Below are 144,179 nucleotides of genomic sequence, written 5' to 3' on the forward strand. Positions count from 1 at the left end.
TGAACATCTCTTAGAGAAAGAGGACAGATGGAACTCACTGGATTCCTTCAAAGGCAAATGTTATGGTTTTGATCTGGAATGTCCCCCAATACCTCATGTGTACATAGGCAATGACCAAATCACAACATATCTGACCTCATCATTAATCATAATAGCTGTATGTTCTACTGGGAGGTAGAATCCAGTTGGAGTAAGTAGATCACTGGGGGCATGCCCTGGAAGGGTTTATTTTCTTCCAGATTATTTCATCTCTCTCTCTCTCTCTCCTCTCTCTCTCTCTCTCTCTCTCTCTCTCTCTCTCTCTCCACACACACACACACACACACACACACACACACACACACCTTCCCAGATGTCATGAGCTAAGCACCTTTCCTCTTTGATCCCTTCTGCCTTATCTCAGACCCCAAGTAATAGTGCCAGGCAACACGAACTGAAGCCTCTGAAACCATAAACCAAAATAAAACTTTTCTCCTCTAAGCTGTTCTTATTAGGTATTTGTGTCATAGCAACAAAAAGCTGACTAACACAGCAAAGTATTTGGAAATTCAGATAATCCTAGGACATTGGGATTAATAGCAAATAAGAGAATAACTAGTGAAATGTGTGGCGTTTCCATTGATGCTAACGATGGGTCATAATTCATTAACGAGGATTGCTTATTAAAAAAAATGTTGATGTGAGTTGTGGAGAATAATAGGAAAGTTGTAACTAAACAGGGTCACTGATTTCTTCTAGGAATGAAAAATTGAAATATTTCAGAAAGATCCAAATAGAATAGCTAAATGACCAGGCTATCCAGAAGATACATGATCTCCACCACCCATGAGAGAAATACAAAATAAAAATGGTCAATACTGAGTTATATGAATTCTAATATACAAGAAGGTGTTTAAAACAATAGTGCACAAATAACACTCATAATTTGGATTTTCCTTTTGAATTTTCCCTTAACAAAAAATTTCCAATTGTCAATTTTTAAAATGAAATTTGCAATTACTAAGACCTTTATAAGAAGTCATCTCTCATCATGCCTGGCCTGGCACAATAAACAGTCAATAAATTTGTTTTGTTTTTTTTTTTTTTTTTTTTGGTTAACCAATTGCTGTTATAGTAAAAGGAACATCAATGTCGTATTAAAAATTTCCATGAATAATTAATTTCTAGGTTACAGAACCCAGTGTATTATAGCATTTAGGGTTTCTCTCACCTGCATCAAGTAGCTTCTAAAACTAAATTCTTAAAGAGCAAGCAGGAAGTCTTAAAATATTTTAAGAAAGCTTGGCATTTATTTAAGTAACTCCCTTTAGCTGTTTTAGTCTCCAAGAATTTTATTGACCTGGGGTGATACTTCTGGTTCTATAGATGTTAATGTGTGCTATGACCAAAAGCCCAGACTATTGTCAATTACCATTGTCATCATCAAAGAAAGTAAACACTCCAGTACAAAACTCTTTATCCAGTGCAAAACTGTTTAATCAATCTACCATTTCTCTTACTTGTATCTTCTGGTGTTAGAAGCCTAGCAGGTAACAAAATCTCCCTCACTCTGATATATGCTCAGTTGTTTCTAATGGTCACTCAACATGACCCATAGCAAAGCCAATCTACCGGTGCCCATTGTTGGTGTTTTTCACAAGAGAAGCATGAATATGTGTAGATTTTACTCCTTCCAGGTAAGAAATGGCATCATGCTAACTAAACATAGCTCCCTGCTTCAAGCTTCTCTTAGAAACTGCTTTGGTCATCTATGAATTGGTGTCTTAGAGCTAATCACTGATAGCTGTAATTCAACTACTGGACCTGGACGACTTTGTGTTGCAACTTAACTTCTACTAGAGTTAGGCAGAATGGCATGCTCTCCTTCTTGATGAAAGGGAGGTGTTAAGGTTTCAGTATAAGGTATCCCCCGCACAGCTCCTGTGCTGATACAGGAATGTTCTGAGATAAAATGGTATTAGAGCTAGCTAATCAATATATCCTAGTTTGAATGGACAGACTGGGGTGTAGCTGTAGGCCAGTGGGCCTGGTTGGATGAGGTGGGTCGCTGGGGGCAAGCCCTGGGAGAGTGCATCTACTTTGCTGCTCTCTCTCTCTATCTTTCTCTCCCCTTCCTGCCTACCATGAAATTAAATGAGCAGATTTTCTCTGCTAGGCCTTCAGCCATGAAGCTTTTCTCTACTTCCCTTTGGCCATGATGTACTACCTCACCCCAGGCCCAGAGCAATGAAATCAGCCTTCTATACACTGAATCTCTGAAACCATGAGCCCAAAATCAACTTTCCTAGTCTAAGTTGACCTTGCTGGGTATTTTGATGATAGTGATGCAAAGCTGACCAACACAGAGGATGAGGACTGATGAAGAATTATCAAGGCATCCACATGCTCACTGAGTTCCTGCCCTGTGCTTAGTAGAGGTACAAGAAAAACAGCTCTTTCCTTCAAGGTCTGTACAATTTAGTTGAGAAGATGAGTAGAAACCTTGTAAACTAATGCAGGATATAAGATTTTATCCTTATAAGTGAATCTGGATGACACAAAAAGCAGGAGAAAGGAGAACAGAAAGTTTAAACGGAGGTTTCAATAATAGGGGAAATTCATGCAAGTTGTTGAACTTGTTTCAAGCTGGAAACGAACAGCAGGGATACCTGGACATGTGAAAGTTGGAGTGGGAAGAGAGGATGCTAACCCATATGGAGCAGTTGGACCATGTGGAAAATAGTGGGATAATGGAAGGTCTTGACATCTTGTCAAAGGAGCTCAGACTCAGTGCAGCTGGAAGTAAAGACTCACTAGAGATTCTGAGCTGGGGAATAGCCTGACAATATAAAATAGCTGAAAACACAAAACAGCAATCAGTTTAGAGCTTTTCCCATGGGCACAGAGAACTGGGGATTAATTCAGCTATGACAGATCAAATATTTTCCTCAGACTCTGAAGTATACCAAAGATCTCTGATTCACAGCCCTCTATATCCCGGCATCTAGTGAAACCATATGTGCCAGTCCCAGTCATGAGAAAGGACTCAATGAGAAACAAGTCATTAATCAAAGAGAAAGTTGTGGATATCTAAAACAAATAATAGGGGTTATAATAATACCCAAATTAGACACACTTGAATTGGTGAAATTATGCAAAAACAGAATTTGTTTAATTTGAGATAATTAATCCTGAGAAGACCAACTTTTGCCTTTGTGAAAAGCACATTAGTTAAAAACACAGACTTGAGAATTAGAGCAGCCAGGTTTGGATCCCAGTTCTGCCACTGATTAGTTCTATGACTCAGATAAATTTCTTAATCTCTCTGGACCTCAGTTCCCTAGTTATAATACCTACTTTATGGGCATGATAATTAAAGTTTGTAAAACACTTAAAACAGTAAAAATTAAGGACATAATATGTGCTACATGAATACTGTTAAAATAAATAAGAAGAAATTAATATGGAGAAAGCAGAATTTTCCTAATCATATTAAATTATCATAAGGGTTTGTTCAACCCATTGAAAAGATGCAAATATTTTAAGTATTTTGGAGCCTGGTCTAAGCAATCTATCTCAGTATGTGTGGATGGGGGGGTTAATACAGGTTTTGCCTCCCCTCACCCGGGGAATTTGGCAATGACTGGAGATATTTTTGGCTGTCACAACTGCAAAGTAAAGGCATGGGGACAGGGGGAGCTATTGTCATCTAGTAAAGAGACTAGGGATACTTCTAAGCATCCTCTATTATGTAGAGCAGCTCCCACATAATACTGAATTATCCTGCCCAAAGCATTAACAGTGTTAGTGCTCAGAACCTCTGGATTATGACATGTATATGTTATTGTTCTTCATCAAAAGCAGCAAAGTAAGAATGGAAGGAATGTCCTGAATCCATCCCTTAGTGCACTTTTTGTACACTGCATTCCTCTGTTAACCCATTTTTAACTGCAGTCATGATTAAGGTGTCCTATTGCAAACTTCAAATCATGACATAGTGCATAAGGAAGGAAAATCAGGGATATATATTTTTTTCAAGCATCATCACTGTGTCCATTCTGTAGCCAACAAGAGCATGTGGTCAAGGGGATGGAATCCCTTCCCTCAGGGAACATTCTCGTTGGTTGAGGAACCAAGAGCCACACTTGGGAAATTATTATGAAGTCTCATGCAACTGTATGAGAAAGACTCCAGACACAAGTGTCCAGGCCTATACTAGAAAGGAGAAATGAGCTGAGCAGAGCTGCAGCTTCTATAAAGCCTTCATAGAGGCATCAAGTCCAAGTTGAACTTGAGACATGAATTGGACTTTGATGGATGAGGAATAGGCATTCTCCTGGATGATAATAGATTAACCAAACCACAGGGGTGAGAATATTTATCCAGAGAACAACGAGGAAAATACTCCCCCAGGGGGAGGGGGGAAGTAGTTCTGAGGCTGAGTGTGGGAAAGATTGGTGAGAATAGGAAATAAATTTGGATAAGGATGGTGCCTGGGAAGGCACTTAAGTCTCTTCCTGAAGGTTGTGAGAAATATATGCTCAAGGGCTTCATGCATGGAGACAACGAAAGGAAAAGATGTTAATACATCTGGGCTGCATCAGCATGAAGGTGGATTTCATCCAGGAAAGCCCAGGGAGGGATCCTGCATCCTGCCCTCTCTAAAAGGGAAGAAAAAGGCCTTCTGCCCTGGAGACCACTGCATATGGCACAAGCTGCTAAGCCGGTTGTGCTTCCTGGGAAAGGTGTTGTTTAACCTAGCAACAGTTTTAAGTTTGTACACATTTGCATGCCGAGATGTGCTGCCACACAGTGCCATTTACAAACACCACGGCGAGCCCAGCCTTTAGTTTGGGGTGGGTATTCATGTTTACTTAGCTATCTGGGTTTCTTTTTTCTTTCTTTTTTTTTTTCTTTTGGTTACTAAATTATACATGTAAATCAATATGTATCTTGAATTTACATACCAAATGCAAATGGTGCGACTGTCGCTTTTTCTCCTGTTCCATATTTGTTCTCTGCAGAATGAATACCATATGCACCTTCGGTGAATCACTCTGGGCCTTTGCCCTTCCCACTTCTCAGAAAATTATCATGGAAGAAATGGGAGAAGAGTTCTGCCGGGCATTCCAAGCAGCCAAGCAGTGAGGCCTTACTGCACATAGCCTGACAGTTCAGAATCGGACAGTTACCCTACATAGAGGAAATCATGGCTCTTATCTTACACGGCTACCATTGGTGACTACCATGGTAGCTGCTGTGAACCGGGGAAAGAATGTCTCAGTTAAAGAAATAAGTTTAAAAAAGAAAAATAAGCCTGCTGGGAAATGGGGAAGAAACTAGCCCCCAAAGCCTAAGAGCTGCCTGGTGCCAGCCCCATGTGCCACATGTACCACAGTCAAGATGGAGCACTCAGGCCATTATCACTAGGAGCTATCTATTCGGCAGTGCTCCAGTTGCCCTTGTCAAGGATAAACCCTGGCACTCCTAGGAGATTGGCAGTATCTATCTGTAGTCCTAACCTCCCCATTCTGTGTTTTTCTTTTCCTTGGCTGACCCGAGGTCCTTCCAGGACCTGTAACTCCAGCTATCCTATCTGGGCAGGGCCTGGGGCCTTTCTCTTCCTCTAGTCCATCCACACTGACTCGCAGACAGCATGGCTCATTTACTCTACTCAGAAATTCTCCCTAGGAAACCCTGCCTCATCATTCATAAAAAAAAGAATCAAATAGACTCCAAGAATGATTTCTGAGGATATTTTGGAGCAGAAAAGAAAATTAGCTTCCTCCATTACCCTCTTCTAATTCCACCTCTAAAATTTCATCCTGCTATTTCTAGCATTGTCTTTCTTCACGTAAAATAATTTCTAGTATTAACTGCATGAAATGGGCAAGATTAATTCTGAGAATTTTTTTAAACTAAATTTGATTTTGATTCTTTCTACCAAATCTCATTCTCTCTCTTCTCTTTTTTTTTCTTGCCAGTTCAGCACATTTCCCATTAAGAGCTATCAAATTCAATCAAAGTACTCAATTCTCATGGTTCAACTTTCCTGAAATTTGGTGCTCTTCTCTCCTTCTCAATGAACTTTGCTAACTACATGCATAGAGTTGTCATTCAACCTTAGTTACATCAAACAGATGCATTTCAAGTTGTTCATATCTAAGACAGGAGCAATAAGACCTTAATCATTTCCAAATGGAAACATAGTTCTCTGATCATTGACAGCCATGCTGTGTCAGCAGGATAGATTCTCCCATTATCCCATCCAACTGGTAGGAAGCCCTCTATTTCTTTTATGGTGAACCTCTCCAACTCCTCACCTACTGAAGGGGTACATAGGAATCCAATTATATTTACAGTACAATAGCTAATTCCTTTTTTGTCCTCTACATTATTTTATTGGTGTATTATTGTTGCATATATGGGTGGGATTTGTTGTTACATATTAGTACATGCACATGATATATATAAATGTGTGTGTGTGTGTGTGTATGTGTGTGTGTGAGTGTGTGTTGGCATCAGGGATGGAACCTAGAGCCACTCAACCACTGAGTGACATTCCAAATCCTTTTTTTAATTCTTTATTTTGAGACAGGGTCTTGCTAAATTGCCGAGGCTGGCTTTGAATTTGTGATCCTCCTGCCTCAGATTCCTGAGCTGCTGGGATTACAGGCATGTGCACCACGCCTGGCCCAACAGCTTACTTCAAAACACTGAAACATTTCATAATTCTTGCCACTACCTTCAAGGATGAGAGTTAATCTTCAGAATACCCTAAAATAACTTGAGCTGTGTTTAATTTACTTCCTCCATACCCACATGCACATATATCACTTTTTTATTTTTTTGTACTAGGAGAGAAAGCAAACCAATGTACACTGTAATGGAACCACTAATGAGCTGATGCTATCTACTGGCCTCTTTAAAATGCTGTTTCCTTCCTGTTTTGCATTTGTTAGGATATAAGTTTAAATTACGTATGCGTTCCCAACTCTCCTCTTCACCCCTCCTCTCTCTCTTTGTTTCATTTTGTAATCCAAGAATCACATTCCCTTAGGCATCAACAGATTCACACTCTCACCTGCATATACACACCTGTACACACCTGCACAAAGACCATGCTGTAGAATCACCTAATTTCACATTCTTGAAAGAAGGTAACTTGTGTGCATACACACATCCTCTTTCTATCTACAAACATGTATTGTCCTATATCTACCTTTTTGCAAGTAATTTAAACTTTCAATTTTTGATATTTAGCAGTCTTTGTTTCCTAGGAACTCTTTATTTCGTAAAAGGTAGCATTTTATATGGATTGCTTTATATATTCGTTTAAATAAAATCTGCAGTGTCTGCTGAGGGTACATGCATACAGCTTCCTAATTTGAAAGAGGAAGAGATGATGATGTGTTGAGGAGAATGGGTAATACTTTATGTATAGGGAAATTATACGTCCAGTTCCCCTGGACAGGCCTTGGCAACTGTTGTCCATTATTGTTATTGTAGTATTATCCTTTGTACTCTCAATTGTTTTCTGGCTTGGGCCATGAATTATATGGTCATCATTATTCCCAGCACTTATGCACAGTGTAATTATAGTTGCTGATGAAATGTGTTTACTGAAAAAGCAGAATGCACAAAGATGAAGATCCTCTAGATTTTTGTAAGAGTAGAAGGAACATTTCAGAAAGGCCAACTCTGGTCCTAATGTGGATTAAGACAGAAATCCCTGTCCGGAACACCCAACATCTATCCTTGTCGAAGCCATTTTTTACCTCTGCCAATGATCTCTTCTCACTCAGAGTCTTCATGTTGTTGCCTGACTTTTCTACCCAGTCTACAACTATAGTCTACTAGAAAAACGTACTGAAAGATTCTTGGATCTAACATCCTATGCTCAACTAGTATAGGATACTTTTACAAATTCAGAGTGCCAGTAAATGAGAGACTAAAGATTAAGATCTAAGACTCTAAACCCCAGGCTTATTGGTTGTTCTTGCATCTTATGAGTACTTAATGTTAAGTGGTTCTCCCAGGTTATAACCCATAAGATGGTACCTTCTTGTCAAATCCAGAAGGTACCATCTTATGGGTTATAACCTGGGAGAACTCACTTAACATTAAGTACTCATAAGATGCAAGAACAACCACTAAGCCTTGTGACAAGTTCAGTAGGAGTCTATTATGTAAGACCTTTGGACCTTGGGATAAAGAGTGTATGTGTGTGCAGCTGGGTATGTGTTTGTGGGTGTGTTTGTTAAACTTTCACCCAGCAGGATGCATAATGGAAGAACAGAATTTTTACTCTGCAAGGACCAGCTCACACAACTCCTTTGCCTCTGGCCATTTAGCCCGCTGGAAGCTCATAGTTCATAAAGCTCAAAGCACTTTTGGTCTGTAGCTCTCATTTGACAATGAGCACAGGATCTAGTGACATCTCTTATCTTTGTCATTTTTCATGTGTTAATGTGTCTCTCCAGCTAGACTCTAAGCTCATCAAGAGCAGGGGCAGCATCACATTTTCACCACTTACCAAAGATCTAGAAATGCAGAAGTTGATGAATGGCTTCTGACGGATAACCATTCCCAAACATTGGGAAGAAACCTTAAAATTGCACACATCAAGATAACTCTGAACAGTTCCAATAAAATGGCAATATTGCCTAAGTATTCATTTTAGCCATAGAATATTTGTCATGGAATATGAGTTTCTCTTTTAGAAACTCATCATTATTGAGTTCATTGGATACCAGAGGTAGAAAGAACTCTACTGACAACCTAACTCAGAAGCTCTGCTTCATGGATGAACAGGCTGACTGACATGAATCGACTTGCTTAAGGTTGTTACACTATGAATTGGGGGTAGGGTTAGATCCTAGCATGTGCACAAAGGTCCCCTCCTGTCTTCTTCTCTGCATGCCACACCTAGCCTTTAAGAAAGAGTTTCTGAGACAGAATATCAGTTTCCTAGCCAGATAGTTTTTGAATTTGGCTGTGAAATAGAGAATTGCGCTCACTCAATATCATTTCTTGACTTTTTTTTCTTATAATTTTAGAATTTTTTTCCTTGAAGTCATCTCCAGACATGTAATCTCCCAAACTGCTTGTCTACAATCACTCTCTGCTATCCACAGGAAGGAATCATCTATGGAGCAACTGCCAAAAATCAAGAGCATTCTTCACAATACATCTCTGCTGGGCTGGACCTCTGGACCCCCATCCCATAATTCTTACTTTACTCCCGTTCAAGTTCTGCTGCATCTTTCTGTGGACACTTGGCATTGCTCAGCAATGGATCTGTGAGCAGTTAGTCTCTGCCCCCAACTTCTTCTTTCTTCTTTGTTTCCTCCCTCTCCCCTCTACGCAGTCATTGGTGCTAAAATGCACCAGACCCTACCTGGGTCCAATATTTTCACAGCAAAGTCCTCCTCTCCAACCTTTGACCTTATAATAAGACCTTCCCCACCTCATCCAGGAGCAGCTTCACTAAGTCCTCCAAGACTCAGTGAAGGTCCTGCTTTTCTGCCAAGAAGCTACTTTCCAGGGCATCTTTATAAATAAATGAAATCGAATGTCTGACTTTTTCTTATTTGCTTAGTGGCTTTGTATGATATTTAATGGAAACCCTCCTGATGTATTATTTGTAGCAGGTTCCTCGTGGTATATGGGGGTCATGATTTTATAAAAACAACTTGGATTATCAATCTAGAGTTTCCTATCAAAACCCTGTCTTACAATATCGTACTCAGGGTGAAATCAGATTAAACTTTGACTCACAATGCCTCAGGAAAATGGTTTGCATACAACTTTTATTTTCTGTAACATATGCTATTGCAGCACAAAAAAAAAAATCATGGCATGAGCCAGCACTCTGGGCAGGGTGAGATATGAAATTTAAAATTTAACCAGAAACAAAAAGTAAAATGGCATTCTATTAAGAAGAGAAAGGAAGGAAGGAGAAAGTTGTTTGTTTCAAATTAACCATTCGTGATGACAGAGTAAAACGACAGATTAAACTTTGACAAGGGGTTTCCCTCAATAATGGAGAACCCCCAGTTATGCCCTTCATTCCAGCCTCTACCCCCTTGAGCTGTGACCCACACACAACCACACAGTACACATCCAGCCTTGTTCCTGGTTCTTCTTACTCTAAGAATATCATATCACTCCTTTTCCTTTTCCCTTCATATTACTTCCTCAATTTATCTTTTCATTCCTCTCCCCACCCCCTACTTTCTGTTGGAAGTGGATTTTCTAAGCAGCTTCTTGGCAGAAAAGCAGGACCTTGAGTCTTGGAGGACTTAGTCAAGCCGCTCCTGGGTGAGGTGGAGAAGACCTTATTGTAAGGACAATGGCTGTGGATTTTCAAAACAACTGAGTCAAAATCTCTTTATCCCTCTTACACCTTCCCCCCAAATCCTAACTTTCTCCTTGTGCCAGGGCTTCTTGCCAGTATTTCAGCTGGCTTGGAACAAGAAATTCCCAGTATGTGCAAACCCATTTTGAATAGCACCCGGCCCCTCAGTCCAGTCAATCAGCTGGGAAGGATGAAGCATCTGTGGCTGCTTCTTGGTCCTTAGACCATGAAGTGCTCCCCATTGTACTGCTCCCCTATAGGAGTGAGTGGGCTGTGACACAGGGAAACTCTGCCCTCGAAGGGCTTACCACCCAGGTAGAGAAAGGCCACATACATGTGGAAGGAAATAGAGACTCTGAAGGAGAAGAATCGCTTCTGTGGTTTGGAAATGATTTTCCCCCAGTGGTTCAGGTGATAGAAGTGTGGTCTCAAACAGTATGGAGAGATGGTCGATCTTTAAGAGGTAGGGTCCAGGGGAAAGTAAGTAGGTCATAGAAGGACCACCCTCAGAAGGAGTTCATTCCTTCTCCGGGGAGTGAGCCAGGCCTCCTCAGATTGAGTAACCACAAAACATGTTCTGATAAAGTGAGCTCAGCTTTCTCAGCTCCCCCCTTTGCTTTCACTCCCAGGCACATGCGCTCCTTATACACACAGCTGCTTATCTGCCATGCTGTCATGTCGCCAGAGGGCCTCACCAGACACCAGGACAGTGCTATTGGGACTTCTGATCTAGCAAACTATAAGCTAAATAAACCTCATTTCTTTATAAAGCTTCAAGCCTAAGGATGTTGGTTATAGCAACACAAAACAAAACTAAGTCCTTGAAGGTCCATCATCATATAAGGAATGGGTGTTTAAAACGAGAGAAGCAGCTGGTCTGCATAAGGAAATGGCAGGAAAGCCTGGGTGGAGATGAGGGCTTTAGGGACACTGGTTCTCAGTACAGGTGACATGCTCATCTGCCTAGAAAGTGAGGTAGAGAGTGGCTGCAGTGCCCTCTGGGCAGCCTCCTCCTTGGGCCACCTGGCAGCTTTAAGAAAGCAATGAAGCTACAACAGCCACGTACAGTCAGAAGGAGGTTTGGGGGTTAATGAGTTTTGTTAGCGTGTTACTTTAATTGCTGTCGTTATTTCTGTACATACGCCTAGAGGCTTGCAGTGAATGCATTTTATTATTAATATTAAGCATTTTGTACAGCACTTTCTGTTTGCAAAGTGCTTTACAATCATTAATTAGTTATTCCTCCTGACACTCCAGCGGAGGTGATCCAGGCCTCATTCACTCCCCCTGCTTGGTTATAAAGGACAGCCCCAATGTGTTGAGGTTAAGTGACTTGGCCAAGGTCACCAGGCCATTAGGGGGGGAAAGGCTAGGATTAGAATTCCCCTGCTGCCCTTCAGGCGCAGGCCCATGTTGCTGGAAGCAGCAGCTTCCCTGGACAGTGCACATAAATGGTACAATAAATAAATAAATGAAGCCAGAGGCAGGAAAAAAAAAAAAATGGTTCCTAGGCCTCATTGCTAAGGCCTGGGGACACCTCTGTCACAGTGGCAGGAACTAGAAAGTGCTGAGAGAAGACCAAAAGAGAGCTCCCGTAGTAACCTCACCTTCCACGTTCTCCCAGCCAGCCCTAAGGTGTCCTCCTGGAGACCCTCGCTGTCCTTGTTGCTGGCTCCTCGGAGGAGCCCGTTTCCTCTGCACTTTTCTTCTTAACTCTGAAGGCATTTACTGCCCAAAAGGGCTCCGAGATGTATAATAACGCGGTGATGCCCGGAAGAGCACCGTGTCAATTTAATTTGAACCAATTTGACAAGTCTGATACACTTTGGGGACAGCAGCCCACCACGCGGACCGCAGCGGCTTCTCTTGTTAGGTTCTCACCTGCGCTCTTTCTCCCGGAGGTAATTACCTTAGATCAAGAGACCGATGGTAAACGCGTTAGGTTTTGCTGACAGCACAAAGCTGCGGGGGGTAGCAGGACTCCCGTTTGAGAGGCAAGGAAAATGCAACACGATGTGCCTCCCTCTCCGTTAGTGGCTCTGCGGCAAATGCAATTCAGTATTGACAAACGCACATTAATGCCATTGGCCAGGGAGAGGGGCGGGCAGGAAAGTGCTGACCTGCAGAAGAAACATTTTCTAAAGGTGTTCCCCCGGAGCCACACTGCTGGAAACATCCAGAGAGTCTCACGGAGCCCAGAGCCTCTGGGAGATGTCTTTCTATTTTAGAAGAACGCATCCGTTTATGAAAGAATTGCCCCTCCCACCTCTTTCCCCACACCTGCCCACGCCCACTCCCCAGTGTCGCTGCCAATTGGAGAAGCTCCTAAGACATTTTCCAGGGATTAGTGATCAAAGCCGACATCCTGTAAGGAAATAGATTTTTTTTCTAAAAACAGGAGTACTCAAATTAAATCCCCTTATGGCAGATGTTTTTTTCTTTTTCTTTTTCTTTTTTTTAAAACAACAAAAAAAAACTAAACCTGTTTTGCCTCAATCTGGGCAGGACAAGCCCAGACTTGATTTATGTTCATTACTCTCTGGCAATCTTCCTTTCAGATGTGAGAGGGGATCATGACTGTTCAGTTTGTAGCACAATTTCTCACTCCATTTTGATGATATTTCCAGACAAGAAGAAGAAACAAAAAAAAATGTCACAGGACCAGATGCGCCCCCCTCCTCCGCGACACCCAAAGTTAGCTTTTACCTTCGAACAGAAGAAAACACCACCACGGATGGCTTGGCACATTCTTCACAACATTTCTTTTTGGGGTTTGTTTACGTGTTTGACGTGATCTTTCCCGTGCTAAAAGGAGCACATCCTAAGGAAACACTCACTACCCTGCACTGGAGTGTCAGGTAGCTAGAGGCCTCACACTGTTCTCAGGGAACTTACTGTGGAGGTGACAAAAAAAAAAAAATTTAGAAATCACAGTTCTGCTTAGGAGAACTAGACATGGGTCAGATGCCAACAGAAAGACTCTGAGCATTACAGGAACTTGTAGGTCAGCCATAAGAGGAAACCTCTGGAAACTCATGGGGGAAGACACAGTTGAGCAAGGCCCTCAAGAACCAGTGGAGCCAACCTACACACATTCATGAACAGAAAGCTGGTTTTATGTTTTTGTCATCTGACCTAGAATTTCTCCCCAGTGCTCTTTGAATTCTGTTCCATTGCCCTCAAAGTTCTGGAAGCTGGAGAAGAACTCAGTGTGGGGTTTCCTGGGTTCAAGGTAAAGGCATCTCGGGATCAGTGGGAGGGGTATGTGTGGTTTTCATGCTCAGGACCTATTTCCTGAACACAAAGATCTTGAGTTCTTTCAGGGGACTGTTTGTTTTCTTTTTTTTTTTCCTGATGAATTTCTAAATCCCTGCATCAGCCCCCTCAAAGCTCCCACGGATCCCCCCACACACACACCTTAGGCTCTTGGAGGAGGGCAAGTCGTGATTTCTTCCTGGAGCGTGCCTGCTCATCCCAAGAGCCCCTGGCAGGCAGCAGTTTCTCGCACTTGTTTTTCTCCTCCCTCCAACAATCAGGACACTGTAGATCTCTAATCAGCTTTTCAAGGTGACACTAGCTCACTGTACGCACTCTTTTTTGCATGCCAGAGTATCATTTGTTTGAGTAGTCCTCGGTATAATAATATGGGAATAATATCTAGTATTAATTAAACGCCTATTGTTATTGTGTGTAATGCACTATGTTGGATGTATTGCACATTACCCCACAGAATCCCATAACAGTCCTGTGAAGCAGGTACGTCTATTATCCCCATGTTTAACATGAATAACCTCAGGCTTTGAGAGGTTGCTAAGAATTTCAAGATTACACAACCAGTAATTGGCTGCGCTGAGGTTGAAAGCATCTCTGGCTGACTCAGAGTTTTCTGTTCTAATCTCTACCTCCCTGCAGGAACACAAGATGACAGTTAGAGAATGTGTGGCAAAGTGTCGTTCTTCGGTCTCAACTCTTTTTAACAAAGATGAAACTCGGAGTTAAGGGGAAGGTTAAGAGAAGTTAAGGGAAATATAAAGAATCAAGAGAGATTTCAAAAATTTGGTGTACTTTTGACTCATGGGAGAATCATTCCATGGTTGTTTATTCATTTTTTAAATAAAGAATTATCGGTATTTTTTAATTTTTATTTTTTGGAGGTATTGGGAATTGACAGTTTTCACTAAGTTGCTGAGGCTGGCCTCAAACTTGAGATCCTCCTGCATCAACTTTCGGAAGGGCTTGGACCACAGGCCTCCACCACCATACCTGACCAATTATCAGCTTTTGTCCTGATCACCTACCAAAACAGATCAAAGGGAACAACCACTCCCATTTTAACCTATGAGGACAATGAATTTGATAGGCATTATAGTTATATTTCTAAGGCGATGATACTGACACATGGGGTGGGGGGTCAGGACACAACTCTCAGTCTGAGTCCTCATTATAATTTTTGAGAAAGTTTTTCAAATACATTTTCTTAAAATCAAACTCAAATGTTAATTTAATCTTCAGAACTATAAAGGGGCCCTTACACAAAGGGAATCATAAATTATAGGTTGCTAGAATTGCAAAGGCTCTTTTAATCTGAACCTATATTTAACAGTTGAGCTATAAGCCCTTGTGAAGTGTTAGAAATCTGGCAATTAAGAGATTCTGGACCATTTAATGTGCTTGTAGCAACCTAGATTAAAATCTGTCATTAATCTATATTGTGCTTTCCCGTAGTATACCATGTTATTCCAACTACAACCAACCCAAAGTATAAAAACATGTAATTCCATAAAGCTTTGCAGTCTTAACAGGCTGAGCCATAACTAGTATGAATTGTATATCAATAGATATGTTTCTTGTCTTGATCTAATTAAAATAACTTAAATCATACTATCAACATGGTATACTTTTGAATATACATGAAAACTTTTAATAAAATCATGTATCACTAGGGATAACATAAAATACCATCACAATAATACAAGTGAGAAGAGCTATATGAAGGTTTGCAAATTGGTCACTATACCACATAGATGGGAGACTTTATTAAGAAATACTTTGCAATTACTCACATTCATAGTATCTACAGAGGCCCTATACATTTGTTCCTGTGAAAAAAATAGCAAGAATATAGTTCATACAGGTCTTCCAAGTGAACTTTCTGAATAAGCTAACTTGCCCTCCACCTCTACTTTCAAACACTTTTGCACCATAACTGTCTCACGCCATCTTCCTCAAGAATTAAGGCCCTTTAGTACAAAGTTTGAAGTATATTTTTTCCTGGAGACTTTTAAAATTCCACCATCAGGAATTTTCAATCTCTGGAATCCATAGTATTCATGTTTATGATAAAATTCATCAATATTTAGTTTCAGTGAAGGAAGTCTATAGGAGTTAACTTTTCTTCTGATGTCATGTGAAACTTAAGACAGGGAATTTGTCCAGCAGATCCAATTTCAAAATACCCACACTAAATTTAATTTAATTCATCATGTGTTTACCAAACATTGACAATATACTCAACACATTTCCTATAGAATTTTTTGATATAAATTTATAGATTATATGAGAATAACCAAAGAATATGCTTGAAACAATAGGCAACTAGATAAAAGGCGAATGCAAAATGTTAATCATGGTTAAAAATTGTTGCCAAGGTATTACAGAAGGAAATATCTGGGGAGAGGAGATCAGTGTGACAAGCAATACTGTCATGAGATTCATACTGAATGAGTCCCTACCTTGGCCTCTGTGGTAGACAGAGGTGATTATCTATAGAAAACGACTTTCCATTACAAAGACAGGCAGGATCATGGGCAGTGTGTGGGCACAGAAAGATGTGAAACAAATTGATGTGGGAGGCCCATGGGATGGAGAAGGGAAGATCAGGTTGGAAAAGAAGTTTGTTGCATTAGAAAGATGGCCACCCACACACACACCTTAATACATGGATCTATACAATGGAAATGGCCTTCCCTCTTCACAGGAGGAACAACGGACTCCAACTGCAACTTAGAGGGGCTGGTCAGAGCTCCCTGCAGATTCTCATTGAAATATTTCTCATCAAGAAGACATTTAAAAGGATGGAGAGGGGTGCAAATGGCCAATAGAAGGACTTACTGAAATGAAAGCAGCAAAATAATTTCCCAGATTGCCAATGACTATTAAAATAGGCCATGAGGATCCATGGTTATTACTTTAACAATTAGTTAATTTTAGCAGCAGGGAGGCCATTAGCTGACCAGCTCACTCTTCTGCCCAGCATATCCTAGCCAATGAGCTGTGATTGGGCAATAAAAATGAGATTGTGCCCAGACAATAAAATATTTAGACTTTTAATATGTTGGTGGAGATGGACCACATTTTAAAGTGACAGAGCATCATATTTCCCATTATTTATTTCTCTAAGGCCAATGTGTCTAATCGTTGCCTCTGCAATTTCAGAGAAGATATAAGAAAAGCAACTGGAACAGGAAAGAGGGTGAAAAGAAACAAAAATTAATAAAATCCAAAAGGAAGTATACACACATATCCAGTGTGCTGCAATAAGTAGATAAACTTGGGTTTTGCCTCCAAAAAGAAAACAGAATATGTGTAAAATCACTGCATAAACATCAAATTAACATAATTTATAAAGAATGTAAGAATTAATGAGCAAAACATAACTTTATCTGTGAATGGTGTCTATGGCTAATGTCTTTACCCATAAATGCCTCCCAAATGTAAGTAAATTGTGGATTTAAATTTAATCTACCAAACATATGCAAATAACTTAAACATTCTATATGCAAGTTAATGTAAATATTGCAAAACCCCTGAAATGGAAATGAGTATGTAAAACTTTCTGCATCAACAAAGCCAACATTGATATTCCTATGTTTCTCTCAATGGAGATTTGATTTTCTACACCAAATGATAAGTGCAATGTAAACTTGAAACTTATACTGAGGTGAACATCCCGAGTTCTTTCTTAAAATCCTTCCAGTTCCATGCACACCATAATGACCATGAAGTCAGAATCAGTCTCCTTTCATCCATGGTATACATTTGAGCATCCTTTTTTCTTATCTTATTGAGAATATATTTCCCCCATTGTCTCCCTGTCTAAGTCCTACCCAAACATTAAAACTTATTATGTCCATCTGGAAACATTAAGCTTCCTGCTTGTAAAAGTATTGTATTTCTTACACTATTGAAAGATTTATAGCATTCTCAATAGATTTTATTATATTCTCAAATAATTTAAGAAATATTTCCATTGAGGCTGAAACCTGTACTGCCCTTGAAGGATAAATATTGTCTAGATGGGGAAGAGGAGTGGTCAATGCCCTATGGATAAAAAGTAATCAGAAGAAGATCTGACGAAGGAAGGCTGTAAACCACACGTACACTTTTTAAGGGCAAAGACTACTTGGCATGAAGGAGGCTGAAATATAGAGCAATGATGGGGAGATCCATCTTCCAGATGGTTCTTCAAACCAGCTAGCCAACCATGAGATGATACTCTCCAGGTTCAGCTTTACACATCTCTGGTCTAGGGGTACTCTCTACTTCAGACTAGCAGTTGGGCAGCTCTTGCTGGTGTTCATGGCATTACATCATCGTGGAGTTCTTGGCACAACACTTAGCTTCAAATTTACTAGTATTCATTATTTGTTTTAAAAAAAGGAAAAAGGAAAAAAATAAAGAGGATAATTTACATTTCCTGATTCAAAGCCAGGGCCTATTCATCATCGCCTGCACATCGCTTATAAAGATGATAAATGAATGTATAGTAACTGAACCCTAAAACAAAATAATGTGTTTTTCTTAAAGCTTCGCAGGGCTGCATTTCCGCTGTAATTAGTTTACTTTTTTTAATCAAATTCTGTTAAGCAGCAGTCAAAATGAAAGCTGATTTTCAGACTGCTAAAAGCAGCCCCAAAGAGAGAAAAGGACAGAAAATAGGGTTATTTTTTCACATGTAATGGTGCAAAAATATCAAGGTAATTGCATAACTTTCAGAAACAGCAAGAATATAATCATGTCTTGCTGATTGTATGATATTCAAATACAAGTTGCTATAAGAGAAACTACCATTTGATATAAACCAAGATAAATTGCTATTCTATCTTTAGAAATTCACATCAAGAAGGACATTGTTAAATTTCTATGGTTCCACAATGCCCACAGGATAATCTGTAAACCCCCAAATATTACCATTTATATTTCAGTACTTTGTTCTAAATTGAATCCCCGTTCTCTCAAAAGTATAGACTTAATTCATCTTATGGTTCCCTGTCTTTGAAACTCATATTATACTCTAAGTCTGCAATGTCAACCACTCCTTCCTCATCTATATGACTCCTGTCTAACTCTATCATTGTAGTTTGTTTCCCTACTCTATTAAGCCTCCTCTGGCACCTCTACCAGTAATGATAGCTCATTAAGTCGCTGGATCTTTCTATCACATACATTTCAGTTGAGATATATATATATATATATATATATATATATATATATATATATATATATATATATGTTTTTAACTGTATTGTTTTTAGCTGTTCAGTTTTTCTGATGTGTCCTTGTCTCCTAGACTATATCACATAACATTTGAGAACAGAAGTCATGTCTAATAGAAGTCTAGTGTTCACTGAAGGACAATATTAGGATTAAAGTACCCAGTCCTCATCGAACTGCATCAGGAGTACCATAGAAGCCATCCAATATGTCATCCATCCATAGCGTCACAGCTTCAGAGCACCTGAGATTCCAGGTTAGCTTAGTTCCTTTTCTCTTACAAAGAGGTGGGTAGAAAAATATGTCCCCTGTCATATCTGAAGTGTGTTAGACATCTTTTTCTACACATGACACACTCTTGAAATACAACTGAGGTATTGGAACTCTCCATGAGTTAGTAGTTTCTCACTGCTTTACATTCCTTCTTTCCACTCTTCTCTAATGCTCTACAGCTACCATCCCTAAACACATCTATTCAACAATGTCCCAGAACCATTAAGACCTAAACCTTCCTCTTGAATTAACAGTTTATTCCAACCTGTCCTCAGAGCCTGCCTGCTTTCTCCAGGGTAAACATTTGTTAACAGCCTAGACTGCAGGCCCTAGAATATGACATTTTTCAAGAACAATTCAGGCACTCACTATTTACGTGATTTGCTCACTCAGGTAGTACAGAATGCACAACATTGTGTTGTGAGTTTCATCATGTGATATACAAAATTTTATTTTTATTTGTTTCCAACATTTGCATATAATATTGTACCCTCACTGATAGATAGCCCTGGAGGAAGGCTACCTAATTTTTCACATTAACTTTATATCCAAGAGTCTCTCTGTAAGGATTTTTAATATTAGAAGCTTGCTTTCTCTTTTTCCTCCATTTACTTCCTCCCTTTCACCTTCCTTTCTTTTCTCTCCTGTCCTCTTCTCCTTTCCCTTCTCTTCTCTTCCTCTGTCTCTCTCCCCTCTTATTCGATTTGATTCATGATTCATCAAACAAATTCAAAATACCAAAATTCAATCTGTATTTGTACCCCTAGTCCACCCTCCTCTTGTTCTGCCACTTAATGATGCAAGGAAACTATACTCACTTCATAATGTTTCATCAATGTTGTTTGGGATAGTCTTCCAGTGTTATAGCTAACCCAGGTATACACACCTCACATGTGAGCTTCAGGAGAAGACCATAAGCATTAGGATGCTCACTAATGTTCTACATGGAGGAGCCACAAATTATTTTTTCAGTACAACTACATGGTCCATATAAGTTCTGAAATATCTCCAAGATTCTGGCAATGGCTTTCTTTTTGCCTTAGTTGTCTCAGAGATTATGGGTATTCATTTTTAAATTTGTCATCAAATTTCCATTGGCAGATGTGCAAAGAATATTTCAGGAATGGCTAGTCAATGTTTGTTTTACCAGAAATCAAAGTAAGCTGTGTGACATAAATTATATCATCTCTTTTCCACAGTTAAAATCCTTCAATAATTCTCCATTGTTGGCAAAATAAACATTAAAATCCCTTTATAGGAGATAGGTAAAAGTCTTCCACATTCTGTTCTGGGCCCAACCATGCATATTCCTCTCTCACCACCCCCATCTAGGGTTATAGGCTGAATTGTGTCCCCCACCCCCAATTTCCATGTTGCTTATCTCCCAGTCTAGCTGTAATTGGAATATTGTGTCTCCTCTCTCTCTCTCTCTCTCTCTCTCTCTCTCTCTCTCTCTCTCTCTCTCTCTCTCTCTCTCCCTAACTCCAATTCCATAGTTTTCTATTTTGTCACTTGAAAGTAATTATCACATTTGTCTTTAGCACTCGTGATACTTGGTAAAGTCCATGTGAGGACATAGTGACAAGGTGGCCATCTATAAACCATGAAGAAAACCTTCATCAGGAAAAGTATTTGTAGAGACTTTTGATCTCATATTTGCCATCCTACAGAATCATGAGACAATAAATTTCAATTGTTTTGTCAACCAGTCTATAGTATTTTATTATAGCATCCTGAGCAGACTATCATACCTAATGTCCTTGAATCAACCAGAACTCTTCAGGAAAACAGAACCAGGAAAAGAGATGATAAACATAGGTGACAGATGATAGATAGATAGATAGATAGATAGATAGATAGATAGATAGATAGATAGAAAGAAAGAATAAATTGGTTCATGTGACTAGAGAGGCTCAGAAGCCCCAAGATCTGAGGTTGGCAAGCTGGAGATCCAAGAAAGCTCATGCTGTAATCCTATTCCAAAGAATCCAAAGGCTGGAGAACACTTATGTTCCAATCAGACAGGCAGAGAGAGCAAATTTTATTTCACTCAACTTTTTTTATTCTATTTAGACCCTTAACAGATTGGATGAGCCCCACCCACACTTGGAAGGAAGATATGATTTACCCTATCTATCAATTTAAATATTAATCTCACTCAGAAACACCTTACAGACACAGCAAGAATAATGTTTCTCCAAACATCTGGGCACCCTATGGTCCTGTCATATTGGCACATAGAACTACCCTTCACAGTTTTCTTCATGTTACTGGTCCACACAATGTACCATGGGCTACTTACCAATTTACTAACTTGACAAGAGATCTGTTGAATCCTTTTGGCACAGGTTGTCTTCTTCTGCCCTGAATTTGTTTTCCCCTTCACTCCTTCATTGGGCATGTTCAGCTAGAATACTCTCACCTATTCCTTGACATCTCAACTGAATGGCCTCTAAAGCCTCTTCTCATTTTCTCAGAATTGACATTTTCTTCCATTGCCCCTTTAAGCAACTGATGATAAAGCCCTTATCAGATATTATTATAATAGTATTTATAAATAAAAATGCTTATTTTTCACTAGACTATGAGCTCCTTCTGCTTTAAATATTATTTAAATTTTTTTTTGCATTTAGTACAAACCAGTATGTATCAAAGTACATTATAATAAACTTCTGTTGATTGAAGTTATGTGCATATGAAACAAAAGCAAGGTTAGAAATCAAAAGACAAGAGTACGAGCCTGTGACAATGCCATTGTAGGCATTAAGTAGTGGCATATTGCCAGGACTCCTGATGGCAAAGCATAAGGCAACTTCCTTCTTACAGACGTGAGCACTCTATCCAGGCTCCCGTCTCCATAGCATCATCCCATCTTCCTCTCTGTTGCCATTTCTTCTAATTCCTCAGGCAGTGGGTGGGTTCCCCTCAGAGAACTAAGTGGGAGCTCACAACCGTCTTAGCACCACACACCTGAAGAATGTGATTCTCCCCATTGTCTCAGTGTGTGAGGAGAAGGAGTGCAAAAGAGAGCAAATATAAATATTCTGGTGCCTAAAATATCCTTAGGCCAAATTTGGCACAAAGTCCCCTGGAATCAAATACGGAAGTCTGGTTTAGGCCTGGGCATAATCCAGGATGGGGAAAGATGAGGCCTGAGGAAAAGCAGATAACAGAAGCCTTTTTGTCTATCATGTGCTCTCACACCATTCCTGGCAGGAGGTCCACTGGTGCTGAGCATGAGGGGATCTGAGCAGTCTCACTCACAAAGCTGGAGAAGACCCTGTCATCTTGGTCTGAGAAACCCCTCCCAGGAGGTACAATGTTTGCTTGCAGTTCTAGGACCAGAGAAAGGCAAGAAGAATGGGAGCCTGGGCAGGGTCCAATCCACGCTTTTGTTAGAAATTGCTGTGGAAATAGAGGATATGGGTCTCCAGCCAGTAGACAGAAAGTACCAAATGCAAATATAGGCTTCTTCTGTTGAGGCTCTCAATATAGTTTCCTATCCATGTCCAGTTTGATGACCAAGATATTGTAGATCACAGGAATGCCCAATCCCATCGGTTTTCCCATCAATACAGGAGAGCATGCTAGGGGACTTTTCATCACTGTGACAAAATCCCCAGGTGAAGCAAGTTAAAGGAGAAAAGAATTCTTTAGGCCCACAATTTTGGAGGTTTTATTCCATGGTCAGCTGGCTCCATCGTTTCTGGGCCTGTGGTGAGGCAGAACCTCATGATGCCAGGACATGGAAGAAGAAAGCTGCTCATCTCATGGTGGTCAGGAAGTTGAGAGAGAGAGGAGAGCAGGGAAGGAATAAGATATACCCTTAAGGACACACACACACTATGACCGACTTCCTCCAAGGAAGCCCTACCTCTTATTAAAGTTTCCACCACTTCCTGATAGCATCCTCATTTGGGGCCCAAGTCTTCGATACATGAGCCTTTTGGGGACATTCTGGATACAAACTATAACAGATAGCAAACAAAGAGAGGGGGGACCTGCTAGATTTTAATATAGTTTCTTGGTGTTTCTTCTGTTCCCAAATCACCGTGCCTGCCTCCTGAAAGCATATTCTGCTTTCTTTAATTTTTTGATAACTGAGAATTTGTCTCTCTTTTCTGAGTGGAAAATTTGGAGCCAGTTCTCTGGCAATTTTCTGGGCACCTAAGTATGATTTGGTCTGTCTGGCCATGCCATGGTGAACATACCCATGCTAACTGGTAGCAACAACATACATCAGGGACAAAAGGGCTTCAGGTGAAAACATAAGTTATTATTGTTCTGCTCTCAATATAGATAAGTGTGTTAGGGAATGAAGGAAGAAAGTTTTAATGGCAGCTCAAGAGAGAATTGAATCTCCAGCTATACCCATCCCCAAACTCACATTCACACACACACACACACACAAAATAAAAACCTCATCCTCCACATCTTAAGGGTAAAAAATGTGGAAGCATTTGACAGTTTATCCTGAAGTTTGTGCTGGATTGGTCTTTTCCATATATTGTTTAGAATGGTAGGATTTGGTGTCACTGACCCTGCCAAGATTTCAGCCAATACTTTCAGTGTGGCAAGTAGAACTCTAGAGAACCCACTGTGACCCAGTGGAGTTGTTTCTGTGGTTAATACAGTAGAGTATCTGACTAGGAGATTTTAACCATCTGGTGAGAAACAACTGCTATCACCACCCATATTTTCTATCGTTCTGAAAAACAAAAGGGTATAGTGTCTCATCAGGGCTCAATGATCTGTAGGCATCTCTACTGCCTCTACCCTGAGACTGGAGTAACTGAGATGTGGGAGAAGTTTGGCCTGAAAAATCTAGTGAGGGCAATATCAATTCTTGCTTGACTGGTAGCATGTGGTATCTGAAGATTGTCCCTGCCCCAGCTAATGTCTTTTCAGATTTGTACATTCCTTTAATTAAATAGTCACTTAACATTAGGTTTTCCTCCTGCTTGAGTTTACAGAAAGTCCAGTGTTTTACTGGATATTCATTCCCAAGGAGTGCTTATTACCTGTCCCACCATCAGCTGTCACCTCAGGCAAACATCTGCTTCAGAAGACGACACTCCTTTTCCTCCCTTTCATCTCCTGTCTTCCAGCAGGTGACCACTGCTGTACTTTGACTACAACATCTAAAGCAGGAATGGAGCCTCCTCCAAACGATGCCTAAGACCAGCTATAAAAGTTTAAACTTTCTTATCAAAGGCTCCCAGACAATAGAAGAGACTTATAAGAGAGAAAGCCCTTGACACTGGTTATGAGATGTGAGAAATTCTGGATTGGATAGGCTGTATTTCCTGTATAGCCATCCCCTCAATAGAAATACCTTGGACATTGTCCCCCTGTTTGAAGTACTGACCCTTCTGTAATCCCTCAAGGTCCATCAGAGGACTAGAGGAAGTAGTTCTCCTCATTCTCAGGCTCACATTCATGTCCCAGGCTTGAGTAATAATCTGTAGATGTACAACTTTGTCCACAAAGACACCAATTTTTATAATGAGGCTATGTACATTATCTCCCCTTGGTTATCTACATATAATTTACAGGTTCAAGAAAACATTATATCTACTGAAGAACAATACTAGGTAACATTTTCTTTTATTGAGATATTTCTAATCTCCAAGATTACCATCCTAAGGGTATCACCTACATTAACTAGCTTAATGTCTACCTCAATTCTCTGAGATAATAATAAAAGTAATTATTATTTCCATTTTTCTGATTAGTAAAAGTAGAAACAGAAATTTTAAATACTTTTCAAGAACAAGAAAATGAAGTAGCATCTAAATGTCAAATGAAAATATTAAGTGAAACAGACCAAAAATTGCTGCAGATTTAGAAGGGTGGCATCACTACCTCTTGTCATTCCTGTCCCCTGGCCCACCCAGGCTCTTCTGCTAGCCGAGAAGTATAGCAACCATTGCATCTACTCTCAGAGCTTCTGTATAATCCTGAGAGCATCTTCCTAAGGTCCTGCCTTGCCACAGGGACATTTTCACTGGGATTTCATTGGGTGTCAAGCAGAAATCTTCAGTGTGAAGGAAACACAGAAGAGAATCTCTTTAAGAATCCTTTTCCTAGAGACAGTAAACTGATTTGGGGGTCAAATACAATAGAAAAAGGGCTACAGTTTGGCCAGATGAAGAACAGGTTTTCCCCAGAATTCCAATATTGTTCTAGTCCTTCCATTTTCAGGAAGTGAGCACACTTCTGAATCTTTGGATTCCATGTGGCAGGCAAAGCTCCCCATGTCTTGGGTTCAACTGAAAAAGCATTGAGGTCTAGACTCAGAGTGATCAACTTGAACATCATCAGAAAGGCTTTCTTGCATGACCATATATAGCTGGTTGTACAGCAGGGAGGGTCATGGCTACTATCTGTTGACCCAGGAGAAAAGCAATTACAACTCTTTCTAAGGTTTTCCAGTGTGCAGCATTATTTAATATTAATTCCTAACTGGGAACTGTGTGTTTTGAAGCTTAATGTTGATAATGGAAGTAAAGTACCCAATGTTGAGCAGAGATGGTAAGTTGGATAAAAGTTTAAAAATACATGATCTTCCTATTGCCAAAATATATTCTATTACAGAGATGTGATACAGATGCTTGATGTGATACATATGCTTGATTCATTACTGAGATTTGGAAATCTCAATAATTAAAAAAACAAACTACTGATACAAATGATGATGTGGATGTATCTCAAAACATTAGAACAAGTAACAGAAACCAGAGACAAAAGAAGACATCAGTAATTGCCTGACATGAGTCTAGGATTGGTATGGGGCTGACTTCAATGATACAGGAAGAAGATTGGGAGTGTGGAAATGTTCTGAAACTTGAACGTGGCAGTGGCCTCATGACTGTACACATTTACACCAAAACCCATCAAATTGTGAATTTAAAATGGGTGAATTTTTAAGGTACAATTGTGTTTCACATAACAATGTTCAGTCAATGACAGGTCCTAATATACAATGGTATACAGCCAACCTGTGTAGTAGGCTGTCCGCTATATTTCCATGAGTGTCAGTGTGCTCTGTGAAGTTTGCACACTGACAAATTCACCTAACGATGCATTTCTCAGAATGCATTCCTATCACTAATCACATATGATTGTATTTAACTTACACTCCAACAAAGCTGTGTGTGCATATACAGGTATACACACACACACACACACACACACACACACACACATCCAAACCCAAGAGAAAGTTTCAAAGCGGGTATCTGAAATTCAGGAATGAAAAAAGAAGCATTAAGGGCCAAGTGAAAAACTAGAGGAGCTACAATCTGCGGGCTAAAATTATGCCAAGAGTTCTCTCCTGGGAAGCTTCTGTGGCTACAGTTCCTATAGGAAAATAAGGAAATTCAAAGCAAAAACTACTGGAAATCGACTAGAATTCACTTGATAGCAAAACCATTCCTGCAGTATCATTAGGCTACTGACATATAATGAATAGTTGAAAATTTCACCAAAATACTGCTTGTGTTTGTTCACAGGTTTGTGCTGCAGACCCTACTGTATCTACTGTGTTATCTTTATTCAAAAAGCCAGAAACCTATCTGGTGTCAAGATTTTTATACTAAAGACTGTGGGTCTGTATCACATTACAGAAATTCTGTAGCCTCAAAGGCTATAGCAAAGCTTCCCTCAGCTACACTGATGAGCAACTGAGGGTGTGGAATGTGCTTTCAGACTCTAACAACTCCAAATAGGCACCCCCAACTCCCTCGCACATACTTTGACTGACAGATCCTAAGGAAGTATGGGGCATTGGATCAGCGAATTTGATTTGATAGTGAAGAATAAAGGGAAAATGAAGATAAAATGAGAAACAATGACGGAGAGAGGCTGATTCCACAGGTACAAGCTGATCTTCTGAAACATACAGCCATAGGTCACACCTAATATGGTCCTCTGAAAAATTGGAATTGTCCCCTACATTCCCTAAAGAGCAGTGGTATCAGAGAGAACAGGGAACTCACATTTTGACTCAGTGAGAATTATGACTTAACGTATGTCAATCATGATGCCAATCATACACATCAATGGCTTTGAATCTCCTTATTTCTCACCTGGTTTCTCTGGTACACTGAGTTTCCACAGTGAAGAGTATTACCTAGTACTTTCAACCATCATGAGCAAGATCTTTTCTGCATTGCTCGCTGCCAGCACTCTTTCACCTCAAGGAAACAGATCAGATTGAAGCATGATGGATGAAATTTATGGGCTTAGCAAGACAGACATCATGGTGCAGAGGAAGCACATGTGCCACCTCTAAAGAACTCTCACCATTCAATTAGAACCCATGTGTCCTTGAACAAGTCACTTCCTCACTCAAAGTTATATTTCTTTTGACCATTTATAAATGCTTGTTATTAACGAGCAGTTTAGACTAAATAATTAATATTAAAATGTTTTTAGTATTTTTACATATCAATCAGGGTATATTTACATCACCTTTGTATTGTATTTTATGGATATACCAAATTTACTGAAATTATCCATAATTGTTAATCATGTTGTTTCCAGGTTTCTCTCTCATATGAATTCTGGAATAATATTACATATATCTCATGTTATGCTTATCTAATGGTTTCCTTCAAAAAATTATAAAAATTGATTTTGAATGGCAAAATTTTTACTTAAATCAATTTTATTGAGGCAAAATTACATAACGTAAAATATGCAAGTTATATAAGTAAGTATATGTAGTACATTGAGTTTTGACAAATATATGCATCCATGTAACCACCATTCAGGTCAACTCTATAATCCAATATAGTTAATCTTAACTTTCTTGTACCATTTTCCATTCAATTCCAGTTCCTCATTCTTGACCCCAGGCAAGCATTGATCTTTTTCTATCACCAAAATAAAGATTTTTTTTTAGGTTTTATATTAAATGAAAGTGTTCAGTATACTGTTCTATGACTACATTCTTTTGCTAAGAATATTTTTGAATTTTATATAAATTATTGCCTTTATTATGAGTCTGTTCTTTTTATAACAGGGTAGATGTCCATTGAATCAATAGACCATTATTTTTTATCAATTTATCCATTCACTAGCTCTTATGAGTAAAGCTTCTATGAACATTCATTTGTAAGTCTTTGAGCAGGCATATATTTTCATTTATCTCAAGAAGATACCAAGGAGTAAAATTATATATCATATAATAAGTGTATGACTTATAGGAAACCATGGAATTATTGTCCATGATGGATTATCACTCTACATATTTTACCACCAATGTATGAGAGCTCCAGTTGCTGCTAATTTTCACCAACACTTGTATTATCATAATTTTAATCTATTTTTTAAATATCTATCTCAGCTGGGCTCCATTGTACACACCTGTAATCCCAGTGGCTCAGGAAGCTGAAGCAGGAGGATCTCACATTCAAAGCCAGCCTCAGCAAAAGTGAAGTTCTAAGCAACTCAGTGAGATCCTGTCTACAAATAAAATACAAAATAGGGCTAGGAATGTAGGTCAGTGACTGAGTGCCCCTGAGTTCAATCCCTGATACCAAAAAATAAAATAAATTAATATCTATATCCTCAAATATTTATTATTTAGTTGTGGTAAAAAAATCAAAATTCTTTATTTGAACATTTTGAAATAGTCATTGTCAAAATCTATGGTCTCCCTACTATGCAATAGAACATGAGAACTTACTTCTTTTATTAGGAACTTGGTACTCATTGAAAGACTTTTCCACATGCCTCCTTCCCAGCCTCTTGTTTACCCTGACATGGAAACAATTTTCTCTGTTTTTTTTTTTTTTTTGAAATGGTATATTTTACACTTGGTTTATGATCTATTCCACATTAATATTTGTATATGACAATTTCTTCTGCTATTAAATACAGAGGTGCCAGTAATGAAAGACGCTTAAAGCTGAAATTTCTATCCATCTAAACAATCACTCAAACAAAAGAGCTATAAACCTATTATGAAGCATATAAGGTATAAGAAGCTTTGTTGCACACAATGCCTTTGGAAAATAGTTTGGAATGAACATCCACTTTAAGTAACAGAAGAGATTAATACAGGCCAAGCTCAAACATAGGACACATAAAATCAAATATGTCCACAACAGCATAGAATTAAAATTCCTGGAAAATAGAGATAATACTTTATAAAAAGAAAAATTACTAAAATAACACAACAAGTGGGAAAACATGAAAAATAAAAAGATGGTACATTTCAACACACTTCACCTATTGATAGAACAAGTAGGTAACTAAAACAAGCATTTAAAAGTTAAAAACAATATAATTAATAACCTTGAACTTGCAGCCACCTGTAGAGTTTTGCAAGCAACGTTACAAAATGCACATTTCTCTCAAGTACTGGTTGAACATTTACAAATATATGATGTGCCATGCCATCAGAAAACCTCAAGACAGCTCAAAAAAATGTGATTCCCATATATATCTGCTTTGTATACACATATTTTCCCCTTGATGACTGTAGATCAGAGGTCTAAGTCATCAAAAGTCAGAATAAAGGCACTGCTTTTCTGAATATAATGGAAGACAGAAAAGCATGAATAAATGTCAACTGTCCCTTGCATCTTTCATTGTTTCACAGACATACCTGGTCACCAACAGGCTTAGGCCAATGCCAACACTCCACCTTTATACCTGTTAAAAGTAGCCTCACACATTTCTACCTCTGGTTATAACAGGGTAGCTTGTAGTAGAACAGCATTCTTTTCTTCTGAAAGCAACTAAAAAGTTAAGGTACTAACAAATAATATCTTTTTGACACAATAAACAGTTTTTGAGTCAATGAAGACCTTAGATCTTATGGAACCAAGATCTTAATTAGATAGGGAGTCTGGGGAATTTTGAAAAATTTAAGCAGTGGTAGGTAGGCAACTAAAGATTGAGCTGTAGCTTGTCTATAAGAAGCAGAGAAGACATGAGAGCTTTCGGCTAACACAGATCTGGAAAGACCAAAATTGGACTTGGGCAATACACGTGGTTGCAGAAGAGGATTAGGATCCATGAGAAAAGCATGGTGGGAAAAAGTAAAATTGATATCTTACACTTGGAAATGGATGAGCTGAAAGCAACTAAAGAATTTGGCAGAGCGCCCAGTTAGCTCTTGGCAGGAAATCTGCAGTTCATAACCTCCCAACCAACAGATTCACTGACAACTACCCCAGGATCTCAGTAGCAAAAGCTGAAGAACTAGGCAACTAAAAGATCTATCAAGACTTACAAAGTCTTGAAATCCAGCTTGGAGTCAGCTTAATTAATTGATGGTTGAATTGAGGTAATGTGTTCTCACTTTTACTGCCTGCCAAAGAATAAAGTCCTTCCTTTATGAAGGAATATAACATTATCCAGAGACTGTACAAAATTTTTAATTAAAAAGTCCATCATTCAAGCAAAAGTAACCATGCATTCCAAGAAAAATGAACCCAGAGGAAAACTAGAAAACAGCAACAAACTCACACTTTTTCCAGATATTAGAGTTATCAGACATAGACATTAAAATAACTATGACTAATGTGTTTGGAAAAATAGGCAACAGGATGAGGCATTTCACTATAGGACTGGAAACCCTGAGAAAGCATCAAATGGATATTCTAGAATTGACAATTACAATACCTGAAATTGAGAACTCAATACGTGAGCTTAACAGTCATTGGGTTACTACTGCTGAGAATGAAATTAAGTAAAACACAGGTTAGTAGAAAATAATTGAAGGCCAGTGATAAATAAATGGAAAACACTAAAGACAGGGAAAGAGAACTGTGTCATGGTGAAAGATATAATATATGGGTAATCATAAGCCCTAGAGAGGATGAGGCAAAAAAATATAAACATGATTTCTAAGATCTTTCCAAAAGATTAAAAAAATTTTGAAACCATAATTTTAGAAACTATACAAATTCCTAAGAAAGAAAACTGCAAGGAAAATACATCTACCTATGTCATAATAAAACCTCTGAAAACCAAAGACCAAAAACAAAAACCCAAAAAGCAGCCGGACATAAAAAGACACCACTTTGGGATGAGAAACAATAAAATGAACATTGATTTCTCAGAATATGCAGAAGCCAGACAATACCATAATGATATCCTTGAAGTACCAAAAGAAAACACCTGCCAACATAAAATTCAAAAATGAGTGAAAATATCCTTCAAAAGTGAAAGTAAAAATGTTAGATGTCTAATCAAACAAAAACCGAGAAGATTGTTAATGAACACCTGCACTCAAGTATGTATTAATGAGACTTCTGGAAAAGAAACATTATTAAAGATGAACTCAAGAAAAAAAACGTAGTAGGAATAATCTGAAAAAGGAAAATATGTGGATTAATACGAATTATCCCTGCTCCTCCCCCCACTAAAATTCTTTAATTTTTATCATGTGATATATAGATTTTACATGATTTCTAGGCTTTTAACAGATTTTGTGATCCTCTGAACTATGTTTGTGAGCCTTTAAGTGTGATACTCAATAGTGGGTAAGATATGATGAATCTAATATGCATTATGTGATACAGAAGTTCTACTGCAAATATGATCTTTGTATGAATGAGCTACATGTGAAGCCACAACATTTTAGTAATGATTTCTATTGGGTGAGCGATTACTCAGACACCACATTTTTTAAATGAACTAAATCGAATCCACAATTTTGCACGTTACCCAGCTCCTTCTCTGAATCCACATCTATACTGGTACATTTCTCATCTTAACCATCTCATGTTGCTAAATGTTATTGACATCAACATTTGGTATGATCCTATATTCCTGGTTTGAGGAAAGTGAGAAAGTTTCTAAGTCTGCATTACAGACTTCCAATGGCACCACAGTCTTGTAAGGCTCATGTCATTAGTTTTATATCCTCTTGCTCTGTGTGTTGGAATGCTATCGGGAAAGGCAGAGACATTTATAAGCCACATAGCTAATAAGGTCTATTCCAAACACCAATTTATTATGCAAAGAGAAACAATGTCAGTTACTTACCTAGTGTCTTATAGCACCACAATGGCTCTTTCCTCTTCTCTATAATTCTGAATTTATTCATCTATAAATTAAATTTTCCACTTACCTCTGTCAACCAGTTTCCTATTAGTGTTTCCCCAAGGAGGTATTAGTTAGCTATCAGAAGATGGGAGAAGAAATTCTTCTGACTTGATTTCTCGGCTCCGGGCAACATCTTCAGCATTTTGGAAGTCTATCTGCTTTTTCAATAATTTTGACTGGACATTAATAGATGACAGCATTTGGTAGCAAGAGACTAGATATTTGTACTAGCTGTGAATTCTGTCACAATGCCATTGAACTAGCCTTTTTTCATAATGGAGAAGAATGGCTAGATCTTGGGAAGTGACTGTGGATTACCACAAAATAAATCAAGCTGTCGCTTGACTTGCAGCTGCTCTTCCTGGTGTGGCATCTTTCCTTGAACAAAGCAAATCCTCCTAGTACCTGGTATCAAGCTAATGGTATATAATTTCTCTCTTCTGTATACTAATTTATTAAGATCAGGTGAGGCAGGAAGCCTTCACCTCACAGGGTAATGATACTCTTTAATTGATGTGCTCCAGAGCTATATGAATTCTCCTGACCTCTGTTATAAACTAGCTTTCAGAGACTCTGGGCCTATGGAACACTCCTGCATACACATACACATAATATTGTATTGGTGTACCACCTTGACGGCATCATTCTGATTGGTCTTGACAAGTAGGAAATAGCGATTATCTTAAAAACCTTGTTAACATTTAGGTGTGCCAAAGATTAGGAGTTAAACCTCATAAAAATACATGACACTTTGGTGACATTCCTAGGAATACAATAGAGTTTCACCTTACGAAGGACACCACTAAAATGCACAAAATATGTATTCAGGGGTTCCTTTAGATTTTGGAAGCAGCACATACTTCATTGGAGGGTACTAACAACACCCACTTACTGCTAACCTGAAAGCCTTCCAGTTGTGGGTGCTCTGAGGCTGCTCCAGGTTATAGTGAATGCTGCTCTGCCATGTAGGGCTTACTATCCAGCATTTCCTATGGAACATGGAATAACTATGGCAGATAGAAGTACTGGATGAAGTCTCTGGAACTCACCAGTAGACAAATCATTGGGTGATTGCTCAGAATTCGGGAACAAAGTAATGCACCATTCTGAAGACATTATTTACATCCAGAAAAAAACAAAAATATGTCCTAGATTAATGCTGATCCTGGTAGAGATTTAATATCTGATTACAGGACAAAACTATCAACTTGAATTACATCATGAACTGAGTATTTCCTCATCTACTAAATCATAAATTTGGGGGTATACAGTGGCTCTCTATCATCAACTGAAACTGTTGTATAATAGAAAAGAGTATATAAGGGTCTAAAGGCATAGGACAATTGCAAGAGCAGGAGTCTCAGAATCTCCTGGCACTGCCACAGATGCACTATCACTCACTACTACTTTAACCTCCTCTTAGGGTCTATGGGATGATCCAAATGATTGGTTTACAGAGGAAGAAAGAAGTCAGACCTAGGATGCAAATAGTTCCACATAATATGCTATTACCAGTCAACCCCAATCAGGAACATCCCAGAAAGACAACAGTGAATGGAAATCTTCCTATTGGGCCCAAATTTATATATATAAATGCAAAACTTTATTTGCACCAATGAAAATATGGCCAGAGGTATGAATGCATAATGACAAGTGTATAGATCAAGGGTCATGTCTTCAGAAAGTAAGATTTAAGGATTAATTATAAGAAGTTCAGAGAGAATTCAGGGAATGAACTTCCAAGATGGGCACGGCAAGACAGGCTATATTTGTCCTTTGTTGTTTGATTATCAAAGGATGCCCAGAACAGAGGAAATTTTCAAATATCAGTTAGACAAACTGACCCTTTCCGCAGATGTAAGGCAGCCTCTTTGTCCTGACACTCTGGTACTTATAAAACAGACTCACATTCAAATTTCTATGGCAGCAGATATGAAGTTATATAATAAGTCAAGCATAAGCTCTCACTTCACCGAAACCACCCTTAGGAGTGGTGACTCCTTCTTACATTGATTAATTTCTGAATCACCTTCCCATTTCCGTCTACTGTCTCTTTGAAACAGGTACAACGATTTTGTGATCCAACCTCCCATGCCCTTCTTTGGCCCATTCTGTCCCTCATTTCTGGATATTTAAATATCTTCTTTCATTGGAAATTAATGATTTTTGCCTAGTCTTTTGGGGTCTTGGGAGTTTCCAGAAGCCCCATCTGTACTTCTGGTAAGAGAAAGGGGAACGAGAAGAAAGAGGATCTGAATTGTTTAAGAAACACTGTGCTTGCTTCAACGGTATTTTGTCTGCTTCATATGTTTTGTTTACAGTTCTTAGAGGGATTTCAATAGAACAAAGGCTTTTACTTATGATACAGTGTTTGAAATCATGGATCTCTGCCCCCAATAAACACATTGAGTAGAAGAACTTGGTCTACAATAAAAAATCTGGATACTGCCTCGAAAGATCATCGCTTTGTTCTAACTAGAAAGTGGGTGGAAGACATCATGGGAGGCCAAGTTTCCTTCCTTTATTCTAAAACTCTTACCTCACTTCATTAATTTCCATTTTATCCCATGGCCTTGACCCTCCACTCCTTGTTTCTAGAATAGTCTCACCCTCAAAAGCCTGGCTGAAAAAAAATTCCCTGAACGTATTGTGTTATCAAAAGAGCGAATGCATTCAGAGAGCCTGCAATAAAAATAACCCAAACAAATGACTATCACGTCACATGTCCTATTAGCAAAGTACTTGTGTGGGAACAAAATGTTGTTGTTGGTTTTGTTTTCATTTTTTTTAATACAGTCAAGGTCCCAGTGAGGCATGAATGTGGAATATCATCCCATTTTATAATATATGCACCATAATCTTCTTAAAATGAGTTTTCACTTCAAGAAACATAAGGACTTAAATATGAGCAGCCTGTTTTGTGCGCTTGTGTGTTTGGCATCTCATTACACTTCAGACCATTTTGTCTTCTTAGAACAATTGAATATCATTAGTGGAGGCATATTTTGTTGCCAGAACTTGCTTGGTTGCGATTTCGCTCGTTAAAATGTGTCCATTTGCCAGCTGATGGATGGGAATTCTGAAGGGTGCCTGGTGGGTGAGCATTTGAATATCAGAACTTTCATCTCTTTCTTCCAGAGAGAAAAATAGCTTTGCTACCAACCAACACAAAGCATGAATTGTCCTTGACTTCCCCTCCCTCCTTCTTGTCTTCTTTGTGTAATACTTAGTTGAGCTCAGAGTTTCTATAGGCACCCAGAACTGTGCGAGACATATAAGCCTCAGAGCCAGGCAATCCTGGGAGAAAATGCAGGCTCCTTGGCTTTATTTGCACTGTGACCTTCAGAAAATCACTTAACTTATCTGGATCTCAAGGTTTTAATTTAGAAACAAAACCTCCAGATGCTTATTTTCCCCATTCTTACAATGAAAATTCTAAGCTCAGTTTTTGGGCACATAGTTGATGCTTAATGATCAGGATCTATCCAAAATGGTGGACCAAAGAGAAGCATAAAAACAATTTGAGAAGAGATCAAAATCAGATAAAGTATGAAATTAACTAGAATATGAGCAACACTAAAATATGAGATACTCCATGTAAATCCACTTGAAGGCAAGACCTAGAAGATGCATCTGATTCTCATTACTCACTGGTATACAAAGTTCTAAAAAGGCACTGAACACTGCATTAGCACCAAATTAGCATAAAGTATAAACCATTGTTTCTAGAGTGAAAATAAGATTAGGTTCCTGTGACACTCTGGTCATGATATTTTCATCACCTAATCAAATACCTGTCCTTGTTTGATGCATGTTTGCATTTAAACACATTTTATATATATTGTTGAATCACTAGCATTGAATTCACAGCCAGTAGAATTGTAATTCATGCTTCATGAAGCTTCATTAATACATGGATTTTCTCTATAGGGTACATCACAACCTTTTTTGTCTTGTTTAGGAACACAAGACAGCAACTCAGCACAATTGTTGGGTCTCACCCTACAGCTTTTTATGCACACAAAAAATGTGAAAAAAAAGTCACACTATATAGATAATGAAAAGAACACATGTTTACAATATGAGAGGTGAAATAAGAAGGAAGAGTGTCACTGTGTTCAACCTCAGCTAGGAACATCTCCATCTCCACACAGTGACTTGAAATCTTCGGCACTTTGTGCAGGCACCTGTCCATAGATGACCACAAAGATGCTGTGAATATTGATTTGGGCAGTTCAAATAACTTTAGTAAGAAGGACACTTCACAGAAATGGAACATGCAAATGGTGAAGATATTTCTACCAGGGAGGGCTTGTGGACAAAGGTGGTGATGGCTAAAAATAAGCTATGAGAAAATAGAGGACAGGTAGGAAAAGCCACTTTAGCACAGGGATGAAGACGATTAATGACCAGGAACAGTGTTGGGAACAAGTCATATCTGCCAGGAACCCTGTTGGACCATTCCCACGTGACACTTCTGCTTACTTCCTTCAGTTCTCATTAAATGCCCCTTATTTAGAGTGACCTTCTCTAGCCTCCCTATTGACAAAATCATTCACCTCTGGTCCTTTGCTCTTGAGTCTTTCCCTTCTTTATTCTTCCCAGAGCACACTTCCAAGACCTCCCTTATGAGTGTTTTTACAAATTTTCTGTCAGTCTCTGCCTGGATGCAGACGTCTTGAGGATAGGGACTTTGCTGTGTGTACCAGTCCTGACATCTACAGAGTGCCTCTGCCTGTGTCGCTGTCACTACCTGTTGAATGAAGACACAAACATAATGGTCTGAGTAACACATTAAGAAATATGCCTTTCCTCTAAGAGAAATAAACAGTCATTTGAGCAAAGACTCTTATCAGATATGGAAGATGTACGGTCAGATATTAAATGAAAAATGAAGGAGAAAAAAACTATTCCTAACATCACAGAGCAAGCAATCTAGAGACAGCAGAAAGGGCCTGAAGACAGAGCTCTGCAGACCATTCATAGCTTGCATCTGGTATTGTAGCTAAGCATGGTTGTTTATATAATTAAAAATCTTTGGAATGGTACACAAGTTTTTGAGATTATAAAGCAAGGAGAAAGAGCATGTAGAATAATGTTTAGATTATATATTCAAAATGGCAACACTTACCTGCCAAAACCAAGTAGACCCAAGTTTCTCTGTCTTAAAACCTTTTAGGAGGTTTACACAGAAAACACCACTCCCTCTTCCAAATCCCAGCGTTTAAGGCCCATCTTATTATCCCCATTCATTCATGTTTGCATCTTGTACAAAACCGTCACTGAAATTAAATCAAGCCTCTATCCTTAACAAAAACAACTTTCTGGTCATTTTTGAGTCTACTTAAATTGCAGCTGCTACCTCCATGATATGATTTTAGTGAAACTGGGAGGATCTCTGTACTATCAATAGTACCTAAACTGAGAATACTGAGACCCTCTTGGATCTAAGGATTTTCAAAATTCCACTGTATTTGAAGTATCTAACATATTAAGCCATCTTCAGTCATTAATACTTTAGTGTAAATCAGCTTATCTTGGAGTTTGAAATGATAATTATGTAATTCCAAACTGTAATTTTATAGAATGAGAAAACTGAGATCCATAATGGGAACATACTTGCATAGCTAATTTAGTAATGTGAGACAGGACAAAAACCCAGGTCTCCTGACATTCAATTAACTTTAGCATTCTGATCCAAACCCATTCCAAATGTGACAGCTAACTGAGGTGGTGAGGACTATTTCCTAATGAAATTTCCAATTAGTAATCCTTGTGAGGAAAGAGTACAAAACCCTTAATAAAAAGCAATATCTTAACTGAAAAAAATGCAAATAACTTGAAAAGGTATTATCTTCAATTTGTTTATCTAATTAGCTGTTCCCAGAAGTCAAGAACCATCCAAGGCACAGTATTCTCCTATGGAAGGTAAATTGAGTTTAATTTTTGTTTCAAAAAAGATAAGGAACTCAAGAAAAGCTGGAGGTCTGAACAGACTTTGGCCAATGTGCTGAAAAGGTAAAATATGGGAAGCTCAAGAGGGACACAAAGGGGAGGTCAGAGAACTAGACATAAGAGTCCCCCAGAGCACACATCAGTTTTGCTTTGCAAATCCTCTGTGTTTCACTCTGGCCTGTCCAATGGAGCCTAGGTCCCCCCCGCCCCCAAGAGATTGGTAGGTAGCTACAGGAAGCCAGCTCTTCCAAGTACATGCAGGTTGCCTGAGAGAGTCATGTAGAAGCAAATCTTGTGACTGCAAATGCTAATCAGGAAACCAATTACACCTCATTGAGAGGTGAAAGATGATTTGATTCCTTAATGGAGGAATTGCTTGGGTTTTGACTAATGTGGCTCTGGAAACATCTCATTTCAGTGCTATCCATTTCATAAATACATGCCACAAGTGCCTTCACAACCATGTCCCATACAACACACACACCACATGCACGTGTGTGCACGTACACACACACACGCACACACACACACACACACACACACACACACACACACACACACATACATAATACATATCCCTCCAATCTAAACATGAAACCTATATTCTTCCTCCTATCCCTCAACCCAATAAACCCTTGTCTCCCTGGTAAGGATTTTATAACCAGTTACACTTAACTGTTACCAATAGACACTGCCTTAGAAAAACATCTGCATAGTTCTGTCTTCAACCCATTTTCCCTCTTGATTAAGTGTTACTTATCTTCTCAGGAGTATTGAACCATCAAAAGGAAATGTACTCTTCTTATACCATGAAGGTAGAAATAGCTATTCTTCTTTAATTTGAATACAATACCAGGAAACATTTTTGCTTTGCATTGACTTGAGCTGCCTCAAGGTGAAATTTTTAACAGGAGAGCAGGCAGGTGAGCAAGCTCCTTGGAGGGAAACAAGATCTTTTCCCAAAAGCTTCCAAAAGAAGTTACATTTTTCACCACAGTTCTGTATATTATCTCTCAAAGACATTTGAACACAAAAATATTGAGCACTAATCATACCATTATCTGCAAAACTATAGGCTATTAAAAGAAACATCTGGCTTTCTATTTTGGAGGGCTGTGTTTTCACAATTTCTCTTCAATATGGATTAGTCCACTGTGTTGGAGAAAAGAATAGCATTGCTCCAAACAAGGGATCAGCAAACCATGGCCCTTGGGCCAAATATGGTGTATCACCTGTTTTATAAAGATTTGTTATTGACTTGTTTACATATTGAGTATAGTTGCTCTTGTGCAAGAAAGACAGAGACAAGAAACTGTTACAGAAACCATATGGCCAAAAATACCAACCACACTTACTATTGGCCCTTAAGACAAGGTGTTTGCCAATTCTTTCACTAAACCAGTATATCAGGTTTTGGACATAGGCATTTATTTTTTTTCACAAGGCTTCCAGAAACGTCTGCTATTGACTGGTGTTTGAGAACTCTGTGTGCCAGGCTGAGGGAGGGCCTATGGCATGTGTGCAGAAGGGATACATTTAAGACTGTGGCCCAAGAGTGGGGCTCAGAGGAGATCCTACATCATCCATAGCTTCCACTTAACTTCTAGAGTTTCCTTTTTCCTCCAGCTTCCTGATTTAGCCTCCTATTTCCTGATACAGATTTTGGTACTTTTCCACTTGGCTCTTGGCATCCTCTTTTTAGGCAGCCAGTATTTATTCTTGGCATCACTCTTTAGTTCTACTCTTGCCACTCATATTGTGTGTGTTTATCTGTTCTTGCTCCACTGCCTATTCCAGACATCCAATTCCCATCTCAGTTTGACTACAAGCAAAACAACAACAACAACACTCTTCTCGGTTAAGTGATTTATCTCTCAGGAGGTCTCCAATTCTTAATGTTTGATGCCAAGACAAACATGAAATTCAGACACCCAAACAACTGTCCCCCCCCCATCTCAAGGTCAATCTGTGCTCAAGAAGTTTCAAAAGGGATCATCCAAGGGCACATAATTCCATGGACCAGGAAAAGCTCTGTCGCCAAGTCATGGCATGGGATTACCTGGTACACTGGTGAAATTCATAATCAGTATCATTTTCAGATTAAAGAAAGCAACATAGTTCCCAAATTTTGTCTATTTTCCAAAAGACTGGGAACAGCATCTATAGTCAAGGTTGCCTGTTGACAGGGCAAAGGTAGGTGGTCTGGTTTCTCTGTGGACTCCCCACTCAGGCTCCATGCAGTTGACTGTTCTGAGCTTCTCTTGGTCAAAAAGCTACTGCAACATTTATTTTGACAAAAATGATAACTTACTGAAAGTTACAATAGTAAAAAATTGACTTTTTAAGATTTAGAGACTCTTGTTATAAGGGACACATCTATTTTTATCAACTGAGATAGGTAGTAAAATGTGTGTATGTCACTATATATTATATATAACATTATGTACAAATAAACACCTATATAGTATTATTGATATATATGTATATATTTTATATGTTACGTGAATACATTATTTATTATATGTTACATTTTACGTATCATATATGTAAGTATTATTGTACATGTTCATATATATGTATATTTGGAAGCAAAACAACAGAAAGTTGTTATCAGTGGACAAGAATCACAAACATTTGAAATCAGTTATAGTAGAATCATATAGCCCTACTTCTCTTAAAAACCCAATAATATCATTAAATGAAATGTAAAAATAATGCATATCTGTGATAATGATCTGGAAAACCTATTTACAATTTAAATTATGCCCAACACCTCCTCTTCTAAAAGCTAAAACATTCATAATAAGTTTAACAAACTTCTCTAAAGTATTGAAGTTCCCTTGCAATAGGGCGCTGCTCTGCTTACAGGGACTCAAGCTGAGAAGGCCAACAAAAATCAGGATTCCTATGCATAGCGATTATAATGGAGACTGATCATGACTCTCTGAGAGCTTCCTAATTGGTGCTCTGAGCACCAATCTGTGCACAACCATCATGGTGTCATCAGTGTGTGACACCCTGGAACCTAACCCCTTCCAGAAAATTCCCACAGCTGTCATTTTGTTTGATGTGAGCCTGGATTCAAACTCCAGTTTTCAACAGGTGAAATTATTGCCCACCTTTGAACACTGGACCTTGGGAAGCCAGGCTGACCCTACTCAGGGCCCTAGTCTAGTACCCTCTCTCAACACCACTCCCTTCTCATCAGAGAGTACCAGGAGTGCTTCACAGATGTGTTCTTTTAGGAGGCCTTAACTCTTTCCCCTGTAAAATTTGCATCATCCAATCATTACTGCTTCTGGGAGGCTGGGAGCCACTTCTAGCAGTTTTTTTCTAGGCCCCTGGAGTTTCTCTCAAGGCGATAATGAAAACATGTGTCAAAGTTAAAAGAGAATAAACCCCAGGGGGTAAGACCAAGTGCAACCAATGAGAGCCAGAGAGAATGGCAAATGCAGTCACAGAGGAGGAGCTACTAGGGAGTATGTAAATGGGAATATGTAAATAAGGCAGGATCCTGGAGGGGAGAAGAACTTGGATAGGACAAGACTTCAGTCAGAAGAGAAATGATAGCAGAAGGAATAATTCAACAAAAAAAGATGGTTACTGCCAAGAAAAAGAGGTGAAATCAGTGACAATGAAGGAGACAACCCTGAGCCTTCTGTTCTGAAGGAATGTCTCTGTGAGAAGTGGCAGGACAGAATGTACTTGCTACTGTTAGAGACCTTGCACAAAGTGGGTGGGAAAGGCCCAGGCACAGCAGGGTGGTTGATCCAAAGCAGAGAGGAGAAGATTGAGGCTGCAGGGAGAGGGAGCATGGGCAAATATATATTTGCAAGAATATATTTTAATTGTTTCCACTGGGAAAGTCTTATTTTCCCTCCTAGACTGCCAGTTCCTACAGGATAGGGACAATGTTTTATAAGTATTTTAAAAGAAAGCACATGCAAAATCTTATCCAAATTCATGAACTAGTCCAAACTTACATGGGTAGAAATACCAGAACACTTTGACCCTAGAGTTCTATTGATCTACATAAATCAAATTTTTACATGGTATGCTTTTGAGATGTGTAACAAGCATGGCTTTGTTTTAAATCTCTTCTGTGGTTTATTCTTTGTTTCCTACCTTTTTTCCCCCCATGGGAACTGAATCCAGGGCCACTTTGCCATTGAGTTACATCTCCAGTCCTTTTTATTTTTTACTTTGAGACAAGATCTTGCTAAGTGGCTGAGTGTCACATTAAATTGCTGAGACTGGCCTTGAATTTGGCATCCTCCTGCTTCAGCCTCTTAAATTGCTGGGATTACAGACCTATGCCACTGCACCTAGTTTCTTTACTATTCCTAATGTCTTATATTGTTATAGCTTATGAATCTCCCTAAGCCATCTTATGTTCCTTCAAGTACAAAGTAGTTAACTGAACCAAGAAAGAATATTATTATGTGACACATTTATTAGTATTAATATTATTTTACTTATGTGCATGAGTGTGTATGTGTGAGAGCAAGTGTATTTATGTTTCTCTTAAGTGAAATGTTTGCACTGTGTAGTTATAATTTGGTGAACCTGCCCTTCCATCTCTAGAACTCCAACAAATAAAACTCTATTGCTTAATAAATAATTTTATTACTTTAAAAGTAAATGTAACACCTATTGAAATCTGGAGTCCCTCTAAAATATCCTCTTTTAAATAATTTCTCTCAAATACTTTATTAGATGCCCACTTCCGTGGGTCTTCCCTTTCCCAATGTCTCTCCTCCATCACAAGTTCTGTTAAGGTCTGTAAACAAGTAAAAAATAACACCTGGTATTTTGCCAGAGAAATGTTAGAGTTCGTAAACAAGTCTGGATGGTGCCTGGCAAAATGTCAGAGGGAGTGGTTTGAGAAGTAACAAAAGCGAGCCATTAAGTGTGGAGATTCCTTATTGGTTGATTGATGTATCTAGTTTATGCTAATTAAGATAAGCTGTGCAAAATGTATAAATAGCTCTGTTGTCCTACAATAAACGGCTCCTATTCCTGCTGTATCAATGAACACAACTTATTCGTCGCCCCCCGTTATTCTGCTGCAGCCGGACTGCGGCAAAGTTCAAAGACTGAAAATGAAGACAAAGGGACCCACTGGGGTCTTAAGCCAAATTTTGTTATTTATTGCTGCTTCATTACTTCTTTTCCTTAGGAAACATATTTGTATATGAAAAGGGAAATTTAGATCCAATATCTTTCATGAACGTTAAATGCGCTATTTAACAGAACAAAATTCTGTGGTGTCTAGTTACTATTGGAATATGGATTTCAGTGTCTCAGTGCCATGAGATGACCTCTGAGTTTAATAGAAGTCTACCAAAAAAAGAAAGAAAGAAAAAAGGAAAAGGAAATAATAAAAATGACATACTGAGGAGTTTGAAACTATAAATGCATGCAATCATCTCAAAAATGAGTATTCATTCATTGAATAATTAATGAGGACATAATGCTTTGTCAGTACTGTCCTAGGCACAGTTGTGGATGAAGAAACAGAAAAATTTTAAGGAATAATTACTGAAAACATGAAGATATAATATGTTGCAGGGAGAAGTTGGGAGAAAAAGGCAAATGAACATGTAAATTAGACATATATATATATATATATGCACACATACTTTCATACATATAAAATATAATTTTGTATTTGTAAATACATATAAATATATATTTTTTAATTTATATATATATTCTTACGGTGAAAAGTGCTGTAAAATTAAAGGATTAATGCTTTGAAATGGAGCATGGGCTAGAGTAGAGAACAGAAGCCCCGGATCCAGCTCTACCTTGGTCACCATTAACCTTTATGATCCTGGAAAAGTTATATCCGATGTCTGGCATTTTTTTTCATCTGTAGGAAAAGAGGGGAATTGGATTATTGCTCAACTGAAAGAATGTGTTAAGCTACGACTACTTAACATACTTAATATTGAACTCTGACTTATAAAAAGAAAAAAGACATATTTGGAAATTGCTTCCAAATTAAAAGGAAGTTATTGACAGAGAGGCAACTTTGATTTCCCCAAAGTGTCCCTTGTTAAACTGAGATGCAAGGCAAGGCAGATGGCAATGAGACTAAGCTCAAAGAGTATATATTAAATGCTTATATTCTGAAAAAATATGAGTGATAGTATAAGCTAAACAAAATTACTATTGAATTAGAATTTTCATAGCACATTTTGCCATTACCTTTGCAGCAAAAGTGACCAGGGCTACAGGATTTGGACCCTTTCTTATCTTTGAACAAGATCTCTAGAAATAAATGACCAGAGCAAAGCAACAAAGGTACCATTATCATCTAAACCAGCCATATGATGGAAGAATTAAGTAAAATGTGTATTTAATAAAATGCAAACATTCTGATATTCCTATTTATTCAGATCTAGAAGAAGAAACGTAATTTTTAGTATTACATTTGAAGAGTGCATCACACTCTGGAAAACTAGGTTGTTATAACTATCTTTAAAATGCTCACAGAGTCATACCAGCTGATCACCACTGAAGAACAATCAAACCTCTGAGTGCTATGGCGCACGCCTATAATCACAGCGGCTTGGGAGGCTGAGACAGGAGGATTGCAAGTTCAAATCCAACCTCAGCAACAGAGAGGCCTTAAGCGACTCAATGAGACCTTGTCTCTAAATAAAATACAAAATAGGTCAAATGGTGGTTCCATTCCCAGCTTTCCAAGAAATCTCCATACTGCTTTCCAAATTGGCTGCACCAATTTGCAGTCCCACCAACAATGAACCAGTGTACCCTTTTCCCCACATCCTCGCCAACACTTGTTGTTATTTGACTTCATAATGGCTGCCAATCTTACTGGAGTGAGATGGTATCTTAGGGTGGTTTTGATTTGCATTTCTCTGACTGCTAGCAATGGTGAGCATTTTTTCATGTACTTATTGATTGATTGTATGTCCTCCTCTGAGAAGTGTCTGTTCAGGTCCTTGGCCCACTTGTTGATTGGGTTATTTGTTGTCTTTTTGTCTAATTTTTTGAGTTCCTTGTATACTCTGGATATTAGGGCTCTATCTGAAGTGTGAGGAGTAAAGATTTCTTCCCAGGATGTAGGCTCCCTATTTACCTCTCTTATTGTTTCTTTTGCTGAGAAAAAACTTTTTAGTTTGAGTAAGTCCCATTTGTTAATTCTAGTTGTTAACTCTTGCGCTATGAGTGTCCTATTGAGGAATTTGGAGCCCGACCCCACAGCATGTAGATCGTAGCCAACTTTTTCTTCTATCAGACGCTGTGTCTCCGTTTTGATATCAAGCTCCTTGATCCATTTTGAGTTAACTTTTGTGCATGACTAGAGAAAGAGATTCAGTTTCATTTTGATGCAAATGGATTTCCAGTTTTCCCAGCACCATTTGTTGAAGATGCTATCCTTCCTCTATTGCATGCTTTTAGCCCCTTTATCAAATATAAGATAGTTGTAGTTTTGTGGATTGGTTTCTGTGTCCTCTATTCTGTACCATTGGTCCACCCGCCTGTTTTGGTACCAGTACCATGCTGTTTTTGTTACTATTGCTCTGTAGTATAGTTTGAAGTCTGGCGGTCTATTCCCCAAAGACCTAATAAGAGCATGCTACAGGGACACTGCTACATCGATGTTCATAGCAGCACAATTCACGATAGCAAGATTGTGGAACCAACCTAGATGCCCTTCAATAGATGAATGGATAAAAAAAAATGTGGCATTTATACACAATGGAGTATTACTCTGCATTAAGAAACGACAAAATCATAGAATTCGGAGGGAAATGGATGGCATTAGAACAGATTATGCTAAGTGAAGCTAGCCAATCCTTAAAATACAAATGCCAAATGACTTCTTTGATATAAGGGAAGTAACTAAGGACAGAGTAGGGACGAAGAGCAGGAGAAGAAGATCAACATTAATAGGGATGAGAGGGGGGAGGGAAAGGGAGAGAGAAGGGAAATTGCATGGAAAGGGATGGTGATCCTCAGGGTTATACAAAATTACATACAAGAGAAAGTGAGGGGTAAGGAAAGAATAATACAAGTGGAAGAAGTGTTTTACAGTAAAGGGGGTTGAGAGAGAAGAGGGGAGGGGAGGGGAGGGGGGATAGTAGAGAATAGGATAGAGAGCAGAATTCATCAGACACTAGAATGGCAATATGTAAATCAATGGAAATGTAATTGATGTAACTGATGTGATTCAGCAATCTGTATACGGGGTAAAAATGGGAGTTCATAACCCTTTTAAATCAAACTGTGAAATATATCAAATTAGATGTAATGTTTTGAACTACCAACAATAAAAAAAAAAATACAAAATAGGGCTTGGTAGGTCGGTGGCTAGGGTTGTAGCTTAGTGGTAGAGCACTTGCCTCTCACACGTGAGGCCCTGGGCTCTATCTTCAGCACCATATAAAATAAATAAATAAATAAAAATTAAGATATTGCATTAAAAAAATAGGGCTGGGGATGTAGCTCAGTGTTTGAGTACCACTAAGTTTCAAAAAAAGAAAAAAAGAACAATCAAACCTTTATTCTTAAAATTATTATTATCCAAAAGTTGGTCATTAAGAAGGACGACGACTTTCTACCTCACTTTAATCCATTTCTCTGGGAGCAGAAATCTTGTTGGTCCTATCTGCATCCAACCTCCGTCCCATGAATTGTGCCTTATTGTCTCTCCTTAATGCACAGGTGAAGGTGATTTCTTCATCTGAAAGAGTCGGCAAAGATTTTTTTTTCCCCTTTTCCTGTCAAATTCTTTGAGGGCATTGGGCTGACAGTTCTGGGTCGGACTGAGTTTAATCTTTTCCTTTCAAATCAAATTATGGGGAAAATGCCAGGGAAATGGCTCCCTAACAGCTGGCATTGTTCAGAAATCACCGAGCTGGGTGAATTTGTAAGATAAGTGTCTAAATTGTGGAGAAAGGCAGACAGCTTCTCCTCTTGTGCTGATATCTGAGGGACTAATGACTAAATGACTCCATTTTGCTCTCTACACAATGGTTTGCACGAAGACTGGAGAGCCTCTCAGGTTCAGGGGCCTCTCCAAAAATCAGCCTGTCTAAAAGCTGGCTTGGGGTCTTCTCCTCCGCCTAGGCTCCCTCTTTGATAATCCTCTGACTTTTCAAACTGGATGTACCTGTGGCTTGAGTAACACGAGAACCACAGAAACCTCCATGAAGATACTAAAAAAATAAAATGATAAATGACTCTGGAAACAGAAAGGCCTGGAAGGGCAAAAGCTAAAAAGGGAGAAACAACTTTTAAAATATTATTGGAGAGGCACCACATTCACATTAAATACTAAAATATTAAAATTGATTGAGGTTGTGAAATAAGTGAATTACTTAGTCTCCCATGCATTAAAATTAATTTTTCATCTCCTTCTCCAGGCCACTTCCCACTGGCTTTCGTTGAGCCCTCTTAATATTTTATTTGCTGAAGGGAAAAGGTTTCCTTTTGACATATTGGCATTCCTCGGGTTGGTTGACTATCTCACTGCCAACTTGGTCCAAGTAATGCAATAACAGACAAGAAGAGATTTACTCCACATGCTAAGCCAGACACATTGTTTTTCCTAACCAGATTCTCCCCTAAGTACTTTTATCCATGCATCTATTCTCTTTGTTCCTCACAAAGCCACTTGCCTATTTTCCCTTCAATCCCCTCAGCCATTAGCCAATTGGTAATTTATACAGAAAAAAAAATTAATTGAAGGAGAAAGTGAAGTCTTTACATTTGAGCTGCAAATCCAGCTCAAATTTTTCTTTATTTGGACTTTGGAGTTGGGGTGCTTGCTTCCTGAGGAATGATGGTCCCCAATTTCTGGAGCTCAGGAAGATCCCCTGTGATCAGAAGGTGAATTCTAAACTAAAGCAGGTGTTAGAATAGATGCGAAAAGCAGAATGGACAGCTGAGTCAAAGAATCAAATAGGCACTTGAATCGCTGGAAAGAGCTTTGGAGACTTAACAGGAAATCAAACATAAAAACCTTCAACTTTCCAGCCATACACTCCCAGGCTACATCTGAATTCCTTGCTTTAAGGACAGATTGTGCATATGAGGAAGTAAGAATAGAAATACTCAATATCTTGGTGGGGCATGGGGCCTGTAATCCCAGCAGCTCGGGAGGCTGAGGCAAGAGGATTGCAAGTTCAAAGCCAGCCTCAGCAAAAGCAACACAAAATAGGACTAGAGATGTGGCTTAGTGGTCCAGGGCCATTGAGTTCAATCCCCAGTACCAAATAAAAAAGAAAAGAAAAATACTCAAATACCCAATGTCTCTTTAGAATGAAGTGTGATTTCAAACTCTCCATCATCCCTTTTTTGTGCCTCTTGGTGATCATAAGTATAGAGTAGCGCTTGCTTATGTGTGTGGATAGAGCATCAGTGTTAGATCTAGATTAGAATCTGACCCTGGTCTAGTCTAAAAATCCTCTTTCCAAATATCATGAAACCATAGCAAACATAAGGGACCTGACTTCCCTCAGTCAGTACAGTGTTCGTGTCTGAAATCATACCAGTACCCTTCTTCCCAAGTTCCTGATTTAGGACTTCTGCACACCTACAAGAGGAAAAAGCTTTTTCTTGCCCTCCCAGGGTTAGTAACTAGGAGCCAGAAAATCAAACTGATGAAAAACAGACTCCCAAAGCTTCAACAGAAGGAAATACTAACCCATGTCATAATAATAGGGGTTACAGGAATCAAGGAAAATTCTGTAGCAATTAACCTGCAAAATTAAATCCAACTAAACAATGTTGTGCTTTAGAACTTTTCAGTCTTTAATATCTTGTTGAGATTTGCAGATATTGAAAAGACATAGTTATTCACCCTATTTCAGGCATGTATGACAGTGGAAACCATCAATTGAAAATTTCACGTAAATACTGAAACCCGAAATGCACCTGAGGAAACTCAAGTTGGTGCCTGTGTCATCGCATTATCCTTCTGCCGGGTTTGCCAGGATGCCAGATAGAAGCAGGGAACCGAAGGATGAGTCGTCTCTAACTCCAATTGCTTTCGATAGTCTGCACAGAGTATCTCCACGATTTTCCACACTTCAGCATTCAGTTTATTTAAAATCACAATGTATAATTTCTATTCTTAGACTAGACTCATTACTTCAAGTCTAACGCTGATACCCCATCCACAACTTAACTGCAATCTATTTCTTTGACATTAATTGCAATCATACTAGGCTCTTATCACACTTGCCCGTTTTCTGTTCCCATAATGACCACAGTTCTTTTAAGATCTTGTCTTTGCTTACATTGTTCTTCTTATCTGTAATGAATTGTTTTCTCCTTCCTTTTAGTCTAGTACAAGCCTCATTGAGGTGTCCTTACATCCTGCCTTCTCTCTTATGTCACCAGTGAGTTTCTTCAGATGTGAGCTTCTTCTGCTGTAAATGTTCGCAGCATCGTTTGCTTTCTGTCTTTTTCTGTGAGTTATATTTAACAGATTTGTGTTTTATCTGCAATTTAGGTTACAATGTCTTTTACTCATCTTTGACTATCAGCACAGAGCCGGATTCTGACACATAAAACACTTCACGTAATTGATTGTTAAAGTTAAATGAAACATGGGAGTTGAAGGTCTATCAATAGATTGAAATCAGATTGCCAGGGGCCTTCAAAGCCACATAGAGGACTTTGGACTTATTCTGATAGGTATTTGGAGATGTTCTGAATTTGTTCTTTTTTTATTGGTTCTTTTTAGTTATACAGAACAGTAGAATCCATTCTGATATAATTATACAAGTATGGACTATATCTTATTCTAATGGATGTTCATGATGGCTCTTAAGTAGAGGGGGAAGGAGACTGGAATCAGTGTGCCTAGTTGGCCAGCACTGTAGCTTGTTGATCATAGGAAAGTATTCCAAATCACACCTCTCAGGTCTGATCCTGGGTTTGTTCTTACCACCTATGTGATCTCAGGAAAGTTGTTAAACCTCTCTGGTTCTCAATTTCCTTATTTGTAAAATTTGAATAACTTTACTCTCAGGGTCATTGTGAGGTTTGAATGAAAAAATCCACATAAAATCCTAGAGCAATGCCTGATACCTACGGAATCACCAAGAAACATTAACTAGTATTAAAATTAACAACATGAAAAACTGACAAGAACATTGATCTTGGGCATCAGGGGACCTGGACTTTTCTGTTGTTTGAAGAAAATGTACAAATGAGGTCAAGTATCAAGTCAAAGAGTCCAACTGGTACTCAAGAGAGGAGAGAATATGTTTGGTAAATTCACCACTCTCTGCATCCCAGGCTTGCAGAACAACAAATGCATTAATCAAGCTCTCAGAGACAATCTATAAAACATAGAAGCCCAATTCATTAATTTACAATGAGAAATATAACTATTAAGTAGATGAGATGTCAGGGCTTATGTATAAGCATGTGCTTTCCTTTTGGGTAAGTGAATCTAGAAAGTCAAATGATAATCCAAAGGTTGTTTGAAGAGAGGGAAATCAGCAAGGAGAGAAAGTGGGTGACCACAGCTACATAAATGAGCTCATAGCCAGGGACATTCTCTCTGTGCAGGCACACCCACCACTCCAGGATGTCGCAACAGACTCTATCTTGCCCTTCCAGTGACAAAGAGCACTGTCTTTTCTTTGCTTCTGAGAGCCCCTCTATTGGCATACACATACCAGGGAACAAATGCAGTCTTTTGGAATGATATTTTCTAAGTACAATCAAAAAGTTACCCAGAGTTTTACCTAAAGGCTATGATTGATTCGTGATGTTCATGGGCCGTTTATTAGGACAGTTTTAAGATAGTTGATGTTTTCTCTTAAAATTTGGTGGGCCTCTGGCAGCCACAAGAGACTCAGCAGAAGACATTTCTGTATCCCTTCCAGTTTGCGTATTCCTACAATTGTCCTTAAATAAAACATCAGGCACCTCTGAGTGACCCCAAAATGCATTGTCTTAAAATGCTTATTTTAAGCTCCTCTGTGTTGCTACAGACTGTGTGGGCCAGTATTTGGAGCTGGCCTCATCTGGGCTCACCTCTCTCTCCACGCCACATTGGCTGTTTTTGGAAACTTCTGGGGTCAGACATGGCCCAGACATCTAGCCCTGCCTCCACTTGTCCCCCTGTCCTGTTAAGCCAAATCAAAAGCTAAGTCAGGGGCAAATGGATGTTACTTCTTGAAGGGAGAAACTGCAAACAATCTGTAGTCAGATTTCCTAAAACCTACTATGGGTAGAAATCAGTTACCACTGAGTAAATTAAAGAATAAATGAATGTGTCTTCAGGAAGACAGGTAGCACCTGGCGAATACTATAGGCAATTGAGTTGGCAGATCTGAAGTCCATGAGTCCAGGGAAACTACTCATTCAGGCTGCAGTGAAAGGGACTCCAGTCCCCAGTAGAAGTTCAAAGGAGGCGTCGTGCGTTATTCCTCCCGACACTAAAACTTTATGTTAAGAACGTAATCAGCAGGGGAGGTGAAAGCTTCTGCATAGAAGCTGACATCGAGTGACCCTTCCTTAGGAAGCTGACACTGACCACTCCTGCCCAGTGATCGAATTTGATGGGTTTCATCATCTTCCTCCTGTGTCCGCTCCGGCTCTATCGATCGCATCGCCTTCAATATCTCTTTTGTGGTTAAAGGCTGCTCCGGAGACTGCCCTGTCTGAGTTGCCTAGTTTTGTCAATTCCAATTCAGCCAGACATCCTTTTACCCTTTCCTAGACAACAAAGCTTTCTGGTCGATGTTTAAAATGAAAAAAAAAGAAAAGAAAAAAAAGTTCATAGGAGACTTAGAAGCCTCAGAAGGTCTTAACTAAACCCTTCTTTCCTTCATACTGAGTGAGTCTCCACTACCTGGGTTAAGGAGAGTGATCCTCCTTTTCTAACGTTGGCTCATATTTATCTTCTCTCCCAGCCCTTTACCTCTGCCTGGGATCCCAGAGAGAAGCCTCCTTATTTTTCTCTTCTTTCTGAAAATTAAAAATCTTTATTGAATACAAAAATAGCCTGTACATTTAAACCCTGTGTATGTCTTTTTACCTTATTTTCTATGTCGGAAAAGTACTTTTTGAGCATTCTCACTGGGCCTAAATGATGAAACAGTGTCTCTCTTTTATGCTTCAAATCCTACTTGTCTCTTGAAGCTGTGGCAGAAAAAGCTCCTTACAATGAAACTAACACCCTTGGAAGAAAGTTACAGAAAGTTTGAGAATCCCATCTTAGTGTTTTCTACTCATCTCTGTGTTGTAGTTTGGATCTTAAATGCCCCTCTAAGAACCTGTGCAGGAGGCCTGGTCACCAGCCCGTGGTGGTACTGGGAGGTGGTAGAAGCTTTAGCGGGTAAGGCCTAGTGGAAGGAAGATGGGCCATTGAGGAGGTACCCTTGAAAAGGTTTTTGGGACCCAGGCCCTTCCCTCTCTTTCTTTTGCCTCCAAGCTACCACAAGGCGAGCAGTTGTGCTTCAGCTGTTGTTGCTGCCATGATGTTGTGCTTCACTATGGTCCCAAAAGAGCCACATGACCACTGAAACCTCTGAATCAAAATGAATATTTCCTTTAAGTTGTTCATCTCAGATATTTTGTGACAGTGACAGAAAGCTGTTTCACACACCCATGTTCCTTTGTCTCAGAAAAAATTCTACTCTTCTAGGGTCTGATATGTGTAGGACCTGCCTTGGTTTTTGTAGCACATGCTGTTTGCCACCTCACTACTTATTTCGTCCTTTGCTTCCAATACCCCTCGCTGTCAGCAGGCCACTTTCAGGTTATAAGCATCATCTCCCCGTCTCCAGGCTAAAGTTGTGTTTATCTCCTCTTGTTCTTCCACTTAAACTCCTCACCACTCTCCTTTGCCGTGTACCTAGTTCCTTTTAAAAAAAGAGTTTGCAACTGCTATGTCCACTGCACCTTTTAGACCCTCCTTGATCCCTTACAATCTGTCTCTAACTTTAATGCTTTTGTTGCATTTGCCTTCAAAAAGGTCACAAATCATTTGCAGAAAAAAAAATACCCATATCCATGCATACACAAAAGTGAGTACAACATGTTAAGCAACTCTTAACATCTTCAATCTTTCAACAGCATAGCCTTCCTGAAACTTTGTGACCTCATCCTTCGCGACCTTGTACTTTACTTATTCTGGGTAAAAGACAGTCTCTACCACAACAGCATGAGGGATAGTAGTTGATACTTAGCTCACACTTAGAATTAATTGGTATTCTCTCTTAAACCCAGGTCATACTGGATGCATTTGGCTGAGAGTGAATGCTCTGTTTTTTCTGCACACTCTGTTTCCACTCACAAGTTCCACACTCCCTGAATCAGTCATGATTATAACCAACCATTTTTTTGCCATTTGGACTTATTATTATAATGACACATTTTAATTCAATAATACATCAACCAATAAAATATGAATGCAAAGTAATATAATCATTTCTTTCATGAAATCTAAATTGAAAAGATTTGATGAAGGCAATTTGGAAAGAACAAAACACAACAAACCCTGTTAAATGAGAGTGAGATGTTAGTTTGGGAGGGAGGAAAATATCATGAAACTCCTAAGTGTCATCCTTCATAACATTTAGCCTAACTTGAAAGAAACAAAAATGGAAAATCCAAGATAAGACAGTTTGGCTCTGGTTTATGCAGACAGAAGGAGTAGCATGCTTCTTGGTTGAAAGTACAATGTTGATTAAGAGAGACATTAGAAGATATTAGAATTTTTTAAAAAAGCTTCTTTACTTCTGGAAAAGGCATTCAGTATTTTAATTCATCTACAATGACCAGCTCCTACTATACCACATGAAAGGGCTTCTAGGACAGTTAAGTGTTTGGTAGGTCACATCAGTGAAACATAGCATTGAATTCAGCTCAGTCACTGCTTACCTGTGTGCACCTGAGCAAATTACTTACCCTCTCTGAACTGTGATTACCTTTCATAAATTAAAGAAAAAATGGTATTGTTTCTTACTTACATTACAATGATAATGTAAGTAAAATGTCATTGTTGTTATGAGTTGAAAAATAAAACAGTCTCATGAGAAGAAGTTAAACCTCATTAGTAGGTAAAGTTGTTGGCTAGTACCTGACACCAAGTGCTCAAGCCTGTCAGCTATGATATTTTATAAGAAGTGCACAATAAATTATCATCATCATTACCACCATCATGAATGCCACTTATTGATGCTTTTTTCTTCCTTTCATACTCTTGATTGAAGGCAGTTCATGTGGTCTGTATTCAACTATCTCCTCTCTTCATTAAAATAATTTCTTTTTTTGGCAACAGCATCCAGGACCATGGGATCAAGGTGTTGTTCTGCTTATCATGCTCTGTAGTAAGATTGTATTATAGGTCTACTGTGTGCATGGTCCTAGGAGTATACAGTAAAAATGGTGGATTGACATTAAGAGCTTCTTCTTCATGACTGGCTAGCTCGACTCACTGTTTTTTCTTGTGGCTCTGGAAGGAAGTATGATGGATTCCTCTCACATGCACGGTATATGATACCATGTATTGATTTAAAACAATGCTGCTCTTGGAGGTCAATATTTGTATGATCTACCTCTGTTTTTGTAGCACCTATTCTCCACCACCTTATTACACCTGTTCTACTTTCAATACCCCAGTCTATCAGTGTGCTAAAGTCAAACTACAAGCATGGTCTCCTCTTCTCTATATGAAAGTCTTCTTTATCTTCTCTTTATCCTCCATTAAACTCTCCATCATTCTCCTTTACCTATTCCTGGAAAGAAGAGTTTGCCCTTGCTGTCTCCACTGCAGCATTTAGGCACTCCTTGATTCTTCGCTGTCTGGTCTCTAACTTCACCACTGTTGCTGCAATTGTCTTTTAAAAGGGTCATAAATTATTTATTTGCCAAGAAACACACACACACACACACACACACACACACACACACGAAAACTCCACCTACTAGAATTTATAGTCTTCACTGTATGTTGAAATTCTTCTGCCCTCTTGACTTCTCATTTTTGAAGCATAGCTTGAGTTAAAAATTTGTGCTTTTTGGATTCATCCTTTAATAGGCACAGCATGCACATGTCAGCCTTGGAAAAATCCAGATAGTCTGAAGTAAAGATGGAGCTGTTTCCCTTCCCAAACTAGACAAGACTAGCATGATATTTGGAGGTTCACATCCACCAGGGACTCTACACTTGGTTGTACTACCACACAGTGCCCCCTCAATACCCATATGCCCCTCATATGCCTCACTGTAAACCCCTGCTGTGCTTGTTCATCCCAACGGCTACACTAGGGCTTGAGTTTTCAGGACTTCATAGTTTCCAGACACCTGGGCAGAAACCTCAGCAACTTGTCTGGAATTTTCACACATTTTGTTCTTTCACGCTCCTTCCCTTACTGTCCTTCAAACACCTCATTCCACCATATGCTCCTTCGCTGGTAAATGTGTTCATGTGAAATGTCTCCAAGAGCACATAAATTTTGACTTTCCTGAAATATGCTCAAAATTTCCCACTAATGAGTCTTTTTGCCAGACTGAACCTTTAGCATATGAGTTCTGGTTCAAATATGGAATAAAGTCACTGCTGGTTTTTTGGATGTAAGATGGAAGGAAGATGGCCTAGTCCTTCCCTTTATCTAGCTAGGTTGGTACCTCGCATGGTGGTCTACAGCACCCCACCCACTTACCATTCTCCCTTTCCTTATTGCTGCCAGGGTGCAGCATGTCTCTCACCTTTATTAACTCATGTAATGGTAGTTAGCAGCTGTTAAATTATTGATGGAAGAATTGGTTGTGCCCATTTAATAAGCCCCAAGGGCTGGTAATGCATGAAATAGTGACAGTGAGGAACAAGGGGGAGAGGGAAAGCAGAGTTAGCATCAGCTTAAAATCACATCAAATAGAAAGCCCAAGAGAGTTCATGCCCTAGATTCGCTGAAGTAACCTTAAGGACCAAAAGGTTGAGAAGGGTGGGATCCTAAAGAGATAGTAGCTATAAAAAAGAAAGCACGGTGCCAGCAAAATCAACCATCCCCACCACTCTAGGCCATGGGAGTACTAACACTCCCTGTTAATAAGGAGACAAAGAAGAAAGGATGAACATATGGAAAAATCAGCAGGGAAAGCATAGTGATTCTTTGCTCACAAGGAGCTGAATAATTAATGGTAGGAGGTGGGTGCATTATTAATGAATAAAATAGAAAAAAATCCTTATGGAAAGTGTCAGTGAGGTCAATGATAGGAGATGAAGGGACTTTATAATCAACCCAGATCCTCATGGACATTGAAGTCAGGAATACTAGTTTAGGAACCACACAGAGTGCAATTATGTGTGATACTAATGGAAAAGGAAAAAGCAATCTTTTGGGGGTGATTCACACAGTGAATAATTGACTCTGGGTTTGGATTGTAATTGCAGCAATGGCACCTCTGGACAAAATGATGAGGCTTTAGGGGCTGCAATCAGGCAGGTCCTAGATCCAGCAGCTTCCTGGGGGATCTGGTAGAGTTTGGACCCGTACCCTGTCCTCATCTGTCCTCCTGCACCTGGAGCCTGAAAGCCAAACTCCCTGAAGCAACCTCCCAAAGGCAAGTCAAGATCAGAATAGACAGAGGCAGGTCCCTTGTAAAGGATGGAAATAGTCAACAAAGGCCTGGGCGGTACTTAGAGCAGCTCAAGCAGGCATGGACTCCATAGGTGTCCATAATCTCTCCTTCAGGATGGCTGCATTCCTTACTACCCTCTGAAAGCCAATTGGTATCTTTGCTCACACTATTCTGCCCCATCTAAAAGGTACTCCCTTCTCCCAACATTTCTCCTCCAAGGTTCAGCTTCTGCTTATACTCCTTCAGTAAGCCTGTTCCAGCTGCTCAACCTAGGAAGCCTCTCTCTTCCTTGGTTGATCAGTCCTTGGGGTCTAGTAAACAGTGGTAATGTCATTGATTACAGTTTGAGTCTTATCACCCTAAAAGATCATATAAGCTTCTTAAAAGCCAGAGCTGTATCTCCAACAATATCCAGCACAGACTAGAGGCATTAATTGCCTAGTGAATACATATTGATCAATTGATTATTTAACTCACTTAACACTTTCACATTACTCGGCTTAGGTATCTGATGTTTAGGAAAAATTCAGTGAAAGTCAAACTGACTTAATTCTAATTAATGAGGAGTAGAGAGGAGACGAATGACTTCTTTGGAGTATTAAAAATAAACTTCAAAAGCAAAGCGAACAATCAAATATGAAGATGTTTAAACTCACCAGTAACCAAGAAAACGCATTTTAAAACAATAATGAAATACCACTGTTCACACATCAAGTTTGCAGATTTAAAAGGTAACACTAGTGTGGGAATATAAGCACCAACGAACTTATTTTGGTAGTTTATAAATAGGATCTTCATAGAATTTAATCAATTTTTTTTCCAAAATTAGCAATTGTACTTCTAAGAGTCTGTCCTATAAAGAAATACATACATTGTCTAAAATTATAAGTACCAAAATGCTTTTTATTTGCCATAGGGAAAAAATGGAAGCAATGTACACATCTATCAATAACATATTGCATCAACAGACTGAGACTTATTATTGGACACCATAGAACTAAAAAGGACAAGGGCAACTGATAAATAAGAATCATTAAGGTACACATTAAAACAACAAGAAATTAAACAACTCATTAGAATCATATGCAGACACTCCTCAAGTTACAATGAGGTTTCATACCCCAAAAGTTGAAAATATCATAAGTCAAGAATGATTTTAATACATTTAACTTATCAAACACCATAGCTTAGCAATGCGACAATCTATAGAGTATTGGTAATCTCATGGTAACCTCTTTCCCTCATGGTAGACTGGAAAATGCAGCTCGCTGATGCTGGACAATTTTATCACAAGAGAAAATTGTACCACATATTGCTAGCCAGGGCAAAGATCAAAATTTGAAAAAGCACAAAATCTACTAAATGCATAATACTTTTCCACCATTGTAAAGTCAAAAAATCATAAGTCAAACCAACCTAAGTCAGGGACCATCTGTAGATGTGGATGATCTCATTTGGGTTTAAAATTCGTATGAATGTATGCATCTACATGAATATATATCAGTTCCTCCATATATAAATGCATACAAAGAGAGCTGGAAGGGCACTCAACAAAGTTTTCATAGCTGTTAGTGCCTTCCAGAGGGATGGAATTAGTTAGGAGGAGAAATGAAGAGGTTCTGTATGTGCTCCCATACAAAATAGAGAGTTAGACACTAAATAGAAGACTAAATCCAGGAGATTTCAGTCCAACCCTCAAGAAAGGTTTCCTGAATATGCACAAGTGTGGTACATATTCTGCTTCAGGAGCTGTCTGCAAGCACCCCATGGAGATCATCAGGGAACTGTGAATTTGCATCACATAGAGCATACCCTGCCTTCCTACCTTCACCCCTCCATGCCTTCCAATCCACACCTGAGGGCCCATTGTGCTGCTGCAAAATACATTGATCTCACCCTCTCAGAACTCCTATGGCATATGTCTGCATCAATCAATTGATAATTAATTATGAATGATTTGTGACTTTGGAGGGGTAACTTACAAATGAGCCACTAAGCAATTCCTCCACCATAATATTTACAGTTTCGTCTGACTCTTCAGCCAGTTGCAGAATTGCAGAGGCCTATTCTCTTCCCCAATTTTCCCCATCTTGTACCCTTTTTCTCAATTCCCCTCTTCCTCCCCCTGTCCTCATTCTGAGCAGGTTCCATGCAAAAAAAAAAAAAAATGAGAATACAAAGTACTCATCTAGGTGGAGCACGGATCCTTCTCTCTCCCAGCTCACTGAGTCTCAAGTTCCCCCCAAGGCACAAAGGTAATGTGGCACTTTAATTAACATGAAGGCCTTTTTCTATGATGGACCTCTTGGCAATAGAGTAACTAAACACCTGCCTATGGCAAAATGACCTGGGAAAATTACAGAGCCTAAAAGCTTAGAAGTGAGCTCAGCTAGAGTTATGTAACCATAGGAAAAACAAACACTGTAACAACAAGAATTCCATTTCCAGTGTTGATCTGGGTATCAGTGCCTCTGAGTTTAACAAAACTGAAAAAAAAAATGTCTCTTAAGTGCCAATCAGTTCACATCCATTACTTAGTCTTCACTCGAAGGAAGGTCAAACTATCTAGAATTGCAATTGGTCCCAGGGCAGAGTGGCCTCTGCTCAGCATAAGCAGTCCCGGGGGATTCAGATTGCTGTGCTCTCAGAAAGGAAGGGGGGGGGAGCGCTGGTGAAGATTCTCCAGGTCCTCGGGGTCTTCTCTGTTTTCCTAATCCTTTCTGCTTTTACTCAACTGTCTTTACTCCCCAATTTCCCCAACTCCTAGAATTTCATAATAGATGCACAATACATTTTTAATGAATTAAATTAACATTTTTAGCAACATCACAGAAATAAAAGCTTTGCCTCTGGCTGAATGTGAAATAAAAAGTTGCTGCCTAAAATTTAAGTGGTAGAGGGGAAAGAGAGAGAGAAATGTTTGATTTGAATTCAGGAAGTCTGGAGTTTTGAAGTAGAAGAAGATAACAAAAAGGAAAGCCCAAGGGTGATCATGAAGTTTTTGTGTGTTGTTGAAAACCTGGATGTATCCTACAAAGGGCCAGTGAGGGATTTAAATGAGGAAAACGATGCTATTGAATGTTGATTTTTAAGTCACTCACTCTGTGACAGTGTAGATGAAAGGCAGGTGACTAATAACTTCAGCCACAGAACTACCAAAAGACCACTGAGTGACCCCTGCCTGGGAGCCTTCGTTGATGTGATGCCCAAGGGTTGCAGGTGAGGCCTGATCTGGGAGATACTGGATAGAATTGAGGGGGCCTGGAGTGCAGAAGCAGCAGTGAGGCAGGAAGATTTGCCAATGGGGTTTTGAGGGCTGGGTGGATGACAGTGTCATGCAAGGACAAAAAGTCCAAAGGGTTTAGATGATATTGAAGGTGAGTTCTGTTTGGGACAGTGATTTTGAGTGGTGTGGGAATATGTGGATTCATAAGGTGTGGGGAGAGGGGGTATTGAAAGCACAGGGCTGGAGCTCTGATGAGATGAGTAGGTTTCGAGATGGGAGAGTCGTTGGAGGAAAGAGTCAGAACAGAAGCTGTGAGAGTCATAAGGCCACCCAGCAGCAGAGTCAAGGAAGATTGAGGATGCACTAGAACCCTAGAACACTCCATTTAAAGGTCAGCAGAAAATAAAGAATCCCTAGTGATTCTCATTTCATCTCCTTTATTTAAGTTTAATTAATGTCCTGGATGTTTTACATCTGAGCTGAGTCACCTCCCTTTCCAAGTCCCCATGCAACCTCATGCAGAGATGTGTTTCTCCATCTCCATTCTTTCCAGTTCTGCCTAGACACACTTTTAAATGTTCCTTGTGCCTTCTGTGGCTTTCCATGAAGTCACTCTGCAGGCTTTCAGTTCCCAAGTGTAGGGCATGTGAGGTTGGGGGCCTCTCGGGCTATGGAAGCCAAGATAAAAAATGGGTCCAATCCTTAGAAATTAGAATGAAAATAGGAACAACTCTCCTACTGGGTCCTCCTCCAAGATGTCTGAGAACCTATTGTCAATTCTTTCTCATCTCTGTGGCTGCTACGGGGTCTGCATTAGAGCTTCCCCACCCCAGAAACAGAAACCTCACGTGTTTCCAGCTTAGTTAAGGGTTTTGACATAATCCCAACATCTTCTCTAGGTATATGAATGCAAAATCATCTAAATCTATAATACTAGGAATGGAATCACTAATGAAATAAGGCTAGGTAGTATTTCAATGTGACATTATTCATGTTTTTATCATACCTTTTGAAGACACCCAGAAATGTGCACAGGTCACAGATTATTCTCCCACCAAAATGAGTTCAAGGCAGAACCAGGGCTGTAATCCAAGACTCCAGTATCAAGCCCACCAGATTCAACTTTCAGGAATGTACTTATAAACATTGTGTCTGTCTCTCTGTTTTTGCAGCCCAGAGAGAGGATGTCTTTCTGCCTCATGTGCATCAGAAGGCAGCTGGTATCTAAACATGCTCTAATGAAAAACTTTACCCTCGGGTGGGCGGAGAAGTGGGGAGGGGTGGCAGAAAGCTGCTACCAGAGCCCTGTTGGCAATGCTTGGCGGGAGTGAAAGACCAGGAGCATTTCTAAAGAAAAGCAGAAATGTCACGACCCAGGAAGTAGCAAGGAGAGGAACTGGCTGGAAATCTAAATGCAAAGATGAAAAGGAGGAAGGAGAGCAAGAGAAAATGAGGAGGGCGACCACAGTAGCTGAAAACCTGATTTGACAAACACCTGGAAAAGGTTTAGGTTGGTTTAATAGTGGAACGGCAATACATTTTTTAGTAAATAGATGTGCTGTATTTAAAAAAAGAAAGAAAAAAAAAGAAAAAGATGAGACTCTGAGGATACAAAGATGTCAAGTACAGCAAGTGGCTGGATAGCACTATGGGATGTCAGGGAGGAGGGGAGAAGAGGTCTTTTAGGGTGGAGTCCCTGGGGCCTCAGGGAGCAGCCCTAAGCCCTGACTGAGCCATCGGGGCTTGCCCTTCTCCAGTCCTTAAATTCCCCCTTGGAGCTGCCTGTCAATCACACCCCTAAGGGAGCCCAGCGGTGTGAGCACGTTCTTCCCAAGGCACTCCTTCCATTATCCTCGCTAAACCTGCCTCCGCCGTAGGGATGCACGCAGATTGCTCACATTAAGAAGCAAATTGATTATGAACTGAGTTTTGTCTACCAACAATTTTTAATATGTAATCTTGTCATGAGTGAACGAAAGTCATTAATAATACAGTAAGCAAAATGTGCTACAGTTAACCTTAAATTATAACTTACAAAGAGCATTCTTGCAGTTTCTTCTTTGATTTATGAGCTCAGTTTATTCTATGCAAATTCATGCACAGTTTCTAATAAGAGGGAGGAGGAAAGATAAAGGAGCTTTGAATATTTTATAAGCTTTTTCCACTTACCTTAATTTAGAATTATGAGGCTGAATATGTAAGTAGAGAATAATTACCTATTACTAGTCTCCCACATAGTTTATCTATTTCAGCTCTGAACATCCTGAGCAATGCAAAGCATAACTGTTTTACTACCTGTACCACTGTGAATATGATAATTAGGCCTCCTTCAGTGTTACTTGTTGCTGACACATGAGAAGATAGACACTGTAATATAACCAGACAGTCCTGCACTGTTGTTTAATATCCCTTTTTAAAATAATATACCAGTTGTTCAATATTTCATTCGTTGCACATAGTTAAAGTGAACTTTTTAACGAGGTCTGTGCCCTGAAAATTTTCCTTGCCCTTCTTCTCCCATGACTGCATTCTATGAGCTCCAGGAGTATGGAATTAAGTAAATGGGGTGCCATTGAAAGAGGTAAGAAGGATGGCCTAGAGACAGGGGGTCATTGCCAGAGCATTGTGGCAGCTCTGCTCTCTCACCCTCCTCTCCATTCCAGCGGTCTCTGCACACACCAGCGCTCTGTCTTTGACTCCCCGTTCACCACCCAGTCTAGGGCTTCAGAGCACATCCCATGTCCAAGTGAAGTAGATGCAGAAAAACAGGAAGAAAACACAGAGCCTGGAATTCCTGGCAAAGGATTTAAGTTGAAATGGAGGAAGTTAATGATGCCCTCGGGTTCAAACAGGCCGCTCAATTGTTAATTGACTACATGGGAAAGGAGATGCTTTTCAGGAGTTACCAGATCTTGACTGGGTCAAGAGAAGGAGTTAGTGACTTGCTAAAGCTTCCACGGGATGCTAACCCTTGGGGGAGGCAAGGATTTCTCTTTTTCCATAATGGGGATTGAACCCAGGGCCTTGCTCATGCTAGCCAAGTGTTCTACCACTGAGCTACATCCATGACCCTTTTATTTTGAGACACTTTCTCACTGAGTTACTGAGGCTGGACTTGAACTTGCCATCCTCTTCCCACAATCTTCTGAGTCACTGGGTCTACGGGTGGGCTCCCCGAGTCCAGTTGAGGCAGGGATTCTCAGGCCAGGCCTTGGTACCACTCCATAGGCGTGGGCTCAGGAGCTGCAGCCTGAACTTGGCAGTAGTTCCTAGACTTCAGGATTCACACACACTCTCTCAGGAAAGTCCTAGTAATGGTGGTTTTGTTTTTAAGAAATCTGGACCTGGGTCGAATATTGAAACTGACCAGCCCATTTAATTTAGGAAATGGAATAGAATGGATGTCCAGGTCTTCAGTGCTGTCCACACAAATGGATTCAGAGCCCATGGAAGGAATAAGGCCCTGGCCTCTGCCCACTTGTCACCGGACTCCGTCAGACTCCCCATTTGAAAGGATACGGTATCTCAGATTTGTTTTGTCTTTTTAGATTACCAACAGAAACTCTTAAGCACCTAGTGATGTGCCGAATTATCTGAAAAATAACATGAATTGAGAGTGAACTGTTCTTTGCATTAGTTAGGGCTCAAGGCAAATGTAGTGCTGTGGTCTCCTCTTCTATCACAGTAAATGCTGATCAAATTTAACAGAGGGAGCAGGCAGCTTCCAATAAAGAGAGAAAAAAGGTTTTTCTCTCCCAGTAAATTGTATCATTGGGTTTTGTGATAATTAGCACTTCATATCGTATTATAGTGATGGTGTCAGAGCAACAGCCAAACAGAACTAATGAGTTAAATATCTGTCAGCGGGATGCTTCAGGTCTGATTAAGGCCACTGCAGGTGTGTCTGTCTATTTGTCTTCTTTTTTTTTTTTTTTTTTTTATTCCTGGTGGTCAGTGTATTGAATTGTCAGACAGAACATCATTCAATTAACATCAATTACCAATGAATCAAGAATATTACATTCCCTTCTCTTGATCATACGAAGAATAGCTTGAAAGGTAATAATTCATAGAAGAAGAAGAAGAAGAAGGGAAGGCATCCTAAAATAAAAATGTAGAACCTCTTCTTTTCGTGTCTGATTTGAGTGAATGAAGGAATAAAGCATGCCTTCATTCTTATCCGGCTGCTGCTTTAAAACAACCAAGTAGTTTGGGAACATGAAAATTTTCATTAGTGAGCTGATGCTGAGGAATATGAGTTTATAAAGATTTTCCAAGTGGTGGTCCCTTCACCTTGCATTTTATACATATTGTTTATTTGATCCTTATATCAGCCCCGTAATGACACTTTGTTATTCTAATGTCTGCTGAGGAAATGCAGCATCAGATGGAACGGTCTGACCTTGATTGGAACAACTAATATTTATTAAACACTTTCTCTGAATCTAATTGCACGCTGAGCACAGATTAAGGAAGAATCTAACAGAAGGGGAAATGCCACCCCTGCCATCAAAGGATGTCTGAGTGAAGTTACAGTTATAAAGCGAAATGTGAGGGGAAATAGATAAAAACTAAAAACAGAAGAGGGAAATAACGATATGGCACAATGTAATATCAGAGCTGTCACAATGCATTATATAGTTGATTGTCAAATGAGTGGCAGGGATAGAAACTGCTATTAGTTTAGAAAAGAAAGAGAAAATTGTGGGCTAAAGTGGTCTGAGGAGATTGAAGGAGGAGAGGAGGGCTGACCTTGGTCTGGAAGGATGAGTAGGCTTTGGATCCAACGGGAAGGTCAGGAGGATACAATGGGGCATTTCAGATTGGAGAGAGGGAAGAAATGTCTGAGGTGAGTGAGCACCGTGTCTGTTTGACAGGCAAAGTGATGTCCAGTCAGGTTAGAGAGAAGGGTTCATACAATAGATCATGGGCAGGAAGGTGGAAGGGGTCATGAAGTAGGACCTCGATTTCAAGAGAGAAGAATCTGGATTGCATGCTTCTAGAAAGATTGAACTGTTCTCATTTTAATCAGGTCTATTGTTGGCATCTGCTTGCAGTTAATTGTCATAACTGATCACGTTGGTCGGTAGACTTGTGCTGGGTCGCTCAGATGGTATTCTGTATCACTTAAAATTCTTTTAAAAGCAGCTTCACATCTTCCGTAGCATCCCTTATAAATCTTGAATTTCAAATTCAGTGACTTCTGACAGTGTTTGATCACTAACACCTATCGCCTATCTGGGACATATATTGTGTGTGTGTGTGTGTGTGTGTGTGTGTGTGTGTGTGTGTTTCTTATAACTATGTAGGGGCAGCACGCTCTATTTACATAGATATGCACACACATATTATAAATTAATATGCTGCATTCATTACAAAATGTGCACCGAAATATAACTTTTAAAAATATGAGAAACAAATGAAATAACCAAAATTTACATTTTTATTTTATGATCATGATTTAATAGTAACTTTTTTGCTGAAATTGAAATCATTGTTTATAATAACATTTTCAGTGAAAGCAATGAGACTGAATACACTTCACATTTCAGAAAGCCTTGTTCTAACATCTTGTGATAGAATAATTTTACCATCTTACGCTGACTTCAGTATGAGATGGTCCTAGGTTTTTATGGCTGCCCTAGCTTTAAACAATACTCCATGAAGACACAAAGCCCAGGAATGGAGTCACAGTTGACTCTGCCATCTTGTCATGAACTCACTTTTTAATCTCTAGTACCTACTAAGCAAAAATATTTGTTGGAATTTTTCTAATGAATTTCCAGTTTATTAAATGTCAAGCAGGTTAGAATATTTTTCCTGAAATTTTCAATGTGTTCAGGTGGAAGTTGAATCATTATTTTTGGCAACAATATCACACTGGGATGGAAAATTCCTCTCTATCTGCTGTCAAAATGAAGTTTACTCACCTGCTCATTGATTGACCCCTATTTAGATCTAATTGGGTAGTTTTTCTTGTACAATTAATAATGGACTGAGGAAGAGAAGTGTTGACTGAGTCCACTGTACTCTAACACCTGGGCTCACACGGTTAGCACTATCCAGTCCACACTTTCCTTCACAAATCCACTTAGCTGAGCATATATTAACTAAAAAAGAATAAAAGCACAATGGTGCCTCCCTGAGCCCTTTGAACTCTAAAATCTTCACCCTGCAGATACCTCAAGTCCACAGTTGACTGTCTGGCTTGAGAACTGACAAGGCTTCCATGACAAATCAAAAATTGCATGTTAGAAATTATTTTTCTAGTACATATTCTGGTATTCTATTCCTACATCTCTCTGGTATTCATCCTCTGATTGTAGATATCACCCTGGAAGCAACTACTCTGCACCTGTTGTGAGTGTAAGGCATCTAACAGCCAATGAGTTTGAAATCTCATGCAGGTACCATAGCCATACTCTGCTGATGTGTATGATAGAAATATGCCCATGCACAGCCCCTGTGCCCACAAGGGAACATTTGTATGTCACGCATTCACCTTACATATACACAGGTAAGATCATTGCAAATGAGGTTCCTGATTCATTTTTGTAATTTCTTCTTTCGTTCTCTGACTACTTCTCCCTGCCAAATGCACAAACTTAGAAGAACAACCTGCCATTAGTATGCATTCAACACATATTTTTAGATTTAAATTTAATCCACAGCCCTTTCTGCAGTAATGAATGGTTAACTCAAACACAAGCTCACAAGCTCATACACAAACCAATGTACAGAGGCAAGTTGTTCTAATGACAGAAATGTCATCTAAGGGGACCCTAGCCCAAACACAACCCCTAAAGCCCTGATACAATGTCAGAAATGTCTCCCACCAGAATTATTCTTAACGAGCTCTTTTCATTATTCTTTTCTCCTTGGGAACTGAGCTTTGTTTACTTGAAGCAGTAGTGCATAACACATACCATGTTAAAATCGTATTATTAATATCAATAGATTGGCTTAGAATTCAGAGTTTAATTACGAGGCTTAAGTTTTAAATGTCATAGGAATTAGAAAAGGAAGACACAAGAAAGGGCTGGAGAAACAAGGGATGTTTTTCCTGAAGAGGGTCAAATTAATCTGGATTTTGAGGGCTGAGTAGGATTTGCAAAGCCAGCCAGGGGAACATAGTTCCAGGAGGGCAGAACAGCGACTATGGCACAGTTTGTCTGTGTGTGGGGCCAGTGAGGGGCTCAGTGGATCACAGTCAGACTCCTGGAGTCCAGAATGCTGTGTGCTCATATGGGCGTTTTCTCCCAAAGATGTCTTTCTTTACTATTTCAGATGAAAAATACCCTCCTGGAAGTGTCAGCTCTGTCAACTGAATTTTCATATCTCCCTATTAAATAATCAGTATGTGATTGGGATGTTACATTTATGAGGCCGTTTTTGAAACCTCTTTGAAGATAATTGTCAGTTACTGCAGAAAAAAGGTGCCCTTCACTCAACTTTCCCCCCGAAAGTTCTCCAACTTCACAATCTGGTGGGTTTGCAATTCTTGGCTCTGTTATCACATGCCATAAAGACTAAAGAGAGGGTGATTTCAAGGGGTCCAATGGGTGGGGCAGAAAATAAATGTATGACGTTCTAATTGCTATTTAACATCATGGTGTTGATAGGAATGAGGTTCATGGCCTACCCCAATGTGTATACAACCTTCCTCATTTTGAATCATTTGCTGGATCCTTCGATTACTCACTGAAGGAATGCAGCTAACAGCACGTCAAGGGGTTACCTTTCCTACCTTGTGTCTAAGCCATAATTTTTGCACATACAGAACTTACTTCTAATCTCTTCTCAGCTTTGAAAATGATTTATCAGTTTTTTCCATGCCCCCGGCATATCTCTGAACATGGAATCACACATTTGCTTTCCAAGACTAGTTACTATGTCCCATATCCTATGCGATCATAAAACAAAATTCAAAGAATATGGAATGAACGCGCATACCAATGTTCATAAGGGAAATGGCCTCCAATGTGCCCAGGGAAGTGAATATTATTTTATTTCTAACCTAAACCCATAACTAGTCCAACTAATCCTCAATCATGTTAAGTTCCTCTGCTTTTTAGTCCTATGCACACATCGAGTATGGCCTCAGAATCCTCAGATTTTCTCCACATCATGCTCCCCTCAAAAGTCAATGCAAGACTTCTGGGACACTCCAAATATCTGGATCTCTCACTGTGCTCTCTCTTCCTGGACTCCTTTCTGTCTTCTGTTCTCTCTTAACCAAGAGGTGTAATCTGTTAGTTTTTATGTGTGCATTTCTGCCCCTACTATATGGCATGCATTTTGAGGACATTTGCATATTTTTCTCCTTTTCAATACACAGTTCTCTGGATCAAGGATACACCTGAGATCCACAGACTCCCACAGGCTTTTGTACCTAATGAAGATCATGATATGGTGGTGGATTTCTAGCCATATTCTTTGATTAAATGAAACTCTTGAGGTCTGAGGAAGAATGGGTTTATTTTCATAGGAGAAAGACATGAATTACAGGAGCCAGAGGATAGAGTGTAATGGACTGTTATGAATCTCTTTGTTTCTGAATTCTTCCCTTTGACAGAATCCTCCTGTATTTTTTCTTAGATTTAGAATGTGATTTTCTTTGGCCAATGGGATATCTACAAATATGACATAACTAGAACCTTAGAATGCTTGCAAACTGAGGCTTACTTTCTTGGAATGCTGTCCACATCATTTGAAGTATCCCAGGGCATTTGGTGTTACATGGCCCAGCTGATGGCAAGAACAAACTATAAATGTGAGAGGCCATATTGAGTCATGTAGGAACATTAGCTGTCAGGTGACTATGGCCAAAAGTGAGATTAAGCAAGACCAGAAGAAAACTCTTCAGTTGATCCCAACCCAAATATAAACTGGTTTATATTTAAGCCACTTGGTCTGGGGTAGTTCATTTCACAGTAATGGATAACTAACACTCATACTTTAAGCTGAATGGCGGCATGATCTAACTTAAGTTATAAAAGCTTCTCCCTGGCTATTACATGGAAAAAACATTATAGATAAATAAGGGTGGAAAGCAGGGAGATTTGGGGCAATAGGATACCAGTGTACATGATGCAGAGACTGGGAAGTGCTGAAGCATTACTTATTGCTCGCTTGAAATGCTGTTACCCTTATGTAAAGAGACTGTTTCTTTCCTCAGAGACACGTGCCCTGGAGACAAGCACAGCCAACCACTATTTGAGAGGTCATCTAAATCACCTAACCTAAGAACCTGAGACAAGTTGTCTGTATCACCAGATTACCATAACCATAATGCGAATTCCCAGGCAAAACAAGTATATTAATGTCTATTTGATGTCAGCCTAAATTTCTGACCCACAGAATCAGAATCAATAGAAACTTACTATTATTTTGAAGTTTTATGTGCTGTGGTGGTTCATTATATCAGGACAGATAATGGAAAGTGAAATTAATACCACTAGTGGGGTATTGTTATAATAGATAATAAAACATGTGACATTGGTTTGGGTTTCTTTTTTGTTGTTTGTTTGTTTTTCTTTCTGTATTTTGTTTTTGATGTAGGATCTCACTATGTTGCCCAGACTGTCCTTGAATTTTCAATCCTCTTTCTCAGCCTCCCAAAACCTGGGATTCCAGACAAGCCCATGATGCCCAGCCAGTAATGTTGACTTTGGAAATGGTCAGCAGAATCTGAAAATAAAGGTAGACCTATGGCATACAGTGTCAGAACAATTGAAAAATATATCATTGGCAATGATTTGAAACATAGAAAACATACTTAACGAATTTGAGTTTCCGAATAAAAAATTCTCCAGATGTAATGTTAAAAATACCAGTTGGATGTTTCTAGCTATGTATAATGTATTGCAAGACAGGAATATGTTTAAGAGAGACCATTCTGTTTGTCAGCAAATTTGAAAGACATATGGAGGGAGACATATGTCAGAATGGAAAATAAAACTATCTTTCATCTCCAGTTTCTGCAGCCAACGACTCCAAAGAAGGAAGCAGCAACCTCTTTATATAAAACAACAGAAGGGTGTGGCTAACAACATCCTTTGTAAAAAACTTCAAAAAGATACAAGTGGCACCAAATAGATCCTCTCTACAGAACATATATCTTCAGGAACATAAAGGTTGTGTCCCTCATCAGTCCAACATGCCTCAAATAGAAAGGGATTGATCTTAAACAGAATTGTGAATGTAGCTTTTTCATATCTAAAATTAATTTTATACTTATGAAACCATAAGGCTTACCAATGAATTTTATTAGCTTATACTAAATGTACCAGAGACACTTAAAAAATAAAAGACACGTGAAACTCAATGTGCACATGCAGGAAACAGAAAGAACTACTCATTTATAAAAGTAAATAATTTGTTAAATACCATAAAATGTCAAAATGTGAAGACAAGAGCTCAGAAAGAAAAAGTGAAATTGCAGAGAAAAAATCGACATGGAAACTATGATGGGGAGCAGAAATAATTGAGGAATGTCTTTGCACCCAAATGTAAAGAGCATAGCAGCACACACATGCCTGGCTGAGTTATAGAATTACAGGTGATCAGGTAAATATTCAGGAATTTTGCATCTGGATTGTACAACCACTAGAAACCTGAAATCTTTCATGGTAGGAATTCTTGCACAACAAAAATCAACAAATGCTGCAAATCAGAAACTTTGTCCTTTTCCTTTTGTTTGTTGGGGGGTTTTAATTTGTTTTTGTTTTTGTTTTTGAGAGACCCCGTTGATTGATATATCCTGACTAATATGTGAAGAAACCCAGTCTGGCTTATTGGAGATGAGAGGCCCCCTGGAAGAGATGAGTGACTTAACATGAGGCTCATGGAGACCCTTCACTCTACCAATCATATGCTGTGAGAGAGAGGCAATCCAGGATCATTCATGTAGGATCAGCCACACCCAGCTGATCTCCCGCAGGACCTTGGAACTCCCGGTTGATCGGCAGATTTGTGGCAATAATGAAATATGGTTGCTGATTTCAGCCAGTAAATGTGAGGTGGTTTGTTGTTCAACTCATGCCATGATCCATAAGCCTGGCATGCTCTGATGCCCTCTGGGCTAACCTCACTTCTCACTTCTCTTCCCCTTCCCCTCATGGCTCTCACCACACTGGCTTCTTTGCTCTTATGCAAATAGGACAACACTCTTTCCAACCTCAGGGATTTTACACTTCCAGTTCTCTCTGCCTGGAACAGTCTACTCTCAGACATCCACAGGCTCCATCTTTGGATTTCTTATCAAATGAATCCTTACCACACAGGTCTTCCCTAACTACCCTCTGTAAAAGAAAGCCCCCTTCATTTCATTCCCTTTCACATTGCTATGTTTTCTACATCATATAGAATCACTCCTATCATAATGTATTATGCACTCTCACACACTCTGTGTACATAATTGTACATAATCTATACAGAACTGCAATATTCAATATGACTAGGTACTATAGAACACACATATAATTGTAATTATTGTAACATACTACATGTTATATATAAAAATATATTGACTTATTCTTTATCTTTCGCCAATAAAATATAAGCTCCTTGCAAACAGGACATTGTCTTTTTTGTTCTCTTCTAAATTTTAGAATTAACTTGGCACCTGGACAGCATTGAATAAGTGATATTCATGAAATACTATGTATTATATATCTGGGACTTTACCATATATTTGGAAGATATGATAAAAAATAAAGCCCCCATTCAAATTATGCTTTGTTAATAATAATGAAAATAGCATTATACACATGTACACATACATATAGAGGTATACACAGGAGCTTCTATGCTCCTGAAACTAATCTACATACTAACACGTATTAACTCATTTAATTTCCACTTCATTCTATAAAATGTGTACTATCACTATCCCTATTTTACAGATGATTAATGTGAGGAGGGGAGGGGTTTAGTGTCTGCCCAAGATCCCACAGCTAACAAATACCAGAGTCAAATTGCAGCCAGCTGCTGATGCAGAGTTCAATTCTTTTATCAGTGCCTTATGTATCCCCCCAATTAATTTATGGTCTAATTGGAGAAACAAAAGCAACATTCTTAAAACAGAAATAATTATCTGCTATGGTGTAAAGCTTAATCACAATTATGATAAAAACTTGGATAACCAGACTGTTCATCAAAACTAGGATGTCCAGAGAAATTTCTTGAAGGCAGAGCTTGGTTCGTTATCCTGAAGAACCAGTCACAAGAGGCCACCACCCTAACTGGAAGCAGCAGCACATACTAGTGTAGCAAAAGGATCTCGGGAAGAGCAGGAAAGAGTGTTGCTTATCAGTGACAGCCTAATGCATTGACCTTACACTTAGCTTTAAAGGAATCACAGTCTGATGAAAACTTGAAGGAATGATCTAAGCAGAGGAGGGATAAGATGAAAATCTTAAACCTGATTATTAATGTTACTCCAAAAAGAGCATCTCCTAGGTGAGAAAGACCCTGCTGGATATCCTAGGGAATTGAAGCTATGTGAAGCATGAGTGCATCCTAGTGAAGGAGATAACTCCTGAATGCACCGACTTACAGCAGAAGGTAGATGTGTCTGGCATTCTTTGGTTATTCCACAAATTTTTGAATGTCTGAGAAAGGCGAGATTCTTTTCTGCTGAGGTGGTTGGGAATGACATTTTCTATTAGTGCTGGACTTGAGCCTTTTGGGGCAGGTGGATTTCTTATGCACTGACTGGAGTGGAGTTGGATTCTAGGTGTAAAAATAGTGACCAATGCACATGTGCTACTTTAGCAGAGGTGGGGAAACAGGCTCTTTTTAAAGAAGGATGAGTAGATTGAGTTTAAAAAAAAAAAAGTGTTTTCTCAAATTGTGGGTGTTCCCGAAAACACTGAACTTCCAAGATGGTAAGTACCCCATGCCCCCTACACACACACACACAGAGTATTTTTAGTGCGTATGTGTATGCATGCAAAGGCATGTGTAGATAAGTGTGTTCACACATGGCCATGTATGTATCCATGTCTGTTGAGGAAACTAAATCAGAAAATAAATAGTGTAGATATGGTTACAATGGTTAAGTTGAGGACAGATTGTAAAAGTTCTTGGAAAAAACTGTGAACAGAGGTGACATGAAAAAAAAAGCAGCCCCCCAAAAATCCACCTGCATAAGACATGAAAGAATAAGCTGCTGTTTAAATCACCAGATGAGAGAAGCAATGACAGTTGGTTTTCATAAGTAAGTCTTACCACAAGGGTGATGCAAAGTAGTTTGATTACTTTGCAAACGTACTTTAAAAACCCCATCCCTGCTAGTTTTTCCCTTTTAAAATAAATGCACTGCGTGGTCTAGAACAGCATTTTAAATTCCCATTGCCTGGACTACTGAGACTCTGGGAATGCAGATTTTTTTTTCTGAGGTCGGAGGCAGGAAGTGATGCCCTCTAGAGACAGTGGGAGGAAGAAGAAGGATCACTGGTTTCTGCGCTGGTGATGCACGCCTCCATCTCCCAGTAGCTCCAATGATGTGCAGCACCAGGACCCAAACCTAAGAGAACATCTTGTTCTTTTGACTTCTCATTCTCAGCTGGTTCTCAAGATTATCTCATTTTCTTCTCCCAGAGCCATTAATGCTATCATCCTGAATTCCGGTTAAAGGGCATCTCTTGCATGGCTTGGCATGGTTCCCAGATATGTATTTCATCCAAAATATAGAGACCAAATTACCAATAAAGAAATTATGAGTGACTGCCGCTGCTCTGTCTCTGTCATCCTCCTCCACAGTTGAATACTCTTCATTGTTAGGGACTCGTTTTTTCTTGCAATTCAGCTTAAATTTTCCCTCACTTGGCTTCCTCCCATCACTCCTAATTATAGACTAATAAAGCCTTTGGATTACTGTGAGCAATTTTTACCCTCCCTTCTCCCACCTCAGCTTTCCTCCAGAGGTTTCCTGGGCCCAGCACTAGATTGTGCAAAATAGTGACCAAATCCTACAAGTTTATCCCTCAAAATTAAGGTCTGGGGTGTGAAGCTGTATGCTACAAGGTCATCCTCTATTTTCTGTTTGTGTTTTTTTCAGAGAGGGGGTCACTACGAATTAGACCCAGGGGTGCTCTACCACTGAGGTACATCCCCAGTCCCTTTTATCTTTTTGATACAGAGCCTCACTGAGTCACTGAGGCTGGCCTTGAACTTTCCATCCTCCTGCCTCAGCCTCCCAAGTCACTGAGTTAACAGGCATGGGCCACTGCATCGGGCACCCTTTATTTTCAATCATTTTCCCTATACCTAGCTTTAAAAAAGTATCCATTATAAAGGTGTCTGAGCCAAAGTCTTCCTGGAACAAAGTGGACAGCATAGAACTGGAATTGTGGAAGGTGCTTGCAGGCCAAATTTCAATGAAGGAGAACACCCTTCTGGATTGGTAAGCACAGCCAGGAAGCTCCAGCCAGCTTGTCTGCCTGCACCTACTAGAAGATTGTGATTTTTCTAGCCCTGGAAAGTGCAGCACGGTTCACACTGTGTTCTCAAGCTAGCCCCTAACTAGTCTAATACACAACCTTAGTGACTTTTCTTCTTCTTCAAGATCAAACTGCTCTAATGGAATAAAACATCAATGGAAAACTTAGGAGTGGTTACAAAAATTGTGTGTGATCCAGGGCAAGTTACTGGGTCATTATGTATTTTGATTTCAAGGAAATATTTTGTAAAGTCTCATCAAAGTGCAATGTGTTAAAGGATATGATTACCACAAAGCTAAGTGCTTTTAATACCTACAGGAGCAGAAGTTCAAAAACAGGAGAGGTAAGGACTAGGATATTAAAAGAGGGCTTCTGGAAAGGAGAGATGATTTAGGTCTGACCTCCAATGAGAAGTAGGATTTAGTAACTGGAGACCCTGAGATAGGGCATCCCACGCAGGTGAGTGCTATACACAAAGTTTAGACTTTTTAAAGAATAAGGCCTTAATTAGCAATGCCCTTTTCCCCTTGTCTCGTGTGTACAACCTCAATTATTAACATGTGAAATCCAACATAAAACCTTACAAGGTTTTATGGATCACTCCAAATAATTTGGGTCTAATAGTCTGCTATTATCTTGCCTATTTAAACTTTGGTATTAAAAGTATCTAATCCCAACCTCTCAGCCTTGCCTCTGCCACTGCCATTCTCGGCCACTCTACCCTACTTATTCCACACATCCACAAATCATAAAGCCCTGCTCAAATTGCACTTCATAGAATGGATAACTAGAGATAAATAAAGTTGGTTTTATTAATGACCCCAGATGGAGGTCAATGACATAGGCTTTCCAGTGCCATGAGAATCAATCAAGATGGCCTGACTCTGGGAACATTCTGACTGTCTTGCAGGCACCTCCAATGACAGGGGAGGTGAGGCAAAAGCCCTCCCATTGGTTACCTCTGGCCTGGAAATCAAACATGATTTATCTACATTAGTGGGCTTCATCTTTGTCTTATTATCCCAGCCACAGCTTGCGACCCAGGCCGACTCTCCTGCCTTTTAATAAACAGATTTAATAGGACTGATAGTTTGGCAATTTGTAGAGTAAATTAGATTTAATTTGGCCTGAATGCCACTGATTTCTCATATTGTTCAAAACAATCTTATCCAGGGATGCATGTCATCCCAACATATTCTTTTCTGGAACAGCAGAAAATAGACAACACACAGACTTAAATAAGTGGGGTGTTCTCCAGCAAGGCTGTGACTCTCTCCCTTGCTTCTTGTGACTTAATTCACTTAGAGAGACCTCCCAGTGGGAGTATAGTGACTATAAGGATAACAAAGCCTGCAATGATTCCTTTGTGTCCCTACTATTACATGTCTTTTCAGAATGAGGACCTGAACAGAGTGTTCTTTTTGCCTACAAAACAACAGTATTGTAGGGAGTTGATATGAAAATCATTATAAAATGTAATTTAAAGGCCCAAACCTTCTTAAAGGGTCCACAGAATACAATTTTTCTGTTGCTCCATGAGCAGAAGCTGATCTGTGCTAGAAATCAGTGAAAAACTTAGAACTGTGTGACTGATCCTCTACCCCTAAACTAAATAACCCTAGACTTCCATCTCAAATTCTAGTCTTTCCTTTGTCTCTTTTCTTACAAGCAGCTGTCATTCTTTAACATTGGTGAGAGACCTTCGCAGTTATACCTTTCTCTTACCTCTGGAGCACTCATTAGTTCTGATCAACAAAATATTCTGGCTCTGGGAGCTATGAACTTTTTAAGCCTCTTGGGCCTGTCAATGTCATTAGAAGTATAAGCCTCCATGAGTGTTTTTTTCTGCCATCATGATTGGCAGTATTCCAGTGGTGTCTGCTTCGTCAACCTGGACCTTGAAACAGAGCCCCTGGCCACCTAAACAGACAGCACAGAGAAAGAAATGTTGCATTATGCAACCAAAAGTTTAAGACTATTTGTATAGTATAACCTAGCCTGTCCTGGGAGATTTGCTTCCCTAGTTTTTAATTTGAACATTCTGATAAAACACAAATCTGGACATAATATCATAAACCTTTAGATTGTTTTTTTTAATTGTACATAAAACCGTTGCAAGTAACCTTTCAGTGGATAAAATGCATAAAAAATGCACCAAATTTATGGCCTCTGTTGTTGATGTTTAGATTAAAAAAAAAAAAAAACCTATGGTATCATTCAGGGAAATTCCACACAAAGAGTGTTTTTTCCAGCACAAACAATGAACTATCCTTCTGGATGGAAGTAGGCCAATGTAATCAACCTGTCTCCAGGTAGCTGGCTGGTCACCCTGGAGGATGGTGCCATGTCATTGTTGGTCTCTGCTGCCGGCAGATTGGGTACTCAGCAGTGACTCTAGCCAGGTCACCCTTGTGAGTAGGAGTACATGTTGCTGAGCCTATGTATACTGTCCATCCCTGCCACCATGGCCACTTTGTTGATGAACATATTAGGCAATGACAGGAGTGGCTGGAGAAAGAGGTTGAATGGTAGCCTCAGAATGGGTGTTTCTAACTATGTGATTTTAAAATCTTAACCCTGCTAGAATCCACCTCTAGCCATCATTCACAAGGAGCACAAATATTTCACACCAAGTACACATTCAGATAAAAATGCCTCTTCCCCAGATCTTCTTGTCACCAATATTCCATTCATGCTCTATCCAAGTTCCTGAATATCAGCTAAGACATTCATAATGTATGAGTTGGTATAGATATGTAACTCTTGCCATCTCTCCTGGGAATAATTTAATGATGTACCACTGGGAAGATTTTCTTCATTATAATCTTTCAGGGCCACCTGGAATAGGGCTACAGTGTACTCCCACTGTAGTGGGTGCTGCATTTACCATGCAGAGCACCTGCAAATCAAAGGGCCATGATTTTCTTCTTCAGTTCACTTGTCATAGACAGTTCCCTATGAGGTCATAGGTTGAGAGAAAAGAGTGTAGCAGGAATATGGACTAGGGGCCATGGGCATCTGAGATACCTCCTAAGGCTCATGTCTTCAAAACCTGTTCTAGTCCAATGGCATAAACATCACTTGTAATTTATAATTGTAGATACTGTGCATGCGCATGGCTTAGCATATCAGAAACCCCAATTTATGATGGGAAATTCAGGTCGTATGGTTAGCTTGGTATCCCAGGGTTAAACATTCAGTCTCTACTAAGACCCACTAGCAACTCAAAATCTGTCTCTCAATTGGAAAGAAGACACTTGGAGAGAGAATATAATTCTAACCCCAAATCCTAACAACTTCACTCTGGTATTCACACACATCTTCATTTTCCATGGACACATAACGCACCATTAGATCTGCTGGGTCATGTGACCCAAGTGGCAGCACCATGTATGTGGCAGCCTAGACCTATTGCAGAGCCATCTTTTATTCTGAGCCTCACCTCCAAACTCAAGAGTTTTTTGTTGTTGTTGTTGTTGTTGTTTTTTTGGCCCTAAGTAGATGATCAGAGGAGTGCAAACAGAGGCGCTAAATGTTGTCTCCAAATTCCAAAGAGTGCCATAACCATTGTGCTTCTTTCTTGTGATCAGATGCACCAACTTGTCCTTTATCTTGAAAGGAATATTTTGACACAGTCTAGGCTACTGGGCACTTCAAAATTTCATCTAGGCAGCAGGCCCTTGAATTTTTATAGGATTTATTTTCTACCCTCTCGCAAACAAGCATTTTAGTAACATATAGAGAGAAGGGTTACTTCCCGATTGCTGGCTCTGACTAGCGTAATACCATACACATAATGGACAAGAGTGATGTTCTATGGGGAAAAAAAGGGCAATAACAGTCCCTGTGAGCTAGACTCTAACATAGGGATAGGGAGCAAGAAGAAGCTGGAATGCACAAGCATGAGCTGCATTCTGAGGACAGACTGAAGGTCATGTGAGTCCTTATTGCCTCTGACCTTCAAGATGTCCTGCAGAGACCAGGGTCATTTATCCCAGAACTAAGCACCCACATCCAGTCCCAAACTTAGGGCAACTGCACCTTGTCTCACAACAAGATGAGTTCACAGAAGGTGACAATGTGTGAGAAATACAAAATGACTGCTACTTCCCTTTGTCCTTCCAAATCTCCCATAAGAATCTCTTTTGTGGACTACCTAAGAAAACACATACAGGATATGGAATTCAGTCTAGCTGAGCTAACACATTATAACCCCACCATAGCCTATAATGAGATATTCTGGATATATTCTTCCTTTCCACATGAGTTCAGCAAAAAGTCATACACCATGCAAGGCAGATACAAGCTTTCTAACGAAGGCACTATCATTTCATGATGTACATGTGGCCACCTTTACAGTCTAAGGACACAAATTCCATGTCATACTTTGGGCTGAAACCTCATTGTTTGGGCCACATGTTAGCAAACTAAGTTTCCAACACCCATTTGGGATTATGTATCCTGACCCTGTCAGCAAAGGGCTATGAGGAGGTGAATGGTCCCTAGAGTTCTGGATCTGCTGAGCACTGCATGAGAACAACATCCCAGTAGAATTTATACCAGGAATAAACTATTTATATGTGATTCTGGCCAGGTGTCTTCAGTTACCAAGCAAGAACAGGATCTTGGATTGCTACAGTAGACGGTTGTTTTTTAATTTATTAGCACTCAGCACAGAATCTCTCCAGATTGAAGAATTATAAAATATGATGTACAGTGGGTTCTAAGATGGGATAGTCTTCATCAGTATCAATATCAATCAACTCTATGAGGAGCTGACCTTGAAAGCTGAATTGAATGGCTTAGAGATCTTCTGAGAAAGAAAATAAGAGATTGCAAATGAGAGAAGCTGGCATCTGGAATCTTCTAAGGGTGTGACTCACAAAGAGAATGAGCTAGTCTCCTCCAGCTCTGCCATTGACCTTCTCTTGAAGGAAAACCCTGTCCCCCTCCAGGCCTCCTTCCATGATAGCATGTCCCTTCCACTCTCTGCCCAGTGGCATCATCAGAGACTGAGGGAGTGAGGAGTTACTTGGGGGAGGACAATGGGAAAAGACAAAACCTATGAAGCAGCCCAAGTGCTCTGAGGCTACCCTGGCTCCCTCAGTGCTCTTGCCCAGCCTGATGGCCCCGGCTCAACCAGAGATCTCCAAGCTCTTCACTCCATCTTCTCTTCACTAAGGAGAGAAAAAAAATGACAATAAAATAATAAATACGACCCATAAAGCCAAGGCAATACTTTTAATATTTTTAAAGTTTAGAATAAAATTCAATATTCTTATTTATAATTACATGGAGTTCAGCTATCTGGAAGACTTAACTCTGCAGAATTCCTCAGCTCTTGGACTTCCTATATGTGGATTATTGCAGTGACTAAAGCAGAACAACCTTCCTTTGTCAGCCCTTCTACATGACTCACTGTTTTAATTGCAAATATCAATTGCTATCTTGTGCACCGAGCCAGAGATCTCTGCAGGGGCTGAGGCAAGTGGTCTACTGTCAGGACTGGAGGAGACCCTGGGTTCAAACAGTATGTCCCATAGTTGTCCAGATGAGGTGCTGCAGCCACACAGGAGAGGAAGTTCACCTAAGGCTGTCAAGGTAGGTCTGTGGCTCCGGAGTCAGGTTGGTATCTGAGTGCTCTGAAAGTCACCTGGGACCCAGTTGATGACATTCCTCAGCTCTTCCTGAATCTCCAGATACTCTGATCATCCAAGTTTCCCAATGCATTGTATTTCTATTTCCCTTTCTCAGGAGTGTTAAGAGAAATGCATGACTCCACCTCAGGAAAAGGCTCCAGGTAGTCTTAAATGCCCTATGTCTACAAAAGGAGGTGGAAGACCTCCTGCTTCTAAGGAGCCTGACCTTCTGCTTTGCAACTACATTACACAATTAGGGTCTTTTTCTATTTTTCAAATGATGGTCTGTTGAAGAGAATCCCTGGTGATGTTTTGCTGAATCTGAGCCCTTAGTTCTAGGAGACCCCTTCATCCAAAGGGGAGGTGGGAGGAAACAAAAATTCCTCCCTCCTTCTCATCCTTTTCTCTCTTCTTCCTTCCTATGTATATCTTTACAGAGAATGAAGATATGAAACGACCTTCCCAGGAGGAGTTTGCAGACTCTGATCCATGCTACGCTACACGGAGTAGCATGTGAACCCCTGACAGATTACTAAAAATCAGTAGTCCAGTAGGGGATAGGGAACATCATTAGGTACTGGAATAATGGCAATAGCTCCTGCACTGAAAATATGAGCAAGGAACTAAGATGAAAGGTGAAACAGGGTGGTATGCAACCCACCAGCCATTGTCACTAAGGTGTACAGGGAGGAATCTCACATCCATCTGCACAGTGACTCTCCATAGCTTGTTATTGCTAGGATCTCCAGTTTATGCATAAGAGAGCTGAGGCCCAGTGACCACGGGTATTTGCCAAAGGTCACACAGTGCATACAGAGAAGCAAGCGGGGGCATGAGCTTAGGCAGTTTGACCCCATCTCCCAGCTTGCACTCTGCACAGCATTCCACCCCGTGAGGGTGAAATGGAGCACCATGCAGGAGGGCAGAAAGAGAGCAGCAGGGTCACATCTCCATAACTCTCAAGGAAGCAGCCCTGTCCCCATTGGCTGCTTGGCTGGAACCTGATCCACTGGCTCTGCTGATGGCTTGGCCCCTTCCTACTGTCAGCATTGGGGAGCAGATGCTCACTTAATCCTTGGGATTAGCTCCAGATCATGGAGAATAATCAGCAGTCAGCCAAGGCGCAATGCAGGTGGCACCTCACATGCACACACTTCCAGACCCAGTCAGTCTCCTAAATAAAATGTCAGCACCAGTTCTATCCCTAAATTTTTATCAGAATGCAGAGAAGAAACAGGAAGCAGAGACAAGGCTATGAAATGTTCTAGCCATCATACATGACAAAGGAGATCAGAAGTCTTGCTGTTTGGAAAACACTTTGAAGTCCACAAGAGAATGACTGAATATGTATGTCCATATCTATATTTGCATATGAGAGATAGAAACCGAAACAGAAAGATGTAAAGGTTTTTCCACTATATGCTTAAAGTATAATAATATAATTTTTGATCAATGAAACACATTATATTCATGAACATGGAAAGAAATGCCCATCCTCCTAATGACCCATATATGCAATTGAGAGAGATCCTGAGACAGATAAAAACTGAGAGCTCCCAATGAGCTCTGTGACCCAGGGTGAGTGACCCCTGCCTCATAACTTCATTCCACATCTCAAAGATAGGTGGAGCAGCATTTACCCTTCCTGTCTTCTTGGCTTGTGGTAAAGGATCTATGTTTAAACACTTTTGAAAGTAGAAAATGCCAAATAAATGAAAGGGATAATTATCAGTAATCACCATCCTCATCATAATTTAATCCTGAGGATGACAGGCATGGTAGGGGAGAAACAGACTCGATCATAACTATCAGGAAGATACAGCCAAAAGTGTATTTGAGCCATATTTCCCATCTATCACCGTGTCTGTACTTTGTTTTCTGAACAGCACTCATTCGGGAGTGTTGTGGCTTTGTTACTGTAAGGCTATGGCTGGCATAAAACTCACAAATTAAAAAGGCTTTTCCTCCCTATATTTATTGATCTACATCTTGCCTGAGAAGATTTGCATGAATGCAAAAAATCCTACATGCCTTATTTTTTGTTTGCCTTCCAGGTAGGGTGCCCAATTCCAACTCATACCTCCCCCAGGACTAACTCCATTTTGGGGGTTACTCTTAGTAATCCAATCCTCTTGATCTGAAAGTTGACCAGGACTAAGCAAATGGGGAAGCCACCAAAATAAGTAAACTTACTTTTTACCTTACACCTCATCGCTAAGTGCCTACCCTGCCTTAAGTGATGTAGGTAGCTATCTGTTTCTTCCTTCAAGGAATTGGTCTAGGATTCTTGCCGAGGTGAGCTTGGAGAGGTTAGGAGAAAAAGGCACAAAAGAGACTTTGGCATTGTCCACTTCTTGTCTCCATCCCCTTCTTTTTACTTTTAATATAAATATTTTTAGTTGTTGGTAGATTTTTATTTTATTTTTTTATGTGGTGCTGAGAATTGAACCCAGTGCCTCACACATGCCAGGCAAGTGTGCTACCACTGAGCCCCAGTCCCAGCCCCAGCCCTTTCTTTTTTGCTAATTCCTTGGATTTCTTTTTTCAGGTGGTTACGAATGTCACCCGATGTTTTAAAAATCTAATGGAATCATTACTTAAAAATGGAGCAAGAATTGTGTGCAGCACTTTTCTCCTTTTATGTTTTCTCTTTTCCTTATTGAATTCTTGGACTCTGCTCAGCTACATTGAGGAGATAAACCAAGGCAGGTGGCCAAACCCCCTATCCCAAACTATTATGGTCTAGGTGAGGGAAGAGTGGATGATGACCATGCTCCCGTCTCCTTTTCACATATTCACCCTCTACTGCCCTCCTGCCTCCCTCACAGCCCTTGTGTAGGGTTAAGCCTTCTTCAAGGCCTCAGGACCCTATTGGGGAAAATCTGTTAAAGGAGGTGCTATTCCTGTCTTGGGGTACTTTCAATTTCTCATTCTTTTTTTTAAAAATTATTTTCCTAGCATTCTACTTAAAATTTGTATTGTTTTTAAAGAAAGAATACAATAAAGTTTATGTTTTTAACTTTCCCTTGATGAACATCTTAGTTTCTCATTTTTTCTTTCTCTCTCTCCCTCTCTCTTTCTTTCTCTCTCTCTCTCTCTCTCTCTCTCTCTCTCTCTCTCTCTCAGAGCAAAGCTGATTTCAAAAGATTCTACTAGGGCAATGGTATCTGCTTTCTCACACTATGGGAATTCCTTTTAAAGTAATGCTTTCACATCTCATAAACCCTCTTTGACCATTACATAATGCTTCTTGCTTTAATTATGCATCATTAATATTAATATTTCCAAGACTAGATTTCCTTTCTTTGTGTTTTCCTGTTTTATCTTTATCCATAGGTATTTTATTTCTAGCTTTCCTTTCCTTACCATCCTGCTTAGGTGATTCTGTCCCTTAGATTTACTATCCATACAATAGGAAAGTCATCAATTTTAAAATCGGGTGTTAAGGCATTTATTATTATTGGAGTAACATATCTTGACCTACTTATTTCATCTAGTAAGCGATCAACAATTTTAGTATTCTTATTACTGCTTTTGCTTTGTTGCTAATTCTATAGATGTAATCTATCTGCTATGTGTACTGTGGTTCTTTGCAAATAAAAATTATGGTTTGTACTTCTGAGAGTTAACCAAGTATACCTTTAACTTTCTCTTCTAAGCCTCAAAATTGAGACAAAATCAATGCATTTTGAACTAATTCCCACTATCCCCACAGTATCTCTCCTTTTTTTTTCAAGAATTATTTCCTGGCTTTTGCACCTTGAGCTTCTGTGCATTCTTATTTCTACTATTCTGTCATTTCAGTTAGCTCATGCTCCTCATGTCCCCTGCACCTATTATGTGGATGTCAGATTCCTTGGTGCCTATAACAGCCCATGTTTACCATCGTCAAAACAGCAGCAAACTGAAAACATTTGTGTTCAATGAGAGAAGACAGGAGTTATGTTGAGAGAGTCATGGGTGAGAGGTAGGTGGAGAAATAGCTTCTGCCCATACTCTGACCCCAGAGCAGGTCCTGATCACCTCTGGATGGAGAAGCAAAGGGCAGCAGCAAACACAGCTTCTCAGTAAGGTGTTTTTGAAGATCTTTGTGAAGCTCTGCTTCCAGCTCAGCTGCTATGGGGTTTCTGTGACCCAGAACTGCAATGGGAATATTCAAGCCTCTAAATGAGGTCCTTTTCAGATTTGCCTTTCTGAAACATGGAACCCAGGGAAATCCAGACACTGGCCTCTGAGCCCGGTGTCCCCCAGTGGTTGGGATCACAGGCGCGGACATACCCAAGAACATCCCAGCAGGGCAGGTGGACAAGGCAGGAGCCTCATGGTGTGGCAGGGGTGAGAGCTCCACTAGCCCATTAGTCACTCCCCTGCGATTCTCAAAAGTAACCATTGCAGGGTGGTTCAAAGTACTACCACATACTATCAGCAGTCCCTCGTGGAGCAAGTTCTAAATAGATTACACTTTTTTTTTATTAAATCATTAGTTGTATGTCTTCTAGGCTATTAGTCTTTTTCATGTTTAAACAATTTTTATAGCTGAGCTATTTCTTTAAGTATTCAAGATACTCTTTGTCATACAAGATACTCTTTGTCATAAGCTACATACATGCACACTTGACACCCACAAGTGTCTCCCCTAGGCCTACATGTGGCTCTACAAGCTCTGGCCTTTGCCCTCCTGTCTAGACATTTATTTTTGGGCCACCTGTTTTCTGACTCGTGGTTACTGAGTATACTGTGGTCATTATCTCTGTGTCCTCACAGTGGACACTGCTTTTTTTTTTTTCTGGAATGGCTCCCCCACACTTCTTTAATAGCATCTCAGAGTCACTTTCTCTCTGTGACTTTTCTGGCCCATCTCTCACCCCATTCCTGGTGAAATGGATCTCTTCTTTCTCTTGCCCTTCCTCTGTTCTGAGCAGACCACCATGTCACAGACGTCACCTACTGGGTTCCTCTTCTGTATTATTAGACCTCTGAGAGTAGAAGCCTCTGTTCTTCTTGTTTCTATCTCCAGAACATAAAAGAGGGAGTGGTGGGGCTGGGATTGTGGCTCAGCGTATAGCGCTCGCCTAGCATGCTCAGGGCCCGGGGTTCGATCCTCAGCACCACATAAAAATAAATGAATGGAATAAAGGTATCTTGTCCAACTACAACTAAAAAAATAAATAAATAAAAGAGGGAGGTGGTGACTCTTTGTTCATGGAATGAATAGAGAAATGAATGAATGATTAAGATGCAGTGGCTGAGAAAGAAGGGACACACTCATAGCAGAGGAAATGGAAGGTCTGTCTGAACAGTGAGGCCTTCTCTCTATTGGCTGGAGGGAGCCACTGAAAGTTCCTGACAGTTCCAGGGTCCTACTGCTCTGAGAAAAGCATGGCTGAAGGGAAATCCACTGGGCCCCCCTGTGCCCTGACCTCAGCTGAACTCAAGACATGGACACAGCACCCTGCAAAGCAGGCATTTAGGTACCATCCCTTCTCCACAGTCTCTGAGAAATTCTACCAGCCAGAGGAACAGAAACAAAGTGAAAATCATAGGCTCACAGACCACAGGGGCCCTTTTCTTCTATAATCATAGAGGTCATGAACTCAGGACTTGTGTCTAACTGAATAGGAAATTCAAAATATAATACTGGAACCAGAAAAAAAAATCTAAAAAAAAAAAAAAAACCCTTTATTTCCACTTTGTTTTTTCCTATAATTACCACTAACCCACTATTAGGCTTCAAGGACAAAAATAACTCTTAAATCCCCATACATAGGTGCCAAACTAGTCTTTTTCACCCTGGAAGCATTTGGAGAAGATGATTCTTTCGGGCCTTGAGGGTCTGTAATTGTCAACATCCTTGAGCCACGCAGGTAGGGGGTCTCCACTGTATGATTATGCCTTGCCTTGGAGCCATATTCTGACACCTCTAGGGCTGTCAGTTCTGGACAGGGTTTGTCCAGGGAGAAGAGAGTGGGAAGGAGAGGAATGCAGGGCAGTCTAAGGAAAGAGATGAGCTGGGAATACGCAGAGGAGACCTGTGGTGAACAGTGGCTACAGAGGGACAGGAAAAGAAGGGAGAAGGACAAGTCATCAGGAGGTGTCCGCCTGTTCCCACCTCAAGGCCCTGAAGAACCACTGTGTGATTGCAAACTGTCTAGGACTGCATCTCAACCCCTGCTGTGGAAGAGAACTTGCACGGCAGGAGCTGTTGACAGCTGCACCACTGCCCTTTGACAGGAACCAAACCTCCTCCCTGTACGCTTGCTGCACACTGCATTGTTATTTTCTCTTTCCCTGAATGCAGTTCTTTCCCACCCAACAAAGATAAATCCTGTTCAGTAGAGATGTGCTAATTTTCTGGTTAAAGGATCACCTTGTATCATAGTTCTTAGGATATGGTGGGCAGCAAGTAGAAGAGGGGTTACATGGGGCAGGCCAGGATAGCACTGGACACATGGGGTCCTCTATTCTGGAATAAGCAGTATGACTTGGGTGGTGGCAGATGCATCCTCTGTATCTTTGATGCTCCAGTTTCTCCTGCAATAGACTCCACAGACCGTTTACCAGAAGAGCGAAGTGGCAGTGGAAGCACAACTTGGGTCCTCTGTGAGATATGGCTGCTAAGAAGGACAGAAAAGAAAACTTCACCAGGCCAGCTTTCTATTTGATAGAGGATGCAGAATTCTGAGCATGAGGCAGTGAAGGAAGGAGGTAGAGCCTCTGCCCCTTGAGAGCCCAGACTTTGCAGCTGGAGAAAGTGAGAAGACAGGAAAGCAAGATTGCCTCTTGGGAGCCTGATCGAGGTCTTCCGCTTAGACCAGGGGTTTCTGTTAGAGAGCCCCGAGGACTTGCAGACTCTGGCCTGCACTGCCCCTGTCTCATTTTGCATGCTTGCTGCAAAGGAACCGCCAGAGGCAAGACCTGGGGAGTGGTGGCCACTTGCCAAGGCACCTTAAAATAACCAAACCCAGTGGGCAGGTTTTGGACAGCAGCATAATAACTGTGGCCAGTAGGATGTCTCCCTTTCATTAATGCACATTGAGGAGATAGGAAGACAGCACGTGGGTACAGCTTTTTTTTTTTTTTTTTTTTCAATCTAGAGAACACTGTTCTTTAAGGCCCAATGTGCAGAAGACTCTAACTGCTTCCTTCAAGGTTTGGAGTTTGATTCTGATACTGCACTTTAATCAGAATGGCATCTCCTTGTTCTGCTCTCCATATAGTCTCCCAGGTCCTCTGGAGGTGAGTGTACAACCAAAGCAGGAGTCCCAGGAACTAAAAGCCAGGTCAGGTTGGTTTTATTTTCCAGGAGTGAATTCAATCTGATACTGAGCAGAGTGCAAGAAGGAAAGGAAATGCAGTGGAATTCCAGGTCACTGCCAGGAGTAAGAAGGATGTGGGAGTGACTCCAAGTGGTTGAACTTGTACACATCCTTCCATACCAACCTGTCAGGGAAATATCAGAAAGAAAGACTGATCATTGCCGTGCAGTGAGGACTGACTGCACAGTGAACCATGAGACTCTTCCTACCTGAAGGACTCAGGGGGCATTCCTATAAGGGGACAGAAGTTGACTGAGTAGAGATTCTCCAAAACATGAAGAGAAAACATACAAATGCATGAAAGAGGCTTCAGTGCTCCAGCAAATCAAAAAATCTGATGAGGATCCAACATGTAATGATGGTGATGATGGTAGAGAATGTGGGTAAGGAGTGGCCCTGGTAACACGGGAAGATTTGACCCTACACCTCTGTTGGAAGAGAGAAGAGCTTATGGGTGTGGGCAAAGTTAGCATGGAGATTTTAAAGGGACACAAACAGATTAAGTCAACAAGCAAGTCTTAAGCATCCACCACATGCTAGATACAGCACAGAATGTGGAACCATGGAGACAAATAAGGTTCAATTCTAACCCTGAGAAACTCACTGTCTATTGAGGAGCATATGTAGAGAATCAGCATAATGTGGTTCAGGCATATGGTAACTAGGAAATTTCAAGGCCCTCACTCAATTTATACTGATTTTAAATTCTTTATCTTAAATTGAATCCTTCAATCAAATAAGCTTCATACTCCACCAAATCTATCAGTGCAATCACGAAGAATGGGCACTTAACCCTGACTGAGCTTGAGAAAGTGCTAGACAGTGATGCTGGTACACTGAGTCATCATCTGACTCAACAAAGCCACACTAGATTGTTAATTTTAAAAAAGCTCAGGGTGGGGTTGGGGGTATGACTCAGTTGTAGAGTGCCTACTGAAGCACAAGGTCCTGGGTTAGATTCTAGCACTGATAAAAATAAAAAGTCCAGATAATGATGGCATGGAAGGAAGTGAAAACAGAAGCTTTTAAGGTCAAGAGTAGAGGCGAGAAACCATAGTGCCCACCATCAATGATTCTCCAAATGGGAATCTAGATCGGCACATCAACATTCTCTAAGAATTTGATAGAATGCTAGTTCTCAGGCCACTCCTCAGTCTTACTGAATTGGAAACTCTGGGAGTAGACCGTGGAATCTGACTAAATAAGACCTCTGTGTGAATCTGATGAAGTGAATCCATGGCCTTAGCCCAAAGGCTAGGGAATAAGGACCTTTCCTTAAGAACCTCCACTAAGCTGTAGTCCAGACCAGGAGAGAAAGGAAGAAATCAGTCACCAAGGAAAATTCATATCCCATGGACAAGAAGGGAGGGAGGAATCCACACTCAGGGTGGTGGTAGATTTTGCAGGGGGGAGAATTCATTAGTATATTCTGTCAAGACCAAACTTTTCACTGTTTGATCACACCTCATTTGCATTTTTAATAGCCCCCATTAGACAGCCTCTGAGCTAATTAGGCAGGCGTCTATAATAGAAGACTTCTGTTTCCTGTTTTCAGAACTCAGAAACTAATGGCTGAAGCACTGCTAAAACAATTAAGTAATAAGAAAAATACTGTGTAAGACTGGCAAAAGCACAGCTGCCATAAATCATTACAAATGACTCGCAGCTCAAAATGTTTAATTAGGGAAGAAAAGTAACCTATCACATGTTGGGGTAGTGGGGAAAGCAGAGGGAGTGGGACCCCAGAACTGAGAGTCTCTTTGCCCTCTACCAAGTGGAGATGGGGGTTTGAGAGTCAAGGGATGCTGGTACTGATAACATATTCCCAGGCCCCACAGGTGTTCAGGAGCATCATTTATTACATCTAAGTCTAATAGTAAGTGAAATCAGCAGCAAGGCAATCGAATCAGGACCAAAGGTTTAGATGTATTGGAAATAAAATGTGGGTTAACCACCAGGGGAAGAACCCTAGCAAACTGTGATCCTAGCTGAGGGCAAATGAGACGTGGAGTAGATAGGGAGTAAAATGAGGATGCTATAAATATTGAATACAGATTCATGCTCATGTTCAAATGAAAAACAAAATGGTAAATATTGTTTTTTAATGTGCAGATTTATATTTGTTAATCAATTCCTTATTCTCTTTCCCCTACATCTTTCTGTATAGAGTGTTGGTGATGTTTAGCCTTAGGATTTAAGCTTCAAGCTACAGAATATGCTAGACAGAAGTGTCACTGACATAGTTTCACATTACCCAAGCATATATATATATATATATATATATATATATATATATATATATATAGTGATTGATATGATGTGTGCCTGTGCTTTTTTTTTTTTTTTTTTTTTGGAAAGGGCAGGCAAATCTTGGTCAGTAGGAAGATTAGTTGCAATCTTTTAGATGGAAGAAAGATATTTTCATTATTGTTATGTGAAAATTTAACAGAAGGCCAGAGGCGTGTCTGTATGGATGCTGAGAAGTCAAAGAGGTGACTTTGTGCCATTGAGTATCTCTTGTCCCCAGCTCCATATTTACCCCCAAACATTCCCCTCTTCACTGTGATGACAGAAAGCCTATAACTACCTTTTTAACTTCACTCCCCTCTGTTTGCAATACCTAGAATGGTTTGTGTTTTTCCCAGCAAGACATTGAATGATACATAGGACTTGATTAATTAGAATGTAATCTGAATGTAGATCTATTTTATTTGCTAGTGTCACTGTAAATAGGCTCGCCGACATTCTAAATCCTGTTAATTTGTATTGTTTAATTGTGAACTTCTGTAATTTATATTGATTAACTTGCAAGTTTAGTATAATTTTGGGACACATTGTACACAATCATTACAGAAGGATTAATTTGAGTACTGCAGAATTAACTCCAACTTGTACTTATTCTTTCATGCATTATATTAAGTATTTATAGACCACAAGACACATATTCAGCACTGTGCTAGGCACTGTGGAATAAAATAAGGAAGGATAACACTTTTCAAAATCTCAATACAAAGATATATCACAGTAACCACTGAATGAACATAAGAAAAACAAATAAGTAGAACAAATTTGGGGAGTTATGTGTTTATAGGAAAGAAAAAAGTGTGTTAGAGGACAGTACAAATTGAGCTGAATCATGCAGGAGAGTCTAGACATTAGAAAGATGGAGAAAAGAAGTTAGTCTAGACAAAGTTAATATTTCAAAACTTATTCTCAGTTTTACTCACTTGTTCCTCTATTATTTCATAATATAGAGGTAGAAAAATTTGGCCCTTGGGCCCAAGTAGAACTACCAACCTGGTTTATATACCCCATTATCTAAGAAGGGTATTTTATTATTAAGAAAAAATCTTAAAAGCAATATTTCATGATACCTGGAAATCATTCAAGTCTCAGTGTTCATAAATACATTTTATTGGAACACAGTTCTTCCATCCATTTACAAGTTGTGTATGGCTGCTTTGGCTCTACAAAGGTGGAATTGACTAATGGCAACAGATTGTGTGGTCTGCAAAACCTAAAATATTTGCTATCTAGTTCTTTACAGAAAAACGTTGTGGACTCCTAACTTCATATATTATCGTATGATTCAATTTCAGCATCTCAGTTCATGCTCAAAACACAGAAGGTTCATTGGGATACTTTGCACTTGACACCTAGTGTGGTTCCTTGCTTCTTACTTCCTCGTTTCTTCCCTTCCATTTTTTTCCCTATTGCAGGGTGATAAATTTCAATGTCTCTTAAATGTGATGGTGCTTAAGTTGAAATAAACTAGAGCAGAGGGAAAAGCTCTGGACTAATAGGCAGAGGCACCAGGGTCTAGTTTTGATGCCATTGTGAAATTTCTGAGATCCTTGAAAAGGCAAAGTTACCTTCTTGTCCCCATTTTCTTCATATGTGATTTCCAAGGTGCCTTCTGTCTATCATTCTCTGAGTTCATGGGTTATGGTCAACATCAACAGATTAAAGAGCCAATGTCCTCCCACCAAACACATACAGGTGCGTGCGCGCGCGCGCGCACACACACACACACACACACACACACACACACTCCCTACTCCCTCTTTTCCTTTACTCTCTTTTAAACATCTGCCTCAACAACATGGCACCTCTACTCTAAATGCTAAATATTATTAACCAAGGAACTGATTTCTGACATGCATTTCTTAAATTCTCCAGCATCAGAATTTAAGCCTGGAAATCTGATATGTCTCTCTCATGATCCACTTGGTCATCTGAATCAGGGAATGCTGGGAAGAAAAAAAAAAGGAGAAGAAAGAGAAGGAAGGCAGAGAGGAAAGGCAGGGGAGGGGAGGGACTAGGTCAGGAGGAGGAATGGGGAACAGGGGAAAGAGAAGAAGGAGATAGGAATCACCATGCCAATAAATTCAGGAGCAATGGCCACCAGAGAAAAATGAAGGTGCATTTCGCCATTGCCAAGAATGAAATGGTACCACCAGTGCTAACTTCATCTGTTCACACAGACCAAAAAAGCCTGCCTTTCAAGCACAGCTTGGACACTTTATTTTGGTCAGAGGCAAGGCTCCATGATTACCTGTCTGTCCCGACTTTTTCTAGAACTCTTGAGCCTAGAGGACTTGCAAGGACTGGCAAAGTCTGCTTTTTCAGTCCTGGAGCCTAACCGCCATGCAGGAAGGAGGCACAAAGACAAGGGTAGCCACATCCAGCTCACGGTGGAAGAACCACCCATTTGACCCCACTTGACATCACGTGGTGTCAAAGATCTTCTCAGTTGAGTTTTGCTTGAGTTCCTGACCCACAGGTTTGGGAGAAATGGTTTTAAGCCACAACACCTGAAGATAGCTCCTGGTGTCACCATGGATATCTAAAATTCTTTCCCTCACTGCTAACTAAAACCTTACAGAATATAAGCAATTTAGATCCTGCTTTGGGAAGAAAAAAACAGTGAGAAACTGTCTGTGTTACAGCACAGTGTACCAACTGATATTAATAATGATTTTAAGCCCTCATGATGGCTTGAATGCTACTTAAGGAAATAGGAACACCTCACTTGTGTGATATATTTCAGACGTAATTCCATTTGAATTTGTTAAAATGGTGAATATTGGTAGAGCAACTTTAAGCAATGTGGAACACTGGTTTATTTGGGAAACTTCATCCCTGAGGAAGTTAGATGAAACATTTATTGTTATACACAGAAATCACTTTTGCCTTTGGATCAAAGAATCTGAAAAGGCAGGTGAATACAGGGCTTGCAGACGGAAGATGACCAAATTGAGGTAAAAGAGCTGAAGAGTGAAGTTGGAAGTTATAGGAGAGAAACATCCCTCACGGCCTACAACTGTGGATCATGACCTACCACTGAACAATGTGCTTTTATCACAGAGTACATCAAAGAGTTGGTCTGGATCCTATCCACACCACAACCATTTATTTACTGTATACTGTGGGCAAAATTACTTAACCTCTCCTGAACCCTAGTTAAAGAACAGGGCTGAATCCCACTGATTGTCTTTTCAGATGAACTCTAGAGATTTCTGTATGAGTGAAGAATATCATATTCCCCTTTGGGAATTGTTACTGTTGAGGCAATGTGACTTCCTGAGAGGTTGGGTGGGTCCATACAGGGCTGGTAGAGCTACCCTGGCAATGTTTCCTGGGCCTGTCATAACAAAGTAACACAGACTTAGGGCTGAACAATAGAAATGTATTGTCTTACCGTATGGAAGCCAGGCATCTGAGATCAAGGTGTCAGTAGGGTTGATTACTTCTGAAGCAGTGAAAGAGAATCTCCCACCGCCTAACTGCTGGTGGTCTGCTGGAGATCTTTAGCACTCTGAGGTTTATAGATTCATCATCCTATTCTCTGCCATTATCACACAGTCTTCCTGTGTGCAAGTCTATGTCTAATTTCCTTTTTTAGAAGGACACAAGTCATCCTCAATTGAGGCTCACCCCAAGAATTTGGTCACAACTTGATTACATCTATAAAGACCATATTTCCAAACAAAGTCACATTCAGAAATACTGGAGGTCAAGAATTTAAAATATCTTTATTGGGATGGGGGGGGGGATGATCCAAGCCACAACACTTAGATCACTTGGTTGCAGAACTTTAGAGACTGAACAGCTTTGAAAACAGAAAACTTCACAGATATCAATCTTTCAGCCTGACTCATTTTCCTCATTCCACCTTACCCTGTAAAATTACCAGAGAAAGAATCTCATGAGTTATCCGGACAGCTTTACTAGATTGGAACCCTGATGTGCCTCACTCTATCTTCTGCCTCAACACCTGCCCCTCACCCTTGTCTCTGACTCACTTCACAAGCATCTCCAAAATTTGACTCTCCTGAGTCTTTGCCAAACCCTGCTCCTCCTCTCCAGTGTTCCTTCCATCAATGAGACTCAGACATTGAATTTAACAAGACTCTTTTTAAAAAAAAAAAATAAATAAGCTCTTTCCAAAGCAGGAAAAGACACAATATCTGAATGACAAATGTATCTGTCCCTTGTTTAGGAACTTTAGAGAGAGACAGGAACAGAGGGAAAAAAAAAATCTCACGAAGCAGGCAGGAATAGCCACTTAGTGATTCAGGGACTGTCTTGGTGCACATGCCTCCCTCCTAGTTAATTCTTTTACACTAACAACTGCTTTGGGCACCATAAATTATATACCTGCTTTGACTAAAAGGAGTCGCATGATGAGTGGTAGGGCTTATCAAAATCGAGTCAACATTGCGGCGCTGTCAGCATGATAGACAGAAAGGCAAGGTGTAATCCCAATGACTCCCCGGTGAAACATATACAGAGGCTTAGCCTAATCCCTGAAGGAATGACAGGGAAGATCAGGTGAAAAACCAATTAGCCTCTTTCCATATAATCCTAAACTTATGGGTTGGCTATTTTCATTCCTCCTACTCCTTGACTCACCAGGTAGCAGCCGGGAGGTGACAGAAGCCAATGTTTTTTTGGCAGCGCCATCTGGTACTTTTGGTGGAAGAGCTACCTGACTTTTCCTGGACTAAAACTATGTCGTACAAACCCACAACCTTAATTTTATTAGAGTAGTGGAAGACTATGCATTTGTCTCCATGTTTTTCTAAATGAAGGAAAGTAGATATGTAAAGAGAAGCAGGATTTCTCTCAAATCATCCATCAGTAACCAGGGTACCTGCTTTGTGTTCACCCCTAGTTAGGTATTGTGGGAGATACAAGGAAAAGAGAAGCCATAGTCTATGTCCTCTCAGGATTGAGAGACTTGTATGGGGAGAAAAATAGATAAAACTCTGCTGTAGGAAGAGAAAGTCTTAATATGCTACTGATCACATTTCCATATGTGATGAAATCTTTTCCCTTTTAGCAGGACATGGGATTTTATCCAACTCTGGAGATGCTGTGCTCTGCACACTCATCTCTCTGTACCCTTTGACTTAGCCCCCATTGTAATCAGAGATACAGTTGAGGCAAAAGGAAGCAGAGTTGGAGTAGCATCTGCAATGACATTAGGAGCTGAGAGCAGGAATAAAGAAATATAGAGCTCATAGTGCTGAGATTATGTGCCTACAAGATGGAGTTGACTAAAGGGGAACTAGAGAAAGATCAGTATGAGGGAGTCAGTCAGTAGTTCTGGAAGAAAACGCTTTCTCCACTTAGTGGTGGCAATATTTACAGTGCTCAAATGTACTGCCTTGGCCTTGGTGGTTGTTCTTTTCACCTGAATTCATATAACCTGCCCTGAGAGAGTTAATGAAGCCACTAAAGGTGTTTCATTCTTAGGACATGGATCAGTTACTGAAGGCCCTCAGCAACCAAAGCCATCCAAGTCAATTTCCAAGAAACGAAGCAAAACACAGCTCAGAGGAAGAACCCATGTTAATTGTTTTGGCTGCTATTCTTCTCGAGTATCTTTCCTCACATATGCCATGTTCACCTCTAATCAACTTCAGATAAATTTGTCTTACAAAGATTTCTAATAATTATCATTTCTCTAGAAAAAAATATTTTTTCTCTTCTTATTTTTGTCTAAACTACTTCCATTTACTGTATTTAATTCCATGTGCCCAGTCGGATGCTGGGTATTGCGAGCGATGGAAAACTACAATTTTTTCCAACCATTGACTTGCTAGAACTCTCACTCTGATTGCTTTCCGAGGTCATTGCAACCAAACCATCAGGCACAGATGCCAGAGAAAGGGTAGGGCTCTTTTCCCAAAGGGAAAAAAAATGCAAAGCTCTCTCCCTGCTACCTGGAACCTCCTGTCATGACTCTATCACAACCCATGACTGGCCTGGTACAGACTACTTCCAGCCCTTGGGATTATGAAGCTGCTATTCTTCCTTTCTCAAGAGTCCCAGTGTCCTTGTTTCCATTCTTAACCTCAATATCCTCCTACCTACTTCCCCTTATCATCCTCAATAACTTCTCCAAATTCCTTTATGTTGCATATTAGCTGCTGGCAGGGTATGCAACTCCTCCCAATTTAGCAACATCTGAAAATTTAATTAGCAGGTGGTTGTCTCCCTCTTCCACATAATTAATGAAGATGTTAAAATAAAACTGGATTAAGAATTTATTGCACTATAATTTGAAAATCAGTGCCACAGTTACTGGATAAGCTCTAACAAGACAAGAGGGAGCAACTGGAGAGGGGCAATGGTGGTGAAGCCATTATGGGCTCTACTTTGAACTGAAGGCAATATGGAGCAGAAGAGTGAGCTCAGGCTGAGACGTGGGAGCCAGAGGGCTGATTTGGTAATACATCACTAATTAGCAGAAACTTCCTCATGCTAATCTACCCCCAAGTCCCAATGTGTGGGCTGAGAAACCCCAAGCAAATCTCAGCTCAAAGGACCAAGGGTTCAAGGGGATTCTGATGTGAGACTATAACAAACACCATGATCCGCTAAGAAGAGGAGGAATGAAGAATGGAAGAGGGAAACATGTATTTTTTTACAGAATATTGTAATAATTTTAACAAGCATTTCTGGGAGATTAAACAAAACACTATTCAGCCAAATCATACAATACTAGAAAGTACTTGTTCTTAAATATTTATTCTTGACCAATGAACACAGCAAACCTTAAACCAAAATAGCCAATAATAAGAAAGGGACTTCCTAACATTTAGAAATAATAGGTCATGGGGAAATCTTGCATCTTATCCATTTCTCAGACCACTCGTAATAAATCCCACCAGCTCTGATTTGACCCTCTGCTGGCCCTAGTCTTATTCTACTTCCTACCATTCTTGATGATGTGGTGCCTTCCTGCTGAATCTCTTGCCTTAACACTTCTTGACTTTGACTTCCATGACCTCTTGCCTTGCTCCTTCTGCTCCTCCTTCAGTGTGGCTTTTCATGAGGCCACGAGGTCACATGTCCTTCCCACAATAACCCAATAAGTTCCCTCACCTGTCCAACAGTCAGACTACTCTCACCTCTGGTTCTTTGATGTTCTGGGGTTGGAAGTTCTGCTCTACTCTTGCTGGTCATGGCCACCCAGCAGAGACCAAACCTTGGTATAGGATTAAGTGCATTTTATGGTGGACACACACAGCATGGGTTATTAGAGGGGATAGCAGGATTTTACAACAACAATTTAAGCTCCACAGGACCAAATACTAAAGAGAGAGCTACACTTATGGAAACTTTTCAAGCAAGAAAATGTTGAAGAATATAATTCATGAATCAGATTTGATTCCAAAGTCCTTTTGTTATGTTTAACACATGAGTTGGCAAATCACACATGACTTGATTGCTTTGCTGGCACAAGAGTGCAAATCCCAGGTCAAGTTTGGTACCAGATACATTAATTTCAATACTTAAGCCTTGAGAGTTCTTTTACTTCAATGCATTGGAAAAGAAACCTGTTTTATTAAAAAAAAAAAAAAAAGAAGAAGAAGAAAAGAAAAGACAAAGTAGTGATTCACACAAGGGAATACCTTGAAACGGGTATAATTTATAAAACAAAATATCCTTAATATGACAGCAGTCAATTTAGCCTGATATAAAAGAGGGTCTGTGTTTTCTTTCATTTATATTTTTATGATACGTAATGTCTTTATAATTTCACCACTCCACATCAAAGCCGCCAACCGCTGAGCGCCTAAATAAGTAGCATGTGAAGAAAATGAATGAATTGCTAAATGTCCCATTATGTCCATAGAGAATATCCTTCTATTTGGAGTCAAGAATCTTAAATTGAGACAACAAATCAATGGTTTTCACTCCAATGGAGGGAGAGTTTTGGCAACTTTATTATGTTCAGCATTCAAATTGGAATAAGGGAAAAATACAGAGAGAAATGAAGTTTTAAAAAATAATAAGTGTTGTTGGTGTCTGGGTTCTGGCTCTGAATGTCAGTTCCTCTGTGAGAGAGAGTGATGGGGACAGTAGGGGGCATAGCACATGCATAAAAGCTCCAGGGAGATGGAGCAAAGGGCCTGTCACTGGTGTGATTTCTCTAGCACAAAGAAGCTATTTGGAGAATCTTAACAAGTTCCAACATGTTTGGCCCAACACATTAGGGCTGACATCAAAAATGGAAAAGCAAAGAATGTATCGAGCTGGTTAAAGGAAATCACAATAATCAGCAGCTCTTAGGGCACTTAACCACAGACACCCCAGGGAACCCAAGGCAAGGGATAAAAATAGTGGGGGGGGGTGTAACTGAACAACCATCCAGGAGATTAGAGATCTTAAAAATATACCCAAAGTATGTCAAAGGATAACAGGACCAACCCTTTAGCAAAGATAATATAACGATTGCAACAAATGCCATAAAGGCTCAGTTTTATAGGCCCTAATCATCTCCCTAAAGCTTTGATATTAAAATCTCTATTGTTTCATATTCCACATCTCACCTTTCTCATCCCTTTCTCTCTGACCATCTGCAAACTCACGTATGAACTCCACTCAGCATGGCATCTTGTGCCACAGTTGATGGCAGAGGAAAATGGGTTCACTGATTTGCTGTAGTGGCTTCCAGATCAGGAAGCTGGCATTTTCTGGGTGAGACATATCGTTTGCTGGCCAAGAATTTAGCAGATCAAGAGTGCATGACAAAAATAGGTCAGAGGCATTTAACTTGGAGAGTTGAATAGCACTGCAAACTGAACAGTAAGTAATCAAGTAAATTATTTTATTCCCTGAATGAAGCTGACCTGAACATGGATGGTTATTTGAGACTACATGTATTATGTATCTTCATGTGCTGTCAAAGCATAGTGGGAAGAAGAGGCTTGACCTCCTACACCTTTTAAGGTCTATTTTTTTAAAAGAAAAAGTCAGATTTAAAAAAAAAAAAAAGCTAGGAAATTTTAAGGTTCTCCTTCCATGCTAAATGCAGAGCATTTTACCTGGAAAATATGCTCTGTATAGAACCAATGTTATTACACTGCAGCACATTATAATAACTCAGAATATAAGCTTTAAGGCTTGGAATTATTTTAAGACAAAATAATCAATGACAGGCAACTTCCTCCCTGCCCTGTTTCCTAATTACAGTAACAGATGAATTGGATTACATAATTTTAAAATTCCAGTCTCGAATCATATGTTTTTTAACAATATAAATGTTAATGTCACAACTACCCAATAATTACAGGTCAACAACAACAACCCTGCTGACGACCATTTACTAACTGCTTAAGAGGCACAAGGCAGCTAAGTGATTTATGTTCTTTCTTGCCTTTCATAGTCCTCAAAGTAACAATGTAAAAGGAATTATAAATCCCACTTTTATGGATGAAGACAAACGAGTTTTCCAATTATATAGTTTGTTGGTGGTGGTATTAGAATCTTCCCCCAAAACCTGTATTCTTAATTTAAAAAAAATTATTGAGCATTTTAATTTTAATTAAGATGGGAAAGGAAGAGAGGCTATAAGAGTTTGAGAAGCAGAGATGTTTTCAATAAGCACTTGCAATATCAACGGAAGAGAAAAGAGCCACATGGGAAAGAGAACCATTCGGTGTAGTACGTATGTAAGTGCCAGGCTGAATAGATCAGTCAATAAGAGCTACATGACTTAGGGAAGGGAAAATCATTATTAGTTAGATACTAGCAACAAGCCTAGTTGGAAAGGGCTTCATGTCATTGGGCTTGCAGAGGAAATAAGGCAGACAGAAGGCTGAGGGGAGGCTTTGTCTGGGAGGCAGCTGGAGCACACTGGCAAAAGCGAATGCTGAAATTATTGTGGCATGAACATGAGATGACGAAGGAATAAATTTCCATTTTTCTAGTTTGAGTGAAGCTTACAAAACTTGACATTTTTGCAAAAATAAAGATGTTAATGTGTTTCCCTAGTAAAGAGAATAATTCAGAAGCAACAAATTTATGTAACTAATGATTAATTCATTTATTTTCAGAAAATGTGATCAACATTTCTGGACTTATGATATTATGTCAGGTCAGTACTTTTAGGTGTATCATTGGTGCATCACATGCTTAAGGACAACTTTTTGGGGGTCCTGGGGACTGAATCCGGGACCACTTAATCACTGACCCACATCCTCAGCCCTTTTTATTTTTATTTTGAGACAAGGTCTCACTAAGCTGGTTGCTTAGGGCCTTGCTAAATTGCTGAGGCTGGCTTTGAACTTGTGATCCTACTGCCTCAGCCTTCTAAGCTACTAGGGTCACAGGCATGTGTCACCATACCCTGCTAGGAAAATTTTTAAAAAATTCAGATTAGGTGATTCTTAACCATAGATCTACTGAGTCAGAATTTCTACAATGAGGCCATGAATTTGCTTCTCAAATTATTGTTAATGGACTTTATCATTATATAGATTTCACATAATGAAATGTATAAATTTTAGGCATTTAGTATGATAAATTCTACTATATACTCTCATATAAAATTTATCCCAGCAAATATATCCATGCATATAAACTTTATCCAATCAAAATACATGACATTTCTATCACTGCAGAATGTTTCATGCCCTCCGTTGTAGTCAATTCCCCACTGCTGCAGGTAACCACTGATCTCTTTCCAACATCCACAGATTAGTTTTGAGTTTCCTTAGACTTCATATAAATGGGATCATGCGTTTACTTTTTTGTGAATAACTTCTTCTCAACAACATCATGAGGTTCACTCCTATTGTGAGCATCAGCTATTTGTTATTTCTATTACTGGATACTCTTCTATTATATTAATATACCATGATTTGTTGGTCCATAGTCTTAGTAATACACTGTGGGTGTTTCCAGTTTTGTGATTAAAGTCATTATAAACGTAATTATATAAATCATTTTATGACTTGATTCCTCTTGGATATCTAAATGGGAGTAGGCTTGCTGGGCCATAGGGTATACATGTGCGTTTAACTTTAAAAAACAATAAGACCCATTAGTTTCCTCAAGTGGTTGTACTGTTTTCTAGTCTCACCAGCAATGCATGAAAGTTTAATTGCTCCATATCTTCATGTGATATAGTTAAGCTTTTTAACTTCACCTCTTCAAGGCCAATATTCTTTTATAATAGGGCTAGTGTGTCCACAAAGTACAAAGATTTTAAATTTTGACATTATCATTCATTCAAAATACTTTATGTTTTTTTTATAATTTCTTTTAGCCCATTGGTAATTTAGGAATGTTGTTTAATTTCCAAATATTTGGATATTTTTAATACACCCATATTCTTAATGATTTAATTTTATTGTGGTCAAAAAACATAAGATTTCAATTTATTGACATCTATGAGATATATTTTGAACCCATATATGATCTTTCTCAGTGATGTTCAACGTACAGTTGAAGATTATGTCTACTCAGCAGTTATTGCTTGCAATGTTCTGTTAATGTTAATGAAGTCAAGTTGGTTGATTGTATCATTTAGATTTGATATTCTAAATGATTTTTTGCTTATCTGTTCTATTAACTGCTGCTAATACTTTATCTATTATTGCATTGATATGTATTTTTCCATTCTTTTGACCTTTACCCTGTTTACATTTGTCTTTTGTAAACAGAATATATTTTGCTTTTCTATCCAATCCATCAATTTTTTCCTTTTAATTTGAGTATTTATTCCTTTTTCATTGAAAGCGATTCTTTGCATGGTTGAGGTTAAATCTATCACCTCGACATTTATTTCTTACTTTATTTCTCTGGGGATTTTATATCTATTTTTTATTTTATAGAGTTTTAATAGTCTATTTTATTGCCACTATTGGATTTTTGGTTATATTGTTTTTAATTACTTTTTCTTTGTTGATCTTGGAATCACCATATGTAGACTTAATTTCTCACAGTGTCCTTAGAATTAATATTTTACCAGTTCACACTTCTCACTTCATACTGCCAAATTCATAATACTCTTATGTCTACATGTAACTTTACCTAACAATTATATCATTGCTCTGAATCATTTGTTCTTTAAAGAAATTAAGAAAAGAAATTTTAAAGTTAATCTTTTTTTATAAATTTATGTATTTACCATGTTCAGTGTTTTTCTTCCTCTCTTCTTTTACAACCAAATATCCACCTCATATAATTTTCCTTCAGTGTGATGAATTTTCTATTTTAGCAATAAATTCAGCATGAAATTTTCCACTTTTTATGTGAAAATATGTTGTTCTTATTATTTATTTATCTTTTGGTACTGGGGATTGAACTCTGGAGCACTTGACCACTGAGCCACATCCCTGGCCCTATTTTGTATTTTTTTTTAGAAACAGAGTCTTACTGAGTTGCTTAGTACCTCTCTTTTGCTGAGGATGACTGGATGACTTTAAACTTGGGATCCTCCTGCCTCAGCCTCCCAAATCACTGGGATTACAGGCATACAACACCATGCCCAGTTTATGTTATTCTTGTTTTTTAAAGATATTTTACTTCACATAGATTCTTGGTTAACAGCTTTTTGTTGTTGTTGTTGTTTTTTTTTTTTTATCTTTCAATATTTTGAAGCTGGTCTTTCCATTGTCTTCTGGCCTTCATTGTTTCTGATGAAAAATCAACCATCTTTCATATTGTTATTCCACTTCTTCCATTTGTTATATATGTATATTACTGATTCAGGATCATAGGATTACAAGGTAATAAATTTCTAAATATTACAACATTATTATTTATGGACACTTAAGTTCAGAGAGCCACTAAACTACAGCAATAAAATAGTCCCTATCTTAGACTATCAGAAAAGAGGAAGGGGATTAAAAGGCTGTGAAAAGAGGGGGGACTGGGAAAGTACTGGGAACAAAACCTACCAAATTTATGCTACATCCATGTACACACATACCACAATGAAATTTGGTTTTATGTAATTATAATGCACTCATTATTACATAAGATAGTAATAATAGTTTTAATAGAAGGTAGATCAGTAAAGTATAACATACAGATCAAGAAGAGGAAGGAAGTGAGGTAATGGTAAAATAAAGGTGAATAAGGTTTTCAAATTATGGTTATGTTGGATGTACAAATATGACATAATGAAATTCATTGTTATATGAAATTATATTCCACCAATTATGAATAAATAAATTGACATAAGTTAGTTCCTATCTTGAAGAAATTCAGAACTTTTAATAGAATCAACATATATATCCAAAAATAGAAAGTATTATTACAATATGAAATATTCCATAGTAATAGAGATGATTTGTTATGAAAACTCAGAAAATAAAGAAAACTAAATGGTAAAAATGAAAAGTATATTGAAAGGTATAGTGTTTAAGTAAAATATTAAAATATGTGTGACACATTCACTCAAAAAGTTAGTTGAACTTTGCCCCAATTTAATTGGTCATCTTTAAACTTTATCATGAGGAAAAATTTTACTGCCTCAAAACTAATCTTGAATCTTCTATCAAAGATAAACTATAGAGGTGAGAGGCCAAGTTAAGGAGATATTTCTGACAGACTCAAATTTAAGGTCTCTCACATTTCAATCTTTAAATCAGACTATCCCTCCAACCTGCTGACTGCCCCACCCAGCGCGCGCACGCGCGCACACACACACACACACACACACACACATACACACACACACTCATCCCTTATGATAACTCTTTACTGAGCAGAAAAGGAGTCCTAGAATATTTTCTGACCCATTAACAAACTGCAATAGCTTTTTTTTTTTTCTAATGTAACATAACCTGGATGTCAGGTTGCATTAAGATGCTTTGGATTACGATGACATAAATAGTTCAACATAATGAAACATGACACTAAGAAATATGGGCATCGATCTGTGTCACTAATTTAAAGATGTGCTGGGTTTTGCCTTGATCTGTTTTTATGTCCTCAACCAGGAAATGACACATGGATAATGGGTATTGTCTGCTTTGTTGTTCCCAGGACACGCTGCAAAGCAGAGTTTTTCCATTATTGACACATTCTTGATATTGACAAAGGGGTTATCATATTCTCTTTCTCATGGACTCTTGTCAAATGCTCATAACTTACACAAATGAGAATAGAATCACTCTAAAGAAAACCTGCAGGAAAATGGATTCCAACTGTATCTTCTTTACACTTCAGTCTACATTAAAGCTAAAATTTAATCTGAATAAATTAAGATTTATTTAATAAATTTGCACAAGAAATCATGGAAAAGACATTACATTGGGGCTATAGATATACAGATTAGTAAGCCCCGACTTCATAGTCTTGTCCAGTGGTTTTTTTTTAATTTTATTATTGATTGTTCAAAACATTACATAGTTCTTGACATATCCTATTTCATACATTTGATTTAAGTAGGTTATGAACTCCCATTTTTACCCCGTATACAGATTGCAGAATCACATCGGTTACACTCCACTGTTTTACATATTGCCATACTAGTGTCTGATGTGTTCTGCTGCCTTTCCTATCCTCTACTAACCCCCCTCCCCTCCCCTCCTCTCCCATCTCCTCTCTCTACCCCATCTACTGTAATTCATTTCTCCCCCTTGTTTTTTTCCCTTTCCCCTCACTTCCTCTTATATGTAATTTTGTATAACAATGCTAAGTGAAGCTAGCCAATCCCTAAAAAACAAATGCCAAATGTCTTCTTTGATATAAGGAGAACTACTAAGAACAGAGCAGGGAGGAAGAGCATGAGAAGAAAATTAACATTAAACAGGGACGAGAGGTGGGAGGGAAAGGGAGAGAGAAGGGAAATTGCATGGAAATGGAAGGAGACCCTCATTGTTATCTAGTGTTTATTAAAATATATTTTCAGAGATTTCATTACATGTATCCTTAAAAGCTCTGTTTAGGAAACACATAGTAAGGATTTGAGATCAAAATGGGAGATGGATCTGATTCAGAATTACCTGTCAGCCACCTACACTGGAGTAATGTAGTCACAGGCCTCTGCAGTGTGATAACAGAAGCTGAGCTCTGAAAGCTAAAAATTGTCAAGTACTTTCCTTTCCGTGAAATGGGGCTAAAAGTTTCCACCCATCAACCTGGGAAATAGCAAAGAATCACATTATTTTCTTTTTTTATTGTTTTATTTAAAGTTATATATGACAGCAGAATCCATTTTGATATAATTATACAAGCCTAGAATATATCTTTTTCTAGTTAGATTCCCACTATTATGGATGTTCATGTGGTGGGATTCACTATGTTGTTTTCACACACATACACGGGAAAACTGTCCTATTCCTTCCACTATCTTTCCTTGGCTTGCTACTTTCCTCCTATCAGAGAAAACATTCAACCTTTTGTTTTTTTGGAACTGGCTTACTTTACTTGATTACACATTATTTTCTTGAGGCCAGGACTTTGATCACTCAACAGATACGATGAGGCATAATATTATGGAAGTGAACTGTGGAATGCAGCTCAAAGAGGATTAGACTGTAAGCTGTTCCTAGGTCAAAGAAGATGAAGACTACAACATTCCATAGCATCTGGCCATGAAGATCATTGCTGGACATCAATAAGAATAGGTTCAGAGAAGTCCCAGGGACTTGAACAGTTACAGTCTGACTGGAAAGTAGTCAGAAAATTGAGCAGAATAACGTAGATCACTTTCCAGTTTTCTTAAAAAGACATTCTCAGTTATATAAATAGTAAGCAAGTTTATTACCCCTAGACTCTTATTAACAATCCACTTCAGCAAGAACATGTACTTAGAGGTAAGACTCACAGTGATGAGCACAGAAATGGATTTTTAAAATGAGTAAATTTAATTAGCCACAAATTATAAATAAATTTAACCTTTACTTTAAAACTAAAAATATGTTTTAAATTAATAAGTTAGAGGGGAAGGTTATTCAATGAAAAAATATGCCATTTTAAAACTGACAGAATATTCAGAACAGATGACTAATATATAATTATAGAGGAAATTTTTAAATGGATCTATCATGGTCTGAAACATTAAAATGACAATAAATCTTTACCAATATGGAAAATTTGAGCAGTGAAATAAAAATACTTATTTAATGGACATTAGTCCAATTCTACATTAAAAATAAAGATTATATAATGTTTCCAAGAACATATAAAGCATGTTTTAAGTCACCATATATTAAAGAAGTCAGAAAGCTGGTCTCAGGCAATTTCAAACACTTAATACCATAAAGCCCATATTGCCTGACCACAAGGCCATTAAATTAAAAATTAACAGGAGCAAGACAATAAAAATGTTTGGATTGTTTTAATTGGTTGCTAAGTAACTTTCACTTTAAGAAGGAAATCACAATGGAAATCATAAAATGTTTTAAAAAGTAACATTTAGCTATACAAGTATTAATTAAAAATTATGATTGAAAATAAATGAATTAAATTTCACTCAAAAGACAGATAAGGTAAAGAATAAATCAAAGAAAGAAGAAGGAAATAACAATGATAAGATCAGAAATTAATCAATTAGTTGCTCTTTTATAATGTTTATAATTAAAAAATAACAAAGAAACAATACAGAGTATCAACAAAATTAAAAAGAGATATTTCTTTGAAAAAATTAATAAGATAAATAAACTAACTGGAAACAATCAAAAAATAAAGATTAAAAAAGGCAAAAGTAAACAATATTAGTAATTAATTAGAGAATCAATCAACAGATATATGAGATAAAAAACAATAGTCTGCTTTTATAGAAACATTTTGAACAATAAAGGATACATAAATTAAAATGCAAATGTGATTTTTTAACCATGAAAGAATAATACTTAAAAACTTCATAATGATAAAAATAAAAAGTAAACTATAAAATAAGAAAGCACTCTAGTAAAAATAACATGCAGATGCCAAGAAAGAGATAATCAACTATGCAAATTATTTGAAATAGGAAAATTCAGGAATAGGGCCCCATTATTGTTTTGCTTACTATTCTAGCATATCTTTGATACCAGAATTGGACAAGAGCATTTTTTAAAAAATTATATTGCAGACAAACGTCCTTATTAGTATAAGTATAAAACACCTAAATGAGCCATCAAAAAAAATTTGAATTTTATGTGAATTAGAAAGGATCTTATCATTATCAGTCAGCATTTTACTCAGAAATGCATGATTATCTCAAAATCAGAAACATGAATTTATTAAGTTTATTGAAAGATTAAAGAAAGAAAATGACATGACTATTTCAGTCAATAAAGAAACCCCATTAATCAATCATAATTGTAAAAATTCTTAGTTAAATAGTGGGATAGGAAGCAGGAGCATGGGAGAAATAGACGAACTCCAGATAGGGCAGAGGGGTTGGAGGGGAAGGGAGTGGGCATGGGTTATTAATGATGGTGGAACGTGATGATCATTACTATCCAAAGTAGAAAGTTTTCAATCTTTTCACGTTAAGAAGGAAATCACAATGGAAATCATAAAATGTTTTAAAAAGTGACATCTAGCTATACAAGTTCATTACTAATTATATTTTTAAAGTTTCCCTGGATTTTCTATATAGATATTTATAAAATACAGTAATAAAGAGAATGTATTTGTTCTTTTCTAATACTTACGTCTCTTTCAGTTATCCTGTTCATTTTATTATTGTTTTAGTTAGAACTTGGCAGTGGTAGTTTGTTCTGAGTTTCATGAAAATGCTTTACTCTTTCTTCCCCCCAAATTAACTTTGTTCTAGGTGTTAGTGGATCCTCTTGATCAAATGAAGAAGTTTATTTCCATTGATAGAGTTCATATTTATTTAAACTTTTAATTTTATTCAATGCTTTCTTTAATCTATTAAATTGATCAAATGGATATTTTATTATTATATAATATAATAGTAATAAATATTTTATTACTATTAATATGGAGAGTTGCATTGATAAATATTCTATAATTGAACCCTCTTTATATCTTGGGATTAAAAACTACTTGGTTGTTATCACTGATGTTGCTACCACAGCTGTTAACTTTTATATGCTATTAATCAGATTTCCTAGTATTTTATTTGGGATATTTTTACATGTATATTTTAGGGTCTATAAATTTTCTTTTTCATGCTATCTTTATTCATGTTATTGATAAATTTATACTAGACACCTAAAATAAGCTAAGGATTGTATCTATTTCTATTCTTTTCCTACAAAGCTTTTTATTTAAATAATAGATATTAGATATTTTTATAACACTTATGTCTGTGCTGGTTTTCTAGGCAGGTGAAATGTTAATTATTTAAAATGTATGAAATGTTTGTTAATGAAATTTTGGTAAACTGTATTTGTCTATATAAAATTATTCATTTTTGCTCAATTCCCCACAGAAAAAATTAACTTGATTTGCTCAATGTGCTAGTATTTCACATTTTTATATATACATATATTACGTATGTCCCCATGCCCATTTTATATGCATATACGTGTCTTTGATAATATTCCTAACCAATTTTAGCAGAAGTAAGTTTTTCTTTCAAAGAAGCAAGTTTAATTTGATTGATTCCTTCCTTTTCATGTTTTCTATTTAATCAGTCTCTGATCTTATCTTTATTTTCTCATTTGTTTCACTTTGGGTGCTCAGAACATTGATGTTATTTCTTCTTTCTATGTATCCATGTTAGATTGTAGATTTCAAATTTCCTCCTAAAAGACATTGTAGTTTCAAATCAAAGTTTTTGTTGTTGTTTTTAACTTCTGAATGTTTTGTAATTTCTATTATAGTTTCTTTATTGATACATAGCTTATTGATAAATGTGGCTTGTAGTTTCTGAAATAAAAAAAATGATTAAAGATTTTTGCAATGATACCTAATATCATTACAGTGCTGTCAGGGAATTTGATCTATAAAATACCAGTTATCAGATCTTTACTAAGAATTGGTTGAGAATTGTTACACACCACATGTTTGTAAATGTGCCATGTGTGTTTGAACAGAATATGTGTGTGGGTTTGAGTCCAGGAAATGAAGATTATTGATTATTATTGATTATTTTGAGGAGAAGTGTTTCCAAACATTTTATTATGTAAATTATCAAACACTACACAGTAAAATTGAGATAATTTTATAGGGAGTTCTTATATTTATTTTATTCACTTTATCACATCCTATCTACCTATTCATTCTTTATCCATGCATTAATCCATCTTGTAAATTGATGCTCGGTAAATTGCAGACCTCAGTACATTTCTTCCACTTTTTATTTTTTATTAAATTATTTGAGTGTCATTTTAGAATTTGGGGAGAAATCTTTACTTGTCTTTTGGCATTATTTTTTAAATATTCCTTTAGGAATAAAGACACTTCTTTAAATTTTTAATCCATTTCACTTCACTTAAAATATTGAAACTTAGCAATTGTCTAAATCCATTTATCACACACAATGTTATTATTTTTGCCTTATATACTTTTAGCATGTTTGTTTGTTTAGTTGTCAATAGACCTTTCTTTTTTTTTATTTATATGTGGTGCTGAAAATTAAACACAGTGCCTCACACTGATAGGCAAGTGCTCTACTACTGAGATACAGCCCCACTACTTTTATGTATTTTAAATAATCAAAAGAAAAGGAAAAAATAATCTTTCATGCTTACACAGGTATATATCCCATTTTTAATAAAATTTATTACTTTCTGAAGGTGCAGTTTTATTCTATTATTCTTTCTTTTTATAAATTGAATAATTAATTTAAAGACTAATTCAAACATAGCACAAAATTATGCACTTGGGAATCTTCATAATTAACAATAAATATAATTATGAGTAAAATATTTTCAGGCGCATACTAGATTAAGGTATATTAAAGAGACAAGATCTTGAACTCAGATAAAGAAAAAAATCACTTTGGATAAAGGGAAACAATAATTTGAATAACAACTGATCTTTTGTCAAAAACTATAGAGGGCAAAGATAGTGGAACAAATGTTAAAAGTTCCTAAAAATAAATACTTCATTATTAAAGAACATTTTTAATGGATTTAGTTAAATAAATGGCAAAAGTATTTTTCAACAATAAAAACAAAATGAAGACATTTAAAGCTAAGTGAATATGTCACCAAACTTTCCTACAAGGAAAGATAAATTTCTTCAGACTTTCTAATATTCCAATGTTATTTATTGAAAAAGACTATCATGTTATCATTTCTCCACTGAATATATTATGTAGCTTTGTCAAAGATCAAATGGTCTTGTGTTTCTACATTTATGTTTTCAGTTTCTAATCTTTACTATTGATAAACATGATTATCATTTTCTCAGTACCTCAGTGTCTGAATTATCAGACCTTTATATTTAGTCTTAAAATGTTAGTGTAATTCCCTGAACTTCTTTTGAACTATTTTAACTATTCTAGATTTATTACATTTCTCTACAAATTTTGGAATTACCCAGGAACACTTAACCACTGACCCACATCCTCAGCCCTTTTTGTATTTTATTTAGAGACAGGATCTCACCAAGTTACTTAGGGCCTTGCTAAGTTACTGAGACTGATTTTGAACTAGTGATCCTCCTGTCTCAGCCTCCCCAGCTGCTGGGATTACAGATGTGTGCCACCTTGCATGGCTAAAGTGGATCTTAATTAGCATCTTTACAATATCACCTCTTTCAATCTATGATCAAGATCTATCACTCCATTTAATTAGGTCTTTTTTGCTATATTTTATATATTTCATCAACATTTTGCATCAACTGGGTCCAGGAAATGAAGATTATTGATTTTGCAGGGGTCAGCATACAGAGTTCATACAAGTATTGTTAGATTTACACCTAAGAATTTCCTGTATTGAATACTTTTAAATGGTATTTTTAAAAATTTTCAATATCCATTCATACACTGCTACTACAAATAAATGCAATTTATTTTTGTGTGTTGACATTGCACTGTGTGAGTTTATTCAACTTCCTTTCAAATTCTTGAAATTTAAAAAATTTTTCCTAGGATTTTCTAAAGTTTCCATAGGAATAGTTAATCTAATATGTAAGTAAGAACACTTTTGCTTACTCCTTTGCTCTTAGTATTCTCTTTCTTTCTGCTTTTGTTTGTTTCCTTGTTTTGTTTCTTTTTCCCTATACTGGCTAAAAATTCCAGCAAAATGTTAATAGGACTGGTGAACATGGTCATGGCTGCTTGCTTCCAATCTTAAAAGGAAACATTCAGTCTTTCATTTTTAAGGATAAATGAGCTGTAGAATTTTTATAAACTCACCTCATCAGGATGAAAACATTCTCTATTTTCTATTTTCTATTTTGATCAATAATAATGGTAATGATAAATAGAGATGGACTGAGCAGTATGAACATTAAGTTAAGGGATAATTCTATAAACTGGACCACATGTTGGCCCATTATGCTTTCTTTTAAAAAGCAATCTACCTATAGCCATTCTGGCCTTGCAATGAGTTAAGTCAATAGGATATATTACATTCCTTGGGAAACAACCTGTTGTCTGTAGAGCTAGTCTCTCAAGGTTCTTGATCATAAGAGTGCCCCTACCAATAAGAACACAAGTACTCTGAAGATGGCACTTTTATAGATTCCAAGACTTAGAAAAACAGGATAATTAAAATCAAAGTACAATGACCATAAAATTTTTTATAAGAATAAGTTCTAATTGGAACAAGTTATGGCAGACCAAGGTGACTTAAGACTTGATTTTAGATCTTTAGCATGTCATTATAAGAGTAAAATTCACCCCAGTGGGTTTCACCTTGATATCCTTGGATAAGACCATGAGCAACAGCTACTTAAAAGATCAGATGCAATCTTACTTTCAGTCAAGTTGAGGAATGGATTAGGTTTATTGGTTCCTTCATTTTGAGTATTTCTTCTTGTATATGAATATAGGATCAGGATAATTCCCCATTCTGTACAACCACAAGAATAGGATTCTAATTAGAATAAATTATACACCATGTATGTATAATATACGAAAATACACTCTACTGTCATGTATATCTAAAAAGAAAAAAAAATTAAAAAATGTTGAGAAGTGTTACATGGGTGGAAACTTCCCCAAGATACTTAATAAAACTCGGGAAGGAAGGATCTCTTTTTAGATGGTGTTTTTTTTTTTTTTCCTAATAAACTGCTTCACTACATTTTGTGTCTTGGTTGAATTTTCTCCTGCAAGAATACAAGAGCGAGAAATATAATTTGACTCCCAGTAATGGGTAGTTGTTGTTTTTTTCTTGTTTAGACTATTACCACAGCAGATTACATTGATTAATTTGCAAATAAGGAATTGGCCTTGCATTTTTGTATAAAACTCAATTGTATATGATACTTTTTTGCAGTTCTGTGTCAACTTGTTAGGGTTACAAGTTCCAATTTTCCTTCTTTGTACTGCGGTTCTAACATCAGTTTCACTTTTAACGATTTTTGTAATATTATCCTTCCCTCCTTGGACATTGTGCCCCCCCCCACACACACACAATATGGTTCTCTGTGTCTAAAGAGTTTTTCAAAAAGTGTATATGTGTATTTTTTCTCATCGTCATCAATTTCTTTCCCAGTTATTCCTTATATTAGATTCTCAGGTCAAATAACAATTGTAATTCTAAATATGTCCATTTGAAAATCCTAGCATATGTGTCTCATGAGCTATGTTCTAAGACATATACTGCACTATTATTTGAAACACTAGAAAAATTATTATCACACTGAGTGACCATTAATGAACAAGTCCCTACATTATAGTATGATCCCATAATTGAGTATTATGAAATTAAAATGAACTAGATAGATAGGTAGTAGATAGATTTCACAATGATAAGTAACAGACAGACATGAGCAGTGGGAGCATGAGGTTAAAGGGATAATTCTATAAACCCTGCCCACTGTGTTGACCCCCACATGCTTTCTTTTAAAAAGCAATTTAACTGTAGCCCTTCCTGGCTTAAGTCAATAGGATATGTTACATTCCTCAGCAAATAACCTGCTATCTGCAGGAGAAACGCAGGCTTGACGAAAAGAACACAAGTTACCCTGAAGGGAGTGGGATCAGGGGTTGTGACTCTTAGACAGGAAAGGTGCCAAAACTCAGGGAGATAAGAATAATTCCCCTAACCATAAAATCTGTAAAGAACAGCTTCCAATTAGAACCCATCATAATGGACCAAAGTGGCCAAGAGTTGCCCTGCACCTTTACCATGTACAGTGGAAATGTATCCTGCTGTCAGTCAAAAGTCAAGATGGACTTGGGCAAGACTATCTGGAAATTTCCCTGGAACCCCTAATAATACCGGAGAGCAGGAAGAGTGCTCTGTAGTTCTCCTCTCCAAGAAAACTCACTTTCTCCTCCCTTGATAGTGTCTCTCTTTCCCTGTTCTTATCCCTTCTAATAAACTCATGCCTCCTACTCTGAACAATATGTCTGAAACCTTTCTGCATGATTGTAAGAACTAGTGAGAAAGTACTCTCATGGCTGCCTTAGCCTCAGTTCAGGCCCCTCCCCTGTAATAACTATCACAATATTAACTCCATTAAATGTCATAAATAAGCATAATATATAGATTGCTCTTCTACAAGTTAAAAAAATACACATTTAACTAAATGCATATTATTTGTGGGTTTCTATTAACATATGTATATGTATAGATTAAAGGAAGATATTTTTATGTAGAAAAGTCAATGTGGACCTAAGGAATATGCTTCAAATTTCATGATAGTAAGTGACACTGGAAGGAGAAAAAGTCCAATATGGGAGCAAAGAGACTTTTATCCTGTGCATTACTTTTCTTTGTATTTTGTTTACTTAAAATTATAAAACAAAATTATAAATTGTTAATAGTAATTCAAAGTATTAGAGAAACTTACTTCTATTGATGATTTCTTATGATTTTAAACCTCTCAAAAATAATACAAACACTTAAGCAGTTTACTTTATTTAGGCACATGTTACATGACCATGAATTAGTACATGACATTTCTTTCCTGTGGTACATCTTGTGGAGCAGGTGGAATACCAATCTAGTCTTCAACAGAAGGAAAATGATTTCAGTGTGGGCATATTCAAATTGACATTTTTCTTTTCTTTTACCTTTCTAAGCTTACATTCCAACTGTATTATGAAGTGTGTTAAGTCAGCATTCCACCTGGTGCCCATATACAGAGCAATTATTATACCTAAAGCAAAAGAGTGTTCATAGGGAGGTCAGGGATGGAAGCTCTTTCTATCTACAATTCTTTCGATGACCAGTGAAGATAACAAAACTTGTCATATCTTTGTTGTGAGGGTCCAGTGGAATACAGGAATGCTTGGAAAGTTAAAAGATCTAAACCAACAGTTCCCCTCCTCACACTTGCCAGGGACATTTGACTGTGTCTGGAGACTTTCATTTTATTGTCAATTCTGTGTGAGGTGGCATTACTAGCAACCAGTGGGTAGGTGCTAGGGATGTTAAATGTCCTGTGATGCTTAGGACAGTCTTCCCCAGTGCAAAATTATTTAGTCCAAAATGTCAACAGTGCTGAAGTTGAAACACCCTGATCTAGATAAATGTAAGGCATTTTCATCATCACATAATTGAGCATATTATCTTTGGATAAACCTCAGGCTTAGCACAGCAATGGATGAAATCTTTAAAAAAAATATGTAATTAAAGAACACTCAGTGAATTATGGAAGCTATTAAGTGCCATTTTACCCCATCAAGGAATTTACACCAAGGGCTCTCCACCCTTTCACTGAATGGCACATGGGACTGTGACAAAGCTCAGCTCCCTGGTGAGGACAACTCACTGTACTGAAGTCTCCTATTTTCTAATGAATCTGACTCACTCATGTTCTTCCACAAGAGAAAGCATAATTATATTTTCCTTGAAGAGCTTCTTCTTATTTTTTTTAGAAAAAGATGGTTTATTGCTTTATTAGTAAAGGAGAAACATAGGGACTCCTGTTTCAGAGTCTGTGATTCTAACTATCAGCAGGATCTGGGGGCTTTTAAAGAGGTTATTCAAAGGCTACATTCCACATGTTCTTTGTCTAGAATTGTAATTCACTTATTAATTTGGGAGATAGTCATTTCTGAGATCTTCTGGTACCATTCCCAGAAGTCAGGATTACTTCCTTCCTATGGTGAGTGTGTATACTGAGGGACAGATAACTCTGCTTAGGATGGGGAAGAAAATTAATGTCTTTCTCCCAAGATTACAGAAGGGGAGAGATAAGGGAGGAGCAGGGAGAGAGGAAGAGAAAGAAACTTACCCATTTTAAAAATAAGTCGCAGTGGCAGAGCAGCAAGGGCTATATTCAAAGCATAAATTAGACCACTGTTACATTTCCCCACTGTCAAATTCCATGTTCCATTTCTACGGAAAAATGGGCAACAACATCTCCAAACTGCTTCCTCCTAAAGGAGGCAAAGTTGGGGGAAGTATCCTAAAGTCCTTCTCCTCTATGAGGTGGAGCATGGATAATTAAGGGCATTCAGCATCAGAGCAGTCCAGAGGTTCACAGTGGCTTAAAGAGTTTCTTGAAGCTTCAATCAACCTGATGCTCTTGAAGAACCACAGGGTGCCCTGGGCCTAAAATAGGTAAAGCACAGGAAAACTGCTCATTCAGCAATTCAAGAGGCAATAGACCCCAAGGCAGAGCATGTTGGCTAGAAGGAATGGGAGATCCACTTCTGTGAAGCTTCAGTTTAATAGTCTTTCTCTCAGGCTCCTGAGGACATATGGATTTTTCAGTAGAAAATGGTCACCAAAAAGACAAATGCTGAATGTTTTCTCTGATATAAGATGACTGACTCATAGTGGGGTAGGGAGGAGGAGATGGGAGGAATAGACAAACTCTAGATAGGGCACAGGGGTGGGAGGGGAAGAAGGGGGCAGGGGGTTAGCAATGATGATGGAATGTGATGGACATCATTATCCAAAGTACATGTATGAAGACATGAATTGGTGTGAACATACTTTATATATAAACAAAGATATGAAAAATTGTGCTCTATATGTATAGTTAGAATTGTAATGCATTCCGCTGTCATGTTTTTTAAAAATGATTTAAAAATTTAAAAAAATAAAATAAAAAGAAAGAAAATGGTCACAAAAACTGAACAGTTAAATGAGCAATATGGATTCATTGGTTTTATGGGGTGCAAGGACTGATGTTTGGTGTAAGAAAATGGAAAAGACACACTATACTTTCTAATTCTAATTTTATTCTTACAAGTTTAATCATCTATCCTCTGAGAAGGCCAGAGCTGAGGTGGCTTCTAAGAAGCTACACAGATCTAGGAAATTAGGTTATGCCACAGTGAATCCAGGCATCCTGATCCTCATAACGCCAGTCAGTCATCATGTTCACATGCTAAATGACCCTCTTGCATTTGCCATAGTCAGTTTGAGCAGCAGGCATGCAAGTGGCTATCAAGTGGCTGACTAATCCAATCCAGGAAGATATGGAGCTAGGACAAGGTCAATAACCTTGGAGCTCATTCAATGAAATCTCTCTGGTTTTAAAATTAAAGGGTCTGGTTTTGGTGTCTGAGGTTTGATAAATATTTTTAAGCTGAATTATGTAAATTCATACATCTGCATGTGGTCATTTTCAATTCATTTATATTATTAAAATGTAGGTGTTTGTTGCTACCCCCTTTGCAAATATCTGTTGGGTTATTCCAAATGTATTCAAAATGATTTTTTTTTTCTCAGAAAATTTAGATGTAGAGAAATGTTCTCCATTATGGCCATAGTGTATTTCAGATGAATCTTGTAGTGCACACTTTTCTGAAAGCAGGAAGATTACATTGCATCACTTTGGTGACAGCTGAACACGTTTTGCTTTTAAAACACCAATCATTCCACTTTGGACTTAGACAAGAGGGAGATAATTTCAGCAATTTCTTTCCAAAAAGTTTTAAAATTATGTTTTTTGCACAACAGCTTTCCTTGATAAACTTGAAGCTGTTTGACAAAGAGTTTACCTAGTTCTACCAGGTATAAGGACTTGGAAGATCAGAAAAAAAAATCTCTAGGATAGAAGGAAGCATAAATTCTTATATTGTGGCCAGAAAAGTCAGGGACACATTTGATATAGAAGGAATGAAAAAGAGCATTAACTATAAAAAGGTATGACTAGAAGACAAAGAAAGTTGCTTGAATTTTCTCATCTCCAGTAGGTTAAAATACAGACATGGGAAAAATCTGAAAAACTACCTTCAATTCTTGTGCAGGTTCACGTCCAGTGCTTCCTTCAATCCAGGATTTTGTCATGAATTAGACCCCTAAAGGAAGGTCTCACAGAATGTGCATGGGAGTGACAATTCTTGAAATTATCTCTTTAAGGATTTTCTCCTCATCCTCAATCCCCAATTCTTCAAGACTCAAATAGAACTCTGTCATTTAGGAAACCTTTTTTTTGAGAAATGGTTTCCGTTAGTTTATATTCAAACATGAAAGCAACATTTATTGTTGTTCTTTCTTTGACGACCACCAAGCTGCAAAGAAAACTCCTTTATAATCATTTTTTTGGGGAAATGTGTAAGAAAGTTTATGCTTTTCCCAATCCTCAAATGGTTAATCTTATTCGTTTCAATTTTTTATGGACACAACTTCCATACATTTATTTGTTGCCAGTTAGAAGGACCAGAATAGTCCCTAGTCTAATGTTTTGAGAAATATTAGAGAAAATAGACCTATAAATGGATGGTCATCCTAATGTGAGGTAAACATTCTATGGCAGATGAAATGTGTGATAGGTGGTAAGTTGCCTAATTTCAAAGAGAGGTCAGAGGTGATATTTGAGGAGTTTATTGAAGGTCGATTGTCAGGAAGACCAATGAAAACACAATAGTTAAGAAAAGAAATGAAGAGACAATTCAGTGGCCATGTTTATGGAGAAATGGGTGACATACATCTGAGGTAAATCTATCTAACAGGTCTTGAAAGCAGCTAAAATCAAAAGGAGTTTATGATAACTCCACAGTTTTCAAGAGATAGAAAGAATAAACTTAGGTAATGCTGAAAGAGGCATGTGATGACTATCACTGTTTACTTTTGTGACCTTGGGTAAGTCACCAACTTCAGTTTTCTTATCTGATAAATGATGATTTCCACCTTGTATCCACAGACCTGTAGAACATTAACAATAGAAATGAGTCAGAGAAACTATTTTCAGTACCTCAAAAAACTAGATGAGAAACACATGCTTTTTTCATCATGATGTTATTTGGGCTATTTTTTTTCTTTGGGTTGGAATTCTGGAACATGAATAAATTTGATCATTTCATTCTAAGTTTAAGTTCTGATAGCAGTCAGTCAGGACTGTCCTGAATTAATATGGAAAAACATACATATACTAAATAAATACAATTAAATTATTAAGTATACTGTCCTAATACAAAACATCTGGAAAAAAATTGTACAGAGATTGAAACTTATATTTCGAGGTTGTAGAAGTTTCTTTGAATTCTTAAAACATGATGTCCTCTTGAAACATTTACTCCAGGTTTCTCAAATTATGTGCAAACAATTTCTGAAAGGATTTTCTAAAAATTCAATATCCAGAACTAATTGATTAGGTTAGTGATTTATCTCAAAGCATGATTCTATTAAAAAGAAGAAATTATGGTGGTATCTGCCTAATATGTTAAAAATGGGGAGGAGAAATGGTTCTCTTCAAAAATAGCAACATGAAAAACATGCTTTCTCTTCTGGACTCATGTACCTTTAAGCCATAGGCACCCTCATGATCCTGTGATGTCGCCTCCTCCAAAGACTCCTGAGGGCAACAGTGGTAGGAAATTAGACTTAGAGATATTCCATAGATCCTTCCTTCCTGCTTCTGCAATATCAATAAAGAAATATTTGGAAAGAAAAAAACATAGAAATAAAGAGAAGTCTTTCCCTTATAGCCAGAGATTGGTCCATTATTAAATGAGAGACTAACATTGAGGGTAAACTTTGTAACAAACGACTGTGAAGATGTGTGCAAATATTTCTATTCCAAATAAAACAAGAGTAGCCTAAAACCTGATATTTGTACTCTGGAATTATAAAAGGGGGTTGAAATTTTCTTTTTAAGAAGTAAATGCTAACGGGGCGCTGTGGGACATTCCTGTAATCCCAGAGACTCGGGAGGCTAAGACAGGAGAATTGTGAGTTCAAAGCCGGCTTCAGCAAAAATGAAGCCCTAAGCACTCAGTAAGACCCTGTCTCTAAATAAAACACAAAACAGGGCTAAGGATGTGGCTCAGTGGTCGAATGCCCCTAAGTCCAATCCCTGCTAGCAAAAAATAAAAAAGAAAAAAAGAAGAAAAGAAGTAAATGCTAGGATGCTAGGACATGGTTTAAAATATGCAATTATACCTTGAATTTATTATTTCTTAATGTTACTCTCAAAGAGCATGTTTAAATTGCTATTTGTTTCCTGTTTTTCATATTAATCTATTTCAACATATTATTTAATAATAATAATACACTCTAACATTTCATTCTGGATCTTTGACGATCATCCCAAGTGTATACCACTGTGTATACCACTGAGACAAATTTTGCTACCTACTGCCTCTGTCCATGTATCATGAGTTTAGCTTTTCATTTTTTTTTACAGCAGTAACAACCGACAGCTTTTGTAGATTGAGTCTACAAACCTAAAGTTAAAAATAAATGACAAGGCTGTGGCTGTGGCTCAGTGGTAGCACACTTGCCTAGCATGTGTGAGGCACTGTCTTTGATCCTCAGGACAACATAAAAATAAATAAATAAAATAAAGGCACTGTGTCTATCTACAACTAAAAAATTTATTTAAAAAAATAAATAAATAACCCAACCAATAAATGGGCCAAGAACCCAAAGAGACACTTCTCAGAAGATGATATACAGTCAATCAACAAATACATGAAAAAATGTTCATCATCACTAGCAATTAGCCAAATGCAAATCAAAACCACTCTAAGATTTCATCTCACTTCAGTCCAAATGGCAGTTATTATGCATATAAACAACAATAAGTGTTAGCGAGGATGTAGGGGAAAAGGTACACTCATACACTGCTGGTGGGACTGCAAATTGGGGCGGCCAATATGAAAAGCAGTATGGAGATTTCTTGGAAAATTGGGAATGGAACCACCATTTGACCTAGCTATCCCTCTCCTCAGTCTATACTCAAAGGTCTTAAAAACAGCATACTACAGGGACACAGTCACAGCAATGTTTATAGCAGTACAATTCACAATAGCTAAACTGTGGAACCAACCTAGATCCCCTTCAATAGATGAATGGATAAAAAAATGTGGCATTTATACACAATGGAATATTACTCAGAAATAAAAGGTGAGAATAAAATCATGGCATTTACAGGTAAATGGATGGAGTTAGAGAAGATAATGCTAAATGAAGTTAACCAATCCCCAAAACCCCAATGCTGAAAGTTTTCTTTGATATAAGGAGGTTGATTCATAATGGGATAGAGAGAGGGAGCATGAGAGGAATAGACAAACTCTAGATAGGGCAGAGTTGTTGGAGGGAAAGGGAGGGGGCATAGGGTTATAATGATGGTGGAATGTGATGATCATTATTATCCTAAGTACATGTATAAAGACATGAACTGGTGTGAATATACTTTGTATACAACCAGAGATATGAAAAAAAAATGTGTTCTATGTCTGTAATAAGAATTGCAATGCATTATTCCTCTGTCATATATAAATTAAAAAGAAACCCTCAATGACAAATTGGAATTTTTAATGAATAAATACTAGCTATCTAATTAATTCGCTTACTAGTTTAGTCAATTAAAAGTTGCATTCTTTGAAATACTAATTCAAGTTTGTCAGTTTCTCACTGCTCACTCCTGACCCCTCTCTTCCTCTCACTAGCTCGTACCTGTATAATGGCAAAGTTCTTCTTACAGTATTAACAAAACTTTTTAAAAGAAAGTTGGCCAGCATTTCTCTGTCTCCAGAAAGCCAGGAACTCTCACATTTAATTAGCTTTTGTCTTTCAATATAATAAGCACAGAGAGTAATAATACCATTTTTTTTTTTAACTTGCGACAATAGCTTATGTCTCTTAGGCTGACAGTGTCAGTCCTGCAGAATGAATTTCCATGGAAGATAAATGGAAAGTCACTCTCCCCGTATCCTGGAAGTGTTTGTTAAAGCAATAATGATCATGGTCTAAGCCATTGCCCCTGGGATTAATGAGAGTCCGGGAAGAGCTGATGGTCCAAGACACACCAAAGAGTCATTAAACCCCAGATAACTATTAAGTCCCCGGTAATTCACTGTGGCTAAGAACTGTGGATGGTGAGGCAGGAATACTATGACGATGGGCCTGGGAGGGACAGCAAGAGATGAGAGATCTCCGTGAAGAGGTGAATTTTCCAGTGCCTGTGATAATGATTGTTTTGTACAGCGAGATACTTAAAGGCAAATCTCACCTCCTCCACTCCACAACAGGGAATGATTTTATCTTTGTATATTCAGTAAAGTCACTCTTATTTTCATGGAGTTAGCATAAACTTCTCTTTATTTCTCTTTTTTTTTCCTCTCCCTTGGTTTTGGAGGTTTATTACATTTATTTTCATCCTGCAAATACCCATGAATGTTGAGTGCTTGGGTGCTTGGAAAGCATGAGGACAAGCAAGGAGCAGACAAATAATGAACATATGTACTCTAGGGTCTGTGGCAAAGTCTTTGCCACTTGAACTGAACCAAATATGAATATAAATGTGTACTATACTATACAGCTTGGGACAAGTATGCATGTGTCTACTCACCTTGAAAAGCAAGTGCCAACAGGACTCTAATGGTAAGTTTAAGTAGCTCTGTTAAAAATGAGATCCGGGACCATATCACACTGATGCTGATCTGTGTTCATTTAAAATGATTACAAATTATTTACTGGGGATTTTTTTTGGGGGGGAGGCGCAAATTCTCACTATATTGCTCAGGTTAGCTTTGAACTCAGGGACTCAAGTGATCTTCCTGCCTCACCCTCCCAAGTAGATCAGTCTATAAGTATGTACCACCATGTCTGGCTATTGAGAACCTGTTTTGCGCACAGAAGTGACATTGGTGAATAAAACATATGTGATTTCTGCTTTGAATCATTTTTCTGACACTAGGCAGTTCTTGATAAATATCAGCCATTATTATTATTATTATTATTATTATTATTATTATTATTCTCAGACAAGAAAAATTAGCTCTTGTAAACCCACCACATTGTCAGCAATGGGTGTCACTCTTACAGTACCAAATACTTGTCTCCCACATCAAACATTCCTCATCAGGGTGGTTTAAAAATAATTATGGTAAACTCTAATTTTATTACCCCAGAAATATATTAAAAATGTAGATCTTTTATAATTCCTTCAATTAACAGTAGACACTTCTTGATTACTTTCTAATTAAATCATTTCACTCTAAGACTTGGTAATTACAACAAGAAGTTATTAAAATTAGAAAACATTTGCTAACTCAGTACTTTTGATTATTAAGCCTTTGTCATTTAATATTGCCAAACAGTCTATGAAGATATATGAGCAAAGAAACTGATTTTAATGTCTTTAGCTGCAATAATTAACTACAGGTGTCCTAAACAATGCATGTTTCTTTCTTATCACATATTTTCCTGTAAAATCTATTGTTATTGTCACCAATTGGATTTTGTTTCCTTTGGCCTATTAAACTGTTTCTCCCTTATATTACTCTTCTTCTAGAACAACAGAATTATATCCTTGAATCTCCTCTGCTTAGGAATTCTATCTTTTTTTTTTTTTTTTGGTGCCCCCAAGTAAATACTTCCACAGCTTATTATAAGAATTAGAATTACTGTGCCTTTGATGATTTTATCTGACGAATCACCACATTCCAATCTATGGGACAATAAACTTCCCAAATCAGATACTTTCCTAGAAAGAAAAACATCCATATTGCTGGGGCCTGGAAAGTGCTCTGTGCAATTTGCCATCTCAATATGTCAATGGGGTGACAATTTACTCTTCATCAGTTTTCTTAGGAGGTGTGATATCTTTTATCTTCAGTGACTGGCTCTTTTTGAGATGGGGGAGAGGTGGAGAGAGAGATTGTTCTCTCTTTCAGATAAGACTCAAAGAAAATCAAAGGACTCATTTCTATCGTTCTCTTTGCAAATCAGTATGAGCAAGGGGTACACACATCATCACTGATAGGAAATGGCTTTTGAAACATAAAATTGGATCCATAGAACCAAATGATCCCTGCAAGCTGTGATCAGTCAAAGTAAATTCCCCCAAATGTGATTCTGAAGCATAGGGTGAGGTGCTAATGGCTGTCTATTGGAATATCGGTTTGACAAAATGCACCTAGAAAAGATATTGACAGGCTCTTCAGTGTTCTAGCAGAAAAGAGATTCTTGAAATCAAGCCCATTGCTCCTCTGCCTGCCTTCTGCTGAGAAACCAAGGGAAGGATTGAACAAATTCATCACCCCTTAACAAAGCAATAAGTGAAAACTGATGAGTTTCTGTGCCTGATGGAAAGGTAGTATCTTTCTCATGGTGAATAGCAGTTCCCTTATCCTCTACACTGATCAGAGAACATCTAGGGAGTTGTGTTCCATTTGGAGCACAATGTTTTCCCAAGGACAATGAGAAATACCCCAAGGAGGGAAACACAATGTGAAGAATGAAAGGGAGAATTGAACAGGAAAGCTGTGTCTGGTGATGGAAGACTGGTGTGGTAGGAACACTGCGGTTGTTTTCAAAAACAAAAAGGGTGTTGTGGTGTGGGTGGCACCCAACGCAGCAGAGGACCAATTGAGACAAAGGAGTGGGAGTCACAAGAAATCAGACTTAGGGTTAGAATCAGAAACAACAGTCTTATGGTGGCATTGACAATTTCCGTCAGTGGGAGACTCCATTTATTGAATGTGTTCAAGCAGAGACCAAGTGAGGGGTTGGAAAAGTGAAGAAAGTTGGATAACACCAGCATGTTATGTGTTATGAGAGACCAAACGCAGACTCGACTCTAAAAGCCCCTGCTTCAGGCTCAACTCTGAAAATAACAGGGGATTTGGCACCGGTTTTCATTGTGACTTTGGATAAGTTACAAACCAAGGGGTCTGGCTATGCCAGCTCCTAGACAGATTAAAGAGGAGGTCTGAAGTCTAAAAGATCTTTAGTAATTCTGTAAAGGTCTTTAAAATTTATTTTTTATTGGTGGGTGTAATTATTGGTGTATAACAGAGGTACTAAAAATATATTTATATCTCAATAGTGTAAAAGTTTACATGCAGAAATATGGGAGGAAAGAAAAAAGTAAGGATTAAACAAGTGGCATCTAAGCCATTCAGATTTAAACATTTTTTTTTTAATTACTTGGATGGCTTTAGGCAAGTTCTCTTCACAGGAAATTTTTAGTCTCATCTGTAAAAACAGGGATCAGATGAGACTATTGAGTTCTTTTCTAAAAAATATATATATACATATATATAATATGAGAATATGATCATGAATATGTACATATAATATTCAAGTATCTTCGATGCATCAGCTATGTTATGAAATACAATATCATAGACAATGTATATTGTAAGAGTGTTAGTTTTGCAAATATGTGCCACATTTTTCAACCTAGGGACCCAAGAAGATAAAAGCACTGAAGAAGAACGTTGGTAAATACTTTGATCCACTAAGGAGATTCACAGAATAAGCTTGATATTTCTTGAGTTTTAACCATGCTGAGATAAACCCAATATCTCAATTTCTGCATGATAGTTATAAAGAAACAATGTAAATCTCCTCAAATGGCTTATTTACATGCCTTTGAGATATAGATTCAAAGAATATTAAAGCAGCAGGAAGGCGTGGAGGCCATCCAGTCCCAAACTCTCAGACAATGAGGATACTGAAACCCTGAAAAACTATCTGAATTGACCATGGACACAGAGGTACTTTGGGCCAAGGCTAAGGAGAGTTAGTTACTGGGGCTTCTAACTCCTCATCAAATTACATATTTTCATTTAAATATGTCACTTGACCCATTCACATTTAAAAGCTTTGGGGCTTTTATATTTTTACTAAGGTTGATAATATTTAGTTTTAAATTCATATTAGGAAGAAATGTTAGACTACTAAAAACAATTGTGTTTAGTTTTGCCCAGTTATTTTCTGCTGGATGAGCAGGATGAGCCTTGGACCTTTCATAAATTCTGAGGAGACTTCTAGAGCTGGGGTACAGAACCTGCAGGTCTACTCATGAGAGGCTTGGGAAAACCAGCAACGATACTAGTAACACTCTGTGGTCCATGGAGGTAGAGAGGTGTGAGAGAGCAAAAACTGTGCACACAAATTCCAAACATATCAGTGTTGTGTCATGATGACTGGGATACCCAGCACCCAACAGCTTTGACAGATTATGAGAAAATCAGAATTGCCTCTCTTGGTAAGGCTCAAGTTGCATTCAAATAATAATTCTGACAAAGCACCAAGAGAAAAATCTGTGGAAAATCTGAATAGTTCTTTTAAATTGCCAAAATGAAATGATATGCAATTTGAAACTGATAGCCTTTCAAAGTCTTGAGTAATCCCAAATTTGACTTCTGATATTTTTCTTAATCTTCAAGAAGCTGGGAGGATGGTTTGTCTGAGTGAACTAGTCAGGTGTAAGAACGAAAATAATTATTAACGTGTGGAATTGAGTAGATGGTTTGCCCACATGTGGCCACATTATTTGATGTGCATCATTTCAGAGAGATTTTGTGTTTGTTGTTTGGGATTGACCTGGGGTGGTTGGGAAATGATGCAGAGCTTAGATCAATATAGACACAAATCAGTTTTTCAGTATTTCCAACAACTTGTGACCCTCTCTCTGAGTTGAGAATATATAGAATGATTGTGGAAGCAGAACTGTTCTCTATCTGGCCTGACCCGTTGACCCTTTGGAAGTTCTCCCATAACTAACTCTAGTCTCACAGGTAAAGAAGAAGGAGGACAATAAATAAAACCGTGTTTGTAAGTAGACCCCTGGCTGGGATGAACACCTCCCCGGTGTGGCTAAAACTGTAATGCTACCAGAGTCAGAGAGAATCCCCTAAAATGAATTCTCTTGCAATTTATCGTAGTCTCCAGCTGAGTCTCAGCAGATATACCAGTCCTAGCCTGGGGAATGAGGTTTCCTTGTTAATGTGGCCAAAGTATGATACAGTTGCCCCTAGTCACTCATCAATCCAAATTATTTGATGTAGTTTTAATTAGTCCAAACAAGGGATCCCGTAGTTATTATAACTCCACTGTAGAAAGAGGAAAAATCAACTCTTTGTTTACTTCTGGTGCCCCGGACGCATGAAGACACACCAAAATAACTGCTATTTATTTTACAAGATGGAAAAAATATTGACTGCCCTCTGGTCATAGAAGGCATTTTCTTTTGGGATTACAAGTGCAGAGATGAATTAGGTACACTTAGGATCAATATCTGTTTCTCTTCTTGGCTCAAGATGGGATTTGTCAAAATTTGAGAGCAGCTTCTATTGAGTGTCAGCTACAAATCCTTCCACTACTGAGTCATACACCTATTCAGGTTGAAATATAAAAGGCAAAGGGCTTTTTCAGCTACAATATCTGGGGTCAGGATGCTGAATCGTTTCTCTGCCTTTTCCTTTAATGAGCTTTAGTTTGATGAAGTGACCTTACCAGCACAGAACGGGAGTAAAGGGTCCATGCTAGCAAAGGACAGTGACTCCTGGGGGTGGAGGGAGATGCAGGCAGCGGGGCTCACCGTGTGCCTGGAGAGAGAGAGGGAAACAAAGGGGAAGAAAAAAACGACCCTGGCCAAAGATATGGTGGGATAGATAAAGAACAGTGAAGCTAGAATATGCAGAAGAATTGGCGTTAGCACTGCTTAATGTATGGGACAGCAAAGATCAATCAGTGCATGTTCAACATACTTACTGTCATTGAGGACTTTAAGTTTGGAAATAAAAAATGTCCCTCTGCTTCAGTAGAGGTTAAGCAGAAGGTTGCCAGGTGTGCCATTAGCAGAGCCAACAGAGAGTATAGAAAGAACTCTTAAAATGATTTTGCTTTCCTGAAACAGGCTTTTGTGGGTTTATGTTTCTCAGGCAAGGACACAGATGGCCATTAGCTAGTTAAAAATCCACAAGGACAGCAGAGACTGCTTATGTTTGTCTTTGGGTGTTCTAAACAGCCAGGAACTTATGAAAGTAAAAAATGTGTCTCACCTGGAATTAGCAACTCAAAGCCTCTGATCTCAGGAAGCAAGCTTTTAGATGAGGAGGCAAAGCCCAGCACAATGTGCAGAATAAGGCTTGATACATACCACAGGCTAATGGGAGCAATCACTGAGAGCTCAGAGTTGCCCCAGTGCTGTAGGAATAGGACAGACAGAATGGTTCTGCCAAGTGCAGTAAGAAACACCCCCTGAGGAGATGGAGCTGGAGCTAGACCTTGCTGTAGAGAAACGACTTTGCAATGTGGACAGAAAGAGGCAGAGAGTATGAGCGAAAAGAGGTGAAGAACTAAGTGATTGTGAGAAGGGAGAAAGCCGCCATGACACCACCCCAGTGGCTCACAGCAAAGGTCCTGGGGAAGGAAGACGCACATTCATGTGGCACCTACACCCATGAGCCTGATCTCCATTCATTGCCCCTACTTCACTCTTCTCGAAAACTGGAACAATAATGCTTACTTGCATAGAAATGTTGAGGAATTAAAAGGATGATATACATAAATCTCCTGCCTACGCTGGTAGCCCCATCCACTACATTTCCCTCTCTGCATCTAACTAGGGCTAGGAGGATGAATGTAATGGCAATGTTTTCTTCTGTCTTTCAGTCACCCCAAATGAAAGCCAGTGGTTGTTTCAGAGGCACATAGTGGTATCGGAGGGAGTCCAGACACACAAAACAGTTGTTAGTTCCCACCTTAGCTGATCTCAGACTGGTGTGCCCTTTGAAAATCTTATGTTTGATTTTTTAACTTTCCTTTTTCTCTCCCTCTATCAGGCAGTCACCTGCCACTCTCTGACACTGTTATTTGTGCCTCTGTTGCTGCTAATCTGCTATGGATTAGGAAATCATTGTGGGAAATACCACATTCATGGAGCCTTGAATATAAGAATTAAAGAGGAAAACATCAATCAGGAATCCAGAGACCTCCATTCAACCCCATGCTTGTCTTGTCTAAATCTTGATATGTGTCTATTTTCAAAAAAAAATATGTTCTTCTGGGTGACAACACCAAGAACTTTTAGACTCAGTGTTGCCCAATCGTTTAAAATAATAAAATCACACATAACAACAATCAAAGTTGAACTTGTGCAAACATTTCAGAGTAGCAAAGTAGAACTATCCCTTTTTGACATCAGTTACCCAGCAATCTAATGATTTAGACTTCTTTCTCCAAAATCAGTTCTCAGACCTCTGATCCTTACATAAGGGTGAATGAATAGTACAAATTAAATGTGGCACTGATCATAGATGGTTTGCATGTTAACAGAGATATTTTAAGTTCACACACAAAAACTCTGATGGGGAGACTTAGCTTCTATAGTGGGTGAGATTTTTGAAGGAAAGAACTGGAAAGATTCCTGTTAAACCTCATCAGAGAGGTGTCCTCCCGCTTTCCTTAAGCTGTCCTCATTCCCAGAAAAGGGACTGAATCATTGCAATGCATTCCACAAAGTTGCTACTTAGTAATATACTTACTTGACTGTCAGGTATTCCAGGGGGATCTAGTCTTTTACTTCTTTTGGGCTCAAATTCCCCGGATGGACACTGTGATAATTCCCTTCTTCATGTCAAGGGTGTGTCCTGGAAACAAGTCATTTATTTTCAGAACAGGATTTAAGATCCTTCAGAGAATAATACCATAGGAAGTGAATGTGGCTGCCTTGTCTCTCGGGCTGCTTCCTCTTTGTATTATACAGTGAAATTGACTAGGGCATTTCCAACTGAGAAAGACATGTATTTGGGTGAGATTGAACCATACAGGAGAATTAATATAAAGCAGTAATGGTTCACAGGCCAGCTCACTCCTCCTTGAAATTTCAGTGACTGGAAAAATTAGTCTCCTGTTTCCTTTCCATTCCTTTTTTTTTTAATTATAACTTGCTGAGGCACTAGCTAATACCCTTTAATCTCTTTTAATAACCACCCTATCCTCGGTTTCTCTAAGCATCCTTCTCAAGGCATCCACAAATCCAAGAATGCTCTTAAGATTGACTGACTGACTGATCTCTCAGCTCTGTTGATTTACTGTCGCAAGGTTTATTCCTCCAGCCCCAGCTCTTTGGGGATGAAAGAAAAAGCAGGGATGTGAACTCTTTCTAGACCCAGGAGAGGGCCAGATCACAAGAAATTTAGGAAGGAGGCCAAATGTATTTTTAGCTGCTCCCATCCCTCATTTCCCTAAAGTTTTCTTTTTCTCGGAGTTTTTTTCTCCTATAGCCTCACTCCTTCCAGGGATATGGGGGTAATAAACACCCTTTCTCATAGGGATTTTGCAAGTTCAAAGACAACCGAGGATGACTCTGGAGGCTGAAGAAGGAAGATATCAAGTTCAAGGCTAGCCTCAGCAACTAAGTGAGACCTTAAGCAACTTAGTGAGACCCTGTCTCAAAATAAAAAAATAAAAAGGGTTGGGTATGTGATTCAGTGGTTAGATACCCCTGGGCTCAGTCTCTAGAACATAGAAAGGAAAAGAGAAGGCACATTAGAAACACAACTCTACTGGATGATTGCAGGTCCCTTGTCAGGTCCACAGGGGACATATTTATGGTGGCCAGCCAACAGGTCAAGGTAGGTCATAAGTTATTGAGCCCTTCTTCAAGAAACGCTTAAATACATTTTGACTGAATGACATCAGGTTTAAAATGAGCCCACAAATTCAGAAGGTACAATAACTGGCCTCAAGCTCTATGCCATCTCTGCCCTGCTCCAGAAGGCATACAAAGGGACGACGTGACAAGGAGGAGCTAAGCACTAATGCAATCAATTAAGAATTTATTAAACCACCAACTCTGCATTAGCCACCTGGTGGGGGATAAATTATGACCTAGAATACAAGACTTTCAGATGTGACATAAGAAAAAAAAAACAATGGGTAAGGGGTGTGATCAACACCATCATTCAGTAACTAAGTACCTAGGAATGTCAATGAGGGGGAATGTACGAAGTTCCATGTATCAGGGAAAGTTGTGTGAGCCTTGAATCATGCTGAATGTCTAGAAACAATTGAAAATAGGAGTTAAAAAGAGAGATTCATACACACATGGAGTGGGAGACATTGGGAAGCAGACCACTTCAGAAATGGGGTTCAAGAACAGAATATGGATTCTTGACTAGAAGTCAAATGGCTGATTTGAAAGAGACAAGTCAAATGTATAATGCAAATTGCTTCACCAGTAGAGATCCTCTCCCAGAAACCATTACAAGTCTGTTCTGCACATGGGAGGCTAACACCACGTGACCCACCATTGACCCTGCAAACAGGTATCCCCATGATTACAAAACCCTCTCTCTGTAGTAGGAAGACCTTCAGTGCATTGTATTTCTAGGACAGCACTAGCTAATAGAAATGAGACAAAAGCTACAAATGCAAGCCACACGTAATTTGAACTTCTCTAGTTAACACATTTTTACAAAATAAGGAAAAATAGGTGAAATTAATTTCAATATACTCTAATACAAAAATCGATAGTGTTATCATTTCAACATGTAATCAATAGAAAGCAAGTTATTAATAATTTGCATTCACTTTCTTATACTTTTTCAAACCCAGTGTGTACTGCCCACTTACACTCAATTCAGACTAGCCACATTCCAAGTATTCAATGGCTGCCTATGGCTAATGTCTACCATATTAGGCAACTTGGTTTGGTAGACACCAGTCTGTAGTTTTATCCTCTCAGGCTACCATCTCCTGAGAGGGGATGGCATAGAGCTTGAGGCCAGTTATTGTACCCTCTGAATTTGTGGGCTCATTTTAAACCTGATGTCAAATGTTAGTCCAATGAACTGCTTCATCCTAAAGTTCTAATAGTTAAGCATTATTTTCTGTATCAATCCTCTCAGATAATATCTTCACTTAGGGAATTTCCACATTCCAAGGCAGCTTCTCTTGCAGAGCAACTACATGAGCAGGGTGAAACTGTCTGACATTTCAGGCAGAATTGGTGAGTGGGATTCTGCATATAAAATTCTCATTACCCTCTGAAATTCTCCAGACTCCATCAGCTCCTCCACGGGTTTCTCTCTGCAGGTGTTTGTTGACATGATAGACAGCTGTTGGCTCAGAAGCTCCTCCTAGGAGGCCTGGGCCCTCTTTTGGCTTCAGGATGAACTGAAGCACCCAAGAAGTCCAGTGTCACATACACCTGTCCATTCCTAAGGACAGTGGAGCCCAGGTCTAAAATCAATGAGCTCTGTACTAGGTCAGGGAAATAGAAACCCAGAGGTACTAAAAAATGCTGCCTGAAGCTACATTGGAAGAAGGATGGTGACCCAATGGTAGAACTGGACACTAGTTGGATAAACCACACAGTGAGGAACATGGCCAGGTTCTGGATGCAGTGCTGAAAAGGGATGTTGGAAAACGTGAGAGTGTTGCAAAGAAGACACTTCTGGCACTGAAGTAGAGTCTTTAAAAGCAAACTGTATGTAGAAAGCTGTGTCTGCTTGAATTTGGTCCCCTGATGGGCTGACCTGGGGCAAATCAGTCAACTTCTTAAGTTTTGGTTCCCTCAAGGTAATCTGGAATTATAAAAGCAACCTCAGAGAATCATTTCACAGATGCACTTAACTGGGTGCCTGACACAATGTTTTCATTAAAGTGTGGCTATAAAAATTGAGATTAAATAGGTAGAGACAGACAGTTGCCCAACAGAAGATAAAGGAACAGAGAATCATATAAGAGAGAATAAAATATTACACACAGAACATTTGTGCATGCACAAACATGTTTATTATATATGCATGCACATGCATGCACATATGTACCTGCAGACTCACACACATGCACATATAAACACCATGTGAGCATATGCACTCATTCCCACAAGCATGCACACAAACACATACACACAAGCTTATTTGGACATTCTGAGCCTCAGAATGCTAATTTTGGTCTCCAAGCTCCCTGTAGCCAATAGTTCCCTGCTTCACTGTGCCCTCTTCCCCATGACCTCATCAAGTACAGCTCCTTCCCTTGTGCCTTGCCTTATACTGTGGAAGAAGAAAAATAAAACTATGACCTTATTGGGAAAGGAAAACTTTGCCCTCCTTCCACTCCAATGTGGCAGACATAGCTGACTCCCTGCCCACATGATCTCACAGGAATGGATTTTGCTGCTTGTATATAACATAGTGTAGTTCTCCCCCCATTCCCCCGCCACCAACAGTAAGCATCCAGAGGTACTTAGTAGAGACAGTAAATTATTATTGGTTGAAAGGTTCTCAGGCTCTGGAGTAATCAAATTCTCCTTCTTCAATCACTAACTTCAGATGCTGCACAAACCATGTGTAATGAATGCTATGGCCAGATGAGTTACTGTTTATTCCCACAAAACATGAGGATGTGTGAAAGAGTCTGTAAACAAATGGCATACCAGGATGCAGGCAATTCACTACAGTGGGCAAGAAGAACCAAGAGAGGCAATTCAACCTAGACATGCAGTACTGAAATCTCAGAGCATTGAAATCAGCAAGAAAAAGAAGCATGATGGTTACCTGTAGGAGATCAAATGTTCAACCTATGCCAATAAAAAAAAAAACTAGTAATCAGAAAATGCTATATCTGATACTATACCCATTGTGAGTGCTTACCATGTACCTGGCTCTGAGTTGAGGATTTTGACATATTGCATAACAGGATACCTACAGTAAAGCCAGTTAATTAAATCACATTATCCCCATTTACAGGTGAGAAAACGAAGAATTTGAAGTTTAACTCACTGCTCCAGGCCACACAAATTGATTGAAAGACACCAATATTCTGGAATAGTACTGAGTCAAAATTCCAACTGAGAATGACTGATTGGGAGCCAACATAATCTAATTGATCCCTTCGAAGCCAGCTCACTACTTGCCTCTTTCATGAACTCTTTACAATCCTCCTTCTCTGACATTCTGCTTAAACATATCTTTGTCTAATAGGACTAAGTCCCTTTTTCCCATATGGCCTGTAAGTTATGTGTACATTATATCAGAAGAGAGTTGATAGTACCTGCTACTATTAGTATTAGTGGTATTAGCTGTTCTGGTGAAGGTAATATATATTTGAAACAACCAGATAATAGAGCAACAACTGTCTTGCTCCTTGATGTAGACCCAATACTGGGTCCAGTGTTTGGCATAGGTGGGCCCAATGAAGCAAAGCAGTGCACACAGGATGGGGATGGGGAGAGGAGGAGGTATGGAGAAAAACAAATCCAATACTCCAATTGCCCTGGAGGAACCAACAGGAAATGTGAATCTATGGTGTTCCCTCAATAAATATCATCTAAAATGCAAAGTAGAGAATGAGAAGCACAGGAGCAACAATGAGATCCAGAGAAGGGGAGAGTGTGGGAATGATCTAGCACCAGAACTTGAACACAGATAGCTTAATTCAATAAATTTATGATACCTTAATCCTTGGCTTTGGATATTGTTATTGCATTGAAATTTAAAACTGATTTTAATCATGATTGTATAGATTCCCTAATCATGAAAGGAGGAATGGGGTATATTTTTATTTGACTCTGATGTGATCTGTTTATCCTTTCCAAATCTATTTCATTTTTCAAGTCAAACCATATCTTTCCATCATTATCATGATTTCTCCAATGACAAATGCACCATGAATGTCCCCTGGGACAGTCGCTCACCAGTGCCTAGGTGGGCCATTGTACTGCCCTTGAAGTTACAGAATCAATATGTCCCCCTTACAAGGGGGCATCTTGGCACTGCTCTCTCCTTTGCATCCCTGGTAGCAAGTGGGAAGGGATCACACTGTGCATGACGACCTCCCTGACTTTGCCCTTGCTCTCTGACTTGGTACAGCCACCTGCCTCTAGTTGTGAGGCTCCCCACTGTGTGCAGCTGGCTTCACATTTGCATTCAGTGCCCATGTTTTTGGCACCAGTCACTACTGCTACTGCCAGTGGCAAGGGTCTAAGATTTTAGAACATTCTCTCTCTCTGTCATGACCAGCCCTTTCAGAAGGTGTCCAGGGCTATACGCTTCCCAGAGAACATCAATCCTCCAGGAGCACTGAGTCAGGATAGGTTCAAGCACACAACCAGACTTTCACACAGAACTGGTTTAAAACAACCAGACTGCTTGTTCTGTCCGACCCTGACAGATGTCCCTCTCCCTCATGAAACCCCTATTTTTCTCTGTGCAATTCACATTTTTCAGGCAAAACTGACCATTCATAAATTATACCTATGCACTTCTGATTCCCAGATGGTGTGGTTGAGGAACCCCAAACAGACAATGACATTTAGAATGGTTTTGTCCATTTAGAACACAGAGGCCCTTGATGGGTAGGAGGTGTTGCCCAACACTGCACATTTTCCTATTCTAGTGCCAGAGTCCCATTCCGAGCAGTCACTCTTGTGGTAGGATTTCTCATACAATTGAATTATGAGGTGAATATTTCCTCTTCCTGGTATTACTTTTTTTTTAATCTCAATGCTTAAGATAGCAATGGGATTCAGTGAACCCTCCTTCATCAAACACATGCAAGGTAAAATGACATCTGGGTGACCAAGAGGGTGATTGACAGAAAGCATCTGGGTAGTTGCTTCCCTTAATTCAACAATAAAATAAAATAAAAATGCTTCATAGTAGTACTGAGAAATAATAATTATTGTTATCAATACCAATAAAAAATGAAGTTATTCATTACTTTCTGTATAGGTGCATCCTAGGTAAATTATTAGTGTTTTTAAGTAAAATCCTAAATATTTTCATGTGGTTTATCTAACCTGGAAACTGCTGTTGCATGTGATCAAGCTGTTTCTTGTAAAGGAGTGATGGATGGAGACCTAGGAAGGGATAAAGTCATGGGGTCAAGTCTAGCCAGAGACCACAAAAGTACCTCAGAAAGGCACACTGAATGAACTTCCTCAAGGTGGAAGAGCCAGAGAATAATTGGGGTGGATGTAAGGCTAGAATTCCAATTGGTTTGCCATTCAGATAGGAAGTGGGTTTGAAAAGCACTGAGTAGAACTACCCAACAATAGTTTAATATTCTTCATAAATTGTTCTCCAGCTATTGTTCCATGAACAAGAGTCATTTAGAAATTTCTTGTTAAAATGTAAGTTCTCAGTAATCTCCTCATTGCCTGTGAATCAGACTCTCTAGCACCAGAAGCTGGTAATCTATACTTCCCAAGAAATTCCCCTGGTAAACCTAACCTGCAGTTGGGTGTGGGGACCAGTCCTCTCAATACTCTCAGTTAACTTGATACATAGTGTCATTGCTCCAGATACAGGATATAAGAACCTAAAGCAAAAATTCCATCTTTGTACCACTCTGCTTTAATCTATCATACAGTGAGTCACAACACATCTCCCCCAGTGACCACTGCTGGGTCCTGCTTCTTCTCCTTGGGTCTCCATTGAGCCAAAATGTCCTCAGATCCCCTGACCAGGTAAAGCAGCCCTGGCCTTCTTCTGCCATGGCTAGTACCTTGGGTCAACTGTGAATGTCATTTTGGAACTCTTCTAGAAAGTTGAATAAGATGCAGGTGTTATTTTAAGACTTCACCCATGTATGATATAACGGCTCCTCAACCTGGAGGCTGAGCTACAATCTCCACCCTCCACCTGCTCCTACTGACTTTTCTTGTTTGTACTACTGTTCCCCCTTCTTCCCCCCTGTGTCCTTTGAGTTTCTTTTCCTGAGTTTCTCTGTAGCATGATCCTACAGATTTCCACATCCATAAAGGAGCCAGTAGAGATGCTTTTTCTGCTTTTTCCTCCTTCCATGCTGCAGAAAGAAAAAGGGACCCAGAGCCTCCTCAGAAAACACTCTGTTTCTCTCACCCACACGAAGCAAAGCCAAGGGGCAGTAGGTAGGGGCTGGCTCCATGCCGCCGGTTATAGCATTCCATTTCTTCCTCCTCCTACTAGCTTTGGTCCTGCGTGGAAACTGTGCTTAACGAGTGTTTGAAAATACACAATTCATGTTTCTTGATCCAGTATGCCAAAGATATTTGATTTGAAATATTAGGTACAAGAGCATGAAAATCAGTTGTTACATTGAAATTCTCTTATATCACAATTTCCCTTAGGGATAGTGAAGGAGTGAAAAAATTATGGCTTGGTCCCTTATCTCCAAACTATCAAACTGCACACAGTCACATCTAAAGCGTGCAGCAAATGTGTGTGTTTGCTTTGTCGTAGTGTCCCAAACTCCACCCAGCTCCTCAAACACATGAAAGCCAAAGTCAAAGCACTTTACATAATTGACACATATTTGTGCCCCTGCACTGCTTATTGTTTTGATGACCACACATCATTCAGGTATAACCCTTTTTGATACAATGAGAGTAAATTGCTTGAATAGATGATAAGACACTCACTGTGTTTTCAGAGAATCTGTATCATTTGACATCAGCTCAGGATCACAATCACACCCCTGACAAAGACAATTGCTTCCATCTGAAATCCAGACCCAGGCCTCCTTGATTTGGTTTTTCCCCAGGGAGACTGAGCGCTAGCTTTACCCTGGCCAAAGAGATATTTGAGCACAAATATCTCTTTGATGCTTCTGTCCCTTCTCCTTGTAGGGAGGTTTCTGACTTTGCCACTGTGACTTCCTATACCAAGTTCCAGTTGTGCAAGGGTTCTGGTCACAGGGCACTTGCCTGTTTCTGATCTGTCTCATCCTGACCTCCAGGCCCTAATTCATTCTTCAAGGAAGAAGTCAAGAAAGTAGAATTCAGGAGTGTGCACAGGAGAGGACTTGAACTTGGATGTACAAAAGAGTGCTTGGATTCACCTGTGTTCAAAACTTGTCTTAGAAAATTACTAATTGTATAGTCTGCAAGCCTCTAAACTTGATAGTATCAACTTCATGAGTGGTTGTAGAAATTAAATGGGATAATATATTTAAGATGAATAGCAATTGGGATCCTAATAAATATTAATTCCTTTCTCCCTCTCTTTCCCTTTCCCTTCATGTGCATTTGACATGAGGAATGAGGGCTTGTCTCTTCCTAATGTAGCTAAATGATCCCACCTTGCATCTATACAATACTTTGTAAAATGCAAAACACATTCAAAGGGCTTCTGCCCTCAAAGACACTCTGGAAGTGGGTGGAGTGGATGTCATTATTCATCTCTTTCAGCTAAGGAAATAGGACCTACTTGGGTTAAGTGATTTGCCCAAGTTTCTGTACTGCGACCTCTTGAGTATAGACAATACATCTTCTCAAGGGATTTTTTTAAAGCAACCTGAATATCTTCTAGAACATCTTCTAGAGGAGCCACTGCTGGTCATTCCATGCTTCCAATCAGGCTTGACATCCCTTCCTAAACAAACCCTTCCATCCGAGTTTGGTGCCTCTGAGGACATGAACACAGCAATCTGACAAGTGAATTCACATGAAGGTGCCAGGAGCTGATAATGACTTACTGCACTCACATTCCATAAGCATTGACATTTTAACAAGGAAAAGCTCAGGACAATGTCTCAGCGAAGGGAGAGCAAATAGATTTCATCTCAAGTGCTAACTCTGATCAATTAGTAGTGAATTCCCAGCATTTCTTTGTCTGGCTCAGAGGAAAGCCTGTCATGATCCATTGTCAATGCCTGCTGTTAAGTGTGGATGGATCAGGAGAGGCAGACTTGCCACTCCACCCTTGTCCCCCAGCTCTTACCCCACATCCCCCAGAGACTGCCTGGAGAGCATCCCATCTGCACCCTCCCCTTCTTCCCCTAATCCTTCAAAATGAGATCTGTACACCAGAGATGGCAAAATGGGGCTAGGACAAGGTCCCTGCAGGAGTCCTAGCATCACCTGAGTCTGGGTTCTCTTGTGATGAACACTAATGAGACACTAGATTCAAAAGCTCTTTAAAATTGTAAACACTGTTTAGACATGATGCAGAATTGCTGTTAGCTTGAATTGTAGATGGCTCTCCTAAAAAATCCAGAGGAAGAGGATTTGGTTTTCTGGGGTCACCTTCTTCTTTGCCTGTCTCTATCCCCCCTCCTCCCGACCCTCAGGAGATGAGCTGAACATGCTGCCCCAGCGGCATTTCCTCCTCCCTCCCCACTAAGTATTGGCATCATTATCTGAATATCAGCAATAACAGATAGGAGCAGCAGATACCGATGTTTCATTACCTTTGGTGCCTCTGGGGATTGCTGCCCGGATATTTGGATTCACGTGGCTTTCTCTCTCCGAGACTGACTTTGAAAAAGTGAATCTGCCTCTACAGGTTAACTACTGCAGACCTGGGGGATAGAGCCCCTCTGGCCTTTGTACTGCTTTGGATCTCGTTTTGGGTCATGCCTGGGGTCACCAGCTCTGTCCTCAGCAATACGAGACTCATATTGTCAGAATTACTCCATTGCTTCCACCACTAAGAATAAACTTATCAACCTGGGGTTAATAAAAAAAAAAAAAAACCTGCATCACCCTTACCTGCCTTTCCAAATGATCACATTTTCTCCCTGTCACTCAGGTTTTACTTCCAGAACACCAGGCTATGTATCATTCCCCATAGAAGCCGGGCACATCTTTACCTCCACATGAGGCTGGAATGCCCAGCCTGTGCTTAGTGTCACCCTTTGCTCCAAGTGCACTCCAGATGGTACCTTTGCAAGATCCATTATGGTCTCTGACTCTTGGGTCATCTTCTCTTCATGTCAAATAAAGATTTATTAATAGCTAACAATAAAGGTGCACATGGACTCTGCTTAACTTCATATCCACAATCTCAGTTAATTCTCACGATAAAACTATGATGAGGCATGACCATTAATCCAATTTCATGGATGATGAAACAAACCAGAGAAATCAAGGGATTTGTTCACAGTAAGGCAGCTAGTAAGTGCGGGAGCTGAGAATTAGACCCAGCTCTCTTTCTCCAGGACCAAGGCCTGGAAACTTCACACGCCAGGGTTTACTGAGCTCAGCTCTGAGTCCCAGAAGCACTTCTTCTGTTGACATAAATCATATTCTGCTAGATGGGAAAGCTCATTATGATCCTGTCTCCATCCCCTGTTTTGAGTAAAAACTCTTGTATAATCAAGAAGAGGTCATGTCTTCCTCAACTTGTCTCTCCAGAGAAGTGCTGAGTAACTCTCTTGATTTAATTAACCACCTCTGATGCCACTTTATTTCTATACTTCTTCACATCCTGAACCCACTTTTTCACAGTCTAAATCTACTTAGAACCAGTTCACCCTGCAGCCTCTCCCAAACACCCTGTTTTTCCTCCTACATCTTTTTATTTGTACTGTGCCGTCCACACTCTCCAACCTGAATCTCCTCTACTTCCTAAATCTCCCCCAAACTGCACAACTCTTCTCTGAGATTCCACTTTTTCAGGAATCCCTTCCTAACCATGCTAGTCCACCTTGCCCTACCCCTCCTCTGATCTAGGAACACATTCCATAGATCACTCACCAGATCCTTTGCTAATGATAATTAACAATGCCTACCATGTGCTGAGAGTTCCATATTAGGCACAGTGGGATTCAAAAAAGTATGACACCGATGTGGTTCCTGCCTTCCTAGGATCAAACACGGGAGATAAGAGTTGCCCCTGTGAAAAGCTAATAGGAATGCCCAGTGACTTGCAAGAGCCAGGTGGACAATTCAGACCAATGTATGCACTGAAGGAGCTCAGAGGAAGTAAGGGTGGCATGTATCTGGTGGTTAGGCAGAGGCTGGCTGGAAGAGGTATAGGGCTTAGAGGATGAGTACCATTAAGGATAAGCAGAAAAGAAAGGGCAAGTGTTCCAGGAGGAACATTAGTACAATCCCTTGGTGAGAGTATGAAATAAGAGTGACCCATGAAACAGGTGATAAGGGGACAGGCTGCGCACGGGAACAGGGAACATCAAAGGTGAGGAATGCACACCTGGAAGCTGAGCTTCCCTGGGAGATCAGGGATGACAAAGATGGTTCTGAGAAATAGCACATCTTAGTGTTGTGACCACAGGGCTTAAGGTCAAGAAGTCCTTGCCAACAGCCTGGTGGCTGCCTTGGCCAGGTTACTTTAACTTATTGGAGCTTGAATTTCTTTATCTACTAAGGGTGGGTGGTTGGGGAGACAAGGTTATAACCAAATTTCAGGATCATGGTAACATTTATTGAGATGGTGCTCTTCTAATGCTTAGCCAGGACCTACCACATAGCAAATTCTCCACATAAATTACTTTTTGTATGAAACATGAATGTGATAATGCTTCTCCCAAAGGGATATGCAGTTTATGCAATTAAATAACAAAGAAACCAAAACCACGAGTTTCAGGGAGCAGGAGTCTATTCCAACTGGAATCTACAGTGCCAGCACAGTGCCTGCCTGCCAGCCAGCCACAAAAGTGTAACTCCTACACTATCTAGCCCAGGGCACAATCCATCGTAGATATTTAATAAAGGTTTCTGAGCTGAATGGATTTAAATTGGATCAAATTTAATTGGATCTTTTGTTTAAATTTTAAAAGTCTACCTCTGAGAAGAGGCTGAATGGAACACTTCTTGAGTTTGCCGATTTTTAATTCCAGCGATCAGACTTGACCTGTGATTCGTTTATTGATAATTCCCGACAGAATGCCCTTACTGCGTTTTCCCTCCTCCACTGCTCAGAGAGCTGATGGAACGTGAAATCCACAACTGTGGTTGGGGTTTTCTGGGGGCTGCCACCAGCAGTTATCTCCATAGGACCCAGACCACCCCATCCACCGTGCAGAGAAGATCATCAGCCTCAGGATGTCAGGAGAGCCCCACTTCCCACCCACATTAAATCCTAAATTTCACATCCAAAGGGAAGCTAAAAGGTATTCTTCCCAGGTGAAATCAGTAGCTCAGACCCCATACCATCACACAGCACATACACATATTTTTATATCCAGCAGTGGGTTCATTTATACATTGGTATACAACCCTTTTCACCTCCAGAAACACATGTAAGCATCCACAGATGTAAACATAGTCAGCATTTTAAAAGAACTATTTACCATCTTAAATAAATTTCTACAATCAGAGATAGCTATATGCATACAATATATGCCCTAAAAATCCTTTTTTTTTTTTTTCAAATGTCATAGCCCAAAGAAATTTCAATCGCTGGAGAGTTCTAAGAAACCCTGTCTCCATCCCCTCATTTAAAATAAAGGAATACGGTCCAGAAAGGTGGGGTAACTTGCATAAGATGGTCCATTCAGTTAGACACAAAACAGAGTCTCAATCTCTGAGGTCCCTAATCACTTTTCCAATGACCCTGTCCCAACTCACGGTATCATACTTTGCCATCCAAAATCCAGGAACTATCCTGGGAGGCTCGCTTGCTCCAGACAAGGGTGTATTTTCTAGGTCACTTGACATATTCTCCCCATGTACTGAGAACTGATACTCAGACCCATTTCCAACCAACTTTGCTTCCCTCTTTGTTCCAGGGGCTGAGAACCTGGAAACCATATCACCCAGAGTTTGTGGGCAGCTGCTGCTGAGAGGTATTTGGTGGCAACTGGAAGGCAGAAGGTGGGGGGAAGCCATGCTTCTCCTGGCTCTCCCAACAACCACAGAGAATTGCCAGCAATTGGAGGCTCTGGCAATATCACTGAGAATTTAACCGTTAGGGATCTGAGTTCCTGAGTTTCAGCTGAGAACAGTGATCCAGTGGCAAAAACATCTGTCTGCTATGGAGCTTCAGCCTCATCAGTACAAGTTCATACTTTTGTGCACCGTGTAAAACCACCCTATCATTTTTGTCTTCTAGTCATTTCAATGTTTATGTAGCATATATGTAACTGAGTGCCTGTATTAAATCCTCATCTAGTGAAATGCCTAGAATTTTCTGTGTTCTCATCACTGGATAGTTATTAACACAATAGAGAAAACCTACTGTCAATTAGTAAAAGTTATCAAAATAAATTTTCAATAAGCTATTAATGAGTAATGAAAAATAATTTAGCACTTCTAAGACAAAGGCTTTTTTTTTTTGTAGACTAGAAGGAAAATGTCTCTGAAGGTAAAAGGATTTCTTTCAAAATGAATCATGATGGGAGATGTTTTAGCCCTTGTCCTTCCCCAGGACAACCAGGAAAGAAGCAGCCTTTTGTGCAAACAGCCCAAATGACCAGCAGTTAAATGAATGGTCAGCAGTGAAGAGGGTATCCTGAGCAGCTCCCACATAGGTGTAGATCATGAGATGAAAAGGGAGGAGGAAAGGAAAGTTCTATAGCCCATTCTTCCATTGCTTAGAACCAGACCAGGGAGTGGCTCATTCATCTTAGCACTAGCAGGCCTCTGAGGCAAGAAGCAGAGGATGGGATTCTATTCTTGAGCCCCTGAGGCTGAGATAAGCACAATTCCAGAGCCAACTCTAAGCAGAGTGTCCAGATCAATTCTGATGCAACACATGCAAAGAAAAAAAATCTCCAGTAAATTAGAAAACTGCCGTGGCCAGGCCTCTACCTCCTTAGCAAAGCAGGACTTCAGTATGTACTGGAGGTGCCTCGAAGGTAAAACTGCAGATCTTAGCAAGATCACAGCTTTGAAATGATGTGTTCTTTAAAGTTATTGCTTTTTGCTTTGTTTTGTGTTCAGAGAGAAAAAATAACAACAACAACAACAACAACAACAACAACAACAACAAATCCAAACCTTTAAGAAATCTAATTACATGTCTGAGTTATAGACTGGTTTTTAACAACAACAAAAAAAATTAACAAAAAAGGGGGCTCATTAAGAGTCTTTTGTCTCCAAAACAAGTGTGTTTTCGTAAGCCATAGAGCAAGCAAATTCTAATTGCTGGCTTCATTATACAGAAAAGTCTAAGTGTAACAATCAGAAGCCTTATTACACATACATAATTGAGTTTCATTGCAACTTATGAAAACATAAACTCTCTTAAACACACTTGCAGAAAATGTCACATCATCAAATCAACACTTTTATTATACAAAAGTAATTGTGTTTAAAGACACCAAACATATGTTACTTATACAAAAAAATGAGTTTACTATGATTCAGAAGTCTAAATCTTAAATCTGAGAGCAATGTTTTGTTTGCAAATGCAGGGCAAAAAGAAAAGGCAAATTTTACTAATGAGATGTAAAGAAGGTTGTCCTGGTAAGATTCAACTTTGGAAATTCTGATTCTTAAATTCCTTTTTCTGGTGAAATTTTCCATGAGCCTACTTGCTTCTGTGCCTGGCTCCTTCCAAATCTGTTCTCAACCTGATCTTCACATTTCTCCTTCTCCATCCCCCCTAATGTCCAATTGTTTGAATTTTTCTTTTTGGCTAGCTCCTGTAGCTCCTTTGCCCCTGGAAAGTTCTAACATTCTCACCTTGTCACATTCATGCCTTCCTGAATCCCATTCTCTACTTCCTACACTCCTGCCTCTGGGCTGATGGATCCTCCTGGAGGATTCCATCCTGTTCTGCCTACCTGGGTTGTGTCAACTGTATTTCAGCTGGTCCTTAAGCCTCTCAGCAGGTCTCTTATTTCTCCAGGTGACTCACCTTCCCAAGGCAGGCTACACAATTCATGGATCCCAATATGAAAATGTTAATGCAACTTCCCTGTTTAAACTTCACAACAACAGTCACGAATATGGCATCATGTAAAAATGTGGATGTGCAACTGATGTGATTCTGCATTCTGTAATTGGGGTAAAAATAGGAGTTCATAACCCACTTGAATCTAATGTATGAAATATGATATGTCAAGAGCTTTGTAATGTTTTGAACAACCAATAAAAAAAAAACTTCAGGGTAAAGGCCTTTTTCTTTCTTGCATAATTTTTAAAATTTGGTATTGAATGCCTTGTTGTTTCAACCACAGGGAGGTATTGAATAGAAATTCAGTACAGAAGAGGCTATGTCTTGGAATGAGGTATCAGTCTTTTTCTTCCGTATGGGAAGAATGGTTATGTATGCTCTCAGTTCACATCCACCACCACCACCAACAACAACAAAAACAGTCCAACAACAACAAAAACTTTTCCCCCTCCAAAAAAAGAAACAAACAAATTCGCAACAGGTACAATTACTGTGATCCAGCATAGCCCAGATGTCCACCTTTCTTCCTTTCAGTGCTTTGGTTTTTGATATCACTGTGCATGGCCCTGCTATTTCTTTCTTCCTCTCACGAAGATGGCTGCCCCTGTTTGGGGCAGGTAGGAACTTTGTAATTAATGAATCCTGTATTGTTGGTTGATACTTTTCCTCATTGACCTCACCCAAGCCTAAAACCCTGATGTCCTGCCTGTTTCTCAGAATTGTTCCACCCTTGGTTGCTTGGGATTCATTCTACTTTTTCTCCCAGGCCACATCTGAATGGTGGTGTCTCCAAGCCCCATCCTTCCCTGTCTCCTGCTCTACTTCGTGATTGTCTATTATTA

The sequence above is a fragment of the Urocitellus parryii genome, chromosome 7 (assembly GCF_045843805.1).
Source record: "Urocitellus parryii isolate mUroPar1 chromosome 7, mUroPar1.hap1, whole genome shotgun sequence".
NCBI lineage: Eukaryota > Metazoa > Chordata > Mammalia > Rodentia > Sciuridae > Urocitellus > Urocitellus parryii.